The following is a 144,179-nucleotide window of genomic DNA, read 5'->3' on the forward strand; positions in this document are numbered from 1 at the left end:
CATGTTGAACAATCTTTGTTTTCAGGTAATTTGAGAGTTGTTTTAAGGCCCCCATGTTGCCACTCTTCAGAGGAGAGTCAAAGAGAACAACAACTTGCAATTGGCCTTAAAGACTTTTTCTCATGATTGGATGCACTTGTCTATGAAGTTCAAGGCTTAATGAGCTCACCAAACCAATTGTGTGTTCCAATTAATCAGTGCTAAGTAGTTACAGGTATTCAAATCAACAGAATGACAAGAGTGCCCATATTGTTGCATTTTTTTCACATCTGATTTAATTTCATACAACATAATATTACTACACTAAAAATCTTTGTCTGGACAATACCCCAGTACTCAGCTTTTATTAGAAAATGAATGGCATGACACTGTGATCATTTTCTGTGACGACAGAGTAAATGATTATGCAGCCTCAGAGGGGTGCCCAAACTTTTTCATACGACTGTATTTGACTAAGGTGTACGTAAACTTCCGACTTCAACTGTATGTCACTCCCTTTGGTTCCTTCCCCAGGCGTTATTCTTTCCTGTCTGTGCGTTGTTCGTGTTTCTTGTTTTGTATTATGTTTATTTTATTTATTAAATTAGGTTGTAATGTTAAATGTTAATGTTATTTCAAACAACCAATGAGCAACTAAATCCAGCTGCATATTGAACATTGAAATTGCCAAAAGGCCAGTCTCGTTGGCAGTGAAATGGAGTGGCAAGGAGTGGAATGTTAGCTACAAAGACTGGTACCCAGACTCATTTGATATGGCTTTGAGATATGGAGCGACGGGTGCCTAATGCGCACCAGCCATGGCGTAAAAGGTCTCAGGGGTACTTGTAGGCCTAGTAGCCCACAACTGCAACAGTCTTTTTAGGACATTGCATTTACTGTTAAATGAATGGCTGCCAGCAGTGGGTATTATAATTAGGATTAGTGATCTAGTTCATGTGTTTTGAGTTTCCACTTCCTCAGGTGTTGAACCCTAATATTAGTTGGTAAACAAAGATTTTTACAGTAAAATACAGCAACTATAGTCTAATTGTCAACCCAAAATTCATGAAAATCACTGGATTAGGTTGCACATCAAAATATGGTGGTGCACAGTGATGTGGGCTGGTGTGGATAAAAAGCCAGGGTAACATTCTTGTCCGAATCCATCCCTGGGCAAAAACACTACTTCTCTAGGCTTGCAGGATTCATGGATTAAACCCCTTATTAAAACTCACCCTTTCCACATTGGCATGTTGTATTACAACTACTGGTGTCTTAAATGGAGAAGTGCCACACATCTGTTTTTTGGTCTATTATTGACTGTGGAGCACAGACAACTTGCAATGAACTAAGTGTCATTTCTAATCAGAATGAGGAAGTATGAGTTAAATGTCAGCATGTTTGCACAATCAGTGTCTATCAGTGAAAGTATTATTCATTTGTAACTTCAAACAAGTCACTGGTGAGTCAGTGTGGTTATCACTCAAAGATTTTGGAAGTTCCCATTTTATGGGTTTCACTCCAAGAACTTTAGCCTGGTCTCATAGACTAGACGTAATGTAGTAAATGTAAATCCAGGACACAATTAGTATGATATGTTACAGTTGGTATGGTTACATAAGGCAGAAGGTTACTAGCAACCACTCACTACTACTTAGCATGTTAGCTAAACCTTCCTTCAACCCTAAACTTAACCCCTTGCCTAGCTATAGTTAGCCACCTAGCTAACGTTAGCGACAGCAAATTGGAATTCATAACATATCATACATTCTGCAAATTGGTAACAGATGGTATGAATTATCTTACACATTGCAATTCGTAACATATTCTAGAAATTGCAATTCATAACGTATCGTATGAATTGTAATTTGTAACGTAGATGAAATGGATGATGGACATCCACTAATTAATACATACCATGAAGGCCAAATTATAGAGGAACTTCTTGATGCAATTAAAGCCTTTAAGGCTGGGAAAACTCCAGGGCTGGATGGCATACCAGTGGAAGTATACTAAACTAAATTTTTAAAAATTAGATATACTCAGAGTACCCTTATTAGCATGTTTTAACCACTCCTATATACAGTGGGGCAAAAAAAAAAAATTGTCAGCCACCAATTGTGCAAGTTCTCCCACTTAAAAATATGAAAGAGGCCTGTAATTTTCATCATAGGTACACTTCAACTATGACAGACAAAATGAGAAAAAAAATCCTAAAAATCACATTGTAGGATTTTTTATGGATTTATTTGCAAATTATGGTGGAAAATAAGATTTTGGTCAATAACAAAAGTTTATCTCAATACTTTGTTATATACCCTTTGTTGTCAATGACAGAGGTCAAACGTTTTCTGTAAGTCTTCACAAGGTTTTCACACACTGTTGCTGGTATTTTGGCCCATTCCTCCATGCAGATCTCCTCTAGAGCAGTGATGTTTTGGGGCTGTTGCTAGGCAACACGGACTTTCAACTCCCTCCAAAGATTTTCTATGTGGTTGAGATCTGGAGACTGAGAAAATCTCTGTTTACATTGGCGCATTACGTGCAGTAATGTTTTCATTCCAAAATATCAGGGGATTTTGCAGATAGCCACATTAAATCCCAGAAATACTCGTAATAAACATTGATAAAAGATACAAGTGTTATTCACAGAATTAAAGACTTCTCCCTAATGCAACCGCTGTGTCAGATTTAAAAAATAAAATAAAAAGCATAATCTCAGTACGGCGCTTAGAGCCCAATCCAACCAAAGAAATATCCGCACTCCCAGGAATGCACTCCCAGGAATCCCAGTTCAACAATAAATTACTGATTTGTTCCATTAAGTCCATAATTTATGTCCAAATAGCCACTTGTTGTTAGCGTGTTCAGCCCAGTAATCCATCTTCATGAGGCGCGAGCACTACGTCCAGACAAAAACTCTAAAAGTTCCGTTACAGGTTACAGAAACATGTCAAACGGTGTATGGAATCAATCTTTAGGATGTTTTTAACATAAAACTTCAATAATGTTCCAACCGGAGAATTCCGGAATTTGACTGTAGAAAAGCATGTCACGAGCCTGAGACACTCTGCCAGACCACTGACTCATTCAGCTCACAATCCCCCCTCCTTTATAGCAGAAGCCTGAAACAAGTTTCTAAAGACGGTTGACATCTAGTGGAAGCCTTAGGAAGTGCAACTTAACCCCATAGACACTGTGTATTCGGTAGGCCAAGCTTTGAAAAACTACAAACCTCAGATTTCTCACTTCCTGGTTGGATTTTTCTCAGGTTTTTGCCTGCCATATGAGTTCTGTTATACTCACAGACATCATTCAAACTGTTTTAGAAACTTCAGAGTGTTTTCTATCCAATACTAATAATATGCATATATTAGCATCTGGGACTGAGTAGGAGGCAGTTTACTCTGGGCACGCATTTCATCCAAAAGTGAAAATGCTGCCCCCTATCCCAAACAAGTAATCCACCTGAAAAGACAGGACAAATAATACAAGCAATATTGTGGTTAAACTCAAATATACTAATTTATTAAAAAATGAAATGTTTACAGAAGGTATAATTTTAGTGAATGATATCATAAATAGGGCTGGTGGAGTTGTCACACATGCAGCTAACACAGACATATGGAAATGTCTGCTCTACCCAAAATTACAAATAATTGCAGCAATACCACAAAAATGGAAGAGGCAAGTAGAAGGGGAAAAAAGTAAGGAACTTGTCTGTCTGTCCATATAAATTGCAAAATAGTTGGGAAGAGATTGTACCCATTCCATACCATGGTTTATGAATTGACACGCAAAACAACACCGGATTCAAAACTTCACATTTTTCAATTTAAATTACAATACAAAATTCTTGCAACCAATATTATGTTATATATATGGGGGATACAATCTTACCAGCTCTGCAGATTTTCCTGTTAGGAGGCAGACTCATTAGATCATTTATTTTGGTACTGTCCATATGTAGCTTGTTTTTTCGTCACAGCAAAATGACAGAAGAATTGCAACATTTGCCTAGAACTAACTCTGCAGATAGCAATACTGGGTGATTTGACAAGCCATAGTCAATCAATCAATAATATAACAATTATTTTAGCAAAAATGTTCATCTTTAATTTACAATCTGTAGAAGCTATGAGAATAGAAAGGTTCAGTACTTTTGTGAAGCATCACAGCACAGTTGAAAAATATATGGCAAATAGAAATCCAAAATGGATGGTGTTAAGAGATAGATGGGAGGGGTTGAATGGAGCTGAAGGGTGGGACTAATAACAAGATAACCAATGTAAAACATACAGGGTCTGCAAAATGTATATAGGTCCAGAAATGTTGCGAAATATTACAGTTACAAACAGAAATCAAACTGGATGGACATCAGAAATAGAGGAAGGACTACAAGCAAACTAAATATAACTATTGTAAAATAGATTGTGTCTATAAAATGTGTATAATATGTATAAACTGAAGGTAGAAGCCTAAGTGTTATTGTTTATTAGTTTACACCAATTGGGGGAAGGGTGGTAGGGTTTGCGGGGAATAATAAAGGTATATTCCCCCAAAATGATATGTATATAGGTATGTGTATATACAGTTGAAGTCAGAAGTTTACATATTCAGCCACTCCACAAATTTCTTGTAAACAAACTATAGTTTTGGCAAGTCAGTTAGGACATCTACTTTGTGTATGACACAAGTCATTTTACCAACAATTGTTTACAGACAGATTATTTCACTTATAATTCACTGTAACACAATTCAAGTGGGTCAGAGAAGTTTATATACTCTAAGTTGACTGTGCCTTGAAACAGCTTGGAAAATTCCAGAAAATGAGATCATGGCTTTAGAAGCTTCTGATAGGCTAATTGACATCATTTGAGTCAATTGTAGGTGTATCTGTGGATGTATTTCAAGGCCGACCTTCAAACTCAGTGCTTCTTTGCTTGACATCATGGGAAAATCAAAAGAAATCAGCCAAGACCTCAGAAAAATAATTGTAGACCTCCACAAGTCTGGTTCATCCTTGGGAGCAATTTCCAAATGCCTGAAGGTACAATGTTCATCTGTACAAACAATAGCACGAAAGTATAAACACCATGGGACCACGCAGCCGTCATACCGCTCAAGAAGGAGACGCGTTCTGTCTCCTAGAGATGAACACACTTTGGTGCGAAAAGTGCAGATCAATCCCAGAACAACAGCAAAGGACCCTGTGAAGATGCTGGAGGAAACAGGTACAAAAGTATCTATATCCACAGTAAAACGTGTCCTATATCGACATAAACTGAGAGGCAGCTCAGCAAGAAAGAAGCCACTGTTCCAAAACCGCCATAAAAAACTCAGACTACGGTTTGCAACTGCACATGGGGACAAAGATTGTACTTTTTGGAGAAATGTCCTCTGGTCTGATGAAACAAACATTGAACTGTTTGGCCATAATGACCATTGTTATGTTTGGAGGAAAAGGGGGAGGCTTGCAAGTCGAAGAACACCGTCCCAACCGTGAAGCACAGGGGTGGCAGCATCATGTTGTGGGGGTGCTTTGCTGCAGGAGGGACTGGTGCACTTCACAAAATAGATGGCATCATGAGGGTGGAAATGTATGTGGATATATTGAAGCAACATCTCAAGACATCAGTCAGGAAGTTAAAGCTTGGTCGCAAATGGGTCTTCCAAATGGACAATGACCCCAAGCATACTTCCAAAGTTGTGGCAAAATGCTTAAGGACAACAAAGTCAAGGTATTGGAGTGGCCATCACAAAGCCCTGACCTCAATCCTATAGAAAATTTGTGGTCAGAACTGAAAAAGCATGTGCGAGCAAGGAGGCCTACAAACCTGACTCAGTTACACCAGCTCTGTCAGGAGGAATGGGCCAAAATTCACCCAACGTATGGTGGGAAGCTTGTGGAAGGCTTCCCAAAATGTTTGACCCAAGTTAAACAATTTAAAGGCAATGCTACCAAATACTAATTGAGTGTATGTAAACTTCTGACCCACTGGGAATGTGATGAAAGAAATAAAACCTGAAATAAGTCATTCTCTCTACTATTATTCTGACGTTTCACATTCTTAAAATAAAGTGGTGATCCTAACTGACCTAAGACAGGGACTTTTTACTAGGATTGAATGTCAGGAATTGTGAAAAACCGAGTTTAAATGTATTTGGCAAAGGTGTATGTAAACTTCCGACTTCAAGTGTATATATGTATGTATATATGGATATATGTATGAATGTTTATATATGTATATGTATGGGTGTGTATGTATATGGATATATATATATTTACCAAAAGAAGATATGAGGGATTGGAAATGATGCAGACAATTACATTGTTGGAAGCAACAATCTTTCCGCAATATTAAGCTGATCCACCCCTAAAATATTTTTAAAAAATACATACCATACGAAACATAACATACCATACTAATTGGAGTGTCCAGGATTTACATGTACTATGTTACGTTTACCCCTGAGTCCAGGTTAAGATCTTGGAAGTTCCCTTTTATTATCAGTAACCATGCTGCTGTTCCTCGTTCCTTGTTCCTCGTACCACCCAACTGGTTTAAATCAGCGTCATGGCTTCATGAGCAATGCACACGACAGCAAAACAAGTAATACGCTTAATTTCTTGTGAAAGATGAACCAAGTGTCATGGGACTTTTTAGGGCTGTCCTATAATCTCCAGAGCAAACAAACAGGACAGGAGGATAACTTTACGATGACGGCAGTTGACTGTCTACTTTTCTGTACAGCCGGTTCTCCTTTAAGAATTGATTGCAGCCCGGGTGGCGGTCTGTTTCTGATCCCTTGCCAACTCCTTATAGAATTGTCATGCCAAACATCAAGATCACGTTGTGACAAATAGATCAGGGACCAGGCTACATCTATTGTGGTCTGGGAAGAAACACAGGCAATATTGTACGCAACAAAGCTGCATGATGTCTTCTGTATAAACAGTTCTCACAAAGTGCCCAGATCCTGATGCCTAAACACCCTAGAAGAGCCCAGGAAATGCATGCTTCAATGAAAAGCAAACTGACTTTAGCTTTCTTCCACCCACTTTCAACAAAGTGAACATCAAGTAATAACAAATATGTTTTTTGTTGTTGAAAGTGATCCTTCAGCAATTCGGTTCAAATGCAGTGCGTGTTTGATTGATTCCAAAGCTCAGTGTGTACAGTGCCTAGTGGAAGTTTACACCCTCCTTGCACAGCCTTCACGTCTTGCTGCCTTAAAATTAAATCTAAAAAGGGATTCAATTATATGTATTTTCTTACAGATCTACACAACCTAGGGGGGGGGGTAAGTCATGCCAAGGGTCAGTTGAGCCACCCCTTGTTTCTATGGAACCATACACCAAAATGAATCATATGACTAAATATTTAGAGATCATAATTTCATGGAGTGAAGGAGGAAATCACATGGAAAAAAGTGGGAAGCAAGTTAGGTCCCCAAAAGTTATTTTCACAAAGTCAAATGAATGTATAGTGTTAAGAGGTTTCATGATGCTTGTATCTAAATCAAAGTAGATAGTTAAGACTGTTTAATACATTGGTTGGGGTTTCTATAAGCTACAAAATGAGGTCCTAAACCTAGCATGAAAGTGCCTCCTTGTAGCAGAGTTGGCTAATATAGTCAAAATTGTTGCTTTGGGGTAAATTGTGCCAATATCGACATTTGACCAGAGGCAAGTTGAGCCGATGGCTCCACATACCCCATACAAATGATGGTTACATTTGGTCAGTAATATGCATAGTATTTTTGCAATTTGTCATGCATATGAACTCAAGATTTTTCAAAGGTGGTGATAATCGACCTCAACCTTGTTCCTAGTCTCAATTTACCACAGACCTGGGGAAAGTTATGCCAAGAGACCACGTTGTTTTGGACAAACTATGTTTTTAAAACTGTTATCTTTACATACATTCTCATTATTTCCAGGAAACACAACATCCTGAAATATGTAGATATCTTTGTCTGAAAGAATACTACATTTCTCTTGACGTAGTGATGCCGAATGTAAAAACAAAAATGTCTCAACATACCCCACTTTCCCCTACTCCACCTTTTCAAAGTGAAAGAAAATTATAGAACATTCTCAAATTAATAAAAAATAAAGATGCATTGATTGCGTTTGTCTCCACACCCCAGAGTTAATACCTGGTGGAAGCACCTTCGGCAGCCATTACAGTTGGGAATCATTTGGAATCAGATTCTACCAACCTTGTACAACTCTTAGGGCAACATACTGAGTGTTCAAAACAGTAGGCACAGCTCCTCTTTCCATGACATAGACTTGACCAGGTGAATGCTATGATCCCTTATTGAAGTCCCCTGATACATCCCCTTAAATTAGTGTAGAGGAAGGCGGGGGGAGACAGGTTAAAGAAGAATTTTAAACCTTGAGACATGGATTGTGTATGGGTGCCATTCAGAGGGTGAATGGCATGACAAAATATTTATGTGCCTTTGAACGGGGTATGGTAGTAGGTGCCAGGCGCACCCGTTTAAGTGAGCCAAGAATTGCAATGCTGCTGGGTTGTTCATGCTCAACAGTTTCCCTTGTGTATCAAGAATGGTCCACCCCCGAAAGGAAATCCAGACAACTTGACGACTGTGGGAAGCATTATTTTTTATATTTTTTATTATTTTATCAGCTATCTGAGCAGCTAACCGATCGCTACAGCTGTACATAGCCCATCTGTAAATAGCCCACCCCATCTACACATCTCATCCCTATATTGTTTTTTATTTACTTTTCTGCTCTTTTGTACACCAGTATTTCTACTTGCACATCATCATCTGCTCATCTATCACTCCGGTGTTAATTTGCTAAACCTTACCTCCTCACGCCATTTGCACACACTGTATATAGACTTTCTTTTTTTTCTATTGTGTTATTGACTGTACGCTTGTTTATTCAATGTGTAACCCTATGTTGTTGTTTGTGTCACACTGCTTTGCTTTATCTTGGCCAGGTTGCAGTTGTAAACGAGAACTTGTTCTCAACTAGTTTACCTGGTTAAATAAAGGTGAAATACTTATTTTCCACCATAATTTGCAAATAAATTCATTAAAAATCCTACAATGTGATTTTCTGGATATTTTTTTCTCATTTTGTCTGTCATAGTTGAAGTGTATGATGAAAATTACAGGCCTCTCATCTTTTTAAGTGGGAGAACTTGCACAATTGGTGGCTGACTAAATACTTTTTTGCCCCACTGTATATGCATAGTCACTTTAACCATACCTGCATGTACATACTACCTCAATAAGCCTGACAAACCAGTGTCTGTATATAGCCTTGCTACTGTTATTTTCAAATGTCTTTTTATTGTTGTTTTATTTCTTTACTTACTTACACATACCTTTTTTTCCCGCACTATTGGTTAGAGCCTGTAAGTAAGCATTTCACTGTTGTATTCGGGACACGTGACAAATAAACTTTGATTTGATTTGAAACCCTCTGTATTTTCAAGTGTTGCGGTTGGCGCCATCATGTTATGTGTATGCTTGTCATTGGCAGGGACAAGGATCAAAATAAATATGAAAGGAGCAAACTGAGTCTTCAGTTTAGACTTACATTTGTTTCTGAAGCTAAGCAGGGTTGGTCCTGGTCAGTTCCTGGATGGGAGACCAGATGCTGCTGGAAGTGGTGTTGGAGGGCCAGTAGGAGGCACTCTTTCCTCTGGTCTAAAAAAATATCCCAATGCCCCAGGGCAGTGATTGGGGACACTGCCCTGTGTAGGGTGCTGTCTTTCGGATGGGACGTTAAAACGGGTGTCCTGACTCTCTGAGGTCATTAAAGATCCCATGGCACTTATCGTAAGAGTAGGGGTGTTAACCCCGGTGTCCTGGCTAAATTCCCAATCTGGCCCTCAAACCATCATGGTCACCTAATAATCCCCAGTTTACAATTGGCTCATTAATCCCCCTCCTCTCCCCTGTAACTATTCCCCAGGTCGTTGCTGCAAATGAGAACGTGTTCTCAGTCAACTTACCTGGTAAAATAACAGGTAAATTAAATAAAAAAATTAAAAAACAAAGATGGGAACAAGGTTTCAATATTGCTGTTCATCAATGATTCCCAACCATTTCTACAGAGCTTAAGCAATTTTGACAAAACCAATGGAAATACAGTTGCCCTAAGTTGGTAGAATCTGATTCAAAATTATTCACAGCTGTAATGGCTGCCAAAGGTGCTTCCATCAAGTATTGACTGGGGTGTGAAGACATACACAATCAAGAAATTTTTGTATTTGTAATTCATTAGGAAATGTTTCTATCATTTACTTTCACTCTGAAAATGTGGAGTAGCAAATCATAATGAAATGTAAATCCCTTTTTAGATACAATTTTAAGGCAAAAAAATGTGAAGACTGTGCAATGGGTGTATAAACTTTCACTAGGCACTGTGTACAACAACAACAAAAAATGTCTCCCTCATGTGGTTGAAATTCAATACTGACTGCGTCACAAGTCGGCCTCAGCACGAAGTCCACCAGCCTTCAACTGACAGGAATTAAAATGGAATTGACCCCAACTGACAGGAGGCTGGGGAGGGGATGAGGGCTCATAATGACTGGAATAAAGTGAATGGAATGGTATAAACACAAGGAAATTGTGCATGTGTGATGTGTCAGTGCCATTCCACTCGTTCCATTTCAGCCATTACTAGGAAACCGTCCACCAGCTACCTGTGCTGCAGCTCTATCCCCATTTATTCTCATCATAGGTTTGACTGAACTCATGGCTACATGTCAAACTTACTGAAAAAATACACATGGAGACCTCTTTCTTTTTCTTACATATTTTATTATTATTATTATTTTTTTTTTTAAATCATTGCATCATCCTAAGGAAAGAACCGTACAGAAGTAAGAGTACCTGTTTGAGACAACTCCGAAGCAAGCTGTACACAGAAAACAAAATAAAGAATGTTGCATCTGAATTATCTAAGACAGACTGGAAAAAGATGAGAAGAAGAATCTTCCATACATAAAGATTGTGCACACCACAACCAGGAGAGAAGACTCCCACTGGTTCACCAACAGTGCTCCCTCTGAGTTCAATTGCACTTTGGTGTAGAGTAGCTTTATCAGACAGTCTGGTTCATGTCCATTTTACCGTTTTGAAAAAAGGGAAAAACATGACGCCAAATCTCGCTACAATAAGAATCATATTATCATACTGTACTTTGATTTCTCCAAAGCAAATAAAGGCTTGTCAAAATGTACTGTACCGGACGTGCATTCTACAACTGTCACATGATCACAAACACCACCTAGGATGAAATCTACATTGAAGGGTTGCAGAGATTAGATAACAGAAGTAAACGAAAGCATCATTTTTAATTGAGTCTGTTTTGAATGACAGAGAGCAAGTCAACGAATGTACTGCATTTCTCCATCTTAGTGAGACGAGGATGACCTCTTAGTGCAAAATCAAAACCCATGCCTCTTCTCATTTCCAATTTCCAAATTAAAATGTACTAGTTGGCTAAACCTCTCTCTCACTCTTGAAAAGCAGTCTGAAAACTAAAGCCTCCCAAATCATCTATGGTGTAATCTACAGCCAAAACCTAACTTGAGATTTGCGACTAACTCCAAAAAATGAATGTATTATTATTATTATTTTTTAAATCTCCCATTGATATCAATGCACGATGTGCAAAAACGCTCAATTAAGATTGTCTAAAGTTAGGATTTGTGTCATCGATATGTGTCAGAAACATTTATTCTAATGTCAAAATTTACAACAAAGTGTAAATAGGATAATTTTTGTCATAGGGTCAGTCTGGTCTAAAACAGAGTTTGGAACATCCGTGTGTCACAACAGGTAAATGAATGTTGTGTTTTGATTGGACGATGTCCATTTACCCACTAACATGGGATGAACAGCTGCGGTGATTTCTCTCTATCCAATAGCATAGACAGTAAGGCAGACGTGCTCGGAAGACAATGCGTCTCAGATTTTTTTAAACTTGAGAAATACTGCACCAAACACCTTCAGTCAGATTTCTCATTTTGCAACTAAAACATCCTCGGCCAAAAAGTCTAAATGAATGACAGATTTCTTCTTATCCTAGATTCATTCTGGGATTTTGAGGGGAAATAGGCTTCCAGTGTCTAATGGGGGACAAACATTATTAACCAAATGAGGAATCGGTCAGGAAACACACCTCCAAGACTGAAATCGACCTTTTTGTCATGAGAAACAGAAAAACACATGCATACCGGCCTGTTCAGCATCTCCTTAATGATTCTAAGCCACCCAGGGACCATTCTGCCCTGGGTGCCTTTAAAAAAAAAGAAACATATTTTGTTCTAAGCAGATGATGGTAACAATTCTTCTTTTGTCATATTGAGGGAGCACTGTTTGACAAGTAAACAACAACATCTAAACAAAAGAATAAGCAGTCATAACATCTTCAAGTTTAAAATGACAGAGGAAAGAAATAAATCAAATCAATCGATCAGTCATTTTTAGTGACAGACTGATTGATTCTCAAACGCATACTTGCTATTTGGTTAATTAGATATCGTAAACATTTGTACTTTTCTGTATGGAGGAAAATATTCAAGCTAGCTTATTTGATAGATTCTGTACGGTTATCATTAACAAACAAAAACAAACAAAACAAACCAAAACAAACACTTGGACAAATCAATTAGCTTAAAAGCCTAATTAAAAACAAACCCTACTCAGGCACCTTAAAGGAACACTTTCTAATGCCATCATTGTTCCATGTACAAAGGTCTGTTATTCACCGAAGGAGTGTTTCTGATCCATCTACATTTGTACCTTAACTATTGTTGTTGGCAACATGTTTGGATGGTATAAAGTATGTGTTTTCTAGTGCATTTGGGGGGACTTTATCCAATGATTAATAAATGCCCCGCTCTTCGAATTATACATTATTTTCATACCATCTCAAACACTCCCCTGGTGAAACTTTCAAACGGCCTCCTTTTGCTAAATAAAAAACACAACCAGAATCTCAAACTGAGAATACATGTTCATGTCAAAATAAAAAATAATTGCCACCATGATCTGAAATAAATGAAAATAAAAAAGGTGCTTTCCCCATTCTATGGACAAAGCAGATCTGTATAGGAAAGTATTTTCTGCTCAGAAAAACAATCTTATCATCTTAAAAATATACAGGCTGTAGTCTAGATAGCAGCTAGTCCCAGTGTTGGTCAGCTCTGTTGTCACCACCCTTGGTAGGATAGTAACAATGGAGCTTTGCTGAAAGACACTGGTGTCAAGGCTACTGATAATCTCGACTCAGACTTGATACAAACACATATGTGTGAGTTGGTTAAATGGGGCCAAGGTTGACCAATCAGTATGATATCATCATGGACAACTAGATTGAGAGCTGCATTTTAAACATAGATGAGCCTGCCTCCTCTTCATTATAATTATTGTGGGTCAATTAAAATCAATAGAACCACAATCAAAAAAGAAGGAAAGCTTGCTGTTGATTATGATAAAGCTCAATTTCTGGAAACTAGATATCACTTGGCCCACTGATGAAATGCTGCTGTGGCACGTCAATAGACGTGTTACCATCTAAGCTCTGATTAAGTTAGCTTCTGTTTCTGATCCGTTTCCAGCATAATTAAATCAGAATATATAACCCAAAAACAATATGTCAAGATATATTTCAATATATTTCTTCCAAATATGATTCAAACCTAAATATTCATCAAACGTAATAAATGTTAATGACTTGTATTCAGTAAATTATATGGTAGAAGTATGATACCTTATTACAAGTATTTTGTACCAGAGATAAGCAATAATGGGTAATTCATCTGATCATTTTGAAGGGTGCTTGGACACATGCTGTTTCACGATAACAGGGTAAAGGACAATTCAAAGCAACTTCTGCTCCAAGTCAAAGCACAACAATGGTCAACTCACCCGCATCCCTCTTCCGCAAACCAATCTCATTGGGCATGACCACTGAAACACGATCACTGCACAAATGTTAACATTAATGTTAATGCACGTGACGTTAATGTGACTCCATGACATTCATATAGCATTAAAGAGCTGAGGACCGACCAATTATACCGATTGCATATTAGCTAGCTTCCCTTTCATTTGGTTTGAAACGGGTCACCCATTTTCAAATGGGAAATGGGTAGGCCTGACACAATCAAAACCAGACACGGAACACAGTTTTATAGTATATACAGTTAAACAATTGAATCATGAAAAACAGCAATAATGGACATTAGTCCCTCTTGCCTCAATGTCAATTTCAAAACAGGTTCAGAATACAGGCTACTATTTCAAAGTTTGTCATGCCTCCACCCTATGTATTGTGTAAGGGGACAACAACATTTTTTTTCACTTTGATTCACAAAGAAAGTCAGATAAAACATCCCTGACATGAGACGCTTAATAAAAAAACACTATCATGGCTTACTGAGCTTCACTGACATGGTTTAGGATTAATTCATACTTTGTAGACCTAGACACACTAAATTAAGGAGTGTGGAACAGGAAAGAGCACATTCACAAAATGATGGTCCGACGGACTGTAAATAAATACGTCAGTAGCTGGGTAAACTGGATCTGAATTCACAGGGTATTGATGTGAAAACACAGAAATACTGCATGCATTCAATTGAGTGCGTATCGAATGAGATTCGGCATATTAAACAAAACGCGGTGTTGGGCTACGACTGTGTATTCACATTTCTATCCACTCTAGGTTTGATTCAATATACAACAAACCCCAAAGGAAACTGCCTCGCTCACTGAAGAGCACCAAGCAATAGCCCCAGTCACAAAAAAAAGAACAAAAGAGAAGCATAACTAAACAAACAACCTCCATAACTCGCAACACACACACACACACACACACTAAAGGAAAGACGATAACTATGCTCATTTGTCAGTTCTCTTCAGGGGTTGACATTAGTTGCCTGGCTACTCAGACTCCTTGCTCCAGCCAAACGCTATGCCACACCCCCGGACGGTAGTTTCTTACGCAATACCTCCCCGACCCGTCACCGAATGCAAATATATTCAGGGACACCTGATTGGTCCAGAAACCGATGGGTTGGGCCAGAGCCAGAACACGTGGGTAAAGCGGCAGTTTGAAAATTTGTCGTTGGCTTTGACACTAATTGGTTAGAGACAATCTAATCGCTGATTACTTTATTTTGCACAACGCCCCTCACCACAAATGACTTCAATGATGGTAGTCTCGGACTAAAGTATGTAGTGAACAACAGAGAAGTGGAAGAATTTAGTGCGGGTCGTCAGGCTATGACATTGGCAAATGCTTTTTAAACAAAGACTACAGTACACTGTGGCTCTGTCTACAGGAGAGAAGCTCTTCTGACATAAAGACAAGAGCTAAGTAACGCAGACAGAGAAGGCACTTCTTAACTTTGTGATTCACACTCTTTTATATCCCTCTCAAGACACCCAACTAATGTCACTTTGAGTTTAATTCTTGTCTAGTCTCCTGGCCAAGAACTGTGCAAAGCACAATTAAACAGTACCAATGTATTTATCCTTAACATCATTTTTGTCTCCAACCAACATTTGTACCATCTAATTTCCCATAACTAATTAACCAATCCACTTGAATGACTGTTCAATTGCAATATTTACGCATCATACTTAATCTGTATTACCAAAAGAGCGAGAATAAATCACACTTTGAGCAAATTATCATGTTTAGAACTGCCCAAAAAGGAGTGGCCATCATTCTACAAATGTTCTCAACTAATCTAAACGCAGCACTTAAATCAAGTCACCAAACTTAAATCCTCGATATCCTCAGTTTCATTACATGATGTTTCTTTAAAAGGGAAAACCATTCAATAAAATAGTTTAGATTTTTTTCTGTTGATACAGTCCTAAAATGTTTTGGGACTGTATCAAGTGGACTAATGAAAAAATATATACCAAAGATAGTTTGGGTGGATTTTCACTTTAAGTCAAGAATCAACCTTCAAATTTTGGCTGAAGTGTATTCACACAAACAAAGTGTATGCTATGGAAAAGGAATAGAAGCATTGGCAGAGTAAGTCCCTGAAGCCACACAACAAAAGTACTGCTCAGTACCCGTGGAGGGATTCACTCGACAGTGAGTGTGTCTGTAAATCTCCATGTATTCTTATTCACTTACTATTGTTTGTGCATTATACAGGTCTACGACATGAGACGTACACACTTAAAACAGCACGAGTACTAGGGCTAGTGTCTAGGTACTATCCAAAAGAAGGATTTACATGCATTCTGTACTTATAGAAAATCTCTCGAACCTCCGTGGTCATGCTCAAAACGGATCAGATATTTTATTTGCTACATGAAAGACATCCTTCATTTGGCTCAAGTTTAGCTGGATACTGTGCATCCTCCAGCAGTTTCCCCTGCGGGGGGACACAGTTGGACTGGAAAGCATTCAATACTTTCTGTTTGCATGGTTACGTACAGCAAATACAGCTTTTAGACTGACAGTCACACTGCCTGTTACTGTCTGTAGATATATGGGTCATATAACGTTCATCTGGGGTTTTTCTTATGTACAACAATGTTCTACAGCTCTGTGAATCAAGCTTGTGTCAAATTAAAACAACAGTCAAGCTCAAAGAGGAAGTACTGTGAGTAGTAGTAACGCTGTGACAAAAGCAAACGCTTGTGAGAAGAACATTGTACTAGACAGGCTTCCTAGAGACTAAGCCATACAGCACCGAGAGTTAAGATCCAATAGATTGATGCTCTGTGAGTATATTCACGTAGAAATAAAAACACCAAGAATACTAACAGTAATACCATAGTCAATCATGGCTACAGGCTACAGTATAAAAGAAAGCACTGGAAGCAGAGTTGGGGTCAATTCCATTTGAATTCCACTCAATTCAGAAAGTATATTAAATTCCAATGTAAAATGTTCCTCATTGAAAAGCATTAAAGATCATTGGAATTGGCATTTCAGTGTGCTTCCTGAAATGACTGGAATATAAATGGAATTGACCCCAATCCTGACTAGAACAGAAATGTAGAAATGAGCTTGGAGGGATTTCTCCACTAGCCATGATTAAATGAAAAAGGGAAACTTGAATCCCTTTAGAAACTGTATTCATCAATACACTATATATTTGATCTATTGTGAATATCATCTATATATTCACAATACACCAAATATATCACATCTCTTTTCATAAAGAATGTATATCTTACAACAAACTGGAGGAGAGCCCACGGCAGTTTCATGGAAATTGGACTTAAAAAACAATATCTATCTATGTATCTATATATATATATATATTTCTAAAGCTGTAGTTTGCTTTCCCTCCCAGCACCAACCCACCCACCCCACAGTCCCCTTCTTTCCCAACACAGGCTTGTGGTCAATCAAGGCTCTCTATGGCACTTAAGCAAGCTTTTTATAGAATCTAACAGTTTGACCCTCCACCCCAGCCCTCCTTTTCAGCACCATGCATCTGAAAGCTGGCATCAACTTCCCTTCCCCCAAGAATCTATTCTACATCCAGTATCTTTACCCTCCAGCTTCCCGACTCTCTCCTTTCCTCTCTCATTCCCTCTTGCTCTTCTAACTATGGTCTGAAAGCTTGTATCATAACTGTGTGCTTATGTTGTTTTTCGTCTACCAACACGTCTGTGTTTTTTGTCTCATGTTTACTGTGGCTGGTACTGTAGTACATAGTGTGCTTGATTTGCCATGCTTTAGAAGCTCTGGTCTCCATTGGGGGTCGTCATGCCATGCTGCCCCTCATCTGGGGTGCTGCTGCTAGGTCTGGGTGAGGACCGGGTAGGCCAGGGTTACATTCAGCTGGTCGTTGTGTTGGACCAGGGACTCGTGCTTGTAGTGGAGCACCAGATCCTTCAGGGAGCCATAAAGGTTGTAGGGCTCGGCGAAGCCATAGCCTTTGTCCGTCTTGTAGATGACGCAGTGTTTGGTGTCGCCGTCCACACTGGGGGAGACAGAGCGATTACAGTTTTATGCAAACAAACAGAAAGTCAAATGTCAAATGTTTCCTTAGTAATTAAAAACAAAAACAACATTTTAGGTTATACGTTAGGGTTGGTCTGAAGCCAAAAAATTAAGGAAATTCACAATCATCACAAGCCCCAACTTCACCCATGCGCTATTAAGGTTTTCCAGGGCACAGCTTTGACCTACTCCACACTATAAAAAACATCCTGTTGTTTTTACGGTAACTTACTGGCAGCCAGTTACCTGTAAGTTACTGTAAAAAAGGTACAATATATTATGTAAAATTACAAAGCAACTGTGAAGTTTAAAATGTACTGTTAAACCAAAGTTTCAATGGAATTAAAGGTAGAATACTGTACTTTTTATTTTTCACAATAACTTTACAGGTAACTGTCTGACAATAAGTTACCGTAAAAACGACACAATTGTTTTTACAGTGCAGTAGCTATGTGGGTCTCCCCTTTGTTGTCTACTGGTGTCCCCTTAAATCAATGGCACAGTGTACAATTGTCATTTGAGGGGATGCCAACAACATTACTTAAAATTGGCAAGTAAGAATAGAGATAATGTATGTGTATGTTAGTTACAACCACACACTATATTCCTACTTGCCAATTTTTCAATAGATCAACCCATCAATGAATAATCTTAGCTCTTTCGACAGACACAAAAGGCCATGTAACACATTGAAATAAACACTCACACTACAGAGCAGGCATAGGAGCCCTTCTGCGTCTGGCTCTCTCGGATGAGGAAGGTGCCGTCACACTTGTCCCTCAGCAGCTCCTCTGCCTGGGTGCGCTTGATGTCGCCCATGTACCAGGTGCCGTCGTCGTGGTGGGGCGAGCCTTCGTCCTCCTCCACCAGCCAGTAGGAGCTGTAGGAGGGAGATAAAAAAAGAAAACAGATTGAACCTTTATTTAGCCAGGTAGGCAAGTTGAGAACAAGTTCTCATTTACAACTGCGACCCGGCTAAGATAAAGCAAAGCAGTGCGACACAAACAACAACACAGAGTTACACATGGAATAAACAAGCGCACAGTCAATAACACAATAGAAAAAAAGAAAGTCTATATACAGTGTGTGCAAATGGTGTGAGGTTGGCAATAAATAGGCTATAGTAGCGAAGTAGTTACAATTTAGCAAATTAACACTGGAGTGATAGATGAGCAGATGATGATGTGCAAGTAGAGATACTGGTGTGCAAAAGAGAAGAAAAGTAACTAAAAACAATATGGGGATGAGGTAGGTAGATTGGGTTGGCTAGTTACAGATGGACTATGTACAGCTGCAGCGATCGGTTAGCTGCTCAGATAGCTGATGTTTAAAGTTAGTGAGGGAAATATAAGTCTCTAGCTTCAGCGATTTTTGCAATTCGTTCCAGTCACTGGCAGCAGAGAACTGGAAGGAAAAGCGGCCAAAGGAGGTGTTGGCCCTATGGGACTCCCAATCATGGCCGGATGTGATGCAGCCTGGATTCAAACCAGGGAATGCAGTGCCTCAGACCGCTTAGCCACTCGGGAGCCCTAAAGATGGGGGGGTTTATGACTCATTATCTTACTGGATGTCTTTCTAAATCCTTTATAACAGTTTTAGGTTTATTATTAGATGTATTTTGGTGCTGCAGACATTTGGGGAGATGGTGCAGAGTTTAAAAGCCTTTGGCCTTTTAGGGAAAGACAACATGATCATCGTCAGTGGGCAGAATTGGTTGCAATTATGTAACTATGTAATTTTATAAAATGTATTTTTACAACCAGAACATGACATAAATTTGACGTCAATACAGAATACAAGGCAACAGTTTCAAATTCAACATTTACAGATGGTCAGATGTGTAAATGCCAGATGGGCTGGTTAATTTTTAGCCTATTACGGCCTGTCCAACAACTTTTTTTTAGCAAAATTTTAATGGGGGTAAAATGGGCGGGTGTATTAGAAATGCCAGAGCCAATTTCTGGTTCCAGTCCGCTCCTGCCCATGTACGTAGCTCTTAACAAGAGATCTAATCACTTGCCAAACATTCCTTCTTCATCACTTACTCTTCTGCCTCATTCTTTATGCCCAGCCATTCATTAATCTTCTTCTGCCTGGTCCCCTTCTGTGTCAACCACCTGCAAGACCAAAGAAAGAGAATTTGACTCCATTCCTCTTCAATTCAGTTCACAAATACTCATAGAAAAGAATAAGAAGCATAACATAGCATTGTATAGCATAGCATCGCATAGCATTGTATAGCCTAGCATTGTATAGCCTAGCATTGTATAGCCACCCAACCAACATGTCCAGGTGGGGAGCAACGGCTCTACATGGTTATCTTAGCTGGTACACATTTGGGTTGACCTTTTGGGCAAGACATGGAAAAACCGAGTGTATATAGTCAGGGTCTGTCTATGGGACCCAGTTGGGCCTACTACCAGGGTCGCACATGGGAAAACCCATGCGGACTATAACATAGATCCCAAATGGGCCCTTTACCATTTATAAAGGGGTTATCTGGTGTGAATATGGCCAGGGATTGTCTCTGGGACCCCGTTGGGCATAGCACCTGGGTCATGCATTAGAAAACCTCTGTGGGTTATAGTGTGGGTCCAAAATGGGCCCTGAATACTTTTTAATGCGCTGTAAAAACGCCAACTAATGAAATGTAGAGAAGCTAAAATAACAAAGTTGTGTCAACATTTTCATGTTCGTGCGGGTTTAATTGTTAACACTAGCTAGCTAATGTTTGGCATTGTTTCTAGTAAGCTAGCTAACGCTATGTTTCTAACTCAAGACGAGCTGATACAATGTGGCTAGCTAGCTCAAAAATCCTCCTTGTTGTCGAGGTAGCTATCTAGCCCCGTCACGAACATACAGGGCCTTGGTTTATTGTTGAGCTAGTTCCTGTCAGTGTTGCCAACTCCTCAGTAAGGAAAGTAGCTATTGGCTGTCCTAAAAGTTGCTAAATGATGTCATCGCCTAATTTGCATAATTGACCATGTGCATGTAATTGTGATGGACGCTGTAGGAGAGAGGGATAATGTCTTGGGAGAGACAAAAGTGAGTAAAAAAACACCCTAAATATGTTTAGAACTACAAATGAGCAAGCTGCAGAGAGTGAACAAGAACCAGATATTGAGGCCATACTCCTCCTTCAGCACTTTATGGACCCCATTGTTAATCCCCGTCATAACAGAGGCATTGTCAGTCCCTATCTCCAGGAGATTCTCTTTTTTAAGAAAACACTTCGAGGAAAGCCACAACAGCACAGGCTTTAGATTTGGCATCTCCTCCCTCCAACTCAACAAGCCCCAGAAAAGTTGATACAATTGTCTGCTTGGGGTCACTAAAGTACCTTAGCACAACCCCCAGGTACTTAGAAACACTTACATACGTGGACTCATCGAGGAGGCTGAAACGCTGGTCACCCACATCTGCGACCAACTTTTTCAGAAAGTATGGTGCTAGAACACCATTAATCATTTCTGTGCACTTTGAAGTGGGTAGCAGCAGTGGAGTCTGAGAAAGCAGCTCTACATACTTCTCCAATGTGATCACATGCCAGCATGGAACAGTGTTATAGCTAATGCCATGGTGGCTTCAGACTTTATTGCAGAGTCAATTTTTTAAACCATAAATGGCAGCTTGTTTTGGGTGGAACTGTTATAAGGCTTTGCATTTTGAGTATGTTTTTGAGTTGTCATGTGTTTTTTTTACATCACTAAGTTTGGCGTAGAAATCAGCCTTTACAATACAGGCAGTATGCCAGTGTATCATCTCCAATAAACGGCTTCAACCAGCCTTACAATACAGGCAGTATGTCCGTGTATCATCTCCAATAAACGGCTTCAACCAGCCTTAGAATTCAGGGTTTGATTCCCACTCCTTTCTGTATTTTTGAGTGTACAGTTTAGACTGAGACATGATGAGCTAGCCAGCTAGATGTTTAGCTTATGTCACAGAGAGGCACACACACAGTGGATAAGGTGAGTAAGTGACTGAGGCTGTCTGTGTGAGTCAAATGCAGTGATTTATTTATGTGCAGTGATTTATTTTAGACAAAGAACATTTTACATTTACATCCCGCCCTGAATATAAGCCAGGGCGGGATCAGCCAGCGACGGCTTCCCGCATGTGCGATTCATTTGCAGTCTGGACGCGGAGGGGTGAACATCTCCTGCTCTGACTGCAGCTGGGAGGGACTGCTGTGCGAGGACTGGGCCGCCTGTGACTTCTTTGGGACGGGGATGGGGCCCACAGCAGCACCCGCTGCTCGTTGAGAAGAGTAAGAACGATACGTGCTTTCACGTCAGAGTCTCCAAAAGTCTCCAATAACACCAGAAAAAGTTGCTAGATTTGTCGCTAGTCGATTTTTTGAAAATGTGTCGCTACAGGGGTCTGAATAGTTGAGTCGCTAAGTTGGCAACACTGATTACTGTTAGCTAGCTTGTTTTGCATGGGAGCCAACAAAAATGGCTTGCTTGCTGAACAAGCTTGTGTTAGTAGTAAAGAAACACTCATGACATGTTTGAACCACTGAGTTGACTATGTCGTTTTTTGTGAGTGTACATTTCTCAGTAGCTAATTATACTGCCCTCGCTGTATTTATCGTCTGTTGGCTTATTCGGTCCAAGTTTCAAGCCATGTTAATTGCTACCAAGGCAAGTAGAATCTGAATCAGAATGACGGCTGCCATTTGTCAGAATGCTGATGAATTGTTCAGGAATCGCTTGGCAAATGATTTGCGATTCACATGCTGTAATATGCTGGGAATGTATTATTTTTAAGGAATCAAGTATTTTGTTGATTGGAATCAATTTAAGGACTCAAGTGTTGTTTGTGGAATTTGTAGTAAAATGAAACTGAAATTAGAAATTTGGCCTCCTACACTAACTGAACTAAAATGAATACCATGTGTAATTATTGAGCTAGATAAAATCGGCTTGTTAGAAAAGACTGTCCAGAAAACATATTCTGAATGGTCCAAAATATTAAAGAGTCTTCCAAATGAAAAAAGTGCTGATCTGATTGGTCAAAAGACAAATTAGTGGAAAAAAGAAACAGAATTGAACTACCTGTGTAAATGCAGCCCATGTTGTAGCCCACGTGGGTTTTTTCCATGTCTGTCCCAAAAGGTTAACCCAACTAGGTTCTAGCTAAGAGTCCTTGGTTAAAGACCGAATATAAATGTACGGGCTGGGATAGTATAGCATTGTACAGCATAGCGTTTTCTTACACCAGGTACTGGTCCCTGATCTTCCTTAGCTGCATGAGGTCTGGTTTCAGGCTGTTCATCCTCTTGTCAATCTCTCTGTTGTCGGTTGCCTGCTGTTTCAGGTCCTGCTCCAGCTTCCTCTTGCTGTCGTGGATCTCTGTCACCCGAGACTTCAGACGCTCCGAGTTGCTCTGGATCCTGAAGTGAGTGGGAAGAAAGCTCCATAACAGTTTTTGCTCTGGGGTTCATTTGTAGTGGTCTGGTTTGGTTTGACTGTTCTTTACAATACATTGACTGAATGTTGTTTTAAAATTGTCTTAAAATACATGCTACATACATACATAGGTACTAGTTTGATACGGGCTGTGGTATAAATACCCATGTCACTATGAATAGGCAAAATGCTTACTTCTGGATCTCTTTGTCGTTGCCTTCACGTCGGAACTTCTCGATGGTCTCTTTGCTGTAGCGCTCCTGAGTCTCACACTGCTCTTCGAAGATCTTGATGGTCTCGTTGAAGGCCTCGATGGCTGTGCGCTTCATCTGGAGCTCCTGACAGAGACACAAACGTGATCACCTCATGACAGTTAGGAGGCATGTGATTTTCCATCATGCCATTTTCACCAGCTCCTTCACATCATTATTTACAGAGGAAGGATACAAAAAAGACAAATACAAGACAAATCGTTTTGGGACAGAGCTTGAGAGGGGTGGTCCAGAAGTCAGTAGTGTGGACTAATAGTCTCTATACAGTATAGTAAAGCAATAAGGCCCGAGGAGGTGTGGTATATGGCCAATATATTACAGCTAAGGGCTGTTCTTAAGCACGATGCAATGCAGAGTGCCAGGATACAGCCCTTAGCTGTGGTATATTGCCAATATGCCACGAACCCCCGAGGTGCCTTATTGCTATTATAAACTGGTTACCAACGTAATTAGAACAGTAAAATAAATGTTTTATCATACCCGCCAATCAGCATTCAGTGCTCGAACCACCCAGTTTATAATAAGCAATATAGGACCTGTGAGGTACGTGTGTACTCCTCGTAGAGCACGTCGTACTCCCAGCTCTTCTCCTGGTACTGCTCATGGTACACCTTCAGCTGCTCGCCCACCGCCTCAGTGCTGTCCTCCTTCACCAGCTGCTCCTGAGGAGAAATGTTGCCAGGGCCATATATTTAGAGAGTTGGGACAACTTTTAAAACAGTTTGTCATGTTAGCGCCTTTGAGCATTCCATTTATCCATTCATGACGAGAATTGAGCATAGCATTGTTAAAAATTCAGAAAATTCAGTGAACTGCTATTGGTCAACATTGCCCATGGGGAGCTAGCACAAAACATCCTGTGGCGGACTGCAATAGCATCGAACAGTCCCCGCGATATGCAACTGTTCAGGGAAGTCAGGAACCAATACACGCAGTCAGTCAGGAAAGCTAAGGCCAGCTTCTTCAGGCAGAAGTTTGCATCCTGTAGCTCCAACTCCAAAAAGTTCTGGGACACTGTGAAGTCCATGGAGAACAAGAGCACCTCCTCCCAGCTGCCCACTGCACTGAGGCTAGGGAACACGGTCACCACCGACAAATCCATGATTATCGAAAACTTCAACAAGCATTTGTCAACGGCTGGCCATGCCTTCCGCCTGGCTACTCCTACCTCGGCCAACAGCTCCGCCCCCCCCGCAGCTCCTCGCCCAAGCCTCTCCAGGTTCTCCTTTACCCAAATCCAGATAGCAGATGTTCTGAAAGAGCTGCAAAACCTGGACCTGTATAAATCAGCTGGGCTTGACAATCTGGACCCTCTATTTCTGAAACTATCCGCCGCCATTGTCGCAACCCCTATTACCAGCCTGTTCAACCTCTCTTTCATATCGTCTGAGATCCCCAAGGATTGAAAGCTGCCGCAGTCATCCCCCTCTTCAAAGGGGAGACACCCTGGACCCAAACTGTTACAGACCTATATCCATTCTGCCCTGCCTATCTAAGGTCTTCGAAAGCCAAGTCAACAAACAGGTCACTGACCATCTCGAATCCCACCGTACCTTCTCCGCTATGCAATCTGGTTTCCGAGCCGGTCACGGGTGCACCTCAGCCACACTCAAGGTACTAAACGACATCATAACCGCCATCGATAAAAGACAGTACTGTGCAGCCGTCTTCATCGACCTTGCCAAGGCTTTCGACTCTGTCAATCACCATATTCTTATCGGCAGACTCAGTAGCCTCGGTTTTTCGGATGACTGCCTTGCCTGGTTCACCAATTACTTTGCAGACAGAGTTCAGTGTGTTAAATCGGAGGGCATGCTGTCCGGTCCTCTGGCAGTCTCTATGGGGGTGCCACAGGGTTCAATTCTCGGGCCGACTCTTTTCTCTGTATATATCAATGATGTTGCTCTTGCTGCGGGCGATTCCCTGATCCACCTCTACGCAGACGACACCATTCTATATACTTTCGGCCCGTCATTGGACACTGTGCTATCTAACCTCCAAACGAGCTTCATTGCCATACAACACTCCTTCCGTGGCCTCCAACTGCTCTTAAACGCTAGTAAAACCAAATGCATGCTTTTCAACCGATCGCTGCCTGCACCCGCATGCCACACTGGATGATTCCGACCTTGAATATGTGGACACCTATAAGTACCTAGGTGTCTGGCTAGACTGCAAACTCTCCTTCCAGACCCATATCAAACATCTCCAATCGAAAATCAAATCAAGAGTCGGCTTTCTATTCCGCAACAAAGCCTCCTTCACTCACGCTGCCAAGCTTACCCTAGTAAAACTGACTATCCTACCGATCCTCGACTTCGGCGATGTCATCTACAAAATTGCTTCCAACACTCTACTCAGCAAACTGGATGCAGTTTATCACAGTGCCATCCGTTTTGTCACTAAAGCACCTTATACTACCCACCACTGCGACTTGTATGCTCTAGTCGGCTGGCCCTTGCTACATATTCGTCGCCAGACCCACTGGCTCCAGGTCATCTACAAGGCCATGCTAGGTAAAGCTCCGCCTTATCTCAGTTCACTGGTCACGATGGCAACACCCATCCGTAGCACGCGCTCCAGCAGGTGTATCTCACTGATCATCCCTAAAGCCAACACCTCATTCGGCCGCCTTTCGTTCCAGTACTCTGCTGCCTGTGACTGGAACGAATTGCAAAAATCGCTGAAGTTGGAGACTTTTATCTCCCTCACCAACTTCAAACATCTGCTATCTGAGCAGCTAACCGATCGCTGCAGCTGTACATAATCTATTGGTAAACAGCCCACCCATTTTCACCTACCTCATCCCCACAGTTTTTATTTATTTACTTTTCTGCTCTTTTGCACACCAATATCTCTACCTGTACATGATCATCTGATCATTTATCATTCCAGTGTTAATCTGCAATATTGTAATTATTCGCCTACCTCCTCATGCCTTTTGCACACATTGTATATAGACTCCCCTTTTTTTTCTAATGTGTTATTGACCTGTTAATTGTGTACTCCATGTGTAACTCTGTGTTGTCTGTTCACACTGCTATGCTTTATCTTGGCCAGGTCGCAGTTGCAAATGAGAACTTGTTCTCAACTAGCCTACCTGGTTAAATAAAGGTGAAATAAATAAATACAAAAATAAATAACATGGCTGCCATGGAATGTAGTGTCATGTAAATGGATCATAATGCGGAAACCTCAATATCCTAACTCTCCAAATATATGGTTCTCACGTCAGCCAACAGTCAGTGAGAATACTCACCAAGCAGCCACTCAGGATGGAGGACAGCAATACAAATTCAGCAGGAACTGTTTTCTCCATTTTGGCATCAAAAGTTCAATGAAAAGGCCATTCCAACTTGCATTCTAAATTAAATGCATTATGCTGGAACTTCAGGTGCCTAAATGGCAACCCCTCAGATATTTCACAAATATGACCATAGTATCAATTACAGGAGGGTTTTGTGTAGCCTCAAGAGAGGTGGGCCAGCAAAAATACTTTTTCATTTTCATGGACAATTATATGTTGTTCAGTTGTTGTTCATGTAGTGTATGTACCTGTTGGAATTTGGAGACTGGGTAGAGGAGCCGGGTGTCCAGCTTGGCGTTGTACTGGGCCAGGGACTCATGGCGGTAGTGGTTGATGAGCTCCACCACCGTGATAAAGGTGAGAGGCTCTGAGAAGCCATAGCGACCTTCCCGATGGCAGACCTTGATCAGCTTGTTGTTTCCGCCTTTCCTGTGGAACGGTTGAGAAATCAGTCTTAAGTCCTTTAGAAAGTAGTTCCAGTTCTTTCCTTAATTTTTTTTTACTCTGCTGAGCTACAAGGGTCCCAAGTATCGCAATAGCAAACATTCCACATTCAAAAAGGAGATAGAAAATGATACACAGAATCAAGTATTCACAGAGGTTCAGGAATGGTAATGTTAATGGTCCTGTTGACATAACATCTATATATAATCTACAGGGGGCAGGCTCTCACCTGAGGGTCAGTGTGTACTCTCCCTCCAGTTTGCTGGAGGCGTCACGGACCATGAACGTCCCGTCAGGGGTGTCTCTCATCTTCTCATTCACTTCCTCCCTGGGAACACAACGGCAAAGTTAGAGGCAATTGGGAATTCATGAAAGCACCACATCCTTCACAATACAACTTAATCACTTGCACACAATTATAATAGGCTGTTCCATGTGTGCAGAGTATCCTATACTACAATCCACAATAATGTTTACTATAATCCTGTTTTAATCCACCCCAAAAATAAGTACTATAATCCTAAATACTAAACTATAGGCCTACTATTTTGTTGATGTATTAAATGATTTCATTGATGTAGAAATGCTATTGTTACATGAATGGCTCTTCACCTGGAGATTTCACCCCAGTACCACTCCGAATCACTCAGTATGCTGCTCTCAGTCATGGCTGGAGTTGTATCTTTGACCTTTACTGGCATGGCAGGTAGAGCTACACATAAACAGAGACGTTCATTAGTTAGGAAAGGTTTTGACAAGCATCACAGTTAATTAATAGAATACATTTCATTCAAACCTACAGATCCTAACATATGAAACACACAACTTTTTGACGGAAACATTTCATCAGTCTGTACTAATCAGCACTAACTCATGAAATTCCCAAACAAATGCAAACTACCATTGCAAAACAATTGCAAACAAGTTAAGCCAACAGTAAATACATTCCATTCTAAAAACAGCATTTCCATCCATTCTAGCTTCTATATATTCTATGGAGCCCTCCATTTTGAAGCACTGCATCTATCCATCAATACCTGGGTGCGGGACTTCCTGTCCTATGGCCATCTCCATCAGAAGCCTCTCCAGTGCCAGTGCAGGGAACTCCTCCCCCACCTCCCACCTGTCAATCAACAACGGCAGGGAGTCAGACACATGGTCATAAGATGTTCAGTCAATGGCAGGTCATTCAAACACATGGTGCTGTGCAGGAAGAGGAAAAGCACTCGACTGCAATCTGTAGTAACAGCATTTGGCCTTATGGATTTCCACTGGAGTCGCACGAGGGAGCGAGGTCTAACGGTTTCGTCCTTCACTCACCCAGTGACGTTGGAGCTCTCGTCGGTCTCAAGAGGATATCGCTAGCTATGTGGTAACTCAGCAATCTGACACAAAATGGCTGCTGTATATTACCAAGTTAGGTGCAAATACACAATGGTGGGGTTTGATGTTACAGTAGTTTCCCAATACAATGTAAAGTGCTTTGAGACCTAGCGAAAAGCAACTAAAAATAAGCAATCTATTAAACTGCTTGCACACCGCACACACCACCAAACGCTGATTGAAAATGCCAAATTGGACAACAAACACCAACCAACACAGACGAACGGCGTACACTGACTCAACTCTGTTCGTTGGTGTTTGTCTGGGTGATGTGAAAGTGGCTTTATAACATTGTAAAAACAACCAACTTAAGAATGTTGAAGTGTTGGGCTTGTTGACAGTGTGCAACCTCTACTCTTATGTTAGATTAGGGATTCTCCTACTCACCCAGTGGCAGAGCTGTGCCGGATCAGCAGCGGCCCGAAGACCAGACCCAGGGTGTGAAGGTCCAGGCCATTAAGATGGGAGGTCTGGACCACCTTACCCAGGTGTGTGAGCACGTAGTGCAGGGTGAGGTGGTGATGCAGGGACATGCTGGTGGCCCTCTCCAGGACCAGGCTCAGCTCCCTGCCTCCACTGCTGCTCGCCGCCACAGCCTTGGACCAGTCTGTGGGAGGACGGACACCACATGTGTTACGGCAGCCCGTTACACACACACACACACCTGCAAGTGCACACACAAACAGGAACTCTCTCAACACACACACACACAACACCCCCTTCTCTTTCTCTCATATGCAGACAGGCATGCAGGCACGCACACACGCCTGACATCACCAGGGAAGCAATATATGTTACAACATTTCTGGGATGCCTGTGACTAGCTCATCCCCAGCACTCCACACTGGGCCTATTCCCTCAGGCAGGAGGGGGGCATGTGATTGACTCGCCATACAATTTATCTGTTTGCTCGTTCTGCTTCATGCGATTCTGTTACTTGCTATTGCCTGGGTCTGTTTCGTCGGGGCTGGGGATGGGTTGGTGGGGGGCACTGGTTGCGCACAAGCAGGGGTGAGTGAAATGTGGCATGTACCCGCGGCGCCCTGCTGCAGCACAGCCTGCAGGTCTGGGTAAACAGCGGGGGGGATGACGGGGGATGGAAGTTCCCGCAGGTAGCGGAGTAAACACTCCGACACGGCGCCCACGTCACTACCAGGCCCCGACTCCACCTCTGGGGAAAGAGGTGAGAGAGAGAAACAGTCAGCGGGTCTGACCAAATGGATTTAATTCAATCAGATTTGTCACAGATTTGCTCCCAATGCTTTCCCTGGCATTTTGAACGCATTGCATGATATTCATACATTTATATAGGATACTAGCAAGTTGTATCCAGTCATACACTGGGTGTGAGAAAAGTATGAACGTGCATTACTTATACAAGTAGTACAAAGAAAATGTTGTCACTGCAAATACCCCCACAAATGTAACAGTCAGTCAAAGCTCTTCATTTCAAGGATTAATGACACATCACTACTAATTCTAACAGAACAAATACAACTGAAGAGTGATAATAATAACTCACCCTCTCTCTGACTCTGTGTTGGGCCATCTGAGGCGGATGCGAGACGTGTCCTGTACAGTGTCTTGCAGTCCAGACCTGCAGACGAATCAAGATGATTTGAGACGTTAGCTCATCGTCCTTCTAAAAGAAACCCTCTACAGTATGCATGACAGACAGACAGGTCACATTAAATGTAAAGACCCTAGGGATGTGATTACGAATACACTCTGGGGAGCTAAGATGGAGGAAAGTGGAAGAGAGACACCTGTGTGGAAGAAACGGTCGCAAGACGTTTCAGTTTGAGGAACTATTTTAGTCTACATCCCAAATGGCACCATATCTCCTATATATTGCACTAATAAGTGTCATGACGTTGGCCTGGGGGTAGGTTTATGACAGTCATAAATACCTCTTCCCCCCTTTTTCCTCTCTCTACCCTACTGATGTGGAATTTGAAAACCCCTTGGTTAACATAGAGATTCTGGGAACATCAGAAAGTGTGGGGAAATGAACTATATTCTGGTAATCCGACCTATTGAACATATGCGGTGGTACTTAATGAATATGATGTCAGTTCGGTTGTCATCTGAGACAATCTCATCAATGATAGGATGACAAACTCTACAGTGGAAAGTCTACACATCAGAGTTATCGGATTCACATGGAATTGTTGATCAATTTAAATGTTTGAATATAAAATTATTGGTGAAGAGATTAAATGTAATTTTAGCTTCCAAATGAGAGATTTGGGTTTCCATAAGGTTAGGGCTCTGCTCAATCAGTGGCCCGCCCTTGTGAAGAGACATGGGTTATAAAACTTTTCAAACACAACCTTCTCGCTCCACTATATAACCTCCATGTCAACTACAGAACTAAGCCAACCTCAGCGTGAGCTTTGGTTGCGAATGGTATAAACTTTGAACTCTTATTCACTACAGAAGTGATACCTCCTAGCCGTTGAGTTAGCAACAGCAGCTGCAAACGCGGGCTAGGAAAGAACAGACAGAGTATTCCGTCTACCACACAACGACGTTACTACAACGTATCCAATTGACCACCAGAGACATTCTTCAAAGGACAAAGGACACGGTTTGGCAACACGGCCTTCCATCTACCACCAACCTACCGAAGCGCAGCTCAGAGTAAATATTTACTGCATTTTCCTTTTCCAAATGGGCGGTAATTTAGAATGCATAAGATACTGTATTTACAATAGCACAGCTTCTCCCTTTGTCCCTCAGTCTTCCCGCTCTTTCACTCAAACCCAGCCCCTTTTCTTTTGTGTAACCAGCTGTCATATCTGTTCCGCCCGCTAGGGACGTTTTCCTTTATGACGTAATTTGTAATCAAGGTATAATTCATTCTGTGTATATTTAATTCTGTGTGATTAGTTAGGTATTTAGTAAATAAATAATTAAACCCAATTTTGTATTGCTGATTCAACGTGTTAGCCAGGGTTCGTGAAGATAACCAAGAATTTACAACTTTCAGATGAGACTGAATTAAGGTGACGATTAATATTGACTGCTATTGATGTAAAATATTACTAGGTCTTTAAGAGTTTATACGGAAGATAAAAGCTCTAGAAATATTATTTTGTGGTGCCCTGACTCTCTAGTTAATTACATTTACATGATTAGCTCAATCAGGTAATATTAATTTGATAGAATAGCATGTCATATCACTTAATCCGGCAAAGCCAAAGACACGACATAAGTAATGCACTATGTAGGGAATAGGGTGTTTGGTGCACAGCTAGGTGATTCTTGATAACTTGGTATTACTCTTGGTCAAGACAAAAATAATTTATTTTGTAATGGATAAAATCTCAAATGATTGACTGTTAAATGAATCATCAGATACATTTTTACATATTTTCCAAGACCTCACTTTAAAAAAAATCTCATTTACCGTAACGCTTGTAAAGTAAGAAGAAAAAAAACATTGGATGGTGAAAATGTTGCAAATTGCCTAGATACAGGAGTTATTACGACTCAAAATGAAAATATACTTAATAAATTGATTTTCTTTTTTTATGACATTTTTGTTATTTTCTGTTTTAAACTTATTCATATTTTAAGTACATCAATATAAAGAGCAAATGACATTTTATGCACAGCTCAAATAATTTGGATTCTGTAATATTATTCTAGGATTATTTTATCATTGATGCATTTTGGTAATGAGATCTGTGTTACGGTAGATGAGACCGCATTAAGGTAATGAGCAAATGGTACTTCATTAAGAGCAAAACATATAATTTTAAACCATTTTAACCATCTGAAGAATTAACAACAAATTAATAATTAACTCCACACCACATCCCACAAACCAACCCCCTCCCACACATGTTTTCTGTGTTCTTTAGGAGTTAAGTCTGCCAGAGACTTAATTCAATTTTTTTTTTTTTTGGTACATGTGAAATATGGAAATTAAATCAAATTCAATTTCATGAGTCACTTACATACAGTCCCTCCCTATTTGTATAATTACATAAACAGCTAAACTCCATTAGTATGCAATTACAATGCAATAGCATGATTACTGTGTTACTAGTGAAGGCTAACTACAGTGTTACAACCAGTGCCTAAAATAATGCTAATCACTAATGCTAACTGCTAACTAAATGCCACTTAGCTAAATAGCTACTAGCTAGGGCAAAGCAAATGTTAGCTCGAATACAGGTTGCTACTCATGATGTAGATCAGCATGTTTGTGCAATGGCATGTTCTGAATCAGATAGTCAATTCTACAATTTTTTATGATTAGGGTCCTCTGGGAAACACCAACCAACACGTTGGTTCCCACCCTTTCATAACTCCTACCTGGCTTTTTCATTTGTTGTCATGCTAAACACCAACCATAGGATTAGAATAATCATTCTGTTTCTATGATTACAACAGTTCACTCAAATGTTTTGATATATATCGCAAGTCAAATCACGATCTTTGATTTAAAAATTGCCCATATCATGCAGCCCTACTAATAACCTGGTAACTTTACCAGTTTATGCAAACATTTTGTGGCACAGAAAGGAAAATGTATATCTTCTTCAGGAGATGCACTTAAAAGTAAATAGCTGGCTATATATCTTAAACATCTATTTTTCTGCTGCTTGTAAATTGTATGTGGTGCTAACTTTTCTACCAATGAAGAACAGTGCTACCAATGACATTTTTTAAATTTAGAGCCCAGGTTACAACACAGGTATAAAACCAATGTCATGTGCATTGTTATCAAACCTTTCTGTAAGGGCACAGGAGCCATCAATAACAATCACCCAACACACATCTGGGTGATTCTTGCTAACTTGGTATTACTCTTGGTCAAATTTGAAAAGACCCAAAACATTTTTTTGTAATGGATAAAATATCATCTCAAAATCAGATAATGATAATTTTTTGTTACACATTTTCTAAGACCATGCACAAAATAAAAGCTCATTATCATAATGCATGTAAAGTTAGAAGAAAAACAACATTGCATGGGGAAAATGTTAAATTGTTTTAATTTCCTAAAGATACAGGAGAGTTATTACAAAACATTTTCAGAAAAAAATCTGACATTTTGATGAAGTATATTTTCATTTTAGCCCGTTCTCATTACCGTAACACAATGAGAACTGTACTCCTCAAGCAGCTCTGGATTTCTGTACAGTTGCTCTGTATGCTTTTCCACTGTAGCTTTTGATGCACTTTCTTTCCTTATCTGCCAATCTTAATAACTAGACATTTAGATTAAATCAGATTATGTTAATTAGACTACATTATTAAAACAACCCCTAAAAGGAGCAATACACAAAAAAATGTAGTTGGTTAGATATTTTCATACTTCAAATGTAGTTGTAATTCACCCAAATTACATTGGCACATTGGTTTCCTTACCCTGTAAGCAGTTGATGGACAAGATAGCAATCCATGCTTTGATTTTGTTTAGCATTTATAGCACAAAACCAATGCAAGTGGATATCCCTGATAAGCAATTTCACGTTCCATGTCCAAATCATCCCAAAGTGTAAAATGGATTGTACAGCTCAATAAAGATACTTCAAGATGATTTGGAAACTAAATGCGAAAAAATGCTTCACTTACATTGGTTTTGTGCTATAAATGCAAAAAAGTTGGAGACAGTGACCAGATAAACAAAACCCAAGCATGGATTGCAGTTTTACCTCGTTCATAGACTGCTGACAGGGTAAGAAAACCAATATGTCCGTGGTGTGAACTATCCCTTTAAGTCCACATGCCAGGCCATTTATTGTGTAGCTACATCTATATGCATGGTGTTGAGGCATACAGCTGGCTCTACACAAATAACTGGCATGGGGTGTGTGTTTATCTTGTGAAAAGCATGAGCTGGCGTACACCCAAAACAGTTAGTAGAGATGCTGACTAACGGTGAGTAAACTGTAGGTTATACAAATAAATAGAGTCTCACACTTTATATGAGCTCCCAGTAATGTATTGGGTAAACCACCAACAGTTAGGCATCAATGTTCCCTCTAAGCTAGCCCGAGACCGCCGCGCAGATCCCCCGGGAGAGAACTTCAGTCAACTTTCTTGTACTACATTCCTAGTCAATCATCAAACATTGCTGAAAAAAAAAACAAAAAAAACAATGATAAAGCCTTGTGTTCCAATTTAAAAATAAAATAATTTAGTCTCAGGCTGTTGCCAGTAGGTGCACCCGATTCAGCTGCCCTGCACGCCGGGTAGTCAAACGGACATTTTGAAACATTTAATTTGTCTGAAGGCATAAACTCTGCCTTTCCGGCAGGCCCAGATAGCAAATCATGTATACTATAGGCTTAGCACTGGCCAATCGGATGGCTCATATGACCGTGTCTGCAGTAACGTAGCAGGCATAAAAGAAAGCTACAACATAGTTTATACTGTAAGATGTCAAAACGTTTAAAACCATGGCTAGAGAGAGACTGTCAACAAAAACAGCAAAGAGATGCTGTTTTTATGAGTGAGTTCATGTTTAAAGTTCTTACTCAGCACTGTCAACAAGCCATAAAATACGCATTCTTCCTATTTCCACTCAGGTCTAAAACAAGCACTGCAGCAGTAATGAATGAGTAAGAGCGTATCTATAGGCTTGAGGATGATATTATTAGCGGCTTGGGTCTTTTTTTAATATCAAGGAATATTTCACTTTCTCTGTTCATAGGAGTAACAACATGAATTTGTTCATGAGGCAGAAAAAAATACGGTGCGACTCGAGTTTTGCCATCAGCTGGAAGACGGTGTCCCTTTAGTCAGTGGAGGAAAGGGAGAGCGGAGGGATATTAAGAAGCGAACCCTCAGTCTGCTGCTCTCGCCGTCCCCTGAGAGTGACCATCAGCTGGAAGACGGTGTCCCTTTAGTCAGTGGAGGAAAGGGAGAGCGGAGGGATATTAAGAAGCGAACCCTCAGTCTGCTGCTCTCGCCGTCCCCTGAGAGTGACCATCAGCTGGAAGACGGTGTCCCTTTAGTCAGTGGAGGAAAGGGAGAGCGGAGGGATATTAAGAAGCGAACCCTCAGTCTGCTGCTCTCGCCGTCCCCTGAGAGTGACCACCAGCTGGAAGACGGTGTCCCTTTAGTCAGTGGAGGAAAGGGAGAGCGGAGGGATATTAAGAAGCAAACCCTCAGTCTGCTGCTCTCGCCGTCCCCTGAGAGTGACCATCAGCTGGAAGACGGTGTCACCTTTAGTCAGTGGAGGAAAGGGAGAGTGGAGGGATATTAAGAAGCGAACCCGCAGTCTGCTGCTCTCGCCGTCCCCTGAGAGTGACCATCAAATGCAGGCACCGTCAGTAAAATAAAAAGAAAATTATTTAAATGTACAGTACCAGTCAAAAGTTTGGACACAGCTACTCATTCAAGGGATTTTCTTTATTTGTCCTATTTTCTACATTGTAGAATAATAGTGAAGACATAAAACGATGAAATAACACATATGGAATCAATGGTTACGGCATGATTCCATGTGTTATTTCATAGTTTACAATGATAGAAAATAGGACAAATAAAGAAAAACCCTTGAATGAGTAGGTGTGTCCAAACTTCTGACTGGTACTGTATGTAAATAAGGTATCGAGTGGGACGAAAGGTGTGTGTGCCCCACCTTTGTACCTGTGCATTGCTGTATGTGCACGGTTATTTGTGTGTGTGCACGTCTCTGTGTGTGTCCGAGTATGTATGTAGGGGAAAACTAGGACAAAAGGAACACGTTATTTCCCCTAATTACTCAGATCTATGCATTTAGCGATACCATATCTTATGACAAACAAGTTATATGTCCTCTACCATTAGCAACTGTAAATTCAGGTAGTTTCGCGAGCCAATGCTAACTAGTATTAGCACAATGAAGAAGTCGAGTAGATTTGCGAAACTATAACTTCCTTCACACTGAGTATAGACAAATAAAAATGGTATCCACAAGGTCATCTGACTCTGGGGAAGTACTGTACATAAAGGGCCTCATTGCCAAAATCCCGAAGTATCCCTTTAAATGGGTATGTATAGTATGTTTTTCACCATTTTCAATGATTATTCAGGTGCGCTCCAGCTGTCCTCGGCGCACTCCTTGTGTCTTGATAGAATTCAAAAAATTATTCTCATCATGCTTATCACATTTCCATGGCTTGACACATGGTAATTAACCCCCAGAATCATAAATATATATATTTTTTTACCACTAACCTCTCGACAAAAGCTTATGCGAGAAGCTGATCGATCAAGTCAATTAATTAAGGCATCATTCTAAGGATGTCATATAATTTTCAAACATTCAGTCATTTGTTGATATTGTGCTAACATTTTAAAAGCAATATAAACTAGAGGAGACAATGGCCTGTGCTTAAATGTTTATTATATTTTATTCGAGGTCCCTCAGTTAACATTGTGTTACTTTCGTCCCACCAGTCTCTCCTGTAACTTCTGCCAGACTAAGACTTAAGACTAGCTGGCATGATACTTGAAACCTATGATGGTTTAACCTCTCTTGGGTAGGGGGCAGTATTTTCACGTCCAGATGAAAAGTGTACCCAAAGTAAACTGCCTGTTACTCAGGCCCAGACGCTAGGATATGCATATAATTGGTAGATTTGGATAGAAAACGCTACGGCTTCTAAAACTGTTACAATTATGTCTGTTGGCATAACAGAACTGATATGGCAGGCGAAACCCCGAGGACAACCCCCCCCCCAAAAAAGAATTCAGCCTACCACTGTTTTCAATGGCTGTCATTTCAAAGGCGAAATCCTCCCAGATTGCAGGTCCTAGGGCTTCCACTAGATGTCAACAGTCTTTAGAAAGAGTTTCATGCTGATTTTTGGAAAAAATTAGCCAGAAATTGTAGTTTTTCTAGGTGGCTCCCATTTTGGATGTAGTGTTTCCAAGCGTGTGGAAGAGAGTGAGTTCTTTGGTATTTTTCTCCAGTAAAGACAATAACGATTCTCCGTCTTAAATTTGATCATTTATTTACGTATCAGGGTACCTAAGGTTTGATTATAAACATTGTTTGACTTGTTTGGAAAAGTTTATTGGTAAAGTTTGGGATTCATTTTGTATGCATTTTGATGGAGGAAAACTCGGTGGATTATTGACTGAAGCGCGCCAGCTAAACTGAGTTTTTATGGATATAAAGAAGGACATTATCGAACAAAAGGACCATTTGTGATGTATCTGGGACCTTTTGGAGTGCCAACAGAAGAAGATCATTAAAGGTAAGGCATTTATTATATCGCTATTTCTGACTTTCGTGGCGCACCTGCCTGGTTGAAATATGTTTTTCATGCCTTTGTATGCGGGGTGCTGTCCTCAGACAATCGCATGGTGTGCTTTCGCCGTAAAGCCTTTTTGAAATCTGACACAGCGGCTGGATTAGCAAGAAGTTAAGCTTTATTTTGATGTATTACACTTGTGATTTTATGAAAGTTAAATATTTATAATTCTGTAGTTTGAATTTCACGCTCTGCAATTACACCGGACGCTACCGGGTCACCTGCCCATAAGAAGTTAAGAAAATTACATTGTTGCAACCTTAATCTAAACACCTCCACAACCTAAAAACCTTTCCAGGTCCACAGAAACATGTTTTGTGGATAACTCTGCAAAACATTGGGCTGTTTTTTTGCAGGGAGCTTGTCCTCCGCATTAGGAACGTGCTGACTTCACTACATCATTCTAGCTTCAGTGTCATCTGAGAAAATGGGCGTGTTATTTCGCCCTGTGTTACTTTAGTAACTGTGTCGCCCTGTGTTACTTTAGTAACCCGTCTCTCCCCTACGGGCACTGAAACTGTGTGAATTGGTAATACAGTGTAAATGAAGACATTCCTCCTGAATGGTATTAACTGGTAATACAGTGTGAATGAAGACCTCCTCCTGAATGGTATTAATTGGTAATACAGTGTGAATGAAGACCACTGTCCTGCATGACACCATGAGCACACAGGTGAGAATAAATATCAGGGACAAATAAACACTACAGTGTATGCTGTATAGTGTAGTCTGAGGAGATATGAAACAGGATTTGGACTAACTATCTGCGTAATATAATGTATTCCCATTGTGCCGCTCCTCTGAATGGCGACTACTAGGATACCGCTGTATATTTCAATTTACTGTGTATCTATGTTAATGTTTGCGTTGTGTTGCATTGCCTTGTGTTGTGTGTGTGAGTGCGTACCTTTCTTCTCAATGGCCTCCACTAGGTTCACCAGGGTAGGGGGAGCAGTTTCTGGCGGTGTGAACTGCTCAGTCAAATCCAGAAGAGAAACAGCTGAAACAACAACACAAACCATGGTTACATTTTCTGGAAAAACCTTAAAAACTGGATTCCAGAAGGCCTCCATTGACAGAGAGCTGCACGACCGGACTATCGCTTGTCCTTTAAAATGTGAATGCATGTGCTTTTCATTTCATATTTGCTCAAGGAAGACCACATATCCCATAAACAGCAGTTGGAGGCAGCCAAAAACACTATTGTCTAGACTCCAGAGACTGAGTCCCTTATACATTACATTTACATTGTCCAAAAATAGAAATAATCCCAGACAAGCAATGTACCATTGAGAAAGGAAAGGGGCTTAGTGAACAGAAAGACGATACACAACCAGAGCCAGCCGGTCTGTTGAGGGACAAAAACTTTTCACCTCACCACAACTACCCCATACAGTAAATCAAACATCTTTTCAGTCACTGAGGGAAAGCGAGGTAGAGAGTGAGGGAGGGGTAACAGAGAGAAAAAGAGATCCCATTTCCCTTCTCTCTCCGCACTCTCCTTTTCCACCCCTCCAGTCATTTCTCTGCGCTTGTTTCGCCTTGGACCTTTGCGTGAGTGGAGCACAATAAAGGATTTAATCAAAAATCCTGAACAAGCAAAAGCCCTGTGTCCGGCTGCCAGGGCCTCCTTTTCGGGCCCACCGCACCCGAGGCCAGAGCTTGGCAGCCTCCTGCTCCTGGCAGTGCACGGCTGAACCGCGGCTGATTATTCATTTGGGGAGTTCAGACGAAAGCGCAGCGTCAGCACATTCTGCCCCTCTATCCGTTGCACGTTAAACATGGGAACTGCTTTTCCGGAGTGATGAGCGGTAACAGCCTGTGCTAGCATGCAGCAGCAGGGTCCATTTTTGGTGGGTTGATTTTCGCAGGGGCAGACTTAGCAATTTCAAAATGCCGTTGAGGGGACCCTCCACCGCACAATTGAAAATGTTTATTTCATCTATGTTTTTCATTTCTGTAACTATAAAAAATATATAGGGACATGTAAACAACATTACACGGGGGGAGGGCAGCTGGGGCTCATTTTCAACTGACTCCTTTCAAAAGTCCACCCATGCATGGTTGGTCTCTAGCAGCAATTGCTCAGTTGTCATAATGTGTCTTCCCACCAAAAGGTATTCTCGAATCTGGTAAGGAAATAGTTCAATAAAAACCTGTCTGCTGTTTAATAAATGAAAATAAAGGAAATAAATGACCTATGGATAAATACAGACTATGCAAGTCATACTCAAATCAAGTAGTTATTCTGTTTAACAGCATAGTACAGTGAATATTCAATTCAACAGGACTGAAGGCAATCCACAGACATGCAAGCTAGCATGGAACTAATATGCACTTGGGGTTGGGGTGGGCCGCAGCCAATAAAATAGGGAAATCAAATCCAATAGGCAAATAAGCAAAAATATAGACTATAAAAACCACAAAACAAATGTATTCCAATACTTTGGAGGTGGGTGACAGGAGAATCAAATGCCATATACTCCTCCGGAAGAATAACTCCTCCGGAAGAATACCATCCCTCGCTCTGTCACACACGCGCTTAGAGTAGCTTGGGTTTTTGTGCAAATGAGGAGGCGGGTGGGGTGGGGGGGGGACAGCTGTGGCCCTGGAGTCATCTTTGGGTTTTTGGAGAGAGCACCAACTCATCATTACTCAATTAGAACCACCTCGGCGGTCTGTGTGCTGGCAGGCAGGCCTGCGACTCAACATGCCCTGGAGAGAGAGCAGAGAGAGAACACAGGCAGAGAGAGAACACAGACAGACAGAGACTAAACAGATGGAGGGAGGGAGAGGGAGAGAGCAGTATAATCATGTGATAACCGTAACCAGCTTTATTCACGCTGGGATGGGCCGTCTGTGTGGAAGTTTAATGGTCTGCTTTGGTTAGGGCTGTTGCGGTCATGAAATTTTGTCAACCGGTGATTGTCAAGCAAATAACTACCGGCCTCACAGTAATTGACCGTTAATTACCATAAAAACATTTAGCATCTCCTGGTTTCAACGCATAGTTTACAAGCCACTGATGCAGACATTTGGAACATCTACATCTGAAAATGTCTAATAAATCCATGTAATATAGCCTACACCATCACAATGAATCCATGATTAATTTTAGACAGGTCTAAAGAAACATGATATGAAGAACAGAAGAACAGGATAGCATAGCATACTCTGAGTTGTCCTTATGTTGGGCCCTGATCTGGCTACACTAGGTCATTTAGATAAGATTTTGTTAGAATTACGTGGCATTATTTTATAGTATGAAGAACACAATATAACATAGCTGGATAAAATAGAAAGGATATTTTCTCCAGACGATTTGAGGGAGTAGGCACATCGGTTATTCTGTGTTCAGCAGATACCAAAGAAACAGGTCCTCCTATATGCTTAATTTAGAGTTATTTATGTAACATTAGTTGTGATACAAATGTTGGGCTATATGGTGCTGCATGATGCCACTCTAATGATGATTTGAAAAGTTGGATGAAAGGCACATTGCTTTGTGCACAGGCTGTACACACTTTATCAGTCTCTCATTCACAATTTGACAAGAACTTGATAATGTCTTGAATTTCCCAGCTGCATCCACGTTGTGTGGCCGTAATGCCGCCCCCTCAACGTCAATCTCTCCCTCAACGTCAAAAAAACAAAGGAGCTGATCGTGGACTTCAGGAAACAGCAGAGGGAGCACGCCCCTATCCACATCGATGGGACTGCAGTGGAGAAGGTAGAAAGTAGAGGTTGACCGATTAATCGGAATGGCCGATTAATTAGGGCCGATTTCAAATCAAATCAAATCAAATGTTTCATGTTTGAATAACAATCGGAAATCTGTATTTTTGGACACCGATTTTGCCGATATATATTTTTTTTTTACACCTTTATTTAAGTCAGTTAAGAACACATTCTTATTTTCAATGACAGCCTAGGAACGGTGGGTTAACTGTCTTGTTCAGGGGCAGATCAACAGATTTCGTTTTTGCAACCTTCTGGTTACTAGTCCAACGCTCTAACCACCTGCCTTACATTGACTTCCTGTTACGCGAGGGCAGCAAGAAGCCAAGGTAAGTTGCTAGCTAGCATTAAACTTATAAAAAACAATCAATCAATCTTCACATAATCACTAGTTAACTACACATGGTTGATGATATTACTAGTTTATCTAGCATGTCCATATAATCGATGCGTTGCCTGTTAATTTCTCCTCGATTCACAGCCTACTTCGCTAAACAGGTGATGATTTAGCATTGTCGTTGCACCAAACCTAACCATAAATATCAATGCCTTTTTTAAAATCAATACACAAGTATATATTTTTAAACCTGCATATTTAGTTAATATTGCCTGCTAACATGAATTTCTTATAATTAGGGAAATTGTGTAACTTCTCTTGCGTTCCGTGCAAGCAGTCAGCAGTCACAATGCAGCAGTTTGGGCCGCCTGGCTCATTGCGAACTGTGTCAAATACATTTATTCCTAACAAAGGAATAATTAATTTGCCAGAATTGTACATAATTATGACATAACATTGAAGGTTGTACAATGTAACAGCAATATTAACACTTAGGGATGCCACCCGTTAGATAAAATACGGAACAGTTCCGTATTTCACTGAAAGAATAAACGTTTTGTTTTCGAAATGATAGGTCATTAATATGGTCGAATCCGGAAACTAAGGCTCGTATTTCTGTGTGTTATTATGTTATAATTAAGTCTATGATTTGATATTTGATAGAGCAGTCTGACTGAGCGGTGGTAGGCAGCAGCAGGCTCGTACGCATTCATTCAAACAGCACTTTGTGCATTTTGCCAGCAGCTCTTTGCAATGCTTCAAGCATTGAGCTGTTTATGACTTCAAGCCTACCAACTCCCGAGATTAGGCTGGTGTAACCGATGTGAAATGACTAGCTAGTTAGCGGGGTGCGCGCTAATAGCGTTTCAATTGGTGACGTCACTCGCTCTGAGACTTGGAGTAGTTGTTCCCCTTGCTCTGCAAGGGCCGCGGCTTTTGTGGAGCGATGGGTAACGATGCTTCAAGGGTGGCTGTTGTCGATGTGTTCCTGGTTCGAGCCCAGGTAGGGGCGAGGAGAGGGACGGAAGCTATACTGTTACACTGGCAATACTAAAGTGCCTATAAGAACATCCAATAGTCAAAGGTATATGACATACAAATGGTATAGAGGGAAATAGTCCTATAAATCCTATAATAGCTACAACCTAAAACGTCTTACCTGGGAAAATTGAAGATTCATGTTAAAAGGAACCCCCAGCTTTCATATGTTCTCATGTTCTGAGCAAGGAACTTAAATGTTAGCTTTTTTACATGGCACATATTGCACTTTAACTTTCTTCTCCAACATTATTTAAACCAAATTGAACATGTTTCCTTATTTATTTGAGGCTAAATTGATTTTATTGATGTATTATATTAAGTTAAAATAAGTGTTCATTCAGTATTGTTGTAATTGTCATTATTACAACAGCAAAAAAAATCGGCATCAGCTTTTTTTGGTCCTCCAATAATCGTTATCGGTGTTGAAAAATCATAATCATCGACCTCTAGTAGAAAGCTTCAAGTTCCTTGGCGTACACATTAATGACAACCTGAAATGGTCCACCGACACAGACAGTGTGGTGAAAAAGGCTCAACAGCGCCTCTTCAACCTCAGGAGGCTGAAGAAATTTGGCTTGGCCCCTAAGACTCTCCGAAACTTTTACAGATGCAAAATTGAGAGCATCCTGTCATGCTGTATCACTGTCTGGTACGGCAACTGCACCACCCACAAACGCAGGGCTCTCCAGAGGGTGGTGCGGTCTGCCCAACATATCACCGGGGGCAGACTGCCTGCCCTCCAGGACACCAGCGGCACCTGATGTCACAGGAAGGCCAAAAAGATCATCAAAGACATCAACCACCCGAGCCACAGCCTGTTCACCCCGCTATCATCCAGGCAAGGCAAAGTCAGTACAGGTGAATCAAAGCTGGGAAGAGAGACTGAAAAACAGCTTCTATCTCAAGGCCATCAGTGTTAAAATAGCCATCACTAGCCGGCTACCACCTAGTTACTCAACCCTGCACCTTAGAGGCTGCTGCCCTATATACATAGGCATGGAATCACTAGTCACTTTTTAAAAAATTACATACTGCTTTACTCATCTCATATGTACAGTTGAAGTCGGAAGTTTACATACACTTAGGTTGGAGTCATTAAAACATATTTTTCAACCACACCACAAATTTCTTGTTAACAAACTATAGTTTTGGCAAGTCGGTTAGGACATCAACTTTGTGCATGACACAAGTAATTTTTCCAACAATTGTTTACAGACAGATTATTTCACTTAAATCACAATTCTAGTGGGTCAGAAGTTTACATACACTAAGTTGACTGTGCCTTTAAACAAAAATTCCAGAAAATGATTTCATGGCTTTAGAAGCTTCTGATAGGCTAATTGACATAATTTGAGTCAATTGGAGGTGTACCTGTGGATGTATTTCAAGGCATACCTTCAAACTCAGTGCCTTTGCTTGACATCATGGGAAAATCAAAATAAATCAGCCAATACAATTGAAAACAATAAAACAGTAAAACAATTGTAGAACTCCACAAGTCTGGTTCATCTTTGGGAGCAATTTCCAAATGCCTGAAGGTACCATGTTCATCTGTACAAACATTAGTACGCAAGTATAAACACCATGGGATCACGCAGCCATCATACCGCTCAGGAAGGAGACCCGTTCTGTGTCCTAGAGATGAACGTACTTTAGTGCAAAAAGTGCAAATCAATCCCAGAACAACAGCAAAGGACCTTGTGAAGATGCTGGAGGAAACAGGTACAAAAGTATCTATATCCACAGTAAGTGGAGTCCTATATCGACATAACTTGAAAGGCCGCTCAGCAAGGAAGAAGCCATTGCTCCAAAACCGCCATAAAAAGCCAGACTATGGTTTGCAACTGCACATATGGGGACAAAGATCGTACTTTTTGGAGAAATGTCCTCTGGTCTGATGAAAGAACTCTTTGGCCATAATGACCATCGTTATGTTTGGAGGAAAAAGGGGAGGCTTGCAAGCCGAAGAACACCATCCCAACTGTGAAGCACGGGGGTGGCAGCATCATGTTGTGGGGGTGCTTTGCTGCAGGAGGGACTGGTGCACTGGCATCATGAGGTAAGAAAATTATGTGGATATATTGAAGCAACATCTCAAGACATCAGTCAGGAAGTTAAAGCTTGGTCGCAAATGGGTCTTCCAAATGGACAATGACCTCAAGCATACTTCCAAAGTTGTGGCAAAATGGCTTAAGGACAGCAAAGTCAAGGTATCGGAGTGGCCATCACAAAGCCCTGACCTCAATCCTATAGAAAATGTGTGGTCAGAACTGAAAAAGTGTGTGCGAGCAAGGAGGCCTACAAACCTGACTTTGTTACACCAGCTTTGTCAGGAGGAATGGGCCAAAATTCACCCAACTTATTGTGGGAAGCTTGTGGAAGGCTACCCAAAACGTTTGACCCAAGTTAAACAATTTAAAGGCAATGATAATTGATTTGAAAATGTCGCCAAAAGCAGCATGTGTTTCTTGCTAGGCTAATATTGTTACCCATCACACTATTCTTGATTTAATTGTGTCTTTACATATCCTAAATAATATATATATATGTGTAATTTGTTTGATTTAGAAAGGTGCAGGATAATGGTCCAGTCTCGAACAGGGGCAGTGGTAAAAAATACATGTCATCTATGCACTTAAATAGCGAATCAAGGACACTTTTCCCATGGTTCATTTTCATGTCAACCAGGTAGGGTATACTCCTGTTGTAAAGATAAGAAATGTGCTTCATGTTCGGAAAGTTGAGAAATAAATATAATAGGCCTAGCCTATAGAAATCTGATGGGAACCTCCTCTTTTTAATAGAGGCCATCACTCTGTTTTCTCACACAATTGCATAGCCTATAAAAATGTTGCGCAACATGAGCTCATGGGAACTCATGAAGCGTTTGATTACATTTCTGATCACATTTGCATTGATGACAGCATGATTAGAGGGACAATAGAGTGCTGAGTACCAGGTAGTTAGCAAGTTGATAAGCTACTAATGACCATCAGCAGCATCAGAGCTTGGAGAAGCCTAATTACCGTGACTAAACGGTCACGTGGAATTTGGCTGCCATCATGACTCGTGACCGCCGGTGTGGCAGTAATATGGTCACCGAAACATACCCTTGCTCTGGTTAATGCCTGTTTCCAGACTTCTACAGTGAGAGAAGCTCTGACATTTAGCCATGTTCACCTAATTGTGAGATTGGTTGAGCAACAATTCTAACATTTGCTTACTATCTTCTCACAGTGGTTTGTGAAAAGCGGATGGTAGCACAAGCGAAGCAGATTGGATAAGGCCTTGCTATTTGAACCTAAAATATTTGCACGGCCTCGCGATCAGTCGGTGGAAGACCAGGCTAGTTCTCCCACATTCTGTTCTCCTCCCTACCCTCTCTTTTGGTCTCCCTCTCACAGTCTCAACTCATGAGGGCTTTCAAGCCAGTCATCAGAGGATATTTCATGCAGTGAAATGGAGATTCATTAATAAGATAGCATTGATCAGATTTAACCTTTGAGAATTTCTTCACATCATGACTGATGGAGATGCAGTGCAAATATTTTAGCTTCAAATAGCAAGGCCTTATCCAATCTGCTTCGGCTGTGCTACCACACAAAAGGACTGATTATTTGGTTCAAACATTTCTTGCTAACCTATGGCTATGAGTTCGCTAATGCCTTCAAAACATTGTGCAATGTAATATGTAAAGACACAAATGTGAGAGTCTGGCAATTATGTCAATTATTTAGAGAAATTTAGTTTGTATTGATTTTGTTCTGTCGCCAAACTGTTGTAAATGTCGCATGCTTCAGTCAAAACAGTTGACTCCAGTTTGTTTGGGTCTTTGGTAGTTCAATTTTTTGGGGGGCTGTTCCCACACCATTTTTGTGTTGTTGAGGCAAGTCGAAGTTTGGTAGCTGAAGTCTACACCCCTTTGTTGGTGATTGGTCAACAATTAGGGGGGGGGGGGGGGGCTAGGCCCTACTGTTTGCAGTGCACCACTAGTTTTCATGCACATTGTTACACTTGAGAAGTACTGCACCAAACATCTTAACTAGATGTTAAATTGCACGACTAGACTGATGCAAAAACTTTTATATTCATGACAGATTTCTTGATTTATCTTCAATTAATTCGGACTTATTAGGCACAGTCGGTGCACTTCTTTGTATTTGGTCTCCGTTATTAAGGGGTGTTTCATTGTTTATCGAAAACGTGCATTTATATGCTAATTAAGTTATTAACAATTTTAGCATTGGCCATTGTAATGTGAATTGTGCAACCAAATCACCATTCAAGTTATACATTTCTGACAGCCATTTTTCCCCACTTGTATATGTTGTATGTTCAACCTCTGGATTCAGTCTTCTCATCACCTGCACTGTAAAATAAGTTCCAGCTATTTTTGCACCCGAAACCTCGAACTCAACTGTTGCTGCTCCACACCAACTAAATAGGCTGCTGGGTACCCTCTCTTAACACCTAGCTACTGCAGGCTAATGTTAGCATTGTACTATACACCAAAACAATGGGGTTCAAGGTTGCCCATTGTCTGAATATCTTAGCAAACTCAACTCAAAGTAACTTCACACCAATTCCTATAGAGAAATCTACATGTGTTTATCGAACACTTTTCTCTGGATCCTCCTTATAAAACTGTTCATAGGTGATAAAATAATGTGCCGCGTGTATAAAATATGTGGATTGTCTTTTAAAAGTCACGTCAGAATTATGCACCTAAAAACGTATACCTATTCCTCAATCCACCCATCAAAGAATGCATCTGTTATCTGCACAATACATTATGCAATGTAGAACAAGGCAGGAGATTCTGCTAATGATGCATCAACAGCTCTGTGATGTTATGCAGTAGTGCTGCTCTTATTGCATGGGCTACAGTACATCTGTAGTTCTGAACAGTGCATCCCAGCAATGTAGACAGGCCGTGTATTAAGTACCATATCACCCCTTGAGTCAAAATGTGCTTCAGACCAAGATTACATTGATGCAGCCCAGTCTGAGGGGGCCAGGCTACTACGAAGTTTTAAAGCTCAGTATTTACATTGCATTGGTTTGCTTGACCACTGTGTTTCGATTTGTTTGATTTTACCCCCAAAATCTGTGCTTTTTACTGGGGCATGTAAAAACTAGCTCAAGCAGAAACAAATCCACAAGTGGCTGCCCACAGTTCTCCAGTCACAAAGAAATGTATGGCTCCAACAAAACAAATATATATATATATATATAGGTCTTAAAAGCAAGCGCAGTTCCAGCTGGTTCCTATATCTGCTGCCTGAGACTGGGAAGGCCTCACTCCCCTTCCCTTCATTGGATTCTTTGAAAACTGGTTCCTGGTAAGGGGCAGGGAGCAGAGAGAAAAGGCCTATCCTTTCTGAGAACTGGGGCGGGTAGATAGTTTATAGCTGCCTGGAGACAGTATCAGAAGAGTATGTGAACCAGGGGGATGAGGAGGAGGCAGAGGAGGAGTTTGCAAAAATGCCAAGCCATGGTTCACTTCAGCAGGCAGTAAAAGTGAGGCCAGGGAGAGGAAGGAGAAAAAAAAGCCTCCCTCCTCACGAGCAATGCTTAGTTTTAATGTCAAAGGAGAACTGTTGGGACTTTAGCCTGATTTTGATTTAAAATCTGGTGTAATTCCCCAAAGTTCCTGGGTTTCTCTGGCAAATAACACAGATTGATGGGAATGGAAGCATCTGTAAAAGCTATCTGAAAAGATTATACCTACTTGTCAAACTGGCAGGACCAAAGTTTAGAGCGAATCTGAGCGAAAACATGTACTAATGGGACTCTTCCAACAAGCCATTTTATTCTAAGTTAGGTTTCCTGTGAAAATGTAAGGAAGAAACTAGTGTACTCATTGCATTATGCCTACACTGAGCATTCTAGAATACTTATACAAAATCAAGACAAAGCCATGTTCAAATGCATGAACAAATCAGCCCATTGGATAAAGTTAGGTTTGCCGTTTTAACATACAATGCATATCAATTCAACCAAATATTAAGGCCAAATGCTAAATCTGTCACACACAACAACTAGGGCCTCACTATCTTGAGGGAGATAGAAAGATGATATCTGTACAAATCTGGGCCTACCCATTCCTAATCTACAATGCACTATTGGTGCTAGGCCAAATCAACCCCCTGCTCCCTCCCTCCCCTCTCCACTGTCTCTCTTGGCAAAGCATTTTGCACGTCTCCCCTGCTCCATCCAAATCAGAGAGACCTCTGCTACCCAACTGGTTTCTCTCGCCAAACATCAACTCTGAGGAGCCCCACCCACCCTAGTCTGGCCTAGGCCTATACGTTCACTTCAGCTTACCATTAAACTCTACCACTGGTTCTTTCCAGGTAAAATATGTATCATGTTCCTATCCAGGTAGCATAATCAAGACTTGCAGAACTCCAGTTAGTTCTAATGAGTTTGGAGCAGGCCTGTGTTTAATTGGCCTGCACTGGAGTGCTTACCAAATGAGTAAACATGAATTACAATGAGCCACTGTATAAGTGATGAACTAGAGGTAATTCAAAGTTTATAATGTGCTTAGCTTACCTGTCACTAAAGGGCAGAATGGAGCTTTGTGGAACATTACCTTTGACAGAGGAGGAATGTGCATTTTCAACCCAATACAAATCACATAAGTAACTAGATAAATAATTTTTTATCCATTTTGGCCCAATGAACCACTGGCCTTCCAAAAAAAAGAAAACCATAAATGAGATCTTAGGGCTGAATGCGAGGGAGTGAGAGTGAGGAAGAGAGAGAGAACTAGGAGTACAGAAGAAGGCAAAAGCCAAGGGTATATTTGAGTTGGAGAGCACCACAGTAAAAATACTTCATGAATTAATCATCCATATATTTATGCAGTTATATAGTAGTTCAGAGATTAAAAGATTGGACAGGTTATCACTTGGTGAAACAATGTGATAGTGTTTCCTGACAATCTGACTTATTCATAATAAATAAACTGGAACATGTCTCTACTCAGGGGTAACCCGTTAGAAATGCAGTAAAGCCACAATTTACCTCTCACAGGTTCAGTTCCTAACTTCCTTAATAACCTCTCATATGTGTACAGGGAGTTTAGCAAACCATGTGTAATAGGTATGTAAAAAGATTGCAGCACATCTAATGTGTAGCACTCACTAATGAACTCTTAGACACAACCTTGTACAACACGATTGAATGCAACTCACCCCTATCCTTTGCAGGAGAGTTGAATGGAGGGTCAAGGCAATAATATACGAGACATTGAAGAAAACCTGACCAAGAGTCAGGTCAGTAACTGGATTAGGTTCAAATTAGAAATTGCTTAGTTGCATTTGGAATGAGAGAGGTTTATGACAGCTCTTTAGTCTTTACGGAAGATTAGAAGGGTCAGTTTGCGGTCGGAGCAAACCGTGAAAGCCTTGGACAAAACAATAAGCCAAGAGCAGCTCAATTAAGACACATTATTAGTAGTCAATATACTAAAACTTTCCAGCAAATATGGACTTCGCATTCAAGGATTTATGTTCTCTTCAAACACAACTCCGCTGGAGCTTGTTTTTCATAACATTCTTTACAATGTCATGACTATATTGAGAGGAATGCACAACTCTCCTCAACGTTGAATGGCAACTTCATTGGTGTATTAATAGACATCTCCATTTAAAAAAAAAAAATTTTTTGAAGGAAGTAGTAAACAAAATTATAATGCTGGTAACATTTCTCTCCCGAGACAATCAATCAACAGAATATAAATATCTAAAGTGAAATACACTGAGTATACCAAACATTAAGAACACCTGCTCTTTCCATGACAGACTAACAAGGTGATTCCAGTCCATGACAGACTGACAAGGTGATTCCAGTCCATGACAGACTGACCAGGTGATTCCAGTCCATGACAGACTGACCAGGTGATTCCAGTCCATGACCGACAGACCAGGTGATTCCAGTCCATGACAGACTGACCAGGTGATTCCAGTCCATGACAGACTGACCAGGTGATTCCAGTCCATGACAGACTGACCAGGTGATTCCAGTCCATGACAGACTGACCAGGTGATTCCAGGTGAAAGCTACATTATGATCCCTTAATGATGTCACTTATTAAATCCACTTCAATCAGTGTTAGTGAAGGGGAGGAGACAGGCTAAAGAAGGATTGAGACATGTATTGTGTATGTGTGCCATTCAGAGGGTAAACTTGCAAAATAAAATATGTAAGTGCCTTTGAATGGGATATTGTAGAAAGTGCAATGTAGTAAGTGCAATGCTCTTGGGTTTTTCACGCTCAACTGTTTCCCTTTTGTATTAAGAATGGTCCACCACCCAAAGGACATCCAGCCAACTTGACACAACTTTGGGAAGCATTGTAGTCAACATGGGCCAGCACTCAATATTAGGAAGGTGATCCTAATGTTGGATATACTCAGGTCTTACCTTGCTGTGACAGCTCAGGCCCTGGGGCTGCTGGGAGGATTCTTTGGGAGCGAGGCTGACTGGATGGCGGTGACATCCTCACGTGACCCACAAACTGAACGTATGTCCCCGGGAAGTCCCCCCTCTGTTTGGTCCGCTCGTTGAAGCCCAGCAGCCAGCCTAGGAGCTCGGGACGCTCCTCGTCCCCCTCCTTGAAGTTCAGGGAGAGTAGGGAGGCCTTGCTGACGGTCAGAATGTCCCCGGGCTGCAGATCAACATCTTCCTCCAAGTCCTTGGTGTACACGTAGAGGGCACGGTACTGAAAACCCTCGACCGCCATTTTGGGAAACCGAGAAAAGCTGCCGAAGACGCTGAGAGAATGCGAATGTCGGCCCGATGCTACGGCAACCCAGAAATGTACAGGCAGTAGTGGGTGATGAGTAGTGGCCGTTGAGAACTATTAACCGAAGCTAAGAAGCATTGCTAAAATGGCAGAGTCTATGGAGGAAGGTAGGTAGGGTGCTGCTGCCTCAGAGCAGGCCGGTGTTGGCGCTGTGGAGCACTTTCCTCAGCTTGATACCCCGGTTTAACCAAATGATGGAACAGAGGGACAGGGTTGGCAACATGCTCCTTCAAGTGACAAAAACTAGCTGGACAGGCTCTAAACCTAACTAACCGAGGCAGTCTACCTGTGTTGTCTGTGGGGGGGCAGAGTAGGACACTATAATAGTCCTTGATTCTTTCAGGCTCCTCCCGATCTGGACGGTGACAACCTACAGAACACAGAGGGAAAAAAGGAGAAAAACAAATGGGTTTAAGGGTTAAATAAATAGACAATGTAAAAATAATAATTTAGAATATACACTACCATGCAAAAGTTTGGGGTAACTTAGAAATGTTCTTCTTTTTCAAAGAAAATCAAAATTTATCCCCATGAAATTGATCAGAAATATAGTGTAGACATTGTTAATGTTGTAAATGACTATTGTAGCTGGAAACGGCAGATTTATGGAATATCTACATAGGCGTACAGAGGCCCATTATCAGTAACCATCACTCCTGTGTTCCAATGGCACGTTGTGTTTTAATGGAATATCTACATAGGCGTACAGAGGCCCATTATCAGCAACCATCACTCCTGTGTTCCAATGGCACGTTGTGTTTTAATGGAATATCTACATAGGCGTACAGAGGCCCATTATCAGTAACCATCATTCCTGTGTTCCAATGGCACGTTGTGTTTTAATGGAATATCTACATAGGCGTACAGAGGCCCATTATCAGTAACCATCACTCCTGTGTTCCAATGGCACGTTGTGTTTTAATGGAATATCTACATAGGCGTACAGAGGCCCATTATCAGCAACCATCACTCCTGTGTTCCAATGGCACGTTGTGTTTTAATGGAATATCTACATAGGCGTACAGAGGCCCATTATCAGTAACCATCACTCCTGTGTTCCAATGGCACGTTGTGTTTTAATGGAATATCTACATAGGCGTACAGAGGCCCATTATCAGCAACCATCACTCCTGTGTTCCAATGGCACGTTGTGTTTTAATGGAATATCTACATAGGCGTACAGAGGCCCATTATCAGTAACCATCACTCCTGTGTTCCAATGGCACGTTGTGTTTTAATGGAATATCTACATAGGCGTACAGAGGCCCATTATCAGTAACCATCACTCCTGTGTTCCAATGGCACGTTGTGTTTTAATGGAATATCTACATAGGCGTACAGAGGCCCATTATCAGTAACCATCACTCCTGTGTTCCAATGGCACGTTGTAGTTTAATGGAATATCTACATAGGCGTACAGAGGCCCATTATCAGTAACCATCACTCCTGTGTTCCAATGGCACGTTGTGTTTTAATGGAATATCTACATAGGCGTACAGAGGCCCATTATCAGTAACCATCACTCCTGTGTTCCAATGGCACGTTGTGTTTTAATGGAATATCTACATAGGCATACAGAGGCCCATTATCAGTAACCATCACTCCTGTGTTCCAATGGCACGTTGTGTTTTAATGGAATATCTACATAGGCGTACAGAGGCCCATTATCAGTAACCATCACTCCTGTGTTCCAATGGCACGTTGTGTTTTTATGGAATATCTACATAGGCGTACAGAGGCCCATTATCAGTAACCATCACTCCTGTGTTCCAATGGCACGTTGTGAGCTAATCCAAGTTTATCATTTGAAAAGGCTAAATGAACATTAGAAAACACTTTTGCAATTATCTTAGCAGATCTGAAAACTGTGCTGATTTTCTTTTTTAAATCAATAAAACTGGCCAGCAGCCCCAGGGCCTGAGCTGTCACAGCAAGGTAAGACCTGAGTATATCCAACATGAGGAACACCTATCAGCATTTGTGGGTTTGATTACAGGCTCAAAATGGCCAGAAACAAAGAACTTCCTTCTGAAACTCATCAGTCTATTCTTGTTCTGAGAAATGAGGGCTGGAAACTGTTGTGCTGATTAAAAGAGGGCAGCATCACAGAGTTGCCTCTTCACTGTTGACGTTGAGACTGGTGTTTTGCTGGAACTATTTAATGAAGCTGCCAGTTGAGGACTTGTGAGGTGTCCGTTTCTCAAACTAGACACATTAATGTACTTATTATTTTGCTCAGATGTGCACCGGGGCCTCCCACTCTTTCTATTCTGGTTATAGCCAGTTTGCGCTGTTCTGTGAAGGGAGTAGTACACAGCTTTGTACTCAATCTTCAGTTTCTCGGCAATTTCTCGCATGGAATAGCCTTCATTACTCAGGACAAGAATAGACTGACGAGTTTCAGAAGAAATTCTTTGTTTCTGGCCATTTTGAGCCTGGAATCGAACCCACAAATGCTCCAGATACTAAAGTAGTCTAAACGAGGCTCGTTTTATTGATTCTTTAAATCAGCACAAAGGTTTTCAACTGTGCTAACATAATTGCAAAAGGGTTTTCTAATGATAAATTAGCCTTTTAAAATGATAAACTTGGATTAGCTAACACAACGTGCCATTGGAACACAGGAGTGATGGTTGCTGATAATGGGCCTCTGTACACCTATGTAGATATTCCATTTTTTTTTATGTGCCGTTTCCAGCTACAAGAGTCATTTACAACATTAACAATGTCTACACCTTCATGTCTTAAAGTAATGATGGACTGTTGTTTCTCTTTTGACCAAGGAGAGTGATGGAGTGCTGCATCAGATGACCTGGCCTCCACAATCACCTGACCTCAACCCAATTGAGATGGTTTGGGATGAGTTGGGCCGCAGAGTGAAGGAAAAGCAGCTAACAAGTGCTCAGAATATGTGGGAACTCCTTCAAGACTGTTGGAAAATAATTCCTTATGAAGTTGTCATCAATGAAAAAGGTGGCTACTTTGAAGAACCCAAAATCTAAATAAATTTGTATTTGTTTAACACTTCTTTGGTTACTACATGATCCCATATGTGTTATTTCATAGTTTTGATATCTCCCCTATTATTCTACAATGTAGAAAATAGTAAAACATTAAGAAAAACCCTTGAATGAGTAGGTGTGTCCAAACTTTTGTCTGGTACTGTGTATGCATGTGTGTGTGAGATTATATATATACTATATAAGTAGTCGCCTACAATAATCGAAGCATCCTTGTGTCACGGCCACAAAGCATGAAAATGGCGAACTGTGGCAGTGCTATGCGTTTGTGCAATCTTGGTTAGGATGATGCTACTGCGTCATAATGTACCACAGACTCCCCAAGTCATACTGCATCACATTTTCAAATCTCTATTTTGATTAAAAGTCGCATATACTATACTACAGTTCTCAACCATTCCCTGATGCTCTGAATGGGATTATACAGATAAATACATGCAATAGCAATGTTTGAAACACAGAAAAATATGACCAGCCTTACAGTTCTAAAGCATCTGAATTAAAGAATGCGGTTTCATTAAGACCATTTTCTATAAAGGGAAATTGGGGTATTATGTCTCACATAAGACTGTTCTGTTGCTCCAGAAATATTTTGTCAGGCTTCTCAAAAAGTAGCCTAATCATGTCAAAACCCTTCAATACAACAATATTGAAAGAAAGTCCTTTCGATGCAAAACGCTCCTTGCTCTTATAATCGAACATGATTCATTGCAGAAAAACATCTCTCCCATAAAATCATTCACATTCATACAAGTTTGCTATATAAATGTTAGTCAAAAAGGTCCTCAATGGCTATGTAGACTCATTACATCATTGTTTTTGAGATGTCACCTAGGCCTAATAAACTATTCAAGACCAGTTCAGTGACAAAATCATAATCTGACAGTTTTGAGAGGTTACTTCTCATTAATAGGACTGTCTCTTCTCAATCGATTTTGTCGCTTAAGTCAGAGCCACAGTAGGAGAATTGGAAAACACGAAGACTACTGTATGCACGGTCAAAGACATTACCTTTGTTTTTACTGTAGCTTCAGCAAGAGGAGTGAAGCGACCAAATAAAAAAAGACACCAAGTTGACCATCAAAATGGCAACTGCGCCTCAGAGAGAGAGATTAGGCTTTCAAACTAGTGTTTGTTCCCACAAAGTAAGGCGAGATGAAGTCTCCTTTTCCCCCTCTGTGGGTGAAGTGATGACCAAAAGGAAATCAGAGATAGATATGTAATGGAGGGGTTGGGCTTGTGACTCGGGACATAAGAGCTTAGAAGCCCCCAGAGTTTTTTGGAGCATCTCTCGAAACGTCCAAATCACTACTCTTTGTGATGTCGCTTATGACATGCTCGTCCAATAGGTTTGTTTTTGACTGGATATGATAAGTTGCTGCTAAAATCTAAATAAGCCAAAATTCGAACTGTACACTTCTCAGTGGCGCATCTTCAAATCCGGGTATACGTGCACTCGAACCTCACACAACCCCCCCATTCAAAAAGCAAGCAAACATTCTCGTGATCATCTCTGAGTTCCAATATCACCGCTATAAAACGCTAAATAGTTATCATGATTACAGGCCGTACCATTGGGCAACACTACTCACCCCACTTCTGAGGAGAGAGGAACTGCACAGACTCACCAAGGCTCTCTGTCCGACATCCTCCGTGTCGAGAAAAGAGGTGCCAGGGTAGACACGTGGCACTGGCATACCCAACCACAGCCCGCAATCCTCACACCACCAAACACCCCCCACCCCTCTCTCCGCCTCCCCCCGCCCTCACCCGCCAAAAAAAGTCCATTCCACTTCGCCATTTTTTGTTTGTTTATATTCACAACCTTGCAGAAGAAAGCTGCAATCGTCCTGCACGCTTTGGTAGTCCCGATTCAGCATTTCCCCCCCACAGCAATATAAATGCTGCAACTAATACGAGTTGAAAGGAGAATCATCCCTGTTACAGTCCTGCACATTGAAAAAAAGCCTCCATTTCAAGGCAGCAGCTTGCAGGCTTGTCGTCAATGGAGCCATCCTTTTTTCCTCACTTTTATTCAGTCAAGAAACGGCACACTTATCAGGAGAGCCCAAACGGCTGAGGGAGACCACAAAACAATTATTCATGAATAAAAGGCAAGAAACTCACTGTTGCTAGAGAGAGGGAAACTAAGCCTGGCCTCCCATTGGCTGCTGTTTGGCCATGTGCTCCGGAGTCACCAGAGAAGCTTGGGCAAATCAAGGAAATGTTCTAATATTAGAAAATGTATCTAGGCAGTGATCAAGCTCCTGACCCAAACAACTCCACCTTTTTTACATTGCACTTTGCATCCTCAAAGACTGACTCGGTTTTTTGAGGAGGACATTGAAATGTATGCAGTATGATAATAAAACAAATATATTTATGAAAAAACGGATTATACTGATACAATTAATGTCTGGTGCTGCAATATTAGGTAAGATATATTTTACAATTACTAGGAATGGACCATTAAAATTAACAGATAACTGATTTATCAAAACATGGATGACAAATTTATTAAATTCAAAACAGAAGGTTCCTTTACAGCATCAGAGGCACCAGCCACTCAAACAGCGAGATCTTAATTTCTTGTCTTTTATTATTATTTTTTTGACATTTTTGCCACACCGTTAGGAGCTAGTGACAAGCATTTTGCCACACCGTTAGGAGCTAGTGACAAGCATTTTGCCACACCGTTAGAGCTAGTGACAAGCATTTTGCCACACCGTTAGGAGCTAGTGACAAGCATTTTGCCACACCGTTAGGAGCTAGTGACAAGCATTTTGCCACACCGTTAGGAGCTAGTGACAAGCATTTTGCCACACTGTTAGGAGCTAATGACAAGCATTTTGCCACACTGTTAGGAGCTAATGACAAGCATTTTGCCACAGAGTTAGGAGCTAATGACAAGCATTTTGCCACACTGTTAGGAGCTAGTGACAAGCATTTTGCCACACCGCTAGGAGCTAATGACAAGCATTTTGCCACACCGCTAGGAGCTAATATGACAAGCATTTTGCCACACAGTTAGGAGCTAATATGACAAGCATTTTGACACACCGTTAAGAGCCAATGACAAGCATTTTGCCACACTGTTAGGAGCTAGTGACAAACATTTTGCCACACTGTTAGGAGCTAATGACAAGCATTTTTCTGCACCCGCTATAACATCTGCTTAACTGTGTACGCAACCAATAAACTTAGATTTTTCTTCATTTTAAATCAAGATTAATATAACTAGAAACTCAAATACACCATTTGTATTCTTTGCGGGGTCACGAGTCATACAAATACTGTTCATTTCTATGAGGTTGTATCACCAGGAATAAGCTGCAGGGTTGTTAAGAGTATCTGCAAGCCAAGATATTTTGGTATATAATCATTGCAACTTTCGAACAATTTTGTAATACCTTTTTGTCCTAAGTAAGTAAAGTAGTGAAACATAATTCCACCATGAAGTGGTCCTGAACTTCTCAAATATGGGTTGCTTTGTTTGGCTGAAGCTGGAGCTGGCTAGCTTTTAACGTCGATACGGCAAAATCTCTGTAAAACACTTGCTACAGATATTGTAAATTTGACACATTGTGTTAATACGCCCGACGTGTTTTACTGTAACCACGATATAGCCTAGCGGAAATTACACAGGCCCACTTAACATTTTTACAAATAGTTCATATTTTATGAAATAAAGAAATAGAAATATACATGAGCAATTCCAAGGTAATGGAGTGACACTGAGACTCAAATGTTTCACATTAAAAAGTATGTCAAACAAAAAACAATACATGTTCAGAAAAATTGTAAAAAGCTAATGATGAAAAGTTAAACTGGATAAAATTGGCATGCCGTACCACCTCTCAACACACCTCAAGTTGTTCCTATGTTTTGAAAAAGAGATACGATAGACGTTCGAGGATGTCCTAACTCGAAGTCTATTCAACATTAGTGTTCATATGTAGGCTAGTTGTTTCTCTTATATTTCTAAGTTGGGGGGGGGGGGGGGGGGGGTAATACAGTGTAATAGTTATTCATCGCTAGCCTTTACATAAGCAACCCTACAAACCATACATTACCCTAACCCTAAGTACAATGCACAAAGAAGCTAACGAGTTAATACAACAAACAAACAAAAACTACATTACACTGAATTTACATCAATTATTACACAGCAATAGCGACTGAACAGACACGTGAACAGGCATTGTTACCACAGACATTGGTGAAGTTTTGGAATCAATCCAAGACAAATCTGGAGATATAACTTTGGCAGTATCCTAAACCAATGCACATGTGCAGAATACGCTTAACTGTTAAACAACAAAGCGCACTAACTGTGTAATAACAATATTCGAATGGTCCAAAATATAGGGGTGCTGTCAACTACAGCAAAGTTGCCCATGTTGCAACAATGTAGCAAGTAAAACTCGCACATGAACTTGCAGATGACGTGTTCGAGAAATTCGCAACCTTTGCCATTATTTAATCTGTTAAACACAATGTTGCTACATTGAGTAAAAATGTAGCTAACAAAATAGTGTAACATTCACGTGCCGTTTGGGAACTCTGGAAAATATGGTTACAGTAGCTAGCTAGCTCGACTTGGTAGATTTTTAGATGTCAATAGAGAGGCGCACGTTAGTACTGCAAGTGGCAGACATTATGCAACTAACTAGGTATTATTTTAACATTTAGCGTAGTTTAAAGAAAACGACTTGTTGCAGTGTCCTCGACAAGTTTATAGACCTGTGCAAGTTCGTACTGCCTTGTGTGCGTAGGGCACCTAGTTGAAGATCTTCCACCATTTTCCCGTTCAGAGGCTATAGCACTGGAAATGTGCACCAACTTAGGAAAAACTCACCCGCAGACGCAGATACTTCTTCCAAATATCTCGCTGTGGCGGCACTTTAACACGTCGAAATGCAGACAGCGAGTTTCCTTATCTTTCACCTGTTCTTTCCCTCAATACTTTAAAGTCGTCCACCTCCTTTGATTACTTCTAGTCCGGTTTCTTTCTTTCTCCCTTTCTTTCTTTTGCTGCACATGACTCTCAGCTCCCTACACAGCCATTTTCCAGCACAGCACCGCGTAGAAAAGGAGGGTGCGTGGGAACTAATATGAACAGCACGGGAAAAAACGAACCCAGTCGGAAAAGCACGAATCATTGCAGGACAGGAAGCATATGGCCATTTCCATGTAAAGGACCCATGAGCACCAACCTGTGAAGTTTATAGGATCATGTCAAATTGGGTGTCAAATGAAAGCTAAGAGTCCTTTTATTTTTTAAATTAAGGCATATATCTATTTATCAACGATTTTTCATTTTTTTTAAAATAAGAATAAGAGAAGGCTTAGATTTTTGGTCAGTTGGAAAAGAGTTCTTAGAAAACATATATTTCTAATTTCCATCCCTCATGAGGAGGGAGGATAATGAGTTGGATAACAAGTAGTTGGTGTTTTTACTGATATCTATTTTGTTTATTAATTATTAAGTGATTGAATCCAAATCGTTAATGGAATGTCAGTAAAATCTGTAACAGAATTTCTGCTATTGATTTGGCTACAATGGGAAATCGTAGTAGGCACAGACCACAAGTTTGGACAGTACAGTAAAGCAAAGTAGAGTATAGTTCACTACAGTAGAGTACACTAGAGTTAAGTACAGTATAATGTATTGTACTGTAATGTTTCGAAATATACTATACTCTACTGTATCCTACTCTACTGTACTGTACTGTACTCTTCTGAGCTCTACTGTGCTGTACTTTGATGTCCAAACTTGTGAAATATAGATGTCTATGATTGGTTCAGATTTGGTCCGGACCAACCAAATGTCTTGTTTGAGGGCAGAGCTCATTAAAATAATAGCCCGTCTTTAGAATAATACCAGAATATGCAAATTAGGATATTGCATATTTATACCTTTGTGTACCTATTTAAGATACATCACCATGTAGAGAATGACATTCATATCCATGCATTTCTGTGCAATACAGATCAGGGACCCATGATGAAATTCCGTTACTGGGTATAGATCCACTTCACTTACTGTTGTTCAATAACCAAAATAGATTTCTTCAAAGTCAATGTGTCATGTCATAGCTGACACCTCATTCTTTCTGTAATCGTTAAATCTTATATCGGAGCATATATTTAACAATTTTGGTCAAACGTGGACACAAAAAACAGTGGGAGATTTTGTCTAAATTATGTTACCAAACTTTACACCTGCACAGTTCATCCAGTAAATGTTTTTGTAAAATGTTTTGTGTAAATTGTTAAAAGTAGTCCTTGTGCATAGCTGTATGGTTTGTTAAACTTATTTTTGCTCCCGAGTGGCACAGCGGTCTAAGGCACTGCATCTCAGTGCTAGAGGAATCACTACAGGCCCTGGTTTGTTTCTGGGCTGTATCACACCTGGCCATGGTCAGGAGTCTCATAGGGGCTGCGCACAATTTTCCCAGCATCGTCCGGTTTAAGGGAAGGTTTGGCCAGGGTAGGCCATTATTGTAAATAAGAATTTGTTCTTAACTGACTTGCCTAGTTAAATAAAGGATACATAAAATAATGTACCTGGCCTTCAGATTTGAAGACTTATTGTTACAGACTATATATATGTTTTGAATAGAGAAATATGCATTTGATCACAAGAAGCCTCTATAGTTGTTAGTGTTGTGAATGTGCTTCTCCAACATGTTGTAAGATGTAAGTCCCAAAAAGAACTGTACACTTCATATTATTCTTCTGCCATTCATTTATTTCAAACAGTTAGACAATTGAGAGAAAATGAATTTCACACCAACTTTCACCAGAAACCAGTTTGGGAAATATACAATGAAGTTTGAGGGCCACCAAGGTAAGACAAAACAAACATTAATTATGTTTATGGATTACAATTGACCATTACAGATATCCCATTTATCATACATCAGGAAAAAAATATGAGAAGGTAGTTGTAATCAGTTGGTTATATTCTGCGTGCACCTCAGGCTTTCACCCGTTTTATTATTGAAGTTGAATCAAAGACCACTAAATGAATACATTTCAATTATGTAAAACTACACACTAATTTGGGTGCATTCAGAACCAGTGTCTTTTCTTCTTGCGTTACATTAAACAGTGTAAAAGTGCAGAATGGGTCATATATTTGCAATCAAAGAATCAGATCAATTCTCTAGCAAGCAAGACCATGAAAACAACATCGGACTAATATAACGACTAGTTATCCAGTTCAGTGAAAAAATGTCTAGCATGAGGACACAGTATTATTTCCAATAAAGGGACCACACTTTGACAACATCAAGATCTGGGAAATCCATTTTGAATTGAATGCCCTATTTTATTATACCCTCACAAAAATCACACTTATTTATTTCAAGTACTAATAAAGTATATCAATTTTAAAAAGTAGATACGTTTTAGATTTCTGACCTTCTGTTATCCTGTCTTGTTCCAGTTGTTCAAGTATTAGTTGGTGACAACTTGGTCAATATTCCCATATCCCCAGCCAACTGTGAAACACGTGTTCCTAACATCATCTGACATACAGTAAGACAGTTCATCCTAATATAACAGTTTATCTGATATAACCACGAGTGGAATAATTTTGGTTGTTCATTCTATAGTTGCAGAAGAAAACAATGACAGTATACAATGTTGACAGCCAAACCATTGCCTACATCTCATCTTCAAATCTCTCACCATTCTATCAAGTCTGTTGTTCTTGATTGCCAACTTCCGTTTAGGTTAGTTATGGTGTTCGTAAACAGCATAGGCGTATCAGCAACGCAACAAGACTGCTTCCATATCAAAATATACAAAACACAGTTTCATTTCTTTGTCCTTCAGTTGGAATCCTGCTGATCCCTGTCAGTAGTTGTTCAGAATCATTTAAAGGGGGCCTCTCGAGTGGCGCAGCAGTCTAAGGCACTGCATCACAGTGCTTGAGGTGTCACTACAGGTTTGATCCCAGGCTTTGTTACAACCGGCCGTGAGAAGATCGAAATTGGGGAGGAAAAAAGGGGTACATTTTTTAAAAATTATTTAAAGAGCCAATCAGCAGTTGAAACAATAACAAAGCATACTCCTCTCCCCGCCACTGTTTTAGTAAAAAGCTGAGGAATGGGCTAGAGAAATGCAACCACTAAAATTCATGATATCAAAAAAATATATAGTTTTAACCATGTTTTGAGGCTTTACAGGGTTTGTTTACATTTACTTTGTTTACAACCACTGGAGAAAAACAAATTTATATTTTGGGTTCTGATGGGGAACGACTGTTGAACGAAGCTCATGAGGCTTTTATAAATTATAATCATCAAGAATCAATGGGTACATATAATTAAGTCCAAACATGGATGGGGCAACTGCAGATTGCCCCATTTAACAGTGAAGATGAAAAAAGTTCACATACAGTACACATCTGACATTAAACAGCACAGGGAGCCAGATCCTACATACACTGCACAATTCTTAAAATGCAAAAGGAAAACAAGAGTTCTGAAAAAGGATGAGAACAGTGTTAAGGGAAAACGCCTAACCTGTGCAAATACACTCAACCGCTAGATTACATTGTAGGGTAGCTTGCTTCAACAAGCAGGTCAGTATGGAATTGCAGGATCACAAACAATCTAGTATCAAAAAGGTAGCAATGACAGAACGAAGCGTCCTTTATTTTGTGTCCCGTCAATCATTTTGTGATTTAAACCAATGGAAGAAATCGGTGGAGTTTATCCATTTGATGACATCACTGGAATGATTGACAGGGCTTGGCAGCAGGGCTCAATCCTGAAGCTTCCTATGTACTCTTATTTAGAAGGGCTCTTATGAGAAATCCATGCTTTGGCACGGGGGCACTATTTCACTTTCCCTGTGACCATGACTCATTACTACCACATTATTGTTCTAGTGTGTTAAAGACGGCACTGAATTAAAGGGCTTGGACACACTAAGTACATAAACATTCAACGTATGTTTGAAAGGCCTATTTTGATCAGGCAAAATCAGCAGCCATATTTCATGTCATGAAATAATTTTGGAATACTAATAGAATGTTAACGAATTTAACAGATATTGGAGAAAACATTTTATTCATCGGCTGTCTGCATCTATAAGCCACATCCAAATCTTTGTTCTTAATTTAGTTAATTAACTTGGAGTTTCCTCGTGTCTCTATCCATTCACATAACAGAATGGGCGCATCAAATTTGTGACATTGTCACAAATAAGGGCCAATAAATGAAGTTATATTTAGCCCGAAACAAATAAAATGAACATAAAAAGTAATAAATAGGTTATTTCATAAAAAAAGTATGTATTTACAAAGTACAAAAATGTTACAGGTGCTACAGTGAACCTAAAACCAAAGGTGGGAGGGATTAAACCAATTTTGGCTCAACAGTTTCGAGTGTGGTAAGATGCATACTGTAACTCAATCGTGTCAAGTCTTCTTTTTGTTGTACTCTCCCTCCAGTTGCCTCAATTGGCTCAGGCTTGAGTATATTCTCGCGGATAAACATGCAAGCCCTTCATATACGGTACAGTAGCCGGTCAGAGAGTATGTAACCTTAGTCTAGGGTGTGACTCTACCTAGACCTTTCACCTTATTGGAGCAACGCTAGGCTAATACCCCTCCTTCTCCTTTGGCTTGGATTTCTGCGCTGCTGTACCCTGTGCTCCTCGCCCTGCCACCTCCAGACTCCAGTCGGACTGAGCCGAGTTGATCCACGACGCCTTGAAACGCGGCTGCCTGATGGGGAGCGCAGGGCTTTGGGCCTCCTTTTCCTCCGGGTCGTCAAAGCTCACCTCCTGCACCGCCTCCTGCTTCTTAAAGGAGTCCCTCCTCTCAGACAGGGCCAGTTTCCTCATCACTACCACTTCATTGGAGCGGTGGTCGCTGCTGGCCGACTCCCTGTGGCTTCTCTGACCGCCCAGATAAAGTCCCTGGCGGCCATGTTGTTCTCCCACACAGACAAACCCTGTGGCGGTATCCTCCAGGTCCTCTAGCCCCTCCCCCTCCGACAGGGGCATCTCCATGGTGTGTCGGCGGGTGGCGTAGGCCTTCTTGTCGCCGTGGTACACCCCTGAGAGCTTCTCAGCCGACTGCACCCTCTTGAGGAGGGGCGAGCGGGGCGGCTCGGCGCTGCGGGGGCGCACAGAATGGCGGGCGATGGTAGGAGGGGACAGGGTCTTGCCGTGGAAGCCATAGAGGCCCTTTGAAAGGCTGGGGAGGGAGGACGGAGAGCACTGGGGGGAGAGGGGCTGTGGAGGGGGGATACAGGCCAGCGGGGAGGGGGGGATGCTGCTGGTAGACTTGCAGCGACCTGCCTTGGTGTAGCGGCCCAGGACGTGGAGGGAGCTGGGACGGGCCTGGGGGACGGGGGAGTTGGGAGAGCTGGAGCAGGGAGAGGAGCTCTGGGGGGAGTTGGAGTCTGAGAGAGAACAGAAGAACATGATGTCGATAAGCCTTTGCTTTGTAATTGCAGAAATCAAACAAACATTCTCACTTTAGTGCTGATAACGGTTTAATAATAGCTAGAATTAACGTTATCCTAAACTTTTTCTGTATGACATGCAGTACAGAAATGTTATTTTTATGGAGAAAAAAAGTGATTTTCTTTCAAAACATGGACATTTCTAAGTGACCCCAAACTTTTGCATGGTAGTGTATATACAGTACCAGTCAAAAGTTTGGACACACCTACTCATTCCAGGGTTTTTCTTTATTTAAAAAAAAAACTATTTTCTACATTGTAGAATAATAGTGAAGACATTAAACTATGAAATAACATATATGGAATCATATAGTAACCAAAAAGTGTTAAATCTAAATATATTTTATACGTGATATTTTTCAAAGTAGCAAGTCTTTGCCTTTGACAGCTTTGCACACTCTTGGCATTCTCTCAACCAGTGTCATCTGGAATGCTTTTCCAACAGTCTTGAAGGAGTTCCCACATATGCTGAGCACTTGTTGGTAGGGCTGGGTGATATGGCCAAAATATCATATCATGGTATTTTTCTAATTTTTATGTCATTTTATGTTATTGATTAATAAAAGTTCTACATTTGCTTTATGAGTAGTGCGTGACCCTAGGGTGGCAACACATACACTACCGTTCAAAAGTTTGGGGTCACTTAGAAATGTCCTTGTTTTTTAAAGAAAAGCAAAAAAAATTGTCCATTAAAATAACATCAAATTGATCAGAAATACTGTGTAGACATTGTTAATGTTGTAAATGACTCTTGTAGCTGGAAACGGCAGATTTTTTTATGGAATGACTACATAGGCGTACAGAGGCCCATTATCAGCAACCATCACTCCTGTGTTCCAATGGCACGTTGTGTTAGCTAATTCAAGGTTATCATTTTTTAAAGGCTAATTGATCATTAGAAAATGTTAGCACAGCTGAAAACTGTTCTTCTGATTAAAGAAGCAATACAACTGGCCTTCTTTAGACTAGTTGAGTATCTGGAGCAACAGAATTTGTGGGTTCGATTACAGGCTCAAAATGGCCAGAAACAAAGACCTTTCCTCTGAAACTCGTCAGTCTATTCTTGTTCTGAGAAATGAAGGCTATTCCATGTGAGAAATTGCCAAGAAACTGAAGATCTCACACAACGCTGTGTACTGCTCCCTTCACAGAAGAGCACAAACTGTCTCTAACCAGAATAGAAAGAGGAGTGGAAGGCCCCGGTGCACAACTGAGCAAGAGGACAAGTACATTAATGTGTCTAGTTTGAGAAACAGACGCCTCACAAGACCTCAACTGGCAGCTTCCTTAAATAGTACCCGCAAAAGACCAGTCTCAACGTCAAAAGTGAAGAGGCAACTCCGGGATGCTGGCTTCTAGGCAGAGTTCCTCTGTCCAGTGTCTGTGTTCTTTTGCCCATCTTAAGCTTTTCTTTTTATTGGCCAGTCTGAGATAAGGCTTTTTCTTTGCAACTCTGCCTTGCTTTTCTTTCAAAAACAAGAACACTTCTAAGTGACCCCAAACTTTTGAATGGAAATGTATATTCTAAATTATTTCAATGGGTCTTTCTCCAGTCTGATTGTTTTATACTATTCAATTCAACTTCAACCTAAAATAATTTCCTGCATTTCCATACATTTCTGCACTTCCTGCACTCATTTGAGATCATTTCCACACTGCTACGATATGGGGGGGGGGGGGGAATACTAGGCCTTATTTTAAACCAAATGTTGCAATTGTGATTTAGATCAAAACACTTGGGTGAACTTTTGGAATCATAGAAAAAGATTGTTTATTATAATTATATAGTTAGAATATAAATATAATAGTGGGCACTTTGAATAGTGTTGTCTGACATGACAACGAATGAAAATGCCATGGATGAGTTATTGTAACAGGGTAGGAACCAAAGTGATGTTCAGTGTTTCCTAGGGGACCCTATAATCTTTGGCTACATTACATCTTTATTCATATAGCCAACATATTCATGCTTCGCCTATTCCTCTTTTATTTAGAAGATACTGTTGCCTCCACCCTTATTGGTATCAGGCTGTATTAGCTAGCTACGTTTGCTCTGACTCAGCGATTAGCATTAGTGGCTAACACGATGTATAACACGATGCGCTTATAAATCCAGGGTCGTTACAACGATTTAGCTTAACTTGCAAAGAAAATACAAACTAGCCGTTTGCAGATGTAAGAAACACAAACTAATATTGTAATTATATAACACTTGTGGATTTATATTAATTTCAAAGTGGAAACAACACCGTTGTCATCAACATTGTTGCATGTGCTGCATTGACCATGCAGACTGAATGAACGTGTCTCGTGGTCAAACAACAACAAATGCGCTCCTTGAGTGACAGGGGGTGGGGCTAGGTCTGTGTGGAAAGCGAGAGAGAGCAGAGAGGGATGACTCAAGTAGCGCAGTAAACAATAAAAATTGACGTTATACACGGGGTATCACATTTAACAGACCAAACATTAAAATACCGTTATAGAAGGTCAAGTAAAATCCCAAACTGGTCCGTGCATAAATACCGGTATATAGTAAAATACAGTATTTCGTCCAGCCCTACTTGTTGGCTGCTTTTCCTTCACGCTGCAGTCCAACTCATCCCAAACCATCTCAATTGGGTTGAGGTCAGGTGATTGTGGAGGCCAGGTCACCTGATGCAGTACTCCATCACTCTCCTTCTTGGTCAAATAGCCCTTACACAGCCTGGAGGTGTGTTGTGTCATTGTCCTGTTGAAAAACAAATGATAGTCCCACTAAGCACAAGCCAGACACCTCCTCCATGCTTCACAGTGGGAACCACACTTGCAGAGATCATCCTACTCTGCGTCTCACAAAGACACAGCGGTTGGAACCAAAAATCTCATATTTGGACTCATCAGACCAAAGGACAGATTTCCATCGGCCTAATGTCCATTGCTCGTGTTTCTTGGCCCAAGCAAGTCTCTTCTTCTTATTGGTGTCCTTTAGTAGTGGTTTCTTTGCAGCAGTTCAACCACGAAGGCCTGATTCACGCAATCTCCTTTGAACAGTTAATACTGAGATGGGTCTGTTACTTGAACTCTGTGAAGCATTTATTTGGGCTGCAATTTCTGAGGCTGGTAACTCTAATGAATGTTCCTCTGCAGCAGAGGTAACTCTGGGTCTCCCTTTCCTGTTGCGGTCCTCATGAGAGCCAGCTTCATCATAGCGCTTGATTGTTTTTACGACTGCACTTGACAAAACTTTCAAAGTTCTTGAAATGTTCCAGATCGACTGATCTTCATGTCTTACAAGTAATGATGGACGGTCGTTTCGCTTTGCTTATTTGAGCTGTTCTTGCCATAAAATGGACTTGGTCTTTTACCAAATAAGCCCATCTTCTTTATACCAGTCCTAACTGATTGGCTCTAACCCACAAATTAACTTTTAACAAGGCACAATCTGTTAATTTAAATGCATTCCAGGTGACTACCTCATGAAGCTGGTTGAGAGAATGCCAAGAGTGTGCAAAGCTGTCATCCAGGCAAAGGATGGCTGCCTTGAAGAATCACAAATATAAAATATATTTTGATTTGTTATAGTTTTGATGTCTTCACTATTATCCTACAATGTAGAAATAAAGAAAAACCCTTGAATGAGTAGGTGTGTCCAAACATTTGACTGGTACTGTATGCCATTAAATCCAAAGTTTTGGTATAACACACGTTTCCTCAAATACAAATTTACTTGGTCTACCACAAGGGTTGAAACATTGTCAAATGCCCACTTACCAACACAAAATTATGCACGGCACAAAATGGAAGCCCAGTTTCGATCCAATAAAGAGGCTAGCTAGCAACTCACCTCCAGACTGGTCGGGGGCGGGGGAGCGGCAGGGTGTGGAGGGCCCAGGCGAGAGGCTCTGGGTGGGGGAGCCAGACAAGCTGTCACTGGAGGAGACTGAATGTTGGAAGCCGGAGGAGAAACTGCGACTGCTCTGCATGGGAGGAGGAGTGTGCTTGGACAGCTTCTTCCAGATGCTACGTCGTCTACTACAGGAGAGAAATGAGATTCAATGTAAAGGCTGTGGGTATACAGGGTTTCAGCAATCGGTTATTAGGCCGATTGAGTATTAGATTATTTTTTATAATACTCTGATATTTGATTATGTGAACGCAAAACATGGCAATGTTTGCATTCTGTGGCACAGAATTCATATTTCTTACAAATGGCACCCAATAGAGGAGAGCTTTTTGTCTTATCTGCCATGACACCCAGATTGCAGGTGCTACAGTAGCGGTGACTGGAGTAACTGTTCCTCATATAAATGGAGAGCCCTGTAATCCTCTGCTCTTACCCGTCCTGGCCGTCTTTCCTCTTGCTCTTCTTGCTGCGTCGGGCCATCTTGCTCTTGTAGCTGGTTTTCCTGGCTGGGCCCACCTTGATGGAGGTGTTCTCCAGGGCTGTGGTTTGCAGCGTCACCTTGCTGCCACTCTGGGAATAGAATGGCGATTGGTTTACTGGGCACCAAATGTTCTATGTAGGATAGAGATTGCATATGGAATATATATTTCCTGCTTATAGAACGGTGATCACTGATTTGTAACAGGATTGCACAGGTGAAAGTAACAAGGTCTAATATGGCCACCTGTCACAGAGGTTGGACGACAGGGACGACTGCAGTGTTGTTAATCTGGACAGGGACAATATAAGGACTGAGGAATTTCTTGGGGTTTCTTTTTAGGGAGACTGGTCTTGAGAAAGGCCTTGTGCTGAAACGTTAAACGGCTATATCCTCCCGTCTTGTTTCCTTTGTCATTTTTGGGGACAAAATGTAGTCATACTGTTTATATCAGAAGGTAGCAAGGAATGAAGGAAGGTAGGTAAATAGGAAGGACAGAGAGACAGAGAGAGAGAGACAGAGAGAGAGAGACAGAGAGAGAGACAGAGAGAGAGACAGAGAGAGAGACAGAGAGAGAGAGAGAGACAGAGAGCCAGAGAGAGACAGAGAGAAAGAGACAGAGAGAGAGAGACAGAGAGAGAGAGACAGACAGAGAGAGACAGACATAGAGAGACAGACAGAGAGCGAGAGAGAGAGACAGAGAGAGAGCGGGAGAGAGAGACAGAGAGAGAGACAGAGAGAGAGACAGAGAGAGAGACAGAGAGAGAGACAGAGACCAAACAAAGAGAGGAAGGAGTATCAGGAAAGCGTGATGGTCCTCTTCCAGTGGGTCTCACCTTGAGAAGCAGCTCCACCACCTCAGTGTGCACCAGCCCCTGAACCGACTCCCCATTCACGTGGGTGATGAGGTCACCAGCCCTCAGGCCCGCCTCGTGGGCCGGAGTGCCCTCCTCCACACACTACAGGAACACATGAAGAATAACCAACCAGAATGTAGCCCTGACTGCTTCGGCATGTATTGATGCTATCAGAAACAAAATTTAAAACAAGACTAAATAATATATTAGCTAAAGAAGAAACGTAACAGACTGGGACGCGAGCTAACAATAATACCAGTGGATTAAAACCAGCCAGATATTTGGTATGTGAAAGAACAAGTGTTGTTTTAAACAAATATTACACATAATAAAATAACTAAACAACACAAACCAATACCAGACCACACAGATAGTTCAACCAGACAGTAAAACTAAGTCCCAATACTGCAGCAGTACTAGGAACCATAGAGATACATACTTGGGTGGCCTGTTCCATAAAAATGTCCCTGATCAAGATGGCCATCCTGGAGTTATGTTGTCTAGTGATCTATTTAATTCTGTTGAAAGAACACTTACCCAGACCATGTGGTGCACGGTGTAGACGTCCAAGTCCCCCATGTAGACGCGGATGGCACGCAGGGCGAAGCCGAACCTCTTCCCAGAGCTGTGGATGACCACGGGGGGGCGCAGGCTGGTGATGCTGAGGGACAGGTCTCCCCGGCTGGGGGACGAGTCCCGGGACGAGGGGTTGGAGGATAGGGACAGCGATGACTTGGGGCTGCTGGAGAGACCGTCCGTGGTGTCTGGGTGAATGGAGAGAGAACACGTTAGGATTGCGGAATTTCTTGGGGAATTTAACAAAGTCAATACAAGCATATCAATCATATAGGTTACAGGGCATTGTAGGCTACATACACAATACAGTGGTGTTGTTGTTGTTAGCATTATGCTAACCTCTGAATAGAGTCAGTGGCTGCATCTCAAATGCTTGGCCCATATAAATGGCAACTTTTAGCCACAGCTCTGGCCAAAAGCAATCCACAGAAATGTATGTTACCAGGAATACGGTCCTGTTTGAGACTTGACCTCTCTTAACATCTGAGAATATTGGTACATGCTAGCTAGCTCTGGTGGTTTAATTTACCTGGGGTGATGATGAGGGACAGGCCTGAGATGGAAGCTGACTTGGGGACCTTGCAGGCCGCTGGGGGTTTGGGCTTCTCGGGGGTGTCCAGCTGGTGCCCGATGCGGCGGGACGCCCCACGCCTGTAGGAGGGCCGCGTGCCTGTGCTGTTACTACGGAGACGGATACGCCGCAAGTTGGACACTACCCCGTCTGAGAGAGGAGGGGGATAGAAAGAGAAAGAGGGGTGGGGGGGTAAGTGAATGCCTAACAGTGCACGCTAGAGTGTGGGCATTCTTCTCTTTTAGTAATGTAAGCCCAGTACAAATAGCCTGTGTGTATATATACACAAAATCTGTGTGGGTGTTTACTTTACGCATATAACAGTGTGTCTGTGTGTATAGGCCTAAACACAATTGTGTGTGTGAACCAGTGCAATCTAAACTCACCCTCTTCCTCAGCTGCGATGGCGAAGCGTGGCATGGTGTCCAGGCTCTGGGTGCTGTTCATCACCAGCGGACTGGCACTCCTCTCTGACTGGGACGAACTGGAGGCGGCCCTGGGACGCAGGCTAGAGGACAGGAGGAGAACAGAATGAAGTTAACAAGGACAGGACAGGGCACACTTAGAGAAAGGGTAGTTGTGATCTGGTTATGTTACAAGGGATTCAAGAACGACACTTTCTACCCACTAACTCACATTTAACTGAAATGTGTGTATATATTCAATAGATGGACTTCAGTGTGATTTCTCCCTTATAACCACACACTGTTAGAAAAAAGGTGCTTATCTAAAACCTAAAAGGGTTCTTTGGCTGTCCCCATAGGATAACCGTTTTTGGTTCCAGGTAGAATCCTTTCCACAGAAGGTTCTATATGGAACCCAAAAGGGTTCTACCTGGAACCAAAAAAAGATTATCCTATGGGGACAGCCAAAGAACCCCTTTGGAACCCTTTTTTCTAGGTGTATAAAAGGCAAATGTAGCAGAATTCTGTCGATGTTTTAGCTAGAGCTAAACTTGTCTCACAACTACATACCAAACATAGTGTAGTCTGAGGCCCTTTTTCTGTCGCTCACCTTCCTCTGTGGCCCTCCGTCCTCCGGTCCCCACTGGCCACATGTTTGTGTCCCTCTCCTGGGGAGAGGACACCCTTCCCCTCGCACCTCTCCTCCTTCTCCTCACTGTGGCTGCGGTCTGACGACGACAGGCTCTGATTGGATGGCATTGACGTGGACAGGTGCTCCGTGCTGCTGTACACCTGGGGGCCACAAAGAAGTCAGGGGTCAGAGAAAAGGTCACAAAAAAGCTCAGTGAAATGACAAGCATGCTTTTTAAGGGTGCAATATGCAGAAATCCCTCCTGCATATCCTGGTTGCTAAAATTATTATAGTTAGTCTAATTTCACTTTATTTGACAAAACAACCAATGTATAGTGTAGAGCAGGGCTCTCCAACCGTGTTCCTTGAGAGCTACCATCCTGTAGGTTCACACTCCAACCCTGTTCCTGGAGAGCTACCATCCTGTAGGTTCACACTCCAACCCTGTTACTGGAGAGCTACCATCCTGTAGGTTCACACTCCAACCCTGTTACTAGAGAGCTACCGTCCTATAGATATTCACTCCAACCCTGTTCCTGGAGAGCTACCCTCCTATCAGCTATAAACAAGAAGAAGCGGCTCCAGTAGGCACACGATCACCAACACTGGACAATTAAGGAGTGGAAAAAAATTGCCAGTTCCTGTTGCGTCATGCTTATGGCAGAGTCAGGATTTTGCGTAAGCAGCATGAGTCCATCCTGCCTGGTGTCAACAGTACAGGCTGGTGGTGATGGTGTACTGGTGTGGGGGGTGTTATCCTGGCACATGTTCAGTCCGTTGATACCAATTGAGCAACGGTTGAACACCATGCCCCTAAAAATGTAGGCTGTTCTGGAGGCAACAGGGACGACCCAGTACTAGATAGGTGAACCTAATAAACTGAAGAGAATACATCTGAACGATATGAATACATGTTGCATCATTTCCCACCTTGCTAAAGCGATGTGCCACGGAGGAGAACTGCTTGAGCTCCAGGGACGTATCTTCATCACAGGTCTCATCATCATCATCATCTTCTTCCGAATCCAGGTGGCTGTACCGCTCAGACCGGGCTGAAGAGTAACAGAGACACACATTAGTACAAGTAGGGTTGCAAAACTACCAGTAATTTACAAAAGTTACCAGAATCTTTTGTAACTTTGGTAATTAACCTCTTCAACCTATGGGGGCGCTGTGTCATTATTGGATAAAAAGACGTGCCCGTTTTAAGCGCAATATTTTGTCACGAAAAGATGCTCGACTATGCATGGAATTGACAGCCTTGGAAAGACAAAACTCTGACGTCTCCAAAACTGCAAAGATATTATCGGTGAGTGCCCCAGAACTAATGCAACAGGCGAAACCAAGATGAAGTTTCATACAGGAAATGCCCCAGATTCTGAAGGCGCTGTGTTCCAATGTCTCCTTATATGGCTGTGAATGCGCCAGGAATGAGCCTGCGCTTTCTCTCTATTCCCCGAGGTGTCTGCAGCATTGTGACGTGTTTGTAGGCATATCATTGGAAGATTGACCATAAGAGACTACATTTACCTGGTGTCCCGCCCAGTGTCCTGTGTGCGTAATCTGTAGGTCCATGCGTGTTCCATTTCTTCAGAAGAGAAAGTAAACTGGCACGATGGATTTTATCGTCGATAGATATGTGAAAAACACCTTGAGGATTGATTCTAAACATCGGTTTGCCATGTTTCTGTCGATATTATGGAGTTAATTTGGAAAAAAGTTCGCGTTTTAATGACTTTTTTTTTTTTTCCTTACCCAAACGTGATGAACAAAACGGAGCGATTAGTCGACACAAATAATATTTTTTGTAAAAACGGAACATTTGCTATCTAACAGAGTTTCCTCATTGAAAACATCTGAAGTTCTTCAAAGGTAAATGATTTTATTTGAATTCTTTTCTGGTTTTTGTGGAAAATGTTGCATGGTGAAAGAGAGGCATAATACTATGCTAGGCTAATACTAATACTGTTACACAAATGCTTGTTTAGCTATGGTTCAAAAGCATATTTTGAAAATCTGAGATGACAGTGTTGTTAACAAAAGGCTAAGCTTGAGAGCAAATAGATTAATTTCATTTCATTTGCGATTGTCATGAATAGTTAACGTTGTGTTATGCTAATGAGCTTGGATACAGGTTTTTTTTCGTAGCCAAACGTGACGCAGAAAACGGAGCGATTTGTCCTAAACAAATAATCTTTCAGGAAAAACTGAACATTTGCTATCTGAGAGTCTCCTCATTGAAAACATCTGAAGTTCTTCAAAGGTAAATGATTTTATTTGAATGCTTTTTCTGGTTTTTGTGAAAATGTTGCCTGCTGAATGCTAACGCTAAATGCTACGCTAAATGCTACGTTAGCTATCAATACTGTTACACAAATGCTTGTTTTGCAATGGTTGAGAAGCATATTTTGAAAATCTGAGATGACAGTGTTGTTAACAAAAGGCTAAGCTTGAGAGCAAATAGATTAATTTCATTTCATTTGCGATTTTCATGAATAGTTAACGTTGCGTTATGGTAATGAGCTTGAGGCTGTAGTCACGATACCGGATCCAGGATGGCTCGACGCAAGAAGTTAACAGGTACTCTATGGCAATCCATGGTAACTTTGGTAATTTATACTTTAAAAATGTATTCATATAAAATAAAAATCTTAATCTGTGTCGATATCGTCCATGAGTTTCAAGATGATACACCCTCAAGAAAAAATAGCCTAAAATAAAAAATGACATTGTCAATTAACTCCGCAACTCTTCCAACAATTTACTTTTTTCACGTCTGCCACCAGTTTGGCGCCAAAATATTTACAACAAAGACATATTGACATGGCATGTAAAAAATATAAAGGACATTTAATGCTGAAACTCATATTAAACACAAACAATATTCACTAAATTGATGGATTATATTTAGGGTACAGTTTTACAGTTTAGTTTTTCTATTTTAAAATCATCATATTTTATTGTTTAAAATCTTAATTTACATATTTTATAATGTTATGAAAATACCATAATATTCCAGTATTTTAAACTATGAAAAGGTAACAGTAATATACCCTAAATACAAGTCAAGAAAGGAGCAGCAGCATACTACACAGATTAGGTTAAATTGGCCCTGACCCTGGGTCGGATATTTTATCACCCCATATGATTAAGATTGGGCTGGTGGGTAAGGAATTCTGACCCTAGATCTGAGGTTAGGACCAACTTTTAAAACAACCACATTTAAAATACTCCCAATGAGAGTGGTAAAGCTCGCCACCTACTGTCAAAGTAACTGGTGTCGTCCTCAGTCTCCAGTTGAGGGATAAACTCAGCTTTCTGCCGTAGCAGTCCGTTCCAGTCCAGACCCACAAAGAACATGTGCATCTTGACCTCTGGTGTTCCCCCTGGGAGTAACATGGGGATACATGATTGTATCATTGATTTGATCAAACTATTCATCAATATGATCAACTGAATATACTAAACATTAGGAACACCTTCCTAATATTGAGTGGCACCCCCTCCCCTTTTGCCCTCAGAACAGCCTCAATTTATTGGGGCACGGACTCCACAAGGTGTCAAAAGCGTTCCACAGAGATGCTGGCCCATGTTGACTCTAATGCCTCCCACAGTTGTGTCAAGTTGGCTGGATGTCCTTTGGATGGTGGACCATTCTTAATACCCATGGGAAACTGTTGAGCGTGAAAAACTCAGCAACGCTGCAGTTCTTGACACACTCAAACCGGTGCACCTGGCACCTACTACTATACCCTGTTTAAAGGCACTTCACTGAAGTGGATTCAACAAGTGACATCAGTAAGGGGCCTTCACCTGGATTCACCTGGTCAGATTCACCTATGTTATGAATAGAGCAGGTGTTCATAATGTTTTGTACACTCAGTGTAGTCAAACCCACATTACTTTAGGTTGTGCATATTTGGTTAATCTCATCAAACCAACTTGGTGATTAAAACAACTATTATGACATTGAACCGTTTCAGTAATCTGAAGGGGCTCCCGAGTGGCGCAGCGGTCTAAGGCACTACATATCAGTGTTAGCGGCGACACTACAGACCCTGGTTTGAATCCAGGCTGAATCACATCCGGCCGTGATTGGGAGTCCCATAGGGCGGAGCACAATTGGCCCAGCGTCGTCCGGGTTTGGCCGGGGTAGGCCGTCATTGTAAATAAGAATTTGTTCTTAACCGACTTGCTGCCTAGTTAAAAATGTAAAATTGTACTGTGTGTATTTATTGATCTGTGGCAATGATATTGGTCATGTCCCTAAATAGAACTATCTTGTGATAACTTATTCAAAAGTCCCAAAAATGTATCCAAGAAGTGACTTGTTCAATCAGATACTTCTAAAGTGTCCTAACATAATACTGTACTGACATCATACCCAAAATAAATACATGTATTTTTATAAAGGCAATAAAGAAGACACCCACCAGTCCCGAGGCGGTCTAGGGGGCTTTGTCTCAGCAGCCTGGTGATCAGGTCCTGGGCATCAGCAGGCAGGGTGTCCTCCCCCTCAGGCCAGATAATGTCATCTGTGAAATAAAACACGTTTTGGAATACAATTTCATCTCAATTACACACAATACAACATGAAACATTTGGCAATAATTCAAACAGATTGGTAGTTGTGAATTGTGACACTGGTGACGAGACGTTCTTCTTGACACTGGTGACGAGACGTTCTTCTTGACACTGGTGACGAGACGGTCTTCTTGACACTGGTGACGAGACGGTCTTCTTGACACTGGTGACGAGACGGTCTTCTTGACACTGGTGACGAGACGGTCTTCTTGACACTGGTGACGAGACGGTCTTCTTGACACTGGTGACGAGACGGTCTTCTTGACACTGGTGACGAGACGGTCTTCTTGACACTGGTGACGAGACGGTCTTCTTGACACTGGTGACGAGACGTTCTTCTTGACACTGGTGACGAGACGTTCTTCTTGACACTGGTGACGAGACGTTCTTCTTGACACTGGTGACGAGACGTTCTTCTTGACATTGGTGACGAGACGTTCTTCTTGACATTGGTGACGAGACGTTCTTCTTGACACTGGTGACGAGACGTTCTTCTTGACACTGGTGACGAGACGTTCTTCTTGACACTGGTGACGAGACGTTCTTCTTGACACTGGTGACGAGACGTTCTTCTTGACACTGGTGACGAGACGTTCTTCTTGACACTGGTGACGAGACGTTCTTCTTGACACTGGTGACGAGACGTTCTTCTTGACATTGGTGACGAGACGTTCTTCTTAACATTGGTGACGAGACGTTCTTCTTGACATTGGTGACTAGATTATTGAAAGACACCTGGGACTGTGTGCCTATCACAGAGTCAGACAAGGTAGAGGGGGTGCTTGGGTCAAAAAGACAGCGAGCACCATGCAAAAGTGGCAATCAATGGCCAAATATAAGAGGTGCACCCTCTAGCTTTTCTAACTCTGTAATGCATATTTACTGGATCCAGCCAGAGCCACGTTACCCAAGCCTGGATAAACCAAAGTGAATGATTAAAACAATAATAAACATAGCCTGGTTAAATTAGACTAAATGCTAACACAACCCATTAATGAGATGACTCTCACCATTGACCACTTGTCCGAAGAGCTGTTCGGGCGTTTCCCCGAAGAAAGGCACGCAGCCCACCAGGAACTCATAGAGGATGATGCCCATAGCCCACCAGTCCACCGGCTTCCCATAGCCCTGCCTCAGGATCACCTCTGGGGCGATGTACTCTGGAGTACCACACACCTGGGACAGAGAACCAGAAGAAGGGAGGATTTAAGAATGGACATTGGATGATAAAATGAGTATAGGGCAGGTAGGCAAACAGAATGAGAAGGTATAAGCGAGAGAGACAAATAGAGACAAAGAAAGAGAGAGAGAGAAAAAAAATCTGATCAAGGAGAGAGAATAAAAAACAACAGTAAGTGAAAAAATATATAAAAAAATAAATGGAGAGAAGGAGGAGAGAGAGAGAGATGGAGAGAAAGAACACAGAGAGAGAGATGGAGAGAAAGAACACAGAGAGAGAGATGGAGAGAAAGAACACACAGAGAGAGAGATGGAAAGAAAGAACACACAGAGAGAGAGAGATGGAAAGAAAGAACACACAGAGAGAGAGAGATGGAAAGAAAGAACACACAGAGAGAGAGAGATGGAAAGAAAGAACACACAGAGAGAGAGAGATGGAAAGAAAGAACACACAGAGAGAGAGAGATGGAAAGAAAGAACACACAGAGAGAGAGAGATGGAGAGAAAGAACACACAGAGAGAGAGAGATGGAGAGAAAGAGAACAGATAGAGATGGAGAGAAAGAGAACAGATAGAGATGGAGAGATGGAGAGAAAGAGCACAGAGAGAGAGAGATGGATAGAGGGAGAGAGATGGAGAGAGAGAGAGAGAGAACGGAGAGAGAGAGGACAGAGAGAGAAATGGAGAAAGAGGACAGAGAGAGACATGGAGAGGACAGAGAGAGATGGAACAGAGAGAGATAGAGAGCTCACCTGTTTGTCTATAAACTCCCTTGTGTCCTTCTCAATGTGTCCCTCATACAGGTTGGTGGTCATGTTCATCAGGCCGATCTTGGACAGGCCAAAGTCAGTCAGCTTGATGTGGCCCATGGACGTGATCAGTAAACTACGCCGGAAGAAAAATACATTAGAAATAATTGACCGTCGAACAAACCGAAAGCTGGACAGTGAACAATGGCGAAAAAGCCTTTGTGCAAAGAACGTCCAGAATGTATGGAATACGCTGTATACACACCTATAACCAGCCCCACCTCTTCAAATGGCCACTTTGAAATAATATATAGGCCACACACACACTTTTTTTTCTCTGCGCTATTGGTTAGAACCTGTAAGTAAGCATTTCACTGTAAGGTCTACACCTGTTGTATTTGGCGCACGTGACAAATTTTGATTTGATTTGAAGGCTGCTGAGGGGAGAACGGCTCATAATACTGGCTGGAACGGAGTGAATGGAATGGTGTCAAACACATAGAAACCGTGTTTGATGTATTTGATACCATTCCACCTATTGCACTCCAGACATTACCACAAGCCCCTCCTCCACAATTAAGGTGCCACCAGCCTCCTGTGCGGTAGTTAGGTTTCACACTGACTTGTCAGGTTTGAGGTCTCTGTGTACGATGCCGTAGTTGTGGAGGTACTCCAGTGCCAAGACAGTCTCCGCAAAGTACATCCGGGTCATGTCCACTGGCAGCGGGCCAATGTTCTTCAACAGGTTGGCACAGTCCCCACCTGAGGAAGATAGCCAATAGACTGGAAAAGGCTGACAGCAACACGCAGGAGAGCCTACTTTGATTTATGTGCTACTGCGACTTGATGCACCTGAGCTCAATTTTGAGCCTCATAGCAAAGGGTCTGAATACTTATGTAAATAAGGTATTTCATTTTTATATACATTTGAAAACACTTCTAAAAAGCTGCTTTCGCTTTGTCATTATGGGGTACTGTGTGTAGATTGAGGGAAAAAAATATTTTATACATTTTAGAATAAGGTTGTAACATTTACATTTAAGTCATTTAGCAGACGTAACAAAATGTGGAAAAGGGGAAGGGGTCTGAATACTTTTCGAACTGTATATCTTAAGTAAGAACCTACCTTCTACATACTCCATGACCATGCAGAGGTGGCGTCTCGTCTCGAAGGAGCAGAACATGGAGACCACAAAGGGGTTCTCAGCAAAGGTCAGGATGTCCCGCTCCACAAACACCTGCTGGATCTGGTTCCTCAGCATCAGATTCTGCCGGTTGATCTTCTTCATGGCAAAACGCTGCCGGGTCTCCCTGTGCCTCACCAGGAACACAGCACTGGGACCATGGGAAAGGAGAGAGAGAGAGAGCCAGAGAGAGAGTCAGAGCCAGAGAGAGAGAGAGCCAGAGCCAGAGAGAGAGAGCCAGAGCCAGAGAGCGAGCCAGAGAGCCAGAGAGCGAGAGCCAGAGAGCCAGCGAGTGAGAGCCAGAGAGCCAGCGAGAGCCAGAGAGCCAGCAAGAGCCAGAGAGCGAGCGAGAGACAGACAGAGACAGGTTGCTTCTTAATAACAGTATTAAGTTAACTCTTCTGCACTGATGTGAGAGAGCATGATCAGTAAGCATCTATCATATTGCTTTTGCCATATTTTGTTTCCAGATCAGTGCAAATGAAAGAGAGGAATCAGTCTTCACGAAGACTAGTAAAACCCAATCTCTCTCCAGAAACAAACTCTAGTCCCTACCCCCTAGGCACTGTGGAGATCTGAGACGATTTGACCGGTGTACATAATATGGCGCAATTTGTCCTCACAGCACTAACAATATTTGGACAGGCATTTGAGCAGTGTGTCATAAACATTGGCGTGACATTTGTTGAAGAAATGTTAAACTGCCATTTTAGCAAACTGTATGGCACCACACATTCAAGACATTCACTTTCAGTTTCACTTCCGTGTTCAGCACACTCACATTTCCTCAAAGACAGAGACCGCTCTAAAATAAGAGCTCTTCCTCACCCATAGGCCCCGTTGCTGATGAGCTTGATGGTCTCAAAATCGCTCTCTAGTGGTTTCCTGCGAGAAGGAGTGCAGGCTGCCCGGTTCTGAGACACAAAATGAATGAACAAAGCTATTTGACCCGAACACAAACAAATTTGCCAGGCCGAAACGGCTAAACAAGCTGTGTAACTGTCGCAGTTGTTTACGTTTAAAAGAGCTTTCATGACTTTTCATCTCATTCAAAGCCAAGCCAACTCAATTCTGGAACATGCTAGTTATAGAGTACTTGCTACACTATACTAATACAACGCTTTCTATCACTATGATCTAACCATCATGGCTGAACTTGTAAGTGTTTCTGGTTGCCTTACCTCAGTGTCGTCGGTGTCTCTACAGGCCGCTCCGTGCCCAGGGCTGGTCTGCTCCAGATGGACCATGTCTACAGTACAACAGCGGGAGAGAGACCATGGTCAGGCACCAAACAGAAGGAAACACAAACAAACTGCCTGGATAATACAAGACACTCATTTTCATTTTCTGTAGTAAATGTTGCGTGCCTTGATGAACATGACCCTTACACTGTCACCCCTCTAACTCAATGTGATCCCAAGTTGATCTATTGCATATTATAGCCGGAGACAATATGGAAGAATCACTAAGTAGCAGCATCTTTTCAACAAGTAGCCGCTTGGCCAGGTTTCCAACTAAACCTATAGTGCTTCAAATTAAGAGATAGTGGCTGGTTTTTGAACTGAGCCTGGAAACTTAAGGGGAAGACAACCCTGGTATGTACCAGGAAGAGCAATAGAAATAGCCCAAAAGTCGGCAGATGGCGATATTGATCTGGTATTGACCGGCTTGTGCCTAAACATTCTCCATTCAGGCTTCACATGCGTCGATTTCCCCCTTAATGAGAAGGGGGGGGGGGGGATATGCATACTTTCTTAATGAAACACCATTTTCCACCATCATGCTAGTGGTTAATGCTACTTCCTGTTGTTGTGCCCTATGGGACTAGCATTCCTAAATGGTAAAGTGTGTTTCATTAAGAAAGTATGTTGCCCGTTTCCCCCCCTTCTTGCCTTTAAATCTAGTTATGGGGGAAATCGACTCCTTTGAAGCCTGAATGGAGAATGTTTTTGGTACGAACCGGTCCACAGGGGTTGCGAGGGTAAGACGGAAACATCTCAGGAAACCCTACAGATACCTTCCAATGGCTCCCACTGCTCATGCTTTAGCCGATGTATAGATTCAATAAATCTGTGAGGCCCATCCTTCTTTTTACCACTGTGGGATTCTAATAGAATGAGGAAGTCCTGTGGTACTGTACCTTCCAGAGGGTCTCTGGTGAGGCCCAGCTGGCTGATGATGTAGCGCGGGATGTCTGTCTTGATGACCTGGCCCACCTTGGCGTGGCCCTCGGCTGCCTCCAGACGATGAAGGAACTCCTCCGGGTCAAACTCCTATTGGGGTGAAAAGCCAAGAGGAATATATGTTATTATTATCATCATTTACATTAAATAGATAAGTATATATAAACCAACAAGCTATCAAGTACATTCAGTGGTGGAGAACTTAACACTACAATGTACTTAACCTATGAAAAATAATTAACATCATAGAGACTGGGCAAAAATAATCATGGCCGTACTGTATCATATTAGTTGTGTTGGTTGGCAATTGCTTTAGGAGCACAACTTCCTGAAAGCGATTGTGAATCTTACCAGACATTCCAGTAACCTGGCTGGCCTGGAGATGATGATGAGGATCTTCTTCACCAGCTTAATGATGACGGTCACCTCCTTGCTCTCGGACCTCTCGTACGCCTGATGACCAAGACAAAACAATACAGATAGAGACAGGTTATATGCCTGAAATGTGCCATAGTTACTCATGACAGGGCAGTGACCGGTATGAAACAATGGCTTCGAAACATTACCTTGTGATACTTTGGCTCTTCCGTAAGAAAATAATGAGCGACTGTTCTCACTTATACAAAGATTAGGGTCAAAGAGAGTTCTTTGAACGGCTTCTCATTGGTAATCTGTTAGTACTTGGTTTGTCTATAATAGTGCCTTCTACTGCTGCGTAACTTACTCAATTTCACTTACAATTATACTGCAGCATTTTTAAGCCGGAGTATCCAGGCGTGAGAATTAACTTTTTGAAAAGTCCAATTTACGATGTTCTACTAACTCGACGCTTTGACTAAGTGATTGTGATAGGGGATCAGGGAGTACTGAGGATCCTGCAACACAGTCTAATGTGAGGGCACAACAAAGTGTACATTCAATGACAAGGTTGCATAACACTGTAATTCTGTCCAGGCTGTGGTGCTTTTTTAGGAAAGAGCACATCTTCAGGCCTTGGGACAAAAACTGGCCCATTATAAGATGACTCAATGTGTCACATCCTGACCTTAGTTCCTTTTTAATGTCTCTATTTTGGTTTGGTCAGGGGGTGAATTTGGGGTGGGCATTCTGTTTTGTTCTGTGTTGTATTTCTATGTGTTTGGCCTGGTATGGTTCCCAATCAGAGGCAGCTGTCAATCGTTGTCTCTGATTGAGAACCATACTTAGGTAGCCTGTTCCCACCTGTGTTTGTGGGTAGTTGTTTTCTGTTTTTGTATTCTGTACCAGACAGAACTGTTTCGGTTTCGTTCATTCTCTTGTTATTTTTTCATTCAGTGTTCAATTTATAAATAAAGATGAACATGTACCACGCTGCACCTTGGTCCTCACCTTCTTCCACCAACGGCCGTTACACAATGTTCTTAAAAACTCTGAGTGCATCCTATATTTGAAAAAACGAATGACCATACTTTCATAGTTTACATTAACTACGGGGAAAAACTCAGCCAAAAAGCTCTAACAAAGCAGAACATAAAGGCAAGCCATTGTATGTAAAGCAATGGTCAAGCATTGGAAAGTGACGTAATAAGCCCTAGTTACGCAATTGACTGGAGAGATCCATCTAATGTAAAATGGCAATTGCACCGGCGCTGACTAATAGTCTAGATTAGAATCCTAGCACTGTGAGAACCTGTCAAAGTACAACACAAAAATACAACTCTGAGGACATTGGAGGCCATTTTTATTGAACATTCGAACACACTGAATGAGACTTTTAGCTGACTCATTCAGTAGAAAGCCAATAGAAATGGCAGAGCTCCTCAGACCACAGCAATTTGAAAGTGCCTAAAAGTTCCATCTGAGTAAATCGATGAGAGGCTACCTTGTGCATACTGTATACAGTAAGACGGAAGTTTACATACACCTTAGCCAAATACATTTAAACTCAATTTTTCACAATTCCTGACATTCAATCTGAGTAAAAATTCAGTTTTAGGTCAGTTAGGATCACCACTTTATTTGGAGAATGTGAAATGTCAGAATAATAGTAAAGAGTGATTTATTTCAGCTTTCATTTCATTAAATGACATTCCCAGTGGGTCAGAAGTTTACATACTCAATTCGTATTTGGTAGGATTGTCTTCCACAAGCTTCCCAAAATAAGTTGGGGGAATTTTGGCCCATTCCTCCTGACAGAGCTGGTGTAACTGAGTCAGGTTTGTAGGCCTCCTTGCTCGCCCACACATTTTCTATAGGATTGAGGTCAGGGCTTTATGATGGCCACTACAATATCTTGACTTTGTTGTCCTTAAGCCATTTTGCCAGAACTTTGGAAGTATGCTTGGGGTCATTGTCCATTTGGAAGACCCATTTGCGACCAAGCTTTAACTTCCTGACTGATGTCTTGAGATGTTGCTTCAATATATCCACATAATTGTCTTACCTCATGATGCCATCTATTTTGTGAAGTGCACCAGTCCCTCCTGCAGCAAAGCACCCCCACAACATGATGCTGCCACCCCCGTGCTTCACGGTTGGGATGGTGTTCTTCGACTTGCAAGCCTCCCCCTTTTTCCTCCAAACATAATGATGGTCATTATGGGCAAACAGTCCTATTTTTGTTTCATCAGACCAGAGGACATTTCTCCAAAAAGTATGATCTTTGTCCCCATGTGCAGTTGCAAACCGTAGTCTGGCTCTTTTATGGTGGTTTTGGAGCTTTCAGGTTATGTCGATATAGGACTCGTTTTACTGTAGATATAGATACTTTTGTACCCGTTTCCTCCAGCATCTTCACAAAGTCCTTTGCTGTTGTTCTGGGATTGATTTACACTTTTCTCACCAAAATACGTTCATCTCTAGGAGACAGAACGCGTCTCCTTCCTGAGTGATGACGGCTGCGTGGTCCCATGGTGTTTATACTTACGTACTATTGTTTGTACAGACGAATGTGGTACCTTCAGGCGTTTGGAAATTGCTCCCAAGGATGAACCAGACTTGTGGTCTACAATTTTTTCTGAGGTCTTGGCTGATTTCTTTGGATTTTCCCATGATGTCAAGCAAAGAGTCACTGAGTTTGAAGGTAGGCCCTGAAATACATCCACATGTCCACCTCCAATTGACTCAAATGATGTCAATTAGCCTATCAGAAGCTTCTAAAGCCATAACAATTTTCCAAGCTGTTTAAAGGCACAGTCAACTTAGTGTATTAAACTTCTGACCCACTGGAATTGTGATTGTAAAAATGACTTGTTATGCACAAAGTAGATGTCCCAACCGACTTGCCAAAACTATAGTTTGTCAACAAGTAATTTGTGGAGTGGTTGAAAAACTAGTTTTAATGACTCCAACCTAAGTGTATGTAAACTTCCGACTTCAACTGTACACTGCATTATACTTTAGCTTAGTCCCAAAATAATTCAGCCTACCTCATGCAGTAGCTTCTCCAGGTTCTCCTGTAGCTCTATGAAGTAGCGTGAGGTGACCAGGCCCATCTGAGACTTGTCTAGGCAGTCTCTGGCCAGCTCTACTAGCTGGTGCTGAATGAAGCCCAGCACGCCGTCGGCCAGGGGCAGGTTGCTGTTTGGGGAGCAGTCGGCAAGGATGTCCAGCAGACGCCCTTCCATCTGGGCTGTTGCCTGAAAAATCACATTACATTTTATGATAAACTTGATCTAAAGTGCATTTCACAAATACAGTGCATTCAGAAAGTATTCAGAACACTTCTCTTTTTCCACATTGTTTTACGTTACAGCCTTGGGTAAAATTAGATTTTTTTCCTCATCAACCTACACACAATACCTCATAATGTACAAAAAATGTAAAACAGAAATACCTTATTTACATAATTATTTAGACCCTTTGCTATGAGACTCGAAATTGAGCTCAGGTGCATCCTGTATCCATTGATCATCCTTGATGTTTCGACAACTTGATTGGTTCACCAGTGGTAAATTCAATTGATTGGACATCATTTTGAAAAGGCACACACCTGTCTATATAAGATCCCACAGTTGACAGTGTATGTCAGAGCAAAAACCAAGCCATGAGGTTGAAGGAAATCATAGAGGAATTCATAGTCCATAGAGCTCCAAGACAGGATTGTGTCGAGGCACAGATCTGGGGAAGGGTGTCAAAAAATGTCTGCAGCATTGAAGGTCCCCAAGAACACAATGGCCTCCATCATTCTTAAATGGAAGAAGTTTGGAACCACCAAGACACTTCCTAGAGCTGGCTGCCCGGCCGAACTGAGCAATCGGGGGAGAAGGGCCTTGGTCAGGGAGGTAAGCAAATACCCAATGGTCTCTCTGACAGATATCCAGAGTTCTTCTGTGGAGATGGAAGAACAACCATCTCTGCAGCACTCCACCAATCAGGCCTTTATGGTAGAGTGGTCAGATGGAAGCCACTGCTCAGTAAAAGGCACATGACAATCCGCTTGGAGTTTGCCAAAGGGAACCTAAAGAACTCTCAGAACATGAGAAACAACATTCTCTGGTCTGATGAAACCAAGATTGAACTCTTTGGCCTGAAAGCCAAGCGTCACGTCTGGAGGAAATCTGGCACCATCCCCACGGTGAAGCATGGTCAAATCAAATCAAATTGTATTGGTCACATAAACATGGTGAACAGATGTTAATGTGAGTGTTGCGAAATGATTGTGCTTCTAGTTCCGACCGTGCAATAATATCTAAGCGACATTTACAAGATGCAGTAGATGGTATAGAGTACAGTAAATACATATGAGATGAGTAATGTAGGGTATGTAAGCATTATATAAAGAGGCATTGTTTAAAACGACATTTTTTACTTCCAATTTGTAATTATTCAAGTGGCTAGAGATTGAGTCAGTATGTTGGCAGCAGCCACTCAATGTTAGTGATGGCTGTTTAACAGTCTGATGGCCTTGAGATATAATCTGTTTTTCAGTCTCTCGGTCCCAGCTTTGATGCACCTGTACTGACTTCACCTTCTGGATGATAACGGGGTGAACAGGCAGTGGCTCGGGTGGTTGTTGTCCTTGATGATCTTTATGGCCTTCCTGTGACATCGGGTGGTGTAGGTGTCCTGGAGGGCAGGTAGTTTGCTCCCAGTGATGCGTTGTTCAGACCTCACTACCCTCTGGAGAGCCTTATGGTTACGGGCGGAGCTGTTGCCGTACCAGGCTGTGGGTGATACAGCCCGACAGGATGCTCTCAATTGTGCATCTGTAAAAGTTTATGAGTGTTTTTGGTGACAAGCCAAATTTCTTCAGGCTCCTGAGGTTGAAGAGGCACTGTTGCGCCTTCTTCACCACGCTGTCTGTACGGGTGGACCATTTCAGTTTGTCCATGATGTGTACGCCGAGGAACTTTCAACCATCTCCACTACTGTCCCGTCGATGTGGATAGGGGGCTGCTCCCTCTGCTGTTTCCTGAAGTCCGCGATCATCTCCTTTGTTTTGTTGACGTTGAGTGTGAGGTTATTTTCCTGACACCACACTCCGAGGGCCCTCACTACCTCCCTGTAAGCTGTCTCGTCGTTGTTGGTAATCAAGCCTACCACTGCAGTGTTGTCTGAAAACTTGATGATTGAGTTGGAGGCGTGCATGAACACGCAGTCATGGGTGAAAAGTGAGTACAGGAGAGGGCTCAGAACGCACCCTTGTGCGTCTGTGTTGAGGATCAGCGGGTAGAGATGTTGTTTCCTACGCTCACCACCTGGGGGCAGCCGGTCAGAAAGTCCAGGACCCAGTTGCAGAGGGAGGAGTCGAGACCCAGGGTCTCGAGCTTAATGACGAGTTTGGAGGGTACTATGGTGTTAAATGCTGAGCTGTAAATCGATGAACAGCATTCTTACATAGGTATTCCTTTTGTCCAGATGGGTTAGGACAGTGTGCAGTGTGATTGCGATTGCGTCGTCTGTGGACGTATTGGGGCGGTAAGCAAATTGGAGTGGGTCTAGGTGTCAGGTAGGGTGGAGGTGATATGATCCTCGACTAGTCTCTCAAAGCACTTCATGATGACGGTGAGTGCTACGGGGCGATAGTTGTTTAGCTCCATTACCTTAGCTTTCTTGGTGGTGGCAGCATCATGCTGTGGGGATGTTAATCAGCGGCAGGTACTGGGAGACTAGTCAGGATAAACGTAAAAGATTAACGGAGCAAAGTACAGAGAGATCCTTGATGAAAACATGCTCCAGAGTGCTCAGGTCCTCAGACTGGGGCAAAGGTTCACCTTCCAGTAGGACAATGACCCTAAGCACACAGCCAAGACAACACAGGAGTGGTTACGGGACAAGTCCCCGAATGTCCTTGAGTGGCGCAGCCAGAGCCTCTACTTGAACCCGATCAAACATCTCTGGTGAGACCTGCCAAGCTTGTAGCCTCATACACCAAAAGACTCGAGGCTGTAATCGCTGCCAAAGGTGCTTCAACAAAGTACTGAGTAAAGGGTCTGAATACTTATGTAAATGGTTTATTTCCTTCCTTACATTTTTTATATTTCAAAACATTTCTAAAAACCTGTTTTTGCTTTGTCATTATGGGGTAGTGTGTGTAGATTGATGAGGGAAAAAAACAATTGAATCCATTTCAGAATAAGGCTGTAACGTAAGAAAATGTGGAGAAGCAGATCAAAGTGAAATATAAAAGTAAAGAAGATGAACGTATTTAGAAGAGACGTGATGAATCAATTGATGTGCTAGGAAAAGCAGTGTGGCGAGTCAGGAAATAACACCTACCTTCGGAAAGCGCTCTTTGTAAACGTGATTCATCATTACAATCTCATTGTCAAAGGTGCCACATGTCCGACCAGGGCTGGAGGAAGACAAGACAATCACAGTCCAGTTCTTCATTTGAGTATGAATAATCTTAGCGTTATGACTATTAGAACTTTCAAACAGAGTAGAAATTCAAAAGTACCGGTAAGCACAAAAAAACGTCAAATGCCACTTATGGCGAAGTTTAGTTCAACAGTTATGTAGTCATGACCACACTTGTAGTCTTCACTTGGGTTTGATTACATGGGTGCCCAGGAGTGTAGGGCTCCCCCTTAATAAATCAGGGCAGTCTCTTCATCATCCGGTTAACCTTTAAAAAGGTGCAAAATGCAGAAATCCCTCCGCCATTTCCTGGTTGCTAACATTCTAGTAGTTCATGTGACAAAACAAGAAGTCATTGTTTAGATAATCATTGTACCATCTAAACCACTGTGAAATATATTTTCCATAACCCTAAATATTGTATTTTCAGCAGTTTGAAGCTGGTGTACAAAACCGAAAGGTGAAAGACACAAAAACTAAACTTAACAGGAAGCATAGAAATAGCACACATAGAACAGATCTACCGCTTCTTATACTTGCTTTCAATGAGAATGACAGATCTATAACTCACATTTCTATGTGAATTTGGTCAGGTTGCCCAATAAGTTATATACTGCAGCTTTAAAAAATATCAACAGTTGTCCAGACAGTTATTTCTAGGCCAAAGAACAACTGCGTAATATAACCCTTTGCCCTGTTTGAAATTAATCTGAACGGCATTAAAAATTCTCTTCATTTTGTTAAATAATGTCTCAAAATGGCTTAAGGACAACAAAGTCAAGGTATTGGAGTGGCCATCACAAAGCCCTGACCTCAACCCTATAGAACATTTGTGGGCAGAACTGAAAAAGTGCGTGCAAGCAAGGAGGCCTACAAACCTGACTCAGTTACACCAGCTCTGTCAGGAGAAACAGGCCAAAATTCACCCAACTTAGTGTGGGAAGTTTGTGGAAGGCTACCCAAAACGTTTGACCCAAGTTAAACAACTTAAAGGCAATCCTACCAAATACTAATTGAATGTATATGAACTTCTGACCCACTGGGAATGTGTTGAAAGAAATATAAGCTGAAATAAATCAATTCTCTCTACTATTATTCTGACATTTCACATTCTTCAAATAACGTGGTGATCCTAAATGACCGAAGACAGGGAATTTTTACTAGGATTAAATGTCAGGAATTGTGAAAAACTGAGTTTAAATCTATTTGGCTAAGGTGTATGTAAACTTACGACTTCAACTGTATGTTTACAAATGCAACAGCGGGCTCCTTTGTATGTACATTTGTTGTCATATTATCGTGTTTGTGAGAGACTGGTTGCTCTCATAGCACTGTCTAGTTAAAATGCTACGTATAATGGCCACAAAACTTTGGTGGCCTGTTGACTAAAATCTGCCCTATATATCTATCAAGCACAGGCCGGTCTGTGGCCCACGCAGTACACGTCACAGGAAACCTGACCACATCCAAGCACAGCAGAACTCAGACACTCCTAACGCCTGTACAACTGCCTCTTTCTAACCACCACGAGAACCAGATGGGTCGGAGACACGTCTGTGTTTTAATGAGGGGTGACTAATTGACTAGGAGACACCATGATGTAAGAACATAAACACTATTATGCAAACAGAGCCTGGATGGCTGGATGAAGTCAACAATCTTGGTATTCAATAGCTTATGCAAAGTCAATAGAAAAGCCTTTAACTCTGTGCACAGATAAGAATCCACACAAATGTTTGTCAAAGGAAGTACTGTGATTGAGATAAAGCCAATAAGTAAGAAGTTACTGTACTTCATAAATAAAAGTAGTCAAAGCAATTTCAGCAAAGTGCATTTTCCCAATGAAAATACGTCTTGTCCGAACATTAGGAAAAATGTGTTGACCTCATTCCAAAATAGGACTTCTTGATATGTGATTACCTTCGAGGTGTGAAAACATCCTATAAATGTTTTATTTTGGGGTGAACTATCCCTTTAAGGGCGTTGGTGATCTGATTGGTGGGTGTGCCTACCTGAGACTGCGGGAGCGGAGCCTCACGGGGGGTGAGGGCTGCCCCTCCTCGTCCGCTACACTCTCTGTGCTCCGGAAGTGTTTAAACAGGAAATGAAGCTCATCTGCCGTGGGCTGGAAGGGCAGCTGGTGCAAGAGCTCCTGGGAGGAGGAAGAGGACTGGGGGAGGAAAAGAGAGAGCATAGCGAGAGAGAGAGAGGATAGCGAGAGAGAGAGCGAGATCAGTATGTGTTCCAACATATTACATGGCCCTTGAGGCCTTTATACATCAACAAGCCAGAGCTCGGTAAATACACTACCATTCAAAAGTTCGGGGTCACTTAGAAATGTCCTCCTTTTAAAAGAAAAAAAAAACCATTATAATAACATCAAATTGATCAGAAATACAGTGTAGACATTGTTAATGTTGTAAATGACTCTTGTAGCTGGAAACTGCTGTTTTTTTATGGAATGACTACATAGGCATGGAGAGGACCATTATCAGCAACCATCACTCCTGTGTTCCAATGGCACGTTGTGAGCTAATCCAGTTTATCACTTTAAAAGGATAAATGATCATTAGAAAACCCTTTTGCACTTATGTTAGCACAGCTGAAAACTGTTGTGCTAATTAAAGAAGCAATAAAACTGGCCTTCTTTAGACTAGTTGAGTGTCTGGAGCATCAGCATTTGTGGGTTCGATTACAGGCTCAAAATGGCCAGAAACAAAGACCTTTCCTCTGAAACTCGTCAGTCTAATTTTGTTCTGAGAAATGAAGGCTATTCCATGCGAGAAACTGCGAAGAACTGAAGATCTCGTACAACGCTGTGTACTACTCCCTTCACAGAACAGCACAAACTGTCTCTAACCAGAATAGAAAGAGGAGTGGGAGGCCCCGGTGCACAACTGAGCAAGAGGACAAGTACAATAATGTGTCTAGTTTAAGAAACAGTCACCTCACAAGTCTTCAACTGGCAGCTTCATTAAATAGTACCCACAAAACACCAGTCTCAACGTCAACAGTGAAGAGGCGACTCCGGGATGCTGGCCTTCTAGGCAGAGTTTCAAAGAAAAAGCCATATCTCAGACTGGCCAATAAAAATAAAAGATTAAGATGGGCAAAAGAACAGACACTGGACAGAGGAAGATTGGAAAAAAGTGTTATGGACAGACAAATCTACGTTTGAGGAGTTCGGATCACAAAGAAGAACATTTGTGAGATGCAGAAAAAAATGTATAGATGCTGGAGGATTGCTTGACACCATCTGTCAAGCATGGTGGAGGCAATGTGATGGTCTGAGGGTGCTTTGGTGGTGGCAAATTGGGAGATGTGTACAGGGTAAAAGGGGTCTTGAAGAAGGAAGTCTATCACTCCATTTTGTAACGCCATGCCATAGCCTGTGGACGGCGCTTAATTGGAGCCAATTTCCTCCTACAACAGGACAATGACCCAAAGCACAGCTCCAAACTATGCAAGAACTATTTAGGGAAGAAGCAGTCAGCTGGTATTCTGTCTATAGTGGAGTGGCCAGCACAGTCACCGGATCTTAACCCTATTGAGCTGTTGTGGGAGCAGCTTGACCGTACGTAAGAAGTGCCCAACAAGCCAATCCAACTTGTGAGAGGTGCTTCAGGAAGCATGGGGTGAAATCTCTTCAGTTTACCTCAACAAATTGAAAACTAGAACACCAAAGGTCTGCAATGCTGTAATTGCTGCAAATTGAGGATTCTTTGACGAAAGCAAAGTTTGAAGGACACAATTATTATTTCAATTAAAAATCATTATTTAAAACCTTGTCAACTTCTTGACTATATTTCCTATTAATTTTGCAACTAATTTCATGTATGTTTTCATGGAAAACAAGGTCATTTCTAAGTGACCCCAAACTTTTGAATGGTAGTGTATGTGCATGATGCAATCAAAGACACACCCTTCATAAACTCAATATCTACAGTTGGGCAAAAAAGTGATGTGACGTGATTTTCTGGATTTGTTTTTCTCATTTTGTCTGTCATAGTTGAAGTGTACCTATGATGAAAATTACAGGCCTCTCATCGTTTTAAGTGGAAGAACTTGCACAATTGGTGGCTGACTAAATACTTTTTTGCCCCACTGTATGTTCATTTTAAAAGTGCTGACAAAACAAACAGTGTTGTATAGAATTCAGTTTAGCTCAGGTCTGAAAATAAAGGAGATTATGGCTGAAAAGATTTCCCTTAGGAAGTGTAGACCATCACACTGCTTTACTATGTATTATACTGTGAGACAAATGATAATGCTTAGTAGATAAACTGTCATTGATGCTTCTACAGAGCGAACTATATTTCTCAGTTAAATTCGATTTTGTGGGAATGTGCAATAAGGGCACAACATCCTACATCCAGTTGGGTCTAAAAAAGGATTCTGTGAGCTTTCAGTATGTCACCAGAACCTGTATTTCTATCCACGACAGACCAAGGCACTGTTGGCTGTGTGTATTTTTCATTTCAAACCAAATGCACGACACGCAGACAGAGTGGAAATTATGAGCCCAAAATTATAAGCTCGTGTTTCACAAGAGGCGAGAATCCGAGGCTCATCTGACCGGAGGAACGCTCCCGAGGAGGAAACCGGAGAGGCACCTGTACCTAGTGCTACATAAAGAGGTTACCGACACTGGGCACTGAATGGGGTATTGTGTGGGAGGGACTGACCTCACTGCCATGCATTTAACGGCAGAAAATCACAGTCCAGACATAGGGCCCTGGTTAGGACGGGCCCTGGTTAGGACGGGCCCTGGTTAGGACGGGCCTTGTTTGGATGCCCTGGGTTTGACTTCCTGTATACTGTGCAGTACGAGGAAATGTGCAACATCATCGAGTACTTTTCTCTGGCTGGTGATGTACAGTTTTTCCACAGGTCTAGGGTTAATTATTAACCAGGGTTTCCCTACATTTCCTGGGCTTCCAACACCCAAACTTTCCATTCAAACCAATAGGTGACTAATTATCTTGGGCTGGGGGAAAAAATTATAGCTAGGAAAAGGGGCCGCAACACTGAAATGGTGCTGGGAGAAACACAAGCAGTGCAAATGCACCAGCCAATGCCCTGACACCTATTATTTCACTTCAAATGTAGGTAATTAATGAATTTTAATCATGAGGGTAAATGAATAAAACATTTAAAAACAGTGTTGTCATCTTCCGAAGTTCCTGTCTTGAGTCAGCTCTACCATAACTCCCTCAAGCCAAAACACTGATGAAAAGCTTAAGATGGATGAGGAGGGCTTGCGAGGTGTTTCATCAGTATTACTGTTCTCCCATGAGGTGACTCTTGTTCCCTGCTCTTTTGACTCGGTCGCTTACATAATTCACAGACATGCTGAAAGGAAACCATGGACACTCAACTTTTTGTAGGGGACACAGCCAGTGGACAATATAGAGATGAACATAAACCCATCCTTTGGTGAATCATAAATGGCCATGTGAAGGCCAGGAGACTTAAACCCGGGAACAGTGAAAATGTTTAACTTTGTTAAAGCAATGCCCCTGAACTCTTGTGTATTTTCTGCACTATGCAATGATATGATGGGTAGCGACCATGTAACGCTTTTACAACATACAGAAGTTCGCTGGTTATCAAGGGGCAAAGTATTGACACATTTTTTTTTACATTTAGAGACAAGCTTAAAGTTCTTTACTGACCATCATTTCCACTTGTCTGACCACTTGACTGATGAGTTTCTCACAGGACTGGCCTATCTGGGTGATTTGTTTTTCCCCCCTCGCCTGAATGATCTGAATCTAGGATTACAGTGACTCTCCGCAACTATATTCAATGTGCAGAACAAAATTGAAGCTATGAATAAGAAGTTGGAGCTCTTCTCTGTCTGCATTAACAAGGACAACACACAGGTCTTTCCATGATGTTGTGTGCAAATGAACTCACGCCTACGGACAATGTCAAATGTGATATAGCGAAGCACTGAAGCTGGGTGCACAATTATGCAGGTACTTTCGGATGACACAAACAACTGGATTCGTTATCCCTTTCATGCCCTGCCTCCAGTCCACTTACCGATATCTGAACAAGAGAGCCTCATTGAAATTGCAACATGCGGTTCTGTGAAAATGTCATTTAAATCAGAAGCCACTGCCAAATTTCTGGATTGGACTGCGCTCAGAGTATCCTGCCTTGGCAAATCACGCTGTCAAGACACTGATGGCCATTGCAACCACGTACCTATGCGAGAGTGGATTCTCGGCCCTCACTAGCATTAAACCTAAATAGAGGCACCGACTGTGTGTGGAAAATGATTTAAGACTGAAACTCTCTCCAATACAACCCAACATTGCAGAGTTATGTGCATACTTTCAAGCACACCCTTCTCACAAACTTGTGGTGAGTTATTTACAATTTTCAATGAACAAATAAGGTTTTATATGTAAGATGGTTAGATAAATATCAAAATGATTTATTATTATTATTAGTGCCCTGGTCCTATAAGAACTCTTTGTCACTTCCCACAAGCCGGGTTGCGACTATAACTCACACTCATTCTTATGTTTAATAAAATGTATTGTATAGTGTGTGAGACAGGCTTACAATGATGGTAAAAAACATTGAGAGTGCGCTGACCCTGGTGCTAGAGGGGGTACGCAGCTGGCGGTTGAATGTTTGAAGGGGTACGGGACTATGAAAAGTTTCATGCTTTAAAACATGAAGGTCAGTCGATACGGAACCAGAGTCTGCTGCAGAGGATAAGTTCATTAGAGTTACCAGCCTCAAAAAATATATATATAAATATAAAAAAATAATTTTAAAATAAATATAAATATATATATATTTTTTTTTTTAAATCGGCATTTAACTGCACCTCAGATTGCAGACCAAATAGATGCTTCACAGAGTTCAAGCAACAGACACATCTCAACATCAACTGTTCAGAGGAGACTGCGTGAATCATAAGGTAGGCCACTTGATTTGAACAAAGTGGACAGGCTAACATGCATCACGTTGGGGATGGACAGAAGGGTGTGTTCATAACAATTTCAACTGTTCTACCTTGTTAACCAGCAAATAAATCCAAGTTTATTAGACTTTAAATATAAAGATTAGCTGGTTAGTAGTGAGTGAGAGATTGTTTATGAGACCTAGCTGTTAATGTTCTATAATGCCTGCTACAAGATGTTGGTCATTATTAGTGAACGTGCATTATGCATGGTTCATTATGCATGGATCTGTTAAAAAGCCATCACTAGCCGGCTACCACCCGGTTACTCAACCCTGCATCTTAGAGGCTGCTGCCCTATGTCCATAAACATAGAACAGCAGAGGCTCATCAGAGGAAGAAGGGGAGGACCATCATCCTTATGGAATTTAATAAAAATAGTGAAACATGAAAAAAGTGATAAATATATTCACGTGGCCAAATAATTAATAGAAACACACTGTTTTGCAATGAAGGACTAAAGTTATGTCAACAGCACTCTGTAGGGTAGCACCATAGTGTAGCCAGAGGAGCTAAACTCAGCAAAAAAAGAAACGTCCTCTCACCATCAACTGCGTTTATTTTCAGCAAACTTAACATGTGTAAATATTTGTATGAACATAAGATTCAACAACTGAGACATAAACTGAACAAGTTCCACAGACATGTGACCAACAGAAATGTAATGTGTCCCTGAACAAAGTGGGGGGGGGTGAAAATCAAAAGTAACAGTCAGTATCTGGTGTGGCCACCAGCTGCATTAAAAGTACTGCAGTACATCTCCTGCTCATGGACTGCAACAGATTTGCCAGTTCTTGCTGTGAGATGTTACCCCACTCTTCCACTAAGGAACCTGCAAGTTCCCAGACATTTCTGGGGGGAAAGGCCCTAGCCCTCACCCTCCGATCAAACAGGTCCCAGACGTGCTCAATGGGATTGAGATCCGGGCTTTTTGCTGGCCATGGCAGAACACTGACATTCCTGTCTTGCAGGAAATCACGCACAGACCGAGCAGTATGGCTGGTGGCATGGTCATGCTGGAGGGTCCTGTCTGGTCCAGCGACGGTGGGTTTGTGCCCATAGGCGACGTTGTTGCCGGTGATGTCTGTTGAGGACCTGCCTTACAACAGGCCTACAAGCCCTCAGTCCAGCCTCTCTCAGCCTATTGCGGACAGTCTGAGCACTGATGGCGGGATTGTGCGTTCCTGGTGCAACTCGGCAGTTGTTGTTGCCATCCTGTACCTGTTCCGCAGGTGTGATGTTTGGATGTACCGATCCTATGTAGGTGTTGTTACATGTGGTCCTGTCTCCCTGTAGCGCTGTCTTAGGCATCTCACAGTACGGGCATTGCAATTAACTGCCCTGGCCACATCTGCAGTCCTCATGTCTGTTTGCAGCATGCCTAAGGCACGTTCACGAAGATGAGCAGGGACCTTGGGCATCTTTCTTTTGGTGTATTTCAGAGTCTGTAGAAAGGCCTCTTTAGTAGTGTCCTAAGATTTCATAACTGTGACCTTAATTGCCTACCATCTGTAAGTGTTTAGTGTCTTAATGACCGTTCCACAGGTGCATGTTCATTAATGGTTTATGGTTCATTGAACAAGCATGGGAAACAGTGTTTAAACCCTTTCCAATGAAGATCTGTGAAGTTATTGTATTTTTATGAATTATCTTTGAAGGACAGGGTCCTGAAAAAGGGATATTTCCTTTTTTGCTGAGTTTAGTTTCCATCCTCCTCTGGGTATATTGACTTCAATACAAAACCTAGAAGACTCATAGTAATTATGAGAACTTCCAGAGTGCATAAAATGTGGTGAGTAGTTCACTCGAAGACAGAGAAAGACAAGAGTTGAACAGTTAACAAATTAATTGATTTCAAAATTAAAGAGAAGCAAGAGAGAGCTAGCGATATTCTGTTATATTTTTTTAAACTATCACTTTCACTTAGCTCGTAATTTCTTATTTAACCAGGTAGGCTAGTTGAGAACAACTTCTCATTGACAACGGCGACCTGGCCAAGATAAAGCAAAGCAGCTCGACATATACAACACAGAGTTACACATGGAATAAACAAACATACAGTCAATAATACAGTACAAAAAAAGTCTGTGACAGACAAAATGAGAAAAAAAATCCAGAAAATCACCTCTGTCATTGCCAACAAAGGGTATATAACAAAGTATTGAGAAACTTTTGTTATTGACCAAATACTTATTTTCCACCATCATTTGCAAATAAATTCATTAAAAATCCTACAATGTGATTTTCTGGATTTTTTTTCTCATTTTGTCTGTCATAGTTGAAGTGTACCTATGATGAAAATTACAGGCCTCTCATCTTTTAAGTGTGAGAACTTGCACAATTGGTGGCTGACTAAATACTTTTTTGCCCCACTGTATATATTTACACTCTGGTCAGACATTGCTCGTCCTAATATTTCTATATTTCTTAATTTCTTATTTCTCCATTCTTTTACTTATAGATGTGTTTTACTGCACTGTTGGAGCTAGGAACATAGGCATTTTGCTACACCCGCAATAACATCTGCTAAATATGTGTATGCAACCAATAACATTTGATTACATTTGTAACAAAAAGGCCATTTTCATAGAAGGCCTTGAAAGCCAGATCAGTGATTATTACAAAAACACAGGTTAAACTATTTTGATAAAATGTGTGGGTCTTATGATTGTGGATGGTTTATATTTAGCCAAGGTATAATTTCACAAGCTCTTAACTCATTAGATTATTGCTAACTGTTTGAAATGCAGTATATTTTACCTTTAAATTGTACAACAAAACGTACTGTATATATTGTGAATCGCACATAAATTTGAAAAAAATCTAGATATGTCTTATCTGGACTTCCTGGTAGCAACCTTAAATACTGAACTTAAACAGCTACATTTCCTGTGGGTTTACTGTACAACATGGTGTTGCTCAATAAACATTTCATTGTTAGTTAAATTGAGTATTGACGACAATGCCAAACGCTCCCTTGTTGGTCTTTGAGGAAGAAGGGCTTACATATTTAATGAGGAAGAGAGGGACGACTTACTGACACTGAAGAGCTGGGGGGGTTGGTGCCATAGCCGGACGAGGGGACGGAGGCAACAGACCATCTTCGCCCATCCGCTCTGGAAGAACCAGGAAACAACAAAGCACCTTATGAGCTTTTAAATTTCATACATATCCTCAAGATTTAATCATGAAGCACTACCAAAGGCTGTTTAACATGATTAAAGGAGGTATAAAAATAAATTAAAAATCGACAAAAAAGGATCAAATGTTTTCCTACCTTTCAGTGCGGGCCAGGTGGCTGGGATAACACATTATGAGGAAGAGCCAGAGAGAAAGAAAGAAGGAAATGAAAAATTAGGACACAAACACATTCACTGACACAGTGAAGCTGTCAGAAGCTCACGACCTGACGTCAATGTGCTGAACACCTGACAAGATGCCATGAACCCAATGATACATGCTTAATGAGTCATTTCTCACACACACACACCTTTCACCACCCTTCAGCTCAACCACTTTTGTAGCAGAAAACAAATAATTCAGTCATTGTCTATATGAATGCAGCTGACACTGTATTGAAGCCATTGAATGCAGTTTATCAAAGTGCAAAAGGTTCAGTACACATCATTGCATTTTGTATCAAAGTACAAAGTAGGCTGGTCATTCTTGTAGTCTCGTAGATCATGCATTAAGCTCTTTTTGTCTATAAAAGCCCTCTTGCATAAACTTCCGCCATGCCTTACTTAATTGTTAACCTTCAGACATATAAATTACCAGACTCGGACCCATTCAATCTCCGCCGAGTTAGGTAAATCTTCCAAGTGTGTGCAAAGCTGTCATCAAGGCAAAGGGTGGCTACATTGAAGAATCTCAAATAACATATTTTTTTATTTGTTTAACACTTTTTGGGGGGTTACTACATGATTCCATATGTGTTATTTCATAGTTTGTCTTCACTATTATTCTACAATGTAGAAAATAGTAAAAAATTAAAGAAACCCTGGAATGAGTAGGTGTCCAAACCTTTGACTGGTCCTGTGCATGTGTAATTTAACTGTTGTTTATTGACGTTTTTATGAAGGACTCGTCTGTGAAAGAGACCGTGGTCTCAGAATGACGCCCTGCTTAGTAAAAGGTTGCATACATGTTTTGGGGGGGGGCACTAGATTCCTCATGTGTCAGGTTAGAGCCCTGAAAAACCAGCTTATGGCTGACAAATCAGGTCTGACTTAATAAGATTGGGGTTTCTGCACGTATCAGAGCAAGGATTAGTCAACTGATATAGGATGTCTCTTCGGCTTCATATCCCAGATATATTATTATGAATAATAGTAATCTTAATTTAATATCAAAGTTCTTATGACAGCTTTGTGTGTCAGTATTTCAAGCAAGTCGCCACATGGGATTGTTTACATGGCCAAATAACAGCACACGAGGACTGCAGTCTGAGTACCAACAATTATCTAAAGCACAACACCTTACACACTGCAGCCATAACATCTACAGTCCATTCGGAAAGTATTCAGACCCCTAGACTTTTTCCACATATTGTTACGTTACAGCCTTATTCTAAAATCGATTAAATTGTTGTTATTTCCCCCCTCAATCTACACACAATTCCCATAATGGCAAAGCAAGTTCTTAGAAATGTAAGCAAATGTATTAAAAATAAATAATACTTTATTTATATATATATATTCAGACCCATAGCATCTATGTCCACTTTGGCATCCCCGAACCCTCAGTAAATGTAGCTGTGTCATGTAAGCTGATGCAACCGTGTGCATGGCCAAAATGTTTCATGTGACCCCCCCCCCCACTTATCTCTATAGTTTATGGTGTGGTACACTTACTCCTGTACCATTAAAGGCATAGCCTCACTGTCCTCAAGCCTGACTGGGTTGCAACTGTTTAACACTGAAGGTGATGCTTGTAGCTCACTAGTGGGCTGGCTCACAGTATATGTGACGTGTGATAGGCTCAGGATAAGGCTGTCTGTATCACATCATCACGGCAGCCCAGAGTAATGAGTGTGCGTACTGCACACCGACTCTCCCTTTAATTGCGCTGACAAATGCCAAGTCCTATGTCCCATGAGTAGCCCTAGAGCCATTTGGCTGGTTTCAGTCCAAAGCACCGTCCTCATTTCTAATAGAGGTATTTGATGCATTGCCGTTGTCATGGAAAAGCGACGAAGGTTACCTACAGTACCATCCCTTTTCTATGCATTTCTGGGGGGGGTTATCCTTTTTGTGAACTAGATCTTTTGGCTACCTATTGTGTGCTAAAGTGAAGGTGCCTTTTGACAGTTCTGAGATTAATTCTGAGATTAATTGCATACCTGCTTTTTATTAGTAGGACTCCTTCAATAATACAACCAAATGAAAGCATGAATTCCTTCTACTAAACTGAAATAATTGAAAGGAGGATTGGACTTTTCCTTACCTGCGTGCAAACTGGAAGTTGGCGGAGGCACTAGCGGAGACATTTCGGGGGCTTTCTTGGGGGCTACTTCCAGCTGAAACACAACAATTAGGCTCTTAGGGCCTCCCGGGTGGTGCAGTGGTTAAGGGCGCTGTACTGCAGCGCCAGCTGTGCCATCAGAGTCCCTGGGTTCGCGCCCGGGCTCTGTCGTAACCGGCCGCGACCGGAAGATCCGTGGGGCGATTGGCACAATTGGCACAATTGGCTTAGCGTCGTCCGGGTTAGGGAGGGCTTGGTCGGTAGGGATATCCTTGTCTCATCGCGCACCAGCGACTCCTGTGGCGGGCCGGGCGCAGTGCGCGCTAACCAAGGTTGCCAGGTGCACGGTGTTTCCTCCAACACATTGGTGTGGCTGGCTTCCGGGTTGGATGCGCGCTGTGTTAAGAAGCAGTGTGGCTTGGTTGGGTTGTGTATCGGAGGATGCATGACCTTCAACCTTTGTCTCTCCCGAGCCCGTACGGGAGTTGTAGCGATGAGACAAGATAGTAGCTACTAACAATTGGATACCACGAAATTGGAGAGAAAAAGTTTAAAGAAAGAAAGAAAAAGAAAGAAAGAAAAGTAAAAAGAAAACGGTTTCTTTCATGTGAAATGTATTTCATCAGTTATTCCCCTAAAATGATACAAAAGCTAAAGCAATAAGCTTCTTTGGAAACTTGAGCTTCAAAACAGAAACCAAAGAGTGATTTGAGCTTGGCCAGCTCAGCTGCTTCATTTTAATTTACCTGAGAACTCTGTTCTCACTGTGTGAGAACACACAGTTTAGCATTTTGTGTTTTTTTGCACTGGAAAGGTCTGATTGGTCTGCTGTCTCTTTAATGCCACATGCTGATTGGCCTGCTATACATTTATCACGTACTGATTGGTCTGCTATGTTTTTACAACATACTGATTGGTCTGCACTCTATCGCATGCTGAGTGCAGAGACTGCTGACAACAACACCTACCTGTGGTGAGGGGGAGAGGTGAGAGTGGTCGGGAGAGCGTGGGGGAGGGGGTCCCGACTGCCAGACTCCTTCTCTTGTTGTTACGGCAACTGTGTGGAAAAGGGAGAGAATTGTTTTGTGTGATACATTAGAGTAGTGGAATGTAAACCGAGTTGTGATATTGGGGCTTGGTTGTAACATGCAGGTGTTCTGATTTATTTAGCCTGTATGATACACTATGCACATTTCACCACCAAGTACTGAAAAAAGTCATTCATTTCTAATTAAAATGTATTGTAAAACGATTTGGACCTCTTGTTTTTGGCTTGTACACCTACCTCACACAGTAGGCAGTAGAAATTGAATTACCATCTAATTTGGTTAAATTGGACAACTTTGCTTAACACAAATTAGTCAGCTTAGCAGTCCATTGATAAGAACACAGTCTCTGTTATTGGGGGGCTACGGTGCTTGCAGGGCGTGTCCCCACCCGGCTCCATGTCTCCATGACCGAGGGTAGATTTACAGAATGCAAGGAACTCATTTTCAGTTTGTTTGTTTCGTAGATGACTGATCCCCAGCCCCATTGTTGATGTTGCGCTGCCACAGGGCCACTGTAATATCAATGCAATCTCGTTGGCAGTGACCTAAAGTAATTGAGAAGCTCAGACGACAACTGAGCCTGACATTTCTGGGTCGGCATGGAGATGAGATCCATGCGCCTCAAACCAAAGGCATTAACTGGGAGAGATGTTTGTTTAATAGCAGAACTCAACTGAGAGAATACAAAAGATCCCCTTGTAATAAAATGTATTTAATTCATATATACATTTATCAAACTTTGATCTGTCCATGTCAATTGTTTCACAAACCAATTTTCATTTGCAAAAACAACCTGCCAAGATTAAATCAAAATCATAAGCAAAACACTGAGGCAATAGAAAGTATTTCAATATCGGTCTCAGTCAAACAACAAGCTGTATTGCTTGTAGGGCTTTGCAGGGACTTGCACGGTACCATGATTTAAGAAGCTAAGTGCAAATAGTAGACTGACATGTACTACGAACCAACAGAGATTGTGATGAATGCTTGGCGGTTGACACAGCCGGTGTTAGCTGTCAGATGCACCATGACATCTTCCACATCCACCAGGATTCTAAAACAACTGTGGTAGGCTATGGGCAGACTTGTACACAAAACATTCAGAACTGGTTCCCAAACTCGGTTCTCGGGACCCCAAGGGGTGAACGTTTTGGTTTTTGCCCTAGCACTACACAGCTGATTCAAATAAACAACTAACTATCAAACTTTAATGATGTGAATGAGCTGCGTAGTGCTAGGGTTGGACTTTGGGGTCCAGAGGACCGAGTTTGGGAAACACTGACAGAGTGACCAGGTGAAGGCTATGATTCTTTATTGATGTGAATGAGCTGCGTAGTGCTAGGGTTGGACTTTGGGGTCCAGAGGACCGAGTTTGGGAAACACTGACATAGTGACCAGGTGATTCCAGGTGAACGCTATGATTCTTTATTGATGTCACTTGTTAAATCTACTTCAATCAGTGTAGATGAAGGGGAGGAGACACATTAAAGAAGGGTTTTTAAGCCTTGAGACATGGATTGTGTATGTGTGCCATTCAGCGGGTGAATGTGTAAAACAAAAGATTAAAGTGCCTTTGAACAGGAGTATCATAGTACTGGTTTGAGAGTGTCAAGAACTTCAACGTGTGTATCAAGAGTGGTCCACCACCCAAAGGACATCCAGCTAACTTGACAACTGAGGAAGGCATTGGAGTCAACATGGGCCAGCATCCCTGTGCAACGCTTTCGACACGAGTCCGTGCCCCGACAAATTGAGGCTGTTCTGAAGGCAAATGGTGCAACTCAATATGAGAAAGATGTTCCTAATGTTTTGTATACTCAGTGTATATTGACTGGCTTGCCAACGTCTGCTACTGTAGTGAAATAGATTTTATTTGTGATTTCACAAGGATGAAAAATGTTTTTGGGAAATTTAGAGACCCAAGAAATTTTCAACGTTTCACAGATTTCACAGATTTAAAGTTAATATAACTAATATTCATGTGAATAAATTCGTTTTACTTATATACTTTTGCTAGACTATAGCCTATACTGTAAGGAACAAGTTGTGAGCCTTCGGCATGAACAACACTGTGTCCCTCCCTATACAGCTGCGGCTTCTGTAAGTCTAAACATAGGCAACAATAACGGCAACATTTCTCTATCGGAAACAAAACTAGGGTGGATGTAACCCGACACATTGTAGTAGAGTAGAGAAATCACAACACAAAACCAGACTGAACATCAACATGAAAACAAAGGCCAATTTGTGCCATTGTTGTGAATGAAAAGGTACGCTGTTATTGAAGAAAATCTTAAACAAAAAAAGCATAGCCTTATAATTATTAAATGCGACGTAATTTTCCTGAATAGTTGTCCCTGTGGTCTTGGGCTTTGACTCAGACAACCAAAATACTAAATGCAATAGGCTGCACGGGCTCATCCATAAGAGATTTGCATGATCGCTGATTAAAATAGTTTGACAAGTCGGCTGATAGAAGAAAATCAGGTTACCTTTTTGATCTTTTCATCATGGCCCCAGTCACAAAACATGTTTTGTAGCTGGGCAAAACAGTCCAATAGTAATTCTGATCAGACATGATGAATTACAGCGATGCAAAGGGGTACTTTGAATCGAGTTTGGTAAATGTCCACTATCTCTTGAATAACACAATTTATATTTCCTCGAAATGTTTCGGAGAGTACTCGGTGTCCGAAACCAGAAACTCCGACAAGGGTTGTTACGATCTGACTCCATACCCGTGGCAGCTCAGGCAAGTAGGCGCTAAGCAACTGTTGATGCCATCATCTCTTTATTTCTTCCATGTGAATTTTCGGAAAGGCATCTGTCGCGCACTACACTCTGGAATCTTTCTCAATCACCAAAACATGTTAACTCCAGAAACAGCTAACACCGCGCAGATACTTGTGTCAATCCATCAATTGGAGGAGGAGGGATTGCCGCCGAAGGAAGGAAGTTGTAATTTAGACTGGGGGATGTAGCATAATGGCGCGTTTATGTAAAATAATGATAATGGATTTCACCGTCACTGTATGTTGTTCGCATGACTATTTAAAAAGCCTCAGGCAAATTGATAAAATATTAACAAGTGCAACTATTATGCTGCTATTCGACTGTAACACCAGTGTTACACAGTACACTAGTGTATAATACACCCTTATGTTATAGGGAATTCTGATATGCCCCAGTATCTATGCATTAAAGATGTCAATGATGAGTAGGCCTCTGACGTTTCTCCTCTCCAACGCCCAGGATGCTTCTATTCAAACTCCCATTAGACAGCTCTGCAAGCTTGTCTGTCGGATTTTTACTATGGCTGAGGATAACAAGTATCACATTTCCTAAGTCCTCCACCGGGCTCACAATCAATAACAGACAAACTAAACACCTTCTTTGCCCGCTTTAAGGATAATACACGCAGCCCGCTACCAAGGACTGCGGCCTCTCCTTCTCCAGTGGCCGACGTTTAAACGTGTTAACCCTCGCAAGGCTGCGGGACCAGAAGGCATTCCTAGCCGGTCCTCAGAGCATGCGCAGACCAGCTGGCTGGTGTGTTTACTGACATATTCAAGATGACCAACATTGTTCTTGTACCCAAGAAGGCAAAGATAACTGAACTAAATGACTAATCACCAGTAGCACTCACTTCTGTCAACATGAAGTGCTTTGCGTGACTAGTCAAGGATCATATCATCGCCACACTAGACCCACTTCAATTTGCATACCGCCCAAATAGGTCCACAGATGATGCAATCGCAATCACACTGCCTTGCCCTTGGGGCTCCCGAGTGGCCTAAGACACTGCATCCCAGTGCAAGAGACATCACTGCAGTACCTGGTTTGAATCCAGGCTGCATCACATCCAGCCGTGATTGGTAGTCCCATACGGTGGCGCACAATTGGTCCAGCGTCATCCGGAATTGTCAACATCTCTAACGCACAGATACCAGGGTGGGGCTGACAGTGAGGACTTGAAGAGCAGAATCAACAACCTCTGCATAATCAAAACAATTGCTTTGTGAGGTGTTAAATTCACAGTTAGCCTTTATGGAAATGCAAGCTGAAAAGTAGGCCACCAGTGGCCTGGCTTTGGCCCCACGTGAGAGCAGGTGTGCTGGAGCCATGGCCCAGTGAGACATGTGTTCCGGCCCGCGTAGATGGAAAAATAAAACACTGGGTTAAATCCTGTATGGAAATGCGCCATTAAAGTATATTTTATCATTACATAATGAATAATGATTTATCTTCTAATAAAAACATAGCAGAGAAATGTAATAGCATAGCAGAGGCATGTTCAATACCAACTAGGCCTTTGTAAGCCTATCCAAAAAGAGACTTAAATTGTACTTTTCAGCTTCATTCAATAGAAGAAATTGCTACTTTATATGTAGAGAAAGAAAGTTCCCCGGTCAATGAACAATCAAAATACATTTTACAGGACTTTATTTTACAATACTTCACATTATAAGCCATTGTGTACAAAATATTAAGAACACCTTCCTAATATTTAGTTGTTATTAGGAAGGACATCTACCATGGATCGCTAAAATAATGATTATGATAACACTTCATCAATTTAAATATTATGGGGAGACCTATACATTTGGCAGCCAAGCCCTAGTTATTAGTGTAGCCTATTATCTTCTAGACATGACGTTGAAATATCTTCAAGCCTACATTAAAAACCTCCAGGCTTTCGTCATAAGGGGGCGGCAGGCCTAGTGGTTAGTGTTGGGCCAGTAACCGAAAGGTTGCTGGAACGAATCCCCTGAGCTGACAAGGTAAAAATCTGTCATTCTGGCCCTGAACAAGGCAGTTAACCCACTGTTCCCCGGTAGGCGGTCATTGTAAATAAGAATTTATTCATAACTGACTTGCCTGCTTACATAAAAATAAGAATCAATTCAATTTGAAAAAAAACAAATTACCAGGTGCAGTATGAAAAAACTGGATCCTGTGTGAATCGTCCTCTGGAATAGCACACGCTAGTAATACTTGTCCGAATAGGGCTATAACATGGCAAAGAATAGGCTTATCAGCGTAGAGTGTGCCACGTCATCCCATGGGATGATTCACGGCTGCAGAAATACAGTGCATTCGGAAAGTGTTCAGACGAATAGGCTTATCATGTAATTTATTAAATTCAATTTTTTCCTCACACAATACCCCATAATGACAAAGCGTGAATTTTTTTGTTGTTGTTTGTTTTCAATTTATTGAAAATGGAGTATAGAAATCTAATTTACATAAGTATTCACACCTCCAAGTCAATACTTTGTAGAAGCACCATTGGCAGTGATTACAGCTGTGAGTCTTTCTGGGTAAGTCTCTAACAGCTTTCCACACCTGGATTGTACAACATTTGCCCATTATTCTTTTCTCAATTCTTCAATTTTTCCTGTGCTTAGCTGCATTCTGTTTCTTTTTTATCCTGAAAACCTCCCCAGTCCTTAACAATTACAAGCATAACCATAACATGATGCAGCCACCACGATGCTTAAAAATATGGAGAGTGGTACTCCGTAATGTGTTGTATTGGATTTGCCCTGAACACATCACTTTGCATTCAGGACAAAAAGTTCATGACTTTGGCACATTCTTTTCAGTATTACTTTAGATGCATGTTTTGTAATATTTTTTTCTTCTCAAAATGGTACAGTAAAAATGCTTCCAGTCGATAACATACATAGTGGAGTATTTATACTACATTCATCCAATGAGTTTGCTGACAAAGAATTTCAAACATGTCTTTAATGTGTAATGAATGCTATTAATGCCAGTATGTCATGTAAGTAGTTTGAAAGGGTGCATTTTCTAAATGGTGCATTATTTTTGTATGACTACCCCTTCTCTATACCCCACACATACAGATAATTGTAAGGTCCTTCAGTCGACTACTGAATTTCAAACACAGATTCAACTACAAAAAAGGATCTTTTCCAATGTCTTGCAAAGGGCACCTATTGGTAGATGGGTCAAAATAAACCACTCAGGGATTTCACTATGCCACGAATGGTGACTTTAAAACAGTTTGTTTTCTCCTATCACAGCCATTAAACTCTGAGGATGGATCAACAACATTGTAGTTACTCCACAATACTGACCTAATTGACAGGTGCAGAATAAAAGTATTCCAAAACATGCATCCTTTTTGCAACAAGGCACTTAAGTAATACTGCAAAACATTTGGCAAAGAAATATAAAAAATGTCCTGAATACAAAGCATTGTTTTTAGGGCAAACACAACACATCACTGACTACCACTCTTCATACTTTCAAGGGGCGGCAGGGTAGCCTAGTGGTTAGAGCGTTAGACTAGTAACTGGACGGTTGCAAGTTCAAATCCCCGAGCTGACAAGGTACAAATCTGTCGTTCTGCCCCTAAACAGGCAGTCATTGAAAATAAGAATTTGTTCTTAATAACAGACTTGCCTAGTTAAATACAGTTTTTTTTAAGTATGGTGGTGGCTGCTTCATGTTATGGGTATACTTGTCATTGGTAAGGACCAGGTGAAACAATACTGCTAGTACAAACTCGAACCCAAGCGCAGAGAAACAAAGCAAGAGAGGTAAGGGTACATCAATAACTTTTACTTAGAGTCAAAACAGAAACAAGGCAACCACACAAGAGCACACTAAATAAAACATGAGACCTAAGCAAGGATACAGACCAAATGAGGAACCTAAATAACAAGGCAACCAGATGAACAGAGAAAGTAATTTAACACAGGTGAATCCAATAAGAAATAATCAGGGTAATCTGGAAACTAGAAAACAGGGTAAGGGTGCCCTCCAGCGGTAACCTAAGGAAACAACAATCAAAAAACAGAAACTGTGACAGACTTTCTGGCCTTCACGAACAAGTGGTGAGAGAGGAGTCTTTCAAGAACCTGGCGAACATGTTGGCTGTGTTCAACCATGGACCTGGAGGATGTCATACAGGTACACACACACAAACTTGTGAAGGAATTCGCGCAGCACATCATTCACCAGTGCCTGGAAAACAGCTGGAGCATTAGTAAATCCAAACGGCATGACACGGTACTCATTATGTCAATTTGGGGTGTTGAACACCATCTTCCAATCGTCTCCCTGTCTGATGCGCACCAGATTGTACGCGTTCCGTAAATCCAACTTTGAGAAAGCCTTTGAGAGACTCCACGGAGCTACGGTTGATGACATAAGAGGAAGAGGGTAACGGTTCTCGATGGTAATGTTATTTAAACCCCAGTAATCGATAAAGGGACAATCTCCCATCCCTCTTTCCAACAAAGAAAAAACCCGCTCCTGCAGGTGAAGTGGACAGCCGAATAAAACCAGCCGGCAGTGCCTCCTTAATATATCTGTTCATGGCTGCAGTCTCTGGACCTGAGAGAGAATACAGACCTCCTCTTGGAGGACTGGTGCCGGGCAGGAGGTCGATGGCACAATCGTAGGACCTGCGGAGAGGCAGTTCGCTGGCCCTTCGTTTGCTGAAGACCTGACCCAGATCTCAGTAATCCCGATGTACACGGGAAAGATCAGGCTTGTCATCCCCAGCTGGGGGAACAGGAGAATCGGAAGCCTCCGGATGAGCAGGGACGGAAAGATGTGGGGAGAATTGCTGGCAGGTGGACTGGCATGAAGGATTCCATCCCAGAACTCTTCCCGGGGGCCAGTCAATTTGAGGATTATGGATAGAAAGGCATGGATGTCCAAGAACCAGGGGAGGCTAAGGAGAGTCCACCAAATGTAACTGGATAAACTCCACATGATAATCCAGGACTCGTAGCTGAATAGGCATGGTGAGTTGCTTCACCTTCCCAGACCCTAGGGATTGACCATCCAGCGCAGTGACCGACAACGGAACGTCCAGCTTAGTGAGAGGCAGCCCCAGAAACAAGGTGCGTACCATGTCAGCAGCTGGACACTGACTCTCCGGTATTCTCCCGTCTACTGATGAGTCATCCCGTTTCCTGTCAGCTCGGGACAGGAGGCACGGAAATGTCCAGACTGTCCTACAGTAAAGACAACACTGCTTGTTATTCTTGCGCCTTTTCTCCAGAGCGGAAAGTCTGGTGCATACCAATTACATTGGGTCCTCTGGAAGGTATGAAGGAGAAACAAAGCCGAATTGAGTACTCTGACGGGGTGCAGGACAAGCAGACGCAGCATGAGGCAGTGGAACAAACGAAGAATCGACTTCCTCAGCGGAACCCGAAACACTGAACCTCTCAGTCCTCTCACGACGACATTCCTGAAGCCGGTTGTCAATCCGGAATGCCAGGACGATAAGCTCCTCCCAGGGTTGTCCCGGGGAGCCAGGTCATCCTTGCTGAGTCCATTCAGAAAGGTTGAGTGAAGTACCTCTGTATTTCGGCCACCGTCCGAAAGTCAATGGCGTAATCAGCTACGCTCCGGCTGCTCTGCCGAAGCGCAATGAGTCTTTGAGCAGTGTTCCTGCCACTGGTGGGGTGATCAAAAACCCTCTTCATCTCCTGGGTGAAGCTTTGCCAATTAAAACAAAATGTCTGATTGCTGCTCCCATATGTCCGTGGCTCAGGCCAGAGCCCTTCCTGAGAGCAAGGAGATGACGTATGCCACTCTGGAATGCTCGGTGGGAAAAACGTTGAGGCCTGCACCTCGAAGACCAGCGAGCATTGGAGTAGGAACCCACGACACCTCCCAGGATGCCCCATAGCTCTCCGGTGCCGGGAGATGAGGCTCCTGAAGGGAGGAAGACGCTGAGCTGGTAGGGAGTGGAGGGTTAGGAACAGCCACAGGTGCTGCAGCTGTTGCTCCCATCTGTCCTGTCTGCAGAGCGGACGCAAGAGTTCTTAAATCATCCGACAATGTCTGCAGCCACACCTCATGGAGACCAATCACAGTTCCATGGTGGGTGAGAGCCGACCGTAAATGGTGAAGTTCGGAATGTTCCTCGGACGACTGAGAAATCTCTGCTGGATCCATGGTTGGTTTAGGTCTATTGAAACAATACTGCGAGTACGAACTCTTAACCAGGCGCAGAGAAACACAGCAAGCGGAGTCAGGGTAAATCCAGAACTTTTACTTAGAGTCTAAACAGAAACCAGGCAACCGCACAAGAGCACACTAAATAAAACATGAGACCTAAGCAAGGATACAGGCCAACTGCACATCTATCACGTTTAATTGCTATATTGTAATTATTTTGCCACTATGGCCTATTTATTGCCTCCCTTATCCTATCTCATTTGTACACACTGTATATAGACTTTTTCTATTGTATTATTGACTATGTTTGTTTATTCCATGTGTAACTCTGTTTGTGTTGCACTGCTTTGCTTTATCTTGGTCAGGTCGCAGTTGTAAATGAGAACTTGTTCTTAACTAGCCTACCTGGTTAAATAAAGGTGAAATAAAAAAATAAAATGTTAAACTGGGGAACCTAAATATTAAGGCAACCAGGTGAACAGAGAAGGTAATTGAACACAGGTGAATCCAATAAGAAATAATCAGGGTAACCTGGAGACTATAAATGGGTAAGGGTGCCCTCCAGCTGTAACCTAAGGAAGCAACAATCAAAAAACACAGACACTGACACCATGGAGATTTTTTGGCTTAAAAGAAATGGAATATAGCTAAGCACAGGCAAAATCCTAGAGGAAAACCTGGTTCTGTCTTCTTTCCAAAAGACACTGGGAGACTAATTCCCCTTTCAGCAGAACAATAACCTAAAACCCAAGGCCAAATCTACACTGGAGTTGCTTACCAAGACGACATTGAATGTTCCTGTGTGGCCTAGTTACAGTTTTGACTTAATTTGACATGAAAATCTATGGCAAGACTTGAAAATGGCTGTCAAACAGTGGAGGCTGGTGGAGGACGGGCGCATTGTAATGTCTGGAATGGAATAAAACATCAAACCACGCTTGACTCCGTTCCATAAACTCCATTCCAGCCATTACAAGGAGCACTTCCTCCAATAGCTCCTCTCACCGCCTCCACTGCTGTCTAGCAATGAACTTGACAGAGCTTGAAGAGTTTTTTTTAAAGAATAATGGGCAAATATTGTACAATCCAGGTGTGCAAAGCTCTTAGAAATGTACTTAAAAAAGATTGGTGTTTCTAACATGTATTGTCTCAGGGGACTGAATACTTACCTAATCAAGATATATTAGTGCTCTTTGTCATGAATTTTTGCTAAATGTTAGAATATTTCTATCACCTTAACATTTGAGTATTTTGTGTAAATGGTTGATCAAAAATGATAATGAAATCAATTTTAATTCAACTGTAACACAACAAAATGTGATAAAAGCCAATGGCATTTAAAATGTGGATTGACCAGATTGTTGACTTTCTCCGTTTTGAAAAGCTCACTTATGACCTCCACAAGAGACAGCCCAAGTTTGACTTTGGTCTCCACTAAATCAAATCAAATGTATTTATATAGCCCTTCTTACATCAGCTGATATCTCAAAGTGCTGTCCAGAAACCCAGCCTAAACCCCCAAACAGCAAGCAATGCAGGTGAGGGTGCAGAACCTTGACACTACTCAACTATATTTCAAATTGGACAGAGTGAATGGGGTGATTAGGGAAATGAGCAGATACATGTTGTGTAAGGTGCTGTAAAATCTAAAAACAAATTATTTGCATCTCAGCTAAGGCTAGAAATAGCTAATATATGTTTATTTTTTTAATTGTTCTTTGTGTATGTATATGTACATGTATGTAGGATATGTGTATGTATGTATGTATGTATGTATGTATGTATGTATGTATGGATGGATGGATGGATGGATGGATGGATGGATAGATATATAGAAAAAAAGGAGGGGGGGGGGCAATGAGTGTGAATACTTTCTGAATGCACTTTATATCAACAACTGAAACAAATATCAAAGCTCTTTTTTGGGGTGGAATTTTCCTTTAAGCTACTTAACATGCTGGCAAAATGTTCTGATCGGTGCTAATGTATGAGCCAACAAGACAAGATGATCATGAGCAGCACTCACCTCAACTTTCCACAGCCTAATGGTAGACAAACCTATATCCACGTGGAAATTCAGTGAAAATAAAAATCTGACATTGATTTATCAAGACGTGAGTGAGTCTATCTAAGCAGCGCAAAATGGTGCTGAAATAGTTGAACACACGCGGTTATTAGTTATTAGTTTTGTTTTATAACAATTTGATGCCTTCAAATGCATTAGCCTACTTTATTCCAATATTTTCGTCTTTCAGTGATATATTGCCACGGTAATACTTCATGGATCCATCCAGTTATGGTTAAGAAAAAAGTCTGTGTATTGGACTATGCGACGAGATGGGTGAAGTGACCTGCCTTACAAAGTTTAGAACAGGCAGATGGATACTAGTAACAGGCGCTGCCTAACAACCAGCTAGAGCTTAAGAGCGTTTTGCGTGCCAATGCCGCCTCAGCATTGCCTCAGCATTACCACTCCATTTCATACTAAGCTGTAGCCAGAATTTAGCCGAAACCATGACGTCGGTTGGCGGAAATAAAAAAGTAGAGGCTTTATTGCCGGCAATACCTTTCATTTATTAAGAAAAGTCTGCAAAAAGTTGGTGGGATGCTAAAGTTGGTGGGAAAAGTATTGGTTTGAATGGTGTGTTAGACTCATTGCAAGTCTGTAGGCCTACTGTTTAACCACATTAGTTCACTCCCACTAAAGTGGCTAAGGACCAAATATGGGTCTGTCCACTCCTTTCTGTTTTCCATTCAGTCTAGTCTCAGGGATGAAACAGCCTACCCACCAAGCCAACTCTTGTCCTTTGCCTTGACTGACATGTAATTAGGAAACATGAGTCAAATCCAGTGCATGATGTGTGAAATTATTTATATTGAATTGCATATACAAATGTGTATTTCCAGACTAGTCGACAAGGCCTTTACAGCGCATGGAAGTGCATGCCTCAGGACTATACACAATACATATAGTATTTTCATACAATGTGTGGAGGTACACTTGATCTTTAAAAAAAAAAATCACATTTACTGTTGTGTAAAATATATTTCACCCCACCAGTAATGTTCCCTCTAGACTGCGCCTTTGCACGGCAGCGTACTTTCTCCAGGTCTGCCGCGCAGACGAAATGCCATGCCGCAGAGACGCAAGAGATTGAACTTCACTGAGTTCGACCTATATAGATCAACGTTTTTTTTCCGTGATCGAATAAACATTGTCAGCCCCTTGTCAATGCAACAAACCAAAACAAATCTAACTTTGCAAGAATGAGTCTCCGGTTTTGTTGAGGCAGCAACACAATGTTGTAGGCAGAGCCAGAGCGCAACAGAGTAGAATTATATTGGCGGGGTAGCCCAACAGCGGTCTTTCAATCACCCACGCCTATCAGATCAGAGCGCAGAGGTGCGCTTGTGCACTTTTGTTGATATTCTTTGCTAGTTGGGGAGTTATTCGCTAGGTTATATATAAGTATAGGTCAGCAATGGGGAGTTACTGCTTCCTACAAGAGCACAAAATGTGTAGTCTACATGTCAAGCTGTCTTTGAAAATCCAGTCAGGTAAAAAGCTTGTCTTAATTAAAAGGGGCAGTGTTTTATTTCAAGATGGGCTTGAATATGCAAATAAGCCAATATGCAGAGGAGTAGCTTCTCTGTATGGTCATAATTCATTTTATTTTGTAAAGTGGTTTCTTGCATCATTCAACACAATACAAGTCCATTTACAGTCACCTATTTGGCCCATGGTGTTACAGACCAAGTAAAACGATCATGAATTAAATGTCAAGCCCTTCATAATGTAAAAAAACATTTTTTAAAGTCTCATGCAATGTAGGCCTGCACTTAACACCACATATAGGCTACTGTAGGATATATGATGGAAATGAAAAGCTATTTCCAAGTGAGAATTTTATGGGATTTGCTCCCTTGATTTTGTTGTTAGTCCACATTATGCTCAGATAGCCACAATAGCCTATTGGCTACTGGCACAAACTGTAAAGGTACAGCCTCAGTGTTCACTGTAAACGTGCACAGGAAGTTGCACAAAATTCTCACAATGTTCAAGTATCTGTTCAAAAGGCCTACAGTTTGCACAGTGTCCCAAAGAATTAGAGGGAACATTGCTTACTAGTATCTGCAGCCTCTGTTTTACCACTAGGCACTAGCGTTGCCTCTCATGGCAAGTAAAATGTCTGCTACTATGATAAATTGTTGACAGATAAAAACACCTTGTAACACCCTGTGGTTTTGTATCAAACAGTGTAACAAGAGCAGAGATAACCAGTGATGTCCTTTAGTGACACTTACATGTTTCCCCTTCGTGGAAGGCTCAGCTCTTTCTGGAATCGAGAAAGAAAGATACATTAAAATGATGACAATGGCAGTAAAGCCTTGCTTGATATCACAAGAGGCTGCTGAGGTACATAATAATAGCCGAAACGGAGCAAATGGAATGGCATCAAACACCTAGAAACCTTGTGTTTGAACCATTCCATAATTCAGCTCCAGTCATTACCACGCGCCCATTCTCCCCAATTAAGGTGCCACCAACCTCCTGGACTTGATATACATTTCAAACACACCCGTTACATCCCCGAGGCATGGGACCAAAGGGTTAATGATTCCCAGAAACAAAATGAAAACAACCATTGATGGAGGTTGCCTTTGATTAGTCTTTCAAAGTCCCTCCACATCGAAGATGATTCATACACAAACTGTGGCCAACGGTACAGACGGAAAGACTGGCTGATTATTTATGCACACCGTATGACAGCTATGTCCCCTGCTCTCCTCCTTTATGGAAAGATCTTATAGCTCTGGCCTAATTGTGGATATCTTCTCATTCATAGCTGCACATTATGTATGTTGTTCTCTTTGCTTTGGTCCTGTAGCCCTTGCATATAGGCAGGCCTATGTTCATAATAATGTACTCAACATGTATGCCAAAAATTCTGTGCCACAGTGTACTCTATTTCCAAAGATAAAAGCAGGTTGTTTTGTTAACCAAAAGTACATTCTCAATTTAGATTTTTCACGATGCAAATCAGCAATCAAATTAAAATTGCAGGTCCGTGTACGGTGGATGAACCAATCAATGTAATAGAATGAAAATACATGTTTTGAATATGTGGACAAGCACATTTCCACCAACATCTCTTTGATAATGGATTTAGAGCAAACAATGGTCAACGGATTTAAATAGCTAAGCCTCTATCCGAGTAATTGGTTGGAATGAAAAACAACATTACGCGTTAGGCCGTCGGGAGGGCTAGGATTGACTCAGCTACAACGTACTGGCTATAGGACACATAAGTGAGCATAAAGGGATGTTTCTCTACCAGTCATCCATCCCTGAATCCAACGCCCATATCACCACAGCAACCTAGTGATGGCAATACAGCTGCGTTCCTTGAGTCACAATCCTTATTATGGCAACGCTCTTTGTTTTTTTTTTGTAGGAGAATAAGACATCTATAGAACATCATGTCTGTCTGTAGAAAAAAACAGTCTGTGGTTAAATGTATGTATTAACTACACTTGCGCATCCACAAGCTCGCCCTTCAGTGCCACCGCCTACTCAAACGAAGGGGCATCATTCATATGTGTACAGAATGGATCGATATCGTAGCCTATTCATGACCATTTCAAAACAATGTGGCAGTGGGACAATACATTCGATGCGAATTTGTTTTGAGATATCTATCATTTGTGGTTACAACTGGATAGAACTACCCTTGAGGACACCTAAAAGTGCGTCCAATGTAAACCGTTTAGTAAACAGCAATTGACAATCCCTAAATATCCCTTGAAATAGAGAAAGAAGAGAAACGCATGTGTGCCCTAATGCGTGTCAATACCTGTTTGTGTAGACTATCATTAATTGTCGAATGTCACAACACAAATGCAAAGCCTGGGTGTATTTTTTAAAATCTTCAGTAGGTATGCTGATGTTTTACTATTATGGGGGTTATTACCTGCAGCCCACGACGCCTCAAAATGTTTGGCTCGTCCATTGTAGAAAAATAAATTATTATAATACCGCTGACTCCCTTTTTAAAATTTCATTCAACCCATACTGCGTCCTCCTGTATCCTGCTCATCATCAATGCGACTGGATGAGAGCTGAACAAAACCGAGCATTTCGTTTAATTGTCAGGTGACCGGGCAGCGGTGAGAATTGGGAATGAATGTGCAGGGAGGGACTTCTGACAAAGCGCCTATGGGTGGCAGTGGGCTGATTCATTCAGTTCGGTAACGCTAGCCTATATCATTGAGCCAATGCAACCTTTTTCAACCATGGCTAACTTGTTGAAAGTTAACATGGGGATTTTTTAATCAGGTAGGTGGTATATGCACTAATTACCTATTTGCAGTACCTCCATTCTATATATATATATATATATATATATATATATACACCCCTGTTCTGTGTTTGTGTGAACACAAGAAGGAACCAATTGCTTAAAATCACATTCAGATGTTGTCTATCATGTTGATATATATACTGAACAAAAATATAAATGCAACAAGTTACAGTTCATATACGGAAATCAGTCGTTGGAAATAGATTCATTAGGCCCTAATCTATGGATTTCACATGACTGGGCAGGGGCACAGTCATGGGTGGGCCTGGAAGGGCAAAAGCCCACCCACTTGGGAGCCACTGAATGGTGAGCAAGGCCCAGTCAATCAGAATGAGTTTTTCCCCATAAAAGGGCTTCATTATAGACAAATACTCCTCAGATTCATCAGCTGTCAGGGGGGCTGGTCTCAGATGATCCCGCAGGTGAAGAAGCCAGATGTGGCGGTCCTGGGCTGGTTACACATGGTCTGCGGTTGTGAGGTCAGTTGGACTGGCTAATTCTCTAAAACAACATTGGAGGCGGCTTATGAACATGAAATTATTTGGCAACAGCTCTGGTGGACCTTCCTGCAGTCAGCATGCCAATTGCACGCTCCCTCAAAACATGAGAGAACTTGAGACTTTGTGTTGTGTGACAAATTTTAGTGGTCTTCTATTGTCCCCAGCTCAAGGTGCACCTGTGTAATGATCATGCTGTTTAATCAGCTTCTTGATATGCCACACATGTCAGGTGGATGGATTATCTTAACAAAGGAGAAATGCTCACTAACAGGGATGTAAACAAATGTGTGCCCAACATTTTTGAGAAATAAGCTTTTTGTGAGTACGGAAAATGTCTTGGATTTTTTTATTTCAGCTCATGAAACATAGAACCAACACTTTACATGTTGCGTTCATATTTTTTGTTCAGTATATACACCCCTTAATGTACTAATCAACACAATATCAAGGTTAATTTGACCCTTTATATGTGTGCACTATAGTGTTCCATATGTTGTGTAGCTCTATACAGTGGGCAGTCACATCATCATTGGCTCATGCAAATGACATTTTTAGACCAGGGTGGACTGGGACCAGAAATTAGCCCTGGCATTTCTAACACACTGGGACCATTTAAAAAAAACTTGATTCCCCTATAACCAAATAATTGTCAGTTATAAATTAGAGACCCACTAGGCAAAAAATGGACCAGCCCATCTGGCATTTGCCCAAAATGCTAGATGGCCAGTCCATCCCTGCCTTCAGATTACCAAGAACAATGGTGCAACTCTGACAGTCAGATGGAGAAAGGGCTTGATGATCTATGGTGCCAGTCTCCAAGTGGCACCACAATGTTTTCATACAACAATGGCTGTGTCTTGTCATGCGGTGTCACACATTCATTGATGTGAACCGGTAAAATGAATCATTCCTTGTTCTCATTTTGGGCATTGTCTCTAATCCTGAGTTTAACCCAAGGTCATCTTCCCAAGTAAGCATTAATATCCCCAAAATGTTGAGGAGGAAATAACGTAGGTCTAGTATGTCTGTCATCTATAGAGGTTTCATGTCATCACAGTCATCCCTTTTCCTTAAACATGTGTTTTTATATCTCATATCCACTTATCTTCTCTTACCATGAAATTGTTGCAATTATTTTCAGTCAAGGGGGATTGAAAAACGATGCATCCAACCTTATCATTATGAAGCTTCATTTGGTTTTGCTCGAGGCACCATATTGAATGTTTACAGGCCACTTTTTTCTCCTCTTTTTTTCTATATGTCCTTAGCATTGGGATGCGAGGCAGGTGAATTGTAAATGATCAATGATAGTTAGAACTATTCAGCCATGAAAATGTGATAGAAAAATCTCTCTTTTTCTCTCTCCTCCTCCTCTACTGTTCCTTGTCCACAACAAGCCATAGCAACAGAGCAAATTGAAAGTACACCCAGTTGCCCAACAGGATTCAACCAGATGCATGTACTGTTCTGGGATGTGGGGAGTCAACAAGGACATGTAGTACCAAAAGGAAACTTGCTACAGTTTGCTACAGATCTGCTAAGTTTAAATCATTCCTAAGCACAATTAAATACTTTTGATTACAAATGAATGTAGCCCAGCTATAGTCTGTCTTAAAAATATCCACATTTTTCTTTCTATACATCTACAGAGGACACATTCGATCTTATACACTATCATGATTTTTTATGTAGGCCTTTACATGTTATCAATAGCAACTACAAAATAAATGGCCCTAAACACTGATCCAGGCCCAGATTGGCGTTTTCTTCGCGAATGGTTCTAGTTAGGATTTGTGCCAGATTCTAGATCTGTGTGTAAGGACATTTTTACCCAGAGCATATCTGCTTAAAGGGGCAATCAGCAGTTTCTACATACCTTTGTTTACTAATTAATGATACTGTATGATGTACCCATTGACGCTTGAAGAATATAACTTGTAGATATGCTTAGTTCAACTGTCGTACTCCATCAGAACCCGAAATATAATCTTGTTTTACTCCAATGTTTGTTAAAGTAAATAGAAACAAACACTATATAGCCTCAAATCATGGTTAAAACTATATCCATGAATTTGAGTGGTTACATTTCTCCAGCCCCATCCCTCATTTTTTTCTGAAACGGGCAGGGATGACAGACATATTGTTAATGTTTCTACTACAGATTGCCACTATAGAACGCAATATATTCTCAGTGCCATTAGAGGGAGACATGCAGCCGTTCTACAGTATGTCCTGTTAGGCTCCCTCACTGGAAGCTCCATCCTCACCCTGCCTCCTTGACAATCTGCCCTGAAGATCCTTTCACATTGTGTGTGTGTGTGTGTGCGCTTGTGTGTGTGTGTGTGTGTGTGTGTGTGTGTGTGTGTGTGTGTGTGTGTGTGTGTGTGTGTGTGTGTGTGTGTGTGTGTGTGTGTGTGTGTGTGTGTGTGTGTGTGTGTGTGTGTGTGTGTGTGTGTGTGTGTGTGTGTGTGTGTGTGTGTGTGTGTGTGTGTGTGTGTGTGCGCGTGTGTGTGTGTGTGTGTGGATCTATGTTTACACTCTGTCTCCTGATGGGACACCACACAGTGTACACACGTAAACATCAGACTGTTTGTGAATGGAGCGTGAAGCAAACCATGCAGTCCAACAGAAATCCATCTCACATCTTCATAGGAAATGCATGACTCATTTAAACGAAAGATGCCATGGGGTCAATTTATACAAATGTAGGATTTTAATTCGAGGCAGTTTGCTACATCAGGCAAATAATCGTGCAGCAACAGGAAATGTGGATTATAATTATAATTCATTTTTGTAGGGGTTGATATATTTTTCGTAAGTGAAAATGACAAATTTCAGAAGCCTTTTTAAATGTCAAATACACTACAAGTCTTACATTTCCTGCATTGCGGTACAGTTTTCCTGCAATAGGATGATCAAATTAAGATCCTAAATCTGTATGAAGTTGAATGTTATCTAAGTAGGGCTCAGAGTTTTTCCAGGTAAGGTCACATTGTCAGCAAAACTCAGGTCCTTCCTAATGAAACACATTTCAGAGGGGGCAAATGGGTGAGATATTTGGGAAGAGAATGCTCACTAGCGCTTATGTTTCTTATGGATGACTATGGTTCAAACCTATTCAGATTGTAGATATTTAAGAAATGTAATAATGAATTATTCATGAATTGAAAACTTAATTGAATTGTAATTGAAAGCTCAATTAAATAGAATTGACCCAAAGTGACATCTTTGCTTGTCATACCTGCATTGACATTGCTACATTGTATAAAATTATTGCTATAAAATTATAGTTATGCCATGAACAAAAAGTAAAAAACTAGAAATAATAGTTCTAAAACAATTGTTAAATACTGATACGTTCTTATAAAAAACGATTCAAGCTACTCAACAATACACCTTCTAAATACATATACCAACTCTTGAAAAGAGCATGCCCAAATGTCCACCCATTCCGTTAGTTAGATGGCATTGAAAATTATGTGAAGAATGAGTGGTCACCCATATATGTGACAGGGTTGGGATCAATGCCAATTGAAGGCAGTCAATTCAGGAAGTAAACAAAAATGACAATTAAATAATCTGAAAAAGGGCATTTATTTTCAATGACTTCTCAATAAACTGAAAAGTAGAAGCTATTTATTTCAAAGGTTTTACATTTCTGAATTTTTTATTCAAATCACTTCCTGAATTGACTGCCCCTAATTCTGCCCCTAATTCGAATTAACCCCGATAGGCTATACATCACTGTCACTTGCGGAATCCAGAATGTGCTTGTGATTGGGAGAGGCAGTTCACAGGTGATTAAATTGTTGCAGTTTGCCATCCAGTCTCGAAAATAGAAAATTTCCTTTGTAATACTGGCAGTGGGCTTAAGGCTGATTACTCAATAGCCTATCATGAGAAATGGTATGTCACTGTCGGTCTGCCGATGATTCATACTTGGTCACCTTTCACACACTTTTAGCCCCAAAGTGGAATTCACAGAGCACATGACTATTTCATCATGTCAGTGACTGTTAGAAGAAAAAAAGTGCTAACTAGAACCTAAAAGAGTTATTCGGCTAACCCCATAGAAGAACCCTTTGAAGAACCCTTTTGGTTCCAGGAAGAACCCTTTTGGCTTCCATGTAGAACCCTCTCCACAGATCCATCCACTACAATGAATGATTAAAGGATATACAGTAGTGTACGTAATTTACTTGACAAATGATGCGTGAGTATAGGCTAAAACTATTCTAAATGATTTACAATGCCTTTGGTTCTCAGGGATCATAAAGATAATACAGATTATTTGATGGACAATATTAGTTGTATCACTACGGTAATATATTGTTGTCACGTTCTGACCTTAATTTCCTTTGTTTTGTATTTATTTAGTATGGTCAGGGCGTGAGTTGGGTGGGTTGTCTATGTTTGTTTTTCTAGGTTTTGGGAATTTCTATGTTTCGGCCTAGTATGGTTCTCAATCAGAGGCAGGTGTCATTAGTTGTCTCTGATTGAGAATCATACTTAGGTAGCCTGGGTTTCACTGTGTGTTTGTGGGTGATTGTTTCCGTGTCTGTGTTTGTTCGCCACACGGTACTGTTTCGGTTTTGTTCACGTTTATTGTTTTGTATTCATTGAGTGTTCAGTTCATGTTTTTAAATAAACAACCATGGACACTTACCACGCCGCATCTTGGTCCGATCCTTGCTACACCTCCTCTTCAGACGAAGAGGAGGAAAACCTTTACAATTGTATGTGGAAACAATCCATTGGAATCCATCGACACAGCAAGAGCTTAAATGTTTTTCAGATATAATTAATATGATTTCTTTAAAGAACTACTAGACAAACCATGGTTTCCCAGCTCATAGAACATGAGATATATACAGTACCAGTCAAAAGTTTGAACACAACTACTCATTCAAGGGTTTTTCTTTATTTGTACTATTTTCTACATTGTGGAATAATAGTGAAGACATAAAAACTATGAAATAACACATGGAATCAAGTAGTAACCAAACAAGGATTAAACAAATCAAAACATATTTTAAATTTGAGATTCTTCAAAGTAGCCACCCTTTGCCTTGATGACAGCTTTGCACACTCTTGGCATTCTCTCAACCAGCTTCACGAGGTAGCCACCTGGAATGCATTACAATTAACAGGTGTGCTTGTTAAAAGTACATTTGTGAAATTTCTTTCCTTCTTAATGCGTTTGAGCCAATCAGTTGTGTTGTGACAAGGTAGGGGTGGTATACAGTAGATAGCCCTATATTGATAAAAGACCAAGTCCAAATTATGGCAAGAACAGTTCAAATAAGCAAACAGAAACAACAGTCCATCATTACTTTAAGACATGAAGGTCAGTCAACGCAGAACATTTCAAGAACTTTGAACGTTTCTTCAAGTGCAGTCACAAAACCATCAAGTGCTATGATGAAACTGGCTTTCATGAGGACCGCCACAGGAAAGGAAGACCCAGAGTTACCTCTGCTGCAGAGGATAAGTTCATTAGAGTTACCAGCCTCAAAAATCGGCATTTAACTGCACCTCAGATTGCAGACCAAATAGATGCTTCAGATTTCAAGTAACAGACCCATCTCAACATCAACTGTTCAGAGGAGACTGCGTGAATCAGGCCTTCATGGTCGAATTGCTGCGAAAAAAACACCACTAAAGGACACTAATAAAAAGAAGAGACTTTCTTCAGGTAGCCTGTTGGTTAGAGCGTTGGGCCAGATCAAATCCCTGAGCTGACAAGGTAAAAATCTGTTGTTCTGCCCCTGAACAAGGCAGTTTACCCACTGTTCCCCGGTAACCCGTCATTGTAAATAAGAATTTGTTCTTAACTGACTTGCCTAGTTAAATAAAGGTTACATTTTAAAAAATTAATGGAGTGATGGAGTGCTGCATCAGATGACCCAACCTCAATCCAATTGAGATGGTTTGGGATGAGTAGTAATGCAGAGTGAAGGAAAAGCAGCCAACAAGTGCTCAGCATATGTGGGAACTCCTTCAAGACTGTTGGAAAAGCATTCCTCATGATGCTGGTTGAGAGAACGCCAAGAGTGTGCAAAGCTGTCATCAAGGAAAAGGGTGGCTACTTTTATATTTATATTTTATTCTAAAATGGATCTAATTGTTTTTTTCCTCTTCAATTTACAGACAATACCCCATAATTACAAAACAAAAACAGATACAAAAATATCACATTTACTTGAGTATTCAGACCCTTTACTCAGTACTTTGTTGAAGCACTTTTGGTAATGATTAAAGCCTCAAGTCTTCTCTGGAATGACGCTACAAGGTTGGCAACCCTTTATTTGGGGAGTTTCTCCCATTCTTCTCTGCAGATCCTCTCAAGCTTTGCCGATTTGGATGGGGAACGTCACTGCACAGTTATTTTCAGGTCTCCCCAGAGACGTTCAATCTGGTTCAAGTCCGGGCTCTGGCTGGACCACTCAAGGACATTCAGAGACTTGTCCCGAAGCCACGCCTGTGTTGTCTTGGCTGTGTGGGTTGTTGTCCTGTTGGAAGTTGAACCTTCGCCCCAGTCTGAGGTCCTGAGTGCTCTGGAGCAGGTTTTCATCAAGGATCTCTGTACTTTGCTATGTTCATCTTTCCCTGGATCCTGACTAGTCTCCCAGTCCCTGCCTCTGAAAATCATCCCCACAGCATGATGCTGCTACCACCATGCTTCACCGTAGGAATGGTGGCAGGTTTCCTCCTGATGTGACGCTTGGCATTCAGGCCAAGGAGTTCAATCCAGATAATTACATTTACATTTAAGTCATTTAGCAGACGCTCTTATCCAGAGCGACTTACAAATTGGTGCGTTCACCTTAAGACATCCAGTGGAACAGCCACTTTACAATAGTGCATCTAAATATTTTAAGGGGGGTGAGAAGGATTACTTTATCCTATCCTAGGTATTCCTGAAAGAGGTGGGGTTTCAGGTGTCTCCGGAAGGTGGTGATTGACTCCGCTGTCCTGGCGTCGTGAGGGAGTTTGTTCCACCATTGGGGGGCCAGAGCAGTGAACAGTTTTGACTGGGCTGCGCGGGAACTGTACTTCCTCAGTGGTAGGGAGGCGAGCAGGCCAGAGGTGGATGAACGCAGTGCCCTTGTTTGGGTGTAGGGCCTGATCAGAGCCTGGAGGTACTGAGGTGCCGTTCCCCTCACAGCTCCGTAGGCAAGCACCATGGTCTTGTAGCGGATGCGAGCTTCAACTGGAAGCCAGTGGAGAGAGCGGAGGAGCGGGGTGACGTGAGAGAACTTGGGAAGGTTGAACACCAGACGGGCTGCGGCGTTCTGGATGAGTTGTAGGGGTTTAATGGCACAGGCAGGGAGCCCAGCCAACAGCGAGTTGCAGTAATCCAGACGGGAGATGACAAGTGCCTGGATTAGGACCTGCGCCGCTTCCTGTGTGAGGCAGGGTCGTACTCTGCGGATGTTGTAGAGCATGAACCTACAAGAACGGGCCACCGCCTTGATGTTAGTTGAGAACGACAGGGTGTTGTCCAGGATCACGCCAAGGTTCTTAGCGCTCTGGGAGGAGGACACAATGGAGTTGTCAACCGTGATGGCGAGATCATGGAACGGGCAGTCCTTCCCCGGGAGGAAGAGCAGCTCCGTCTTGTTTAATAATCTTGTTTCTCATGGTCTGAGAGTCCTTTTCACAATTAAAATTGGTCTGTCATGTGTATTTTACCGATTGCTCTGTTTGTCCGGCCACAGTGTTCTTGGGGACCTTCAATGCTGCAGACATTTTTTGGTACCCTTCCCCAGATCTGTGCCTCGACACAATCCTGACTCGGAGCTCTACAGACAATTACTTCAACCACATGGCTTAGTTTTTGCTCTAACCTGCACTGTCAACTGTGGGACCTTATATAGACAGGGGTGTGCCTTTCCAAATGATGTCCAATCAATTGAATTTACCACAGTTGGATTCAAATGAAGTTGTAGAAACATCTCCAGGATGATCAATGGAAACAGGATGCACCTGAGCTCAATTTCGAGTCGCATAGCAAAGGGTCTGAATACTTACGCAAATAATGTATTTCTGTTTTTTATTTGTAATAAATTTGCAAAAAATATCTACAAACCCGTTTTCACTTTGTCATTATGGGGTATTGTATGTAGATTGATGAGAGAAAAATATATTTAATCAATTTTAGAATAAGGCTGTAACCTAACAAAATGTGGAGAAAGGGAAGGGGTCTGAATACTTTCCTAATGCACTGTATATACAAATACACATATATTTAAATCCTTTACATAATGATGACAATACATACAGTATAAGTGCAGAAGGAGTGCTCACCTGACAGTGGAGAGGTGTGGCCATGCAGGAGCTGTATAAATGAAAGCATGTCTGGAATTTCATTCATAACATTGACATCTCCTCTGAGAACAAACCTACCATGCCTAGCTCAGTCACACAGTGCTTTCTCTTCTATTGGGTGGTCCTCCTCTTCAGCCTCTGTCAGGGGGAGGGCCGACCCCGCCTGGGGCAGGAGGAGAACCAGAGGGCCTTGGTCTTGGAGTCAGTGAAGACAGGGATCCTGAACTCCATGGGGATGGAAAGGGAGGCCAGGCCCAGGGAAATGGCTTCAGAAGAGGAGCTGATGAGGATGCATAGGCTCTACAGGGAAACACTGAGGCAGCTGAGAAGGAGCTCCAGTCAGGAGGGGGAAACCCAGCGTTCCCCAAGGAGGGCATCCACTGTGCTTCATCCAGCCACAGGTGGGTCCTTACTTAAAGACACATCGTTACTGTACTGGTTTCTACCACAATACAGGACCTGACTGTTGACATTCTAGCTTTAGATAGTGATCTGACTGCATGGAATTTTGCCTTTATGCAAAGTGTATTAATAACTTTCTATAAGGTGTGTACCTGTGTACCGAAACATTCTCCCACATTTGCGTCTTCGAGAAGAATTCAAATTCGCTTTTATGACAAAACTAACAAAAAGCATTCAAACACTTTTTAAATGAATCTTAATGTACCTGTGAGTGTTTTCTGAAACCATATGTTGTGAGAATGAGTGAGTCATGCTCTGAGGAACAACTTTGTCTTAAAGGGGTTCATTTTTGTGTGCACTCCAACAAAAGCCTACCATTAACATTTGGTCTGAGCAAAGGCTTGATAGTAACACAGTACCTCTTCTCCAAAGCTTTTAAATCGTTTGACATCGTTTTCTTTTTTTGACAAGGCACATCCGTTACAACTCTTAAAAGCACAACCTATTCAAGCCATGACAGTAATTCTAAGTACTTGAGCATTTGTGTAACAACCCTCTTTTCACCTCTTTCAGTGGAGCCTCTCAAAGTGCTTTGGAGTGATGAGGAACATCCATCAGATATGCTTTGGTACAGAGCTGTATTCCACAAGAACCCACACATCAGGAAGGAGCTCACTTTGGCCCGGGCTGAGCTGAAGCTCTACAGACAGCTGTTGGATGGCTCTAAAGCTGCCGAGCCCACAATTAGGGATGAGGTTCATGTGAAGATCTATGAGACGAAACCACTGAACTCATCTCTATTGATTCACACAGAGACCCTTGTTCAGACGGTCGCTGCAAGAACTGGTGATTTGACTTTGGACATCAGAACTGTGGTTGGTAAGTGGAGTGGGAGGTCGGACGGCCACTCTCTGGTTGTGGAAGTAGAACTGGCCTTAGAAGAGGGAACTGATCCCAAGAGGACCCCTCAGATGGTCCTGGAGGTAGACCTTGTAGAACCTAGATCAGCAGGCAGAAGAAGACGGACTCGCTCCAACAAAGACGACAACTGTGACGAAGACGGTAGCTGCTGCCGAAAATCCATCAATGTGTCCTTCAAGGAGATTGGCTGGTCAGACTGGGTCGTGGCCCCCACTGGTTACAACATGCATTTCTGCGACGGCTCCTGTCCACACAACTACAAGCCAGCCAGCATGCACGCGCAGGCGAAGTCTCGTCTTCACCACATCAACAAGGGAGCAACACCTCACCCCTGTTGTGTGCCGGCAGCCTACGAGCCTGTGGTCCTCATGCATTATGACAGTTGGGGAAAGTTGAAGCTCACACCCTTCAATGACTTGATTGTCAGCAAATGCCACTGTGCTTGAGTCCTTCAGGGCAACGCCCAGGCAAGGACAAACAAAAGAGTCAGAACAAACCTTTTCCTTTAGTGCTACATATTGAAATAGAATGGATAATGTTTTCAAAGGACGTAAGAAAAGAACATTTGTCATGCTCAATTAGTGACATTACTAATGTTCTTTTCAACAGCTAAGCAAACAAAAATACCCAACATTATCCATCACTTATGGATTTTGAGAGAAGTTACTGTGGAGCGATGACTGAAATGTACTATTTTATTGGAAGATAAACTTTGTTAGTCTCATGTGGCCCATAATATCCTATTCTTCCAAGACTATGTACAAAATTATATTATTTATTGTAATTTATTTAACAGGGTCTAAAACTTACTTGTATTGTTTTGTAGTGTAGTTTTCAACGTTACACTATTTAGATTGATCCTTACATCACTGTACTGTAAATATGTATTACATTTAATGTAATTCTATGTACAGTATTATTTCCAAACATTTTGGAAGTTTGTCCGGAAAAAAACTTGTTTTTAAAATGTCAGTTACTGTAGTGTGGATATTACACCTACTGTTTATGTTGGATTGTTGTGCCTGAATGCGTATGCACACAAACTTTACAACAAATATTTTTTACTCACAAATTATGTTTAACCCATGTGTTTAATTCCTTAGCAACAGTAAAAGAACTTGAAATGATTGTGCTTTACGGAAAACCATCTAGATAATATTTCAAAAGTTAGGGTGTGCGGTGAAAGACGTAAAGTATATGATAGCCAATATCTTGCATCTGTAGCTTTGAACCATTTATACAGTGGCTTTGACCAAAGACTGAATGACCTGCGGGACAAATTAACAAAGTATTTGATTTTGCATGACAGTAAGAATAGCACACAGAACACATTACGACATGAATTGTAAACTCAGCACCATGAACAGATATCATATCTCTAAACAATAAATACAATTTATATTAATGTAATATAATGTGAAAGGCAATACTGTATCTCGATAACCACAATGAAATATTATAGAGATAAGTTCGGATAAATAAAGAGAGAACAAATAATGCCAAAGATAGTGTTTGATAATTATAAGCATCATATCTCATTTTTTATCAATGACAAAGATAACAAACAATAAACAGGCAGCGGGCAACATAACCTGATGGTTTTTCTATCAAACAACTTAATAAACAACACTCATTCAACAAAACAACTCAATATACAGTGGGGCAAAAAAGTATTTAGTCAGCCACCAATTGTGCAAGTTCTCCCACTTAAAAAGATGAGAGAGGCCTGTAATTTTCATCATAGGTACACTTCAACTATGACAGACAAAATTAGAAAAGAAAATCCAGAAAATCACATTGTAGGATTTTTAATGAATTTATTTGCAAATTATGGTGGAAAACAAGAATTTGGTGACCTACAAACAAGCAAGATTTCTGGCTCTCACAGACCTGTAACTTCTTCTTTAAGAGGCCCCTCTGTCCTCCACTCGTTACCTGTATTAATGGCACCTGTTTGAACTTGTTATCAGTATAAAAGACACCTGTCCACAACCTCAAACAGTCACACTCCAAACTCCGCTATGGCCAAGACCAAAGAGCTGTCAAAGGAAACCAGAAACAAAATTGTAGACCTGCACCAGGCTGGGAAGACTGAATCTGCAATAGGTAAGCAGCTTGGTTTGAAGAAATCAACTGTGGGAGCAATTATTAGGAAATGGAAGACATACAAGACCACTGATAATCTCCCTTGATCTGGGGCTCCATGCAAGATCTCACCCCGTGGGGTCAAAATTATCACAAGAACGGTGAGCAAAAATCCCAGAACCACACGCGGGGACCTAGTGAATGACCTGCAGAGAGCTGGGACCAAAGTAACAAAGCCTACCATCAGTAACACACTACGCTGCCAGGGACTCAAATCCTGCAGTGCCAGACGTGTCCCCCTGCTTAAGCCAGTACATGTCCAGGCCCGTCTGAAGTTTGCTAGAGAGCATTTGGATGATCCAGAAGAAGATTGGGAGAATGTCATATGGTCAGATGAAACCAAAATAGAACTGTTTGGTAAAAACTCAACTCGGCGTGTTTGGAGGACAAAGAATGCTGAGTTGCATCCAAAGAACACCATACCTACTGTGAAGCATGGGGGTGGAAACATAATGCTTTGGGGCTGTTTTTCTGCAAAGGGACCAGGACTACTGATCTGTGTAAAGGAAAGAATGAATGGGGCCATGTATTGTGAGATTTTGAGTGAAAACCTCCTTCCATCAGCAAGGGCATTGAAGATGAAACGTGGCTGGGTCTTTCAGCATGACAATGATCCCAAACACACCGCCCGGGCAACGAAGGAGGGGCTTCGTAAGAAGCATTTCAAGGTCCTGGAGTGGCCTAGCCAGTCTCCAGATCTCAACCCCATAGAAGATCTTTGGAGGGAGTTGAAAGTCTGTGTTGCCCAGCAACAGCCCCAAAACATCACTGCTCTAGAGGAGATCTGCATGGAGGAATGGGCCAAAATACCAGCAACAGTGTGTGAAAACCTTGTGAAGACTTACAGAAAACGTTTGACCTCTGTCATTGCCAACAAAGGGTATATAACAAAGTATTGAGATAAACTTTTGTTATTGACCAAATACTTATTTTCTACCACAATTTGCAAATAAATTCATTAAAAATCCTACAATGTGATTTTTCTCATTTTGTCTGTCATAGTTGAAGTGTACCTATGATGAAAATTACAGACCTCTCTCATCTTTTTAAGTGGGAAAACTTGCACAATTGGTGGCTGACTAAATACTTTTTTGCCCCACTGTGTAACACAATTGTTTTGGGATATAACCCAACATTTTGGTGTGTAGAAGGCCTATTTTGTCAATTGTGAGAGATTTTGATATGAAAGTCAAAGAGGATAGCCCATTTCAAAATACATTTTACAGTGTATGTATACACAGATATGAATATAAACATTTACAAATACAGTATAAATGTGTATTTGCGTATGTTTATTAAAATATTTTATATACTGATATAATTTCAAATTGAGTATTCTAAAGCATAAACATATTTTGGGAAGCATACAGCATTGGAGGCTCCTCAGAGGAGGGAAGGGAGGACTATCCTCCTCAGTAAATTTCATAAAAATAAAATAGCCAAACATGAAAAAAAGTTGGCTATTTTAGATAAAACTATACTAAATATTCACGTCACCAAATAATTGATTACATTTACATTTACATTTAAGTCATTTAGCAGACGCTCTTATCCAGAGCGACTTTTAAAACACTGTTTTGCAATGTCTACAGTTGCCTCAACAGCACTCTGTAGGGTAGCGCCATAGTGACAGCTAGTTTCCGTCCTCTGGGTACATTGACTTCAATACAAAACCTAGGAGGCTCATGGTTCTCACCCACTTCCATAGACTCACACAGTAATTATGACAACTTCCTGAGGACATCCTCCAACATATCAGAGCTCTAATATAGTGCTGAAAGCATAAGCTACAGCTAGCTAGCACTACAGTGCATAAAATGTGATGAGTAGTTGACTCAAAGAGAGAGAAATACAATATGTAAAGAGTTTTGAACAAATGTATTTATTTATAAATGAAGGAGAAGCAAGTGAGGGAGAGAGAGAACTAGCTAGCTATATTTCATATTTTGTTTTCACTTTCACTTTCTCTTGGCTAGATAATGTAGCTAGCTAGTTTAGCCTACTCAAACATCCGGCTCAAACAGAAAGGGATGCTATGTTAGCTAGCTGGCATTAACGATGTAGGCTGTGTGTAGCGATTAGTGGTTATGATATGAAGGTTTGGCTTGGAAAGGCTTTTTCACCTGGTTACAGACAGCTGATGTGTTGTGCACTGAAATCCACAACGAAGGGAAAAGGTGAGAGGAGAGTGCGTAGATGCGAGAAAGAATTCTACAACGAGCAAAATTATCATGCTGTGATCAGGGGTGTATTCATTCTGCCGATTCAGTTGAAAAACGTTTCACAAATGGAAGCAAACAGAATTAAATGGGGATAAACATACCTGAATTTGTACAATAGAGACTCTCATTTGCAACTGTTGGATTCATGATTACACCCTAGATGCAGGTAAATGTGCGCAAGGTGGTATTGAATATGTCACTGTCTGTCACCTTTTCTCTCGACCTACGTTATAAACTTTCATTCTTAGGCTAGGTTTTAGAAACCTCATGATAGGCATATGGAAAATGTGAGTATCATGTAGTAGCCTAAACCTATCAATGTAATATTGAGCTGGGTGAATGGAATATCAATGACACTCATCCAATATGCTGTAATAGAAATAAGGCTATGCTCATAAAAAAAAAGTGTCCTCCCTCATCTTAAACGTCACTGACCACCAATGGCATACAGTACTATGTACTGATGTCACATGTCCATTACTTCAGTAGATTGATGAGGGGTGTGACATATCAAGTGTCCGGGAAATTGAATATAAGTAAGTCATCAATCTCCGGACATATACAAATATTGACAAATATTGCCGTCTTCATTTGGTAAAAGTACAGCTAATGTACACCAGGAAACTCCCCAAGTTCTTTGTTCATGCTTACTGAAAGTCCATCCTCTATTTCTCCACAGCCAAGACCTGATATTAACACCCTCAATCTTACGTTTTGAAAGGTCTTGTTACCACCCAATGTATACAATTTGCAGGGAATGAAAATCTGAATCAGTCTTCATCATTGTGCAAACTTGGGTGGGTGGCGTTGGATGTTGAGTGCGGTTATTCAGGAGGCAGTGTTATAACGGGCTTTGAAATTGAGCTGTTTTTAACATCCACTCTCTTTCAGATGTACTCACTGTGGCGTGATAAATCTGAAAGGTATCCCATCACAAACTACAGTACCAGTCAAAAGTTTGGACACACCTTCTCATTCAAGGGTTTTTCTTTATTTGTACTATTTTCTACATTGTAAAATAATAGTAAAGACATCAAAACTATGAATTAACACATATCGAATCCTGTAGTAACAAAAGTGTTATATCAAAATATATTTTATATTTGAGATTCTTCAAAGTAGCATCCATTTGCCTTGATGACAGCTTTGCACACTCTTGGCATCCTCTAAACCAGCTTTGTGAGGTTGTCACCTGGAATACATTTCAATTAGCAGGTGTGCCTTGTTAAAAGTTCATTTGTGGACATTTCTTTCCTTCTTAATGCGTTTCAGCCAATCAGTTGTGTTGTGACAAGGTAGAGTGGGTATTAAAAGGATAGCCCTATTTGGTAAAAGATCAAGTCAATATTATGGCAAGAACAGGTCAAATAGGCAAAGAGAAACAACAGTCCATCATTACTTTAAGACATGAAGGTCAGTCAATCCGGAAAAGTTCAAGAACCTTGAAAGTTTGTTCAAGTGCAATCGCAAAAACCATTAAGTGCTATGATGAAACTGGCTCTCATGAGGACCGCCACAGGAATGGAAGACCCAGAGTTACCTCTGCTGCAGAGGATAAGTTAATTAGAATAACTGCATCTCAGATTGCAGCCCAAATAAATGCTTCACAGAGTTCAAGTAACAGACACATCTAAACATCAACTGTTCAGAGGAGGCTGCGTGAATCAGGCCTTCATGGTCGAATTGTTGCAAAGAAACCACTACTAAAGGACACCAATAAGAAGAAGAGAAACACAAGGAATCGATATTAGACCGGTGGAAATCTGTCCTTTGGTCTGTGTCTTTGTGAGACGAAGAGTAGGTGAACGAATGCTCTCTGCATGTGTGGTTCCCACTATGAAGCATGGAGGAGGTGTCTGGTTTGCGATCAGTGGGACTATCATTTGTTTTTCAACAGGACAATGACCCAACACACCTCCAGGCTTTGTAAGGGCTATTTGACCAAGAAGGAGAATGAGGGAGTGCTGCATCAGATGACCTGGTCTCCACAATCCCCCGACCTAAACCAAATGGAGATGGTTTAGGATGAGTTGGAACGCAGAGTGAAGGAAAAGCAGCCAACAAATGTTCAGCATATGTGGGAACTCCTTCAAGATTGTTGGAAAAGCATTCCAGGTGAAGCTGGTTGAGAGAATGTCAAGAGTGTGCAAAGCTGTCAAGGCAAAGGGTGGCTACTTCGAAGAAACTCAAATATATTTTTGGGTTACTACATGATTCCATGTGTTATTTCATAGTTTCGATGTCTTCACTATTATTCTACAATGTAGAAATAGTTTTAAAAAATGAAGAAAAACACTTGAATGAGTAGGTGTGTCCAAACTTTTGACTGGTACTGTAGGTCAAAGGGATTTTTGCTTCCTTTCTACGTGTCTCCTTTAAAACATCAATGAAACATACTACTATACTACTATAATACTCCAGTTCACTGCTGGAACTTTTCCAACACACAGGGAGACTCAATCTGAATGTTTTTGGGCCATTTCTTCAGTTTGAGTATCACTTCCTCATTTTCAATGTTTTTGCGAGACATCATGTTTGAACAATCACACTGACTAGCTTCTCTTCGTCCCCAATGACCAAACGTAATTTCATTAATCCATCATCACAATATGCATTCTCTCAGTGCAGGAGGAATGTTATGTATTACTCATCCCCAGACAACCCATCACCAGTCCGCTCAACAGATGACTTCACTTCACACTATTTGATAACCTCATCAGATTCAAAGGGCATCCCCCTGTCTTTTTTTTCTATTTCTATTTTTTTTCTCTTTCTATTTTATGAGAAAGGAGAAGCTGAAATCAAAGCCATCGGTAACTCTCTATGTGGTTGTAAGTTATTTAATATGAGGGATACCTGAGGAAAATCTGACCTCTCTGAAAGGAAAATGGATGGCCCTCCCTTCAGTAATATATATTTTTACCTGACCCTCCCTGAACGCTTGGGAAAAAAACAAGTAATCCTCCCCTATACCCAGAATAATAATTCAAATATAACGTGGATAGCAGAGAACATGCCTACTGTTTCCCCTCACTCCTAGGACAGACCAGAGCCTTAGATATGCAGTTTAGAAACTGTTTTAGAATCGGATAAGCTAAATTAACAAACCAGGCATGCATAGCTCACTGCATGATACTCAAAACCAAAGACTGGCCAAACTCATATTTAAAAACATTACTAAGGCATTTTTTGTTTCATTACTATTTAATTCCAAGTAATACTTTTTTACAATTTCATTTATACAACCTAAATGCAAACTGTATAGGCATGTTGTTGAAATGCTGAGTGCTCCTGCCAGCCTGTAGCATGTCACAAAAACTTCACAATTAATTGTTTAAATGGCAAGCTCTACAGCAGTGTTGTGTTTAAGACAACCTAAAGCGAGACTGATTCGAGACCAAGACCAGAGCAAATCGAGTCCAATTCAAGACCATGATTGTAATTTTATCAAATCACCACCATAATAAGAGTTCAAAATATCCAGTATTTCTGTGTTCATATTTCAGAAAAACACATGGATTCTTTAGATATTCAGAACAGTAATAAAAATGCATGCTAAGGGGAAAATTGAGCCACTCTACAAAATATTACTAACCCAAACACAGTGGGGAACAATGGGCCTTCTACGCCTTCAGAGAAGGGCTTGGGATTTATAAAATAATAATAATAATAATAATAATATTTTCAATGATGTTCTGATTTAATCTCTTCAGTTTTTGTTGGAAATTAAAGGGTTAACACTGAAGAGAAAAAAAATCCAATCAGGATTTTTCTTTGCTGGTCTCTGGGGAGATAAATCAATTAGCTAATTCAGCCATTGGCTAGGCCATCAGAAGCTAAATAAAGGCATCTGCCATTCAACTGTATAAGGGCAACATTTTGGGGTGACAGTGGAATCATCCAATCATATTTAGACTTAAATGGAAGAGACCATTTTTATAAAAACGTATGGGAACTTCTGCCTTCTTGATCTAACTAGCTGGTGGCTTGTCGGCTAGATTGCAGCGGCTGCAGCAGGTGTTATCAAAGAGGATATTGGTTCTAATTTGTTAGCTTCTCCCTTTTCAAGAATAACTTTCAACAAGAAGTTCAGTTTCAAGTTATCATCATCTGGTGACTGGAACTGGGTGTTTTATTGCAGCACGCTAGCTGTTGTTACCTTAACCATCTCTTCGAAAATGACTTGTATGTGAAACATTGTTGCATTTAAAGTGGAACTGACAGCATTTTAGCAACATTAAATCTTATTAAAATCTGTTCATTTCCACCCCCAGGAGGAATATGGCACTTAAAAAAAAAAAATTCTGACAAGCGACCACTTAGATACAGTGGTGGAAAAAATACCCAATTGTCATACTTGATTAAAAGTACAGATACCTTAATAGAAAATGACTCAAGTAAAAGTGAAAGTCAACCAGTAGTTCTTGTGTAAAAGTCTAAAAGTATTTGGTTTTAAATATACTTATGTATGAAAAGAACATTTAATTGCTAAAATGTACTTAAGTATCAAAAGTAAAATTAAAAGTATAAATCATTTCAAATTCCTTATATTAAGCAAACCAGACGGCACAATTCTCTTGGGGCCTGGGGCACACTCCAACACTCAAGACATAATTTACAAACAAAGCATTTGTGTTTAGTGAATCCGCCAGATCAGGTAGTAGGGAAAACCAGGGATGTTCTCTTGATAAGTGCGTGAATTGGACAATTTCCCTGTCCTGCTAAGCATTTAAAATGTAACAAGTACTTTTGGGTGTCAGGGAAACTGTATGGAGTAAAAAGTACAACCTTTTCTTTAGGAATGTAGTGAAGTAAAAGTTGTCAAAAATATAAATAGCAAAGTAAAGTAAAGAAACTACTTCAGTAGTACATGAAAGTATTTTTACTTTAGTACTTTACACCACTGCTTAGATATGGTAATTTCCACTTTTTCATTTTTTTTTAGAATGTTTGGGAATTACGTATACTAAGCCATTTGTGAAAATTCTCTAGCAATATAGAGTGGGAAAACGGCCATGCGAAAGTGGCTGTTACACTACAGTAAATAAAACAGAATAAAACATCTGTCTTGTCCAGGACTGGAGTCTTCACAGACTGGTGTGCTATAGCCGATCAGAGCTACAGTAGGCCTTTATACAAACAAGCCATTTGCCACACGGGCCTGCCATCATTCACTCTGAACTGGACTGTGTGTTTACAGGCAGTAGGGCCTGCCATCATTCACTCTGAACTGGACTGTGTGTTTACAGGCAGTAGGGCCTGCCATCATTCACTTTGAACTGGACTGTGTGTTTACAGGCAGTAGGGCCTGCCATCATTCACATTGAACTGGACTGTGTGTTTACAGGCAGTAGGGCCTGCCATCATTCACTTTGAACTGGACTGTGTGTTTACAGGCAGTAGGGCCTGCCATCATTCACTCTGAACTGGACTGTGTGTTTACAGGCAGTAGGGCCTGCCATCATTCACTTTGAACTAGACTGTGTGTTTACAGGCAGTAGGGCCTGCCATAATTCACTTTGAACTGGACTGTGTGTTTACAGGCAGTAGGGCCTGCCATCATTCACTTTGAACTAGACTGTGTGTTTACAGGCAGTAGGGCCTGCCATCATTCACTTTGAACTGGACTGTGTGTTTACAGGCAGTTGCAACAGCGTGACTTTAGATCATTAGAATGCATTTGCCAAAAGCCACAAAATAGACCAGAATGGATTTCTGATAATATGTAAACACCACAGAAGTTCTCTTACATATGGGAACTTTACAGTCTTATTGATGTAACAACCATGAAAAGGTAGACTCTCTCCCTCAGTTATGTACATCAACAAGATGGGGAATTGTAGGCTCCTCGTCCTTTGAGTTTTCCCTATAGATTTAGATTTTCACTCTCAAAAGATCACTTTTTTTTTAAATAAAAAAATACACATATTTGATGGTCTAAGTCCACAACAATGCCACATCCACAAACCACATCAATCTGATTGGGTGGGCCTGTCAGGGCCCGGCTCCCCAGTGGGTGGGCCTCTGTCCACCCAGGCCCATCCATGTCTACGCCCCTGATGCAAACAGTACATGATGTTAATTGAGCATCAAAAACTTTGGACTAAACTTTTTCAATAACTGGTTTGCACCCATTGTTGCCTTAGTTAGCATTTACTGGCTGACATCATAAGTTGAAACGTTTTTCCTACCCTACCGGCTACCGATGTCATTCTTCTGTGAGCTGCTCTGTGCCAAAACCAGCTGAGAGCTGCACACTCTTGCTGCCTGCAGATGATATTCAGCTGAAACTAGGTTGTTTGTGGCGAGCATATTTCACATGCTTTGCGATTGTGTAGGCTACTTTGTGCATGGTTTCCCTATTGTACTACATAATTGAAGTCGTATACCTCCACTACACTACTTCGATACGCATCAGTAGGGATTAAGAAGTGAGTATACTGTACGCAATGCCCACTGAAAAAACACAATCAAATACTTTCATTGATACCACAAAACAAAAACAGACAAATAAAGCTTTTTACTCCAATTTGGCGACCCTCATAAAATCCGACATAGCACAAGTATTCCAAAGTATTATGTGAAAACAAGCATAGAAAACAGCATTGGCATTAATTTAACAAATGTAAAAAACAAGGCTAGTATTATATTGTAATTATTTAGGTGACAACCCGGTTGATTAAAAAGATTGGGTTGTTAACACATTTGTTTTTTATATTAATAAATGTGGGACACAAAAAAAGGCAGTGTAGAACAACACCATCATGCACCAACACCATCATGCACCAACACCATCATGCACCAACACCATCATCCCCCAAAAAATGTATTTTCCTATGAATGAAGTCACACAAAAATGTGTGTCTTTTCACACAAATTAAGCCACACAATAACACACAAAATCTGCTGAAATTCTATTTGTACATATTTGCATGAATTGAGTGTGAGATTGTTGGGTTTATACCTGCATATACCCTCCACTACACCACTGGACCTTTGTGTTTTTACAAAAAGTGCAGTCTCCTACATGAGTTCACTGGTATTATGGTTGCTGTCCTTTCAGAATCACAAACCTGTCACACACTGAAGGCCTATAGGTTCACCAGTGTGCAAACATGTCTATAATAGATAAGGATGTTAAGATATTAATGTTCTGAGAAAGGAGTGTATATATTTGGCCAAGCGAAGTGGTTTTATGCCCTGACTGAATCAGGGTTGCCAGGTCTGGCTAAAATTTCTAGCCCAATGACCTCGGAAAACCCGCCCACAAGGCCTGAAAACTAGCCCAAATAATTTTTTGCAGCAAAAGAGGACTTGCCACATTTATCCAATAAACACTTTTTCCATAATGTTATCGATTGAATTAAGAAGGAATATTGACTTTATTTTTTATGACAGACTAAAAAGCTCAATTCGTTTTTCCCATCAAAATAATCTCTGCGCAAGAAACACTTGGATGAACTTAAAAAAAACAATGTTAGGCTATTTTCTGTCAATTGTGCCGTCATTTTGTGCCAGATGTTAAGACTACAAACTATTATAAATGGTCTATTTGCGAGATTGACTTGTTATTTCAATAGGCATAGGCTACTGACTAAAATCTGGGTTTATAACTGCAATTAAACTTTGCCGTGGTTTACTGAGATAGATGCAGGTAGTCTATAGCCCATGATAGGCCAACATGCCAACATATCATTTCAGGGAAAAGTCCACAATGAAACTGACATTTAAGAATGCAGTTTACTTTAAACCACCTCTGAGCAAACTTATCTAAACAGCTCTAGTGCCCCTAAAGTCATTTTCCAATGCTTTGTTGCGGTTCTAGCGTGTTAATATATGTTTTATGCAAAAGGTGTGCCTCCATAATGACCAACCTAAATAGCCTACCTACAACTGGTAAACAGTGGTCACAAAGTGCACTGGTGCTGCTCTGCCTCCGTGACTCAGCTTACTCTGCTGCAGCACTCTCTCAAAGCACACACGCACCCTTTCGGCCCTCTCCCTCTCCCCCATTCACATGCTCACTCACTGACTCACTCACTCAGTTACAGCCTGCTCACTGCCTGATAGTCAGAGGCAGCAGGTCACAGTGAAATATATGTATATATTTTTAAGAGAAATGCCATGGCGGTCGCGGTGCAATTTAGAAGTACCGCCAAAAATCTGGCACCCGCGACCAATACATTTTCACCCGCAACATCGTTATTAAAGTTTACTAATTTTGGCAAAAATAAATAAATAATTGCAACACTGGACTGAATGGAAGCTGGTAATTAGGAGTTTTTTTTACTACCTTGGTCTAGGCAACTATTTATGAGTCCTCACTGTCCGAGACCGAGTCAAGACCGAGTCCAAATGTATCAAACACCGAGACACTGAATATGTGGGCTCCAGACCATTCTCGAGACCTGTCAACAAGACTGCTATACAGTGCCTTCAGAAAGTCTTCACACCCCTTGACTTTTCCACATTGTGTTGTGTTACAGCCTGAATTTAAAAAGGAGAAGACTTTTTGTCATTGGCCTACACACAATATCCCATAATGGGCCCCATACTGGGGGGGAAGAATCCTTTGACTCGCCTCCTGAAGTGGCAGTGTAAACAGCACAGCCAATCTTTTAGGCAACACGCCCCTCTGGGTAACAATTGGGTACATTTCGACTTCTCCCTAACTACAGAGTGAAAAAGTTCACTGTAAAAATGTTTTACATTTTGGGCTAAACTGCTACTTATATTTAAATTTGCCCCAAAAAGTTGTTGCACTGTGCCGAACCTAGCAGGCACTTACTAAAATATGTACAATAACATAATAACATACTTTTTAGTCTGTAAAACAAAGAAAAAGATTCTAATTAAGACAAATGTTTTTGTCAATATGGCCAAGTTTCCTTCAGAGGTGGATAAAACATAAAGCCACCAGAACATATTGGCTCCTTTGATTCCTCTTCCTGTCCTACAAAAATATGACTGTTTGGATTTGAATAGGGTCATCTTTATGGCTGTAACTATAGAACATCTGGCATTATATAAATATCTTCCTCAGGAGGCAGTATGGCCAGGCTACAGGACATGTCGTTGCTGTAAATTGCATCATCGGGTAAATCACACTGCAGATATACATCCTCGGGTTCAGCGGGTGACCTGGAGAGACAGGTAGACAGATGGGCCAACATCAGAACATGGCCTATGTGTGCTCACTGTCGTGTGGTCAACATTTGTCAACTCTGTTAAAAGTCCATTGTTGAGTCATTGAGACACAGTAGGATTAATACAATTCAAACGTGAAAATAAAAGAGGCATGAAGTCTTGGAAATGAACAGTTTGCAAAAGGCAAAGACAAACTCTGATTTTCCTCAATATAATGACCTAATCAACTTTCAACTTCCCGTGTACTTTGTTTGAACATTTCAACCCAAACTAATCATCATCATGTAACCTACCTTTTCATGTTGCTGATTGTCTTGTTGGAGTCAGTGAAGTTCTCGTAGATAGGGCTATGATCAGCGGGTGGTGGTCTGACCATGGCCGTGTATTGGGAACCTTCAAGCTGACGTGTGTTGACCTCTGTGCTCTTGAGTTGATCTAACTGCCACATATTCCTACATTTACTGCACTTGGTATAGATCAGCGCAATCACTACTCCCAGAACTATGAAGAACAGAGGAAGACCCACAGCATATCCCATAGAAAAACCAAAAGAAGCTGGTTCTAGGCAGTCTGTGGTAGAGTTTGCACGGAGACAAGTTGTATTAGACATCATGACCTGTGAATGAAAAAATGCATTATTGGATGACAGCAGTTTGTGATGTTGAAATGAAGGGTAGCCTACTATGCATAAACAGTCTGGTATTTAAGTCATTCAATAAATGATGTCATTAACTAAACCTAACTAACCAAACCCAGGTCACCATTGCAAAATAATGCAAGAACCTATGAGCTAAATAAACGATTCATTAAAATTGAAATCAACAACATATTGATCAATAAGAAATATATTAATACAATGCATATCCTAAGAACATTTTCCAGATTCCAGTATTGTTTGAATAGCCCCCAGATAGCACCCATGAAACACAGAAGATCAGTAGGTCAGAACCAATAAAAATGTGTTTTACCAGGCCTTGGTGAGACGAACAGAGTGGTCCAGTTGGTCTATGAGTGAGAGACGATGAAGTTGTTGACTGAACTTCCAAGTTCCCTTTTTTCTATGTTGAAAAAGTGGAACTTAGCAAAAATGAAAGTCACATCAAGATTTCCTGTAAAAGCCTCATTACCTCATAGAGAAAATAGAACACACTGCATGGAAGACACACGTTTGGGACTTTCATTTATTTACTGTACATGATTGCTGAATTGTTCACTGTTCAAACAGCAATTGTTTTATAGTATAGTTTAACTCACTCATATGAACTGATAAGCAGTGAGTCCGTGTGCAATTATGTTTCGAAACACTCCTGTCCAGAACACATTTGACATATATTTTTATGTCCATAGCCTACAAAATGAGATGTAATTTCCACCAGCAAATTATTTCTGTGAAATGATATTATAGCTGCTAGGTGTGTGATAAAATATTGTTTATCACAAACACAACGTTTTTTTCCTGCTAAAAACCTGTTTTTGCTTTGTCATTATGGGTTGTTGTGTGTAGATTTATGAGTTTATCAATTTTAGAATAAGGCTGTAACATAACAAAATGTGGATAAAGTCAAGGGGTCTGAATACATTCCAAATGCACTGTATTTCCTGCTGAAGTGGCATTGGAGAAGCCTTGCAAAGGAAGTATAGACCACAAACACAGCTTCATCAGTTTCCAGAACCATGTTTCCAGTAACGCTGTGTGACATGCAAATTCAGTATCTTAGCAGGTGTCTGTCATACACAAAACAGAAATGACAGAAATATCAATCTGGAAGAACAAACTGGTCTCTCGCCAGATTCATAACAATAGAAGACATCAGGGTTTTCTACCACATGCTGTTATCTGTTCCCAATGTAACATGTTTACCACAGAAATCATTAAATAGCAGCAATGTGAAATCAAATCTGGGCCCCACATTAGACGGACTGTCCATACAATTAAGACAACAGAATCAAATCAAAGTTTATTTGTCACGTGCGTCAAATACAACAGGTGTAGACCTTACAGTGAAATACTTACTTACAGGCTCTAACCAATGGTGCGAGAACAAAAAGGTGTGTGTGTGTGTGTGTGTGTGTGTGTGTGTGTGTGTGTGTGTGTGTGTGTGTGTGTGTGTGTGTGTGTGTGTGTGTAGGTAAGTAAGTAAAGA

The 144,179-nt window shown here is 41.3% G+C and overlaps 2 protein-coding genes, 1 long non-coding RNA gene and 1 pseudogene across 4 annotated transcripts; 1 reads left to right on the forward strand and 3 right to left on the reverse strand.

Moving 5' to 3' along the window:
* Window positions 1-10,776: 10,776 nt before the first annotated feature.
* On the reverse strand, window positions 10,777-60,105 carry LOC115103245 (phosphatidylinositol 3-kinase regulatory subunit gamma-like; annotated as a pseudogene).
* A 1,638-nt stretch (window positions 60,106-61,743) lies between these two features.
* Window positions 61,744-105,985, reverse strand: LOC115103246 (microtubule-associated serine/threonine-protein kinase 3-like). 2 transcript variants are annotated; one of them, XM_029624061.2, is made up of 27 exons: window positions 105,546-105,985; window positions 102,973-103,061; window positions 101,987-102,059; window positions 99,819-99,839; window positions 99,579-99,657; window positions 91,572-91,729; window positions 89,479-89,554; window positions 86,187-86,396; window positions 83,131-83,232; window positions 82,737-82,869; window positions 81,778-81,845; window positions 81,425-81,510; window positions 80,539-80,747; window positions 80,036-80,174; window positions 79,416-79,548; window positions 78,495-78,660; window positions 77,334-77,435; window positions 76,164-76,286; window positions 73,831-73,952; window positions 72,880-73,061; window positions 72,252-72,373; window positions 71,824-72,015; window positions 71,256-71,482; window positions 70,698-70,820; window positions 69,817-69,953; window positions 69,324-69,511; window positions 61,744-65,437 (listed from the first exon to the last, which is right to left on the reverse strand). In XM_029624061.2, the coding sequence occupies exons 1-27, from the start codon at window positions 105,629-105,631 to the stop codon at window positions 64,629-64,631; spliced, it is 4,155 nt and encodes a 1,384-aa protein (XP_029479921.1). In that variant the 5' UTR covers window positions 105,632-105,985; the 3' UTR covers window positions 61,744-64,628. The 2 variants fall into 2 exon arrangements, with proteins under 2 accessions (XP_029479921.1, XP_064861937.1); XM_065005865.1 differs by lacking the exon at window positions 61,744-65,437 and adding an exon at window positions 67,533-68,228.
* Window positions 105,986-127,277: 21,292 nt separating this feature from the next.
* Window positions 127,278-129,387, forward strand: LOC115101589 (growth/differentiation factor 15-like). Its single transcript, XM_029621053.1, has 2 exons — window positions 127,278-127,599; window positions 128,174-129,387. The coding sequence occupies exons 1-2, from the start codon at window positions 127,278-127,280 to the stop codon at window positions 128,965-128,967; spliced, it is 1,116 nt and encodes a 371-aa protein (XP_029476913.1). The 3' UTR covers window positions 128,968-129,387.
* Window positions 129,388-139,393: 10,006 nt separating this feature from the next.
* LOC115103247 (uncharacterized) lies at window positions 139,394-143,106 on the reverse strand. The gene is made up of 3 exons (XR_003859558.2): window positions 143,004-143,106; window positions 142,329-142,651; window positions 139,394-142,029 (listed from the first exon to the last, which is right to left on the reverse strand). It is a non-coding gene; the product is annotated as an uncharacterized LOC115103247 (long non-coding RNA).
* Between the last annotated feature and the right edge of the window lie 1,073 nt (window positions 143,107-144,179).

The sequence above is a fragment of the Oncorhynchus nerka genome, linkage group LG20 (assembly GCF_034236695.1).
Source record: "Oncorhynchus nerka isolate Pitt River linkage group LG20, Oner_Uvic_2.0, whole genome shotgun sequence".
NCBI lineage: Eukaryota > Metazoa > Chordata > Actinopteri > Salmoniformes > Salmonidae > Oncorhynchus > Oncorhynchus nerka.

Bases quoted from the DNA above. Each gene is read 5' to 3' on its own strand.
- LOC115101589 (XM_029621053.1), top strand. From the start codon at position 127,278: ATGCCTAGCTCAGTCACACAGTGCTTTCTCTTCTATTGGGTGGTCCTC. The intron at 127,600-128,173 runs GTGGGTCCTTAC...CACCTCTTTCAG, and splicing joins TGTGCTTCATCCAGCCACAG to TGGAGCCTCTCAAAGTGCTT.
- LOC115103246 (XM_029624061.2), bottom strand. From the start codon at position 105,631: ATGTCTGATCAGAATTACTATTGGACTGTTTTGCCCAGCTACAAAACA. The intron at 81,511-81,777 runs GTAAGGCAACCA...TTTGTGTCTCAG, and splicing joins GAGACACCGACGACACTGAG to AACCGGGCAGCCTGCACTCC. The intron at 77,436-78,494 runs GTGAGAGTCATC...TTTATTTCACAG, and splicing joins CTTCGGACAAGTGGTCAATG to ATGACATTATCTGGCCTGAG.